We start from the raw sequence: 144,179 nt of genomic DNA on the forward strand, positions 1-144,179 counted from the left end.
AGTGCGATAAAGTACACCCTCGCCTAGGTACCCTTTTCATACATATCGAAACACATAAGCAACTAACACGTAAGAGCGGCCTGAATACTTACACAACGAACAAAAGAGCAAAAGTACGAAATTCGTGCCGCGAGAAGTAGCTAGTAGGCCCCACCGGCTCCACCTAACTCACCAACGTCTGAAATTGAAGATTGTGTCACAATATATCACAAACGGCTACTAACATACTTAAAACAAGCAAAACGGCAAAATGGGCACACGCGCCCGCGCGGAACGGCAAACGGAAATGGCCAAAACTGCCTTCTCAAACCGTTTTGATCAAAAGTTAGGCTAGGAATGTCGGATCAAGGTACATGAGATACCGTTGCGAATCTAAGAGGAAGGGCTACAATTTTCATGAAGACACCTAAGTCCGGATCTGAAAAGAAATAGGTCGAAAGTATGGAAAATCGTTCCAGAAATTCGCACTTTAGAGTGACGAACAGGGTATGTTTGCTGGACCATAACTCCCAGCTCACAAATCCAAATCAGGAAATTCCAAAGGCATTAGAAAGCTGAGACATAAGGATAAAACTTTGATGTTTTGACCGAGACCTGAATCCACTCAGAACAGAACGAAAATTGAGTACCAAAGTACCCGTCAGAACTGTCCAGATCAAAGGCAGTTCTGACGATCAATCTTGTTTTGGTCATAACGGAAGCTACAGAACTCAGATTTCGACGTACTTTATACCGTTTCGAAGCTAAAACCAAGATCTACATTTCTTATGAAGGAGTCAACACCCAGATCGCATGTTATAAAAACGGATAAAACATGGGCAGAAGCAAAAATCAAAACGGAACACAATCCAGGGTACCAAAACAGGTGCTAGTGTTTTGTCTATAACTCGGGCTACACTGATCTGTTTAACCTGAAATTTTGCAGACATATTCAGGAAATAAGAGGCTACAATGTCACAGAAGGTCATTCAACCCAGTTTTGAGTGCAAACAGGTCAAAAATGCAAGATACTTCATCAACAACGTAAAACAGATTCACCAAAATGCATTCTAGCGGAAATATCATAACTCAGGCTCTACAACTCCAAATCAAGTGATTCCAAAGCCATACGAAAGCTAAGAAACAGAGCTACAATTCATCAGAAGTCCTCAACAACAAATTCTGAAGCATTCCCAAGCAAATTCACCAATTCCAGTCGCAGTTCTCAAGTTCGGGTAAAACAGGACAGCAAGGGTAATTCTATCTTTTCTCAAGCTAAACTACTCCGATTGAGCTGAAATTTTGCAGACACCTCTAGAATGTCATTCCCTACAACTTTCATGTTTTAAGTCAAGGCCAATTCGGCCTCTATCTATGAGCTATAAATTCAGACAGAATGAAGAACATTGAAACCTAGTTTTCCACTTTTCCTTCCAAAACAGAAATTGATTGCAATTAATCACTTTTCCCACCTCCTAGAGTCATTATAGACCATTTCCAATCATCATAGATTGCCACACAATCATGCTTATTTTAAAACAGAAAATTCCCCAAAAATAATAAAACTTCATTATTTCAACCACAAATCAAGAATTAATCCATAAACTTGCATCTTATACTACCACTAAGCATGATTTAAGCATCAATTAAAGAAGGAGGGTGGTTCTTCACAACTTACCCTGAAAACAAGAGAGAGAGAGCAATAGGTCCTCTTAGCTTTCCAAACAACTCCACAAAACAACTCACTATCACTCCCTTAAGTGTTTCTATGGAACAAAAACAAGTTTAGATGGTTGAGTTCTTGGATTTGAGCAAGAGAGAATCAAGAAGTTGAAGAGGTTTTCTTTCTTTCTTTCTTGGAGAGAGATTCGGCCAAGCTTGAAGAAAAATGGAAGATTTTTGGTCAATTTTGGTTTTATTTAGTAATTGGTAAAAGGTTGAATAGTAAGTCAAAACAAGATTTAATCATATGGTGACACATGTCACCTATTTAATGCAAGTCTGTCACTTTGTTCCCTCTCACATCAATCCAAATAGCTTCCTCTAATTATCTCTTAACACCCGATAAAATAATTCCAGTATCCAAAACTTAATCTAGTTGGCCGAAATTTTCCGAACTTTTCGCACTAGTGGGTCCCACGTCCGGTATATGCTCTTAATTTCTTAAAATCTATTCGATACTAGAAAAATCATCTAAAAATTATATCTGCTCCTTAAAAATATCTAGAAATTTTTCTAATCACGAAAATGCAGAAAACAAGCAATGAAAAATACGAAAACCGAGAAAATAGGAAATTACGGGTTCTCACATCTAAAATTCACTCGTAATCACTAAATTTAGTACACAGTCCGTACCGATTACTCATACTACGAAAAGACGTGAAAACCCTAACTTACCTTAACGATGAAAGTAAAGGAGAAACCCTTGGTTCTATGATTAATTGTAACTATTGGGGATGTGAATGAGTAGTAAAGCTATTGTAAAGTAATAATTTCCAAATTAAAGGGAATTTTAAGAAAAATATAAGGGATTTTACAAGTCCTCACACTCTCCCCCTTAAGAGAATTTCGACCTAATTTCCAAATTAAAGGGAATTTTAAGAAAAATATAAGGGATTTTACAAGTCCTCACACTCTCCCCCTTAAGAGAATTTCGACCTCGAAATTCATGCCTTTAGTTGTAAACAACTCTGGATACTTTTCTTTCATGTCTTTCTCCAGTTCCCATGTTGCTTCCTCCACCTCATGGTGTTTCCATAGAACCTTAACCAGTGGAATTTGCTTATTTCTTAAGTCCTTCACCTTCCTATCCAGTAGTTGAATGGGTCGTTCCTCATAGGTTAAAGACTCATCTAGTTCAATATCTTCTGGTGGCAAAATGTGAGTTGGATTCGGATGATATTTCTTAAGCAAAGAAACATAAAAAACATCATGGATTCGAGACAAACTAACTAGTAACTCAAGTTGATAAGCCACTTTTCCTATTCGCTGGAGTATACTGAAAGGTCCTATGTACCTCGATTGCAACTTTTTTCCTTTTTCTCCTTTAATCTTTTCTTTCAGTGGAGTAACCCTAAGAAACACTTTGTCTCCTATCTCAAACTCCAAATCATTCCTCCGATGATCGGTATAGCTCTTTTGTCGGCTTTAGGCTGTTTGAAGCCTCTGACGAATCACCTTTATCCTTTCGTAGGCCTTATCAACCCATGGTATTGTAGCCGGATTTATAACCTTCCTTTCTCCTACTTCAACCCAATGGATTGGTGATCGACACCTTTGTCCATACAATGCTTCATATGGAGCCATTTGAATATAAAAGTTATAACTATTGTTATACGCAAACTCAACTAGGGTTAAATATTGGCTTCAACTCCCTCCAAAATCTACAATACAGACTCTTAGCATATCTTTAAGAGTTTGAATGGTTCTCTCAGATTGTCTATCGATTTGAGAATGATACGCTGTACTATAGTTCAACTTAGTTCCTAGAGCCTCTTGCAGCTTTTGCCAGAATCAAGATACAAATCTGAGGTCTCTATCGGATACGATACTCACTGGTACCCCATGTAATCTCACTACTTCATTCATATAGAGTTTGACATGTTTTTCCAAAGAATATTTCATATTAACTGGTAGGAAATGTGCAGTTTTAGTTAATCGGTCGACTATCACCCAAATCACATCATGCCCTTTTTGAGTTCGTGGTAACCCTGATACAAAATTCATCGTTATATGCTCTCATTTCCATTCAGGGATCTCTAAAGGCTGTAACAGACCCGATGATTTTTTATGCTCAACTTTCACTTGTTGACATGTAAGACACTTTTGTACAAATTGGGCAATCTCCGCCTTCATATTATCCCACCAATACAGACTTTTGAGATCCTGGTACATATTACCATTACCTGGATGCACCTTGTACCTAGAATGGTGAGATTCCTCCAAAATCTCCTTCTTCAGTTCTCCATCTTTAGGTACAATGACGCGATTTCGAAATCTTAAAATCCCATCAGGACTTAGGTTAAAATCAGGCAATTCTCCTTTCTTCACTTTTTCCACCCACTTTTGTACCGTTGGTTCTTTCATTTGGCCCTTTTTAATACGATCCAACAGTGTCGACTTCACCTCAGTATTTTCCAAAATAACTTTCCGTGGCTCCAGACGAGGGTTCCATTCACATACATCCTCTAACAAGCTCCACTCTCCTACCATTGAATTTGCTAGTTGAGCCTTTCGACTTAGACAATCTGCTACAACGTTGGCCTTTCCTGGATGGTAATTAATCGTACAATCATAGTCTTCTAAAAACTCCACCCACCGACGTTGTCTCAAATTTAGCTCTTTTTGAGAAAATAAGTATTTAAGACTCTTATGATCCTTGTATACCTCAAATATCACCCCGTATAAATAATGCTGCCATTTCTTCAAAGCAAACACAACCGCTGCAAGTTCTAAGTCATGGGTTGGATAGTTTTACTCATGAGGCTTTAACTTTCAAGATGCGTAGGCAATCAGATTCCTATTTTGTATTAAAACACACCTTAACTCTCCTTTCGAAGCATCGGTATAAACCGTATAGCTATCCTTTCCATTTGACAAAGCTAACACTAGAGCCATGGTCAATTGCTTCTTAAGGTCTTGGAAACTATTCTCACACTTAACATCCCAAATGTACTTTCCTTGTTTCTTTGTCAAGTTAGTTAGGGGTCCCGCAATTCTCAAAATTTTTTTTATAAACTGGCAGTAGTACCCCGCTAGACCCAAAAAGTTTCGTACTTCAGTAGAATTCTTTGGCCGTTTCCATTTAGCTACAACTTTCACTTTGGCCGGGTCCACAATAAGTCCATCCTTTGAAATTATATGGTCTAGAAACGTCACTTTCTCTAACCAAAATTCACACTTGTTGAACTTGGCGAACAGTTTGTGCTCTCTTAGGGTTTGCAATATTATTCTCAAGTGTTGTTCATGCTCCTCCCTTGTTTTCGAATACACCAGGATATCATCAATAAGCACCATCACAAACTTATCCAAATAAGGTTTAAACACTCGATGCATTAGATCCATGAATGCCGCTAGGGCATTGGTTAAGCCAAAAGGCATTATCGCAAACTCGAAATGCCTATATCGAGTGTTAAAGGCCGTTTTTGGCACATCCTCCTTTCTAATTCTCAATTGATAATACCCTTGTTGAAGATCCAACTTAGAGAATACCACAGTCTCTTGTAATTGATCAAACAACTCATCGATGTGAGGCAAAGGATATTTATTCTTAATGGTTACTGCATTCAATTCTCGATAATCAATGCATAATGATACGAATTAAGGAGCCATTGGACAAGGTTCGAGTCCCTAAAGGACCCGAACCACAAGCTCAAGCTGAGAAGCCATGTGAAGCACTTCAAAGAGGACCATGATTGATCCTTCCTAGTTTGAGTTTTGAGTCTGCCATTTAATTAGTAATTTGGAGTCTTGTTTAGTCATTTTTTATTTAAACAATAATTCGGCCAGCTTGCAAGCTAGAATGAGCCGAACCTAGGGTTCCTAAAATGTAGGAACTCGCCATGTTTAGCCTTTCCTATGTCGCTTTAGGTTTAGTCTTTTCCATTGCACTTTAGGTCTTCTACTTGTATGGCTATAAATAGCCTACCTTGGGTCATGTCTTGGGGAGACAATGATGAATAAAAATTGGGAGTTTTCTCCTTCTTGTTCCTTAGGAACGTTCCTTGATACAAAGTGAGTTGTGTCTCCTTTGTTCAACTTTGGCTTATCAATTCAAGATCACGTTGGATTGTGGCACCTTCTACCATTCTAATCAATCTCGAGCTGTCCTTGATTGGATTAGAATCCGCCAATTTTGTCCACAGCCTGATCAAGATAGATCCTTTCGCTGCCTGTGCAATTCGTTTCTTCAAGAGCGGGAGCTTGGAGATTCGGGTTCACATCATCTGGTCATCAGAGCTAATTAGAGGTATCACGTATATCCCTTTTTATTGTCTTCGAGTCTGTTCTTTATCTTCCATATTCGTAGCTACGTATTAGGGTTTGTGTCTTGAGTCGTTGGTTTCCTTCTTGTCAAGTCCGAATCTGTCTTACATGTTTGCAATCTATCTTGTGTTGTTTTGTTGCTGTCCAAACTCTCTAGCCTTCATACTTGGTGGTTTGCATCTACATTGTTGTGTTTGGCGTTGGGTCTTTGTGTTGTCTAGCAAGTAAAACAATAAAAAAAAAACAAGTGTGGCCACTAGGGTTTCTAGTCGCACCTTGCATTAGGTTGGCTGCGTGTAGTAATCTGTCCAGATTTGTTCTTCCTTGTTATTGCCACCAATTTTGTCCACAGCCTGATCAAGATAGATCCTTTCGCTGCCTGTGTAATTCGTTTCTTCAATAGCGGGAGCTTGGAGATTCGGGTTCGCATCAGTTGTTATTGCTGTTAGTTTTGTCGTGATTGTGGTCTATTCTGGTTGGAGTCTTGTGTCATTTGGGGTTACAAAACAACCCAGTAAAATAAAAAAAAAAGAGAAGGGTATTGCTTACCTTGTTGTGTCGTGAACCATTGCTAGAATTTGCCTCTTTGGTTGCTGGCCGAACTTATCTTGTTTGAACCTTGAACCTTTGTGTTGTTCATTGCGAATCTTGGATATCAAAACCTAATTTGGGAAGATCTTGAGCTTCTTGATCCAGATTCTTGAAGTTCTTGAATCCACCAAATCTGATTTGGTAGTTCTTGATCACAAAACCACGGATTTCTTGAAAACTTGAAAGGACCTTCGATCATGACTGCAAATCTTGAACTTGGATTCGATTGGATTGGAATTACATCTTGTGGAATCTGATTGAGCCAAAAAAGAAAGAAAGAAAGAACATTTGGCAGTCAGGAGTATTTCAGTCATTTCATATGCTACAATGCTCATATTGAGCTGAAATTTTACAAGCAGCTATATAACATCATTTTCTACAACTTTCATGTTTTGAACTAAGCCTAATTCGGCCTCTAAAATGGACGAATGAAGCTGGTCAGAAGCAGGGCAGTTCAATGCTTAAAACTGGAATTTAATGCATTCAAGGTATAACTTCTTATTCATGTCTTGAACCACAACTCCAACTACCTATCTAAACTTATTAACATCATATGCTATATAATCAACAAGAAACACAACTGAACAACTCAAACCGTAACTCAAAAATCCACCATAACCATCAAAACTACTTAAACAACTATCATTAGCCAAGAATATAAGTTGCTATACAAACTTAAGCAAGATTAAGGAAAGAAATAGGAAGGATAGCCATAATACCTCACTAAGATACTTGCAAGAGAAATCCACCACCTTTCCTTATAAAACTTTAGCACACAAAACTTTCTAGGTTCCTAAGTAAGTGTTTAATCGGTTTGATTTTTGGATTTTTACTCAAACTAAGCTAAAACTCAAGATTGAAATGAAGTAGTTTCCTCTCTTTTCTCTCCCTTAAGTCTCGGCCACAATGGAGCAAAATGAGGCAGAAATGGAGCTCCAAAATAGGATAAGAAGCTAAGACTTGGCTTGGGTAAAAAATGGTTGGATGACCTCCAAGTGTCACTCCAAGATCATTCCTCAAAATTTTTTCTTTTCCTTGGTTTTTATTAGTCAAAATTTTCGGCCATTAGGAGCTAAGTAGGGCTGATATTTATGCACTAATAACAATGAGATTAAATTAATGAAGTGGTGGTCAAGTGGTGTGTTCAATCGGTAGTAAACGGTATACGTCGGTTCACACCGTTTTTCCTTAACTTGCACGTACTAGGGTTTTTACTTACCATTCACTAACTTATTATTATTACTTCTACTTACACATTTAATATCATCTAATTCACTCGTAATCACTAAATTTAGTACACACTCCGTACCGATTACTCACACTACGAAAAGACGTGAAAACCCTAGTTTACCTTAACGATGAAAATAAAGAGGAAACCCTTGATTTTATGATTAATTGTAACTATTAGGGATGTGAATGAGTAGTAAAGCTATTGTAAAGTAATAATTTCCAAATTAAAGGAAATTTTAAAAAAAATATAAGGAATTTTACAAGTTCTCATATAACGATCGTACCTTGACTATCGAAAAAGTAAGGAGAATCTGGTTGTTTATCGCGTGTATGTTAACTATAACCGATCTATTAATAAATGTTGAAATTATATTTGAATTGATGATCAGTTGCATGAACCATCTTTGAAGTGTACCCTTGGTTAGAGTTCTCCCAATTATTTCTTTCAATTAATTATTTTTTTTGCATTTAATTTATTTAGTTGGCAATTCAGTAACATTGAATCCTAAATCCCCCCGTTTCTCTTGATTCAAAAGAAAATGAACTTTTCCTTAGTCCCTGAGGAGAGGACCCCGCTTGCCACTACTAGTTAGTAAATTTTATTAGTTAATTAATTTTGGTATATTGGATTAAGTAAACTCTTCGGAAACAAGATAAATCAAGTAACCCATTGCACATCTAGAGTCCCTGTTCCAGTATCTAGAATTGATTATTGACTGCTTTTAATGGTAATTAGGTTTTATTACTATTATTGCACAAGTTCGACAACCTGTCAATTTTTGGCGCTGTTATTGGGGACTGATGCTTGAATTATTTGTTTCTTTTGTAGTTCAGTTTATTTTTGATATTTTTGCTAGTTTATGCCCTGTTCTTCTCGCACTGGAGAATTGATATACGACTTTGAGGTTGAGAAGGCAGCGTGTAGGCGAAAACAAGAGACCAAGAGGCGAAAAGAAGAGTAGTCATCTACTGCAAACGAGTCAGTAGAAGACGAAATTAGCATGGCCAACAACCGAACACTAAGGAGCTGGCTGCCTCAGAGTTGACCCACTAGCCTTTGTGCATTACATTCCCAACTCTGGCTGAAAACACTTCCTTCGAGCTAAAATTAAGGTTAATTCACCTCTTATCCTCGTTCCATGGTCTCTTTGGTGAGGAACCCCATAAACACGTCCAGGAGTTCAAAATGGTATGTTCTAACATGAAACCTCCTGGGATTACAGAAAAGCAAATCAAACTTAGAGCCTTCCCTTTTTCTCTCAAGGATGTAGCGAAGGATTGACTATACTACCTACCCGCGGTTAGTATCCCAATATGGGTCCAGTTGAAAAAGAAATTTTTAGAAAAATTCTTCCATGTATCCCGAGCTGTGAGTTTGAGGAAGGAGATATGTTGCATCAAACAATATCCCGGGGAGTCTTTATATAATTATTGGGAAAGGTTCAATAAGTTATACACTAGATCCCCCCAACATCAAATCATTGAGCAACTATTGATCCAATACTTCTATGAGGGGTTGTAATCATCTGACAGGAGTATCATTAAGCTGCAAATGGAGGAGCACTAACAAATGGGACACCGAGAGAAGCATGGAGCTTATTGAAGCAATGGCAAAAACTTCTCAGCAAATTGGCTTTCGTGAGAGTAACCCTACCCGTTGGATCAACGAGATAGAGATGTCATCCATTTAGCAGCAATTATCGGAGTTGATGTCTTTTGTTCGGTAATTAGCTTTAGAGAATGCGCAGCGATCGAAAGTCTGTGGAGTTTGTATAAGTATGGACCATCCCACAGATGCATGTCCCATTTTGCAAGAAGATAGAACCGAACAAGTAAACATGGCAAGAGGCGCGCCCGCGCTCCGTAGGCAGTTTAACCCATACTCCAACACGTACAATCCTGGTTGGAGAGACCATCTCAACTTCAACTACGGGAACAGGCCACAAAATTCATCTGGAAATCATCCTCTAAGATTTCAACAATCATGGCAAGCAAAGTCTCAGCCTTCATTTACAGATTCAGGGACTCTTTGGCAGACATTGTCAAGAGCTGGCCATAAGTATTGCCCAATTCCAAAAGGAAACTAGATCGGGCATGAAAAATATGGAGAGTCAAATAAGTCACATGGCAACTGCAATTAATCGCCTGGAGTTTCATGTTTTTAGGAAATTGCCATCGCAACCCAAGGCAAATTCCAAGAATGTAAGTGCCATGACATTGAAAAGTGGCAAGAAAGTGGAAGGGCCTAAGTTGACAAATCAGAAAAGCAAAAGCGAGGAAGAGATAGAAAAGGAGATTGAAGAAGAAGGGCACATTCGCGAAGACCCTACGGTAACATTTACTCCTTCAGCTCCAATTAAATCTAATTTACCTCCTTTTTCTTGCAAGTTGGAAAAGACAAAAAAGGTAGAGAAGGAAAAAGAAATTCTGGATGTGTTCCGGAAAGTGGAAATCAATATTCCTTTATTGGATGCCATTAAGTAGATACCAAAATACGCAAAATTTTTTAAGGATCTGTGCACCCACAAGAGGAAGGTAAGGGGTAACGAAAGAGTGGCGGTGGGATAAAATGTGTCTGCTATACTTCAAAGGAAACTCCCACCAAAGTGTGGGGACTCAGGTATGTTCACAATTTCATGTAAAATAGGAGATACCCCAATTAGGAAAACAATGTTGGATCTAGGGGCGTCGATTGACGTAATGGCTAAAACTATTTATGCATCTCTAAATCTTGGGCCATTAAAAAGTACAAGCATCATAATCCAACTAGCAGACGGTACCAATACTTATTGTCGCGCCCCATTTTTTATAAGAAAAATAAATGAATTAAAAAAAAGTGAATTTTTGATTTGAAAAATGAATTTTGATTTACAAAGAAAATGAAGAAAAATATGGGTCTAAATGGGACTTGAAAATGCGACGATTCGACCCAAAATAATAGTTTAAAAGGGTTTTGAATAAAAATTGGAGTCGCCACTTGGTATTGAGTTAAGGTGTACCAAATCACCTAAAAAATAAATTTTTTGAGTAAAATTATAGAAAACCCTTTTAAACGACTCCTAAGTCTACAAAAATCAGAGAAAGTGTTCGGGAATCACATTTGATGAGAGGGAAGGCAAGGACGAGGTCCAAGGCACCCTCTCAACCTAGCCAAGGCTAGTTGCGTGATTTAGTCAAAGATTTTCTTATTTTAACCTAAAGATTTATCACATTTGGATGTACTATATGAATGCATACCCTAGATCTAGGAGGGTATCGAGGGGTCAGAATTTCTCTTCAAAACTTGAGTGGTGCCAATCACATTAATTGTGATGCCCAATAATGACTTTTTGGAGAGGTCACGAATAATGCAAAAATATGAGACTCTAAGAAGAGGAAAAGAATAAAATAATTATAGAAATATACATGTCTTAAAGGAATGCATCATGTCGAGTACGGGGGACTAATGTTCGTGACTCAATTTTCCTTTAATAGAGGGAATACGAGCGTGCTAAGGTTAGAAAAGCCAAACTCGTCCATATCCCATATCCAAGGGGCAATCTCTAGTCTAATCAAGCAAAATGCACTAATCTATCCCCTAATTTCCTAAATGAGATGCAAATCTAAATGTTATATATACATAAGGGTAAGGGATATTTAATTAGAGGAAATATTATGTGAAAATGACAAAAATCCTAAAAATGGAAAAATATGCATGAAGTGTGATGTAATCATACAAGCATGATCTAACGAGGGAGGTCCCTAAGGGTCTAGCATTGGACTAGCCCTTGTCTATGGATCCTCACTAGCATTGGACTAGTGGGAAATCGGAACAAAGAACCACAACTAGCGTTGGACTAGTGTGGTGACGGGAAAGGAATCACAGCTAGCATTGGACTAGTGTGATAACATGCATTTATTACAGTCTAAGAAAATCAGATAAAGCATAATAAAGCAAACAAGCACATAAATCACATGAGACACATAACACATAGGCATGATATCTAGATGCACGTCCTAAGAAAACGGTAACACATAGCACATAGCATGCAAACCACACAAAACAAATAAAGCAAATAAAATCCTAACTATTACATTCGGGGGGAAGCCTACTACAATCTAAGGGGAAGGGATTAAATGAAATGATATAATAGCCTAACTATTACAATTGTGGCATGCAAGTGCCTTTCAAATGATCAAAAATTGAACTAAAATAAAATAAAATAAAAATACTAAATTAAAACAAATAAAGCGAATAAATAAATAAATAAAATGAAAGCATTCAACATGGCATGCGATTGAGCACATAAGGTCACATAAGGCACATAAGGTCAAATAAAGTCAAGAATAAAGGATAGAGAATGTACCTCCCTTGAATTGGGGCTCCTAACAAAGTGAAATGACTTATTTGCCCTCCAAAATAAAAGAAAAGGTAAAGGTACCACTTTAATTAATGAATAATCACAAAAGATAAAAAATGAATCATGAAATTGAATCCATTGAATCATATAAACAACCCACATTCAAGAAGTCAGAAGAATAAAAGACTTGTTTGCAAACATTAACAAAGTTTTGGGGTCAAAATTAAAGAAAAATAAAGTTTGGGGACCTATTTGCAATTAAATTAGGGACCCAATTGAAAGCATTGAAAGTTTGTAGGGCCATAGTGAAATTAAAGAAAAGTTCAGGGACTGATCTGCAAATCATTTTCTGGTTTCTTAATGGACCAAGCCATTGAACCATTTCCTTTATTTGTTTGGGCCGAAGCCTCCCAGCCCAACGGAAAATCAGAGCAAAAAGAATGGACCAATCCATCATTTAAGACAGCAAAATTAACCAACAAAAACGATGGGCTTCTACCGTCTAACCCAAACCAAAAGCCTTAAAAAAAATCAGACAAGCCCATTACTCCAGCCCAACCGATCAATGCAAGGGCTTTGGCTATCTAAACCATATCAAAATCCAACCCAAAGGTAAAAAAAAACCATTTGTTAGACCCAAACAAACATAATTCTTAACCCAAAATTATTAAGATCTAATTGTACTCTAAAATCCGTAAATAATCTACCCAAAAAGTCACATAAAACATGTAAAAAAAAGTGGGTTAAACTTAAAAAAAAATGAAATAAATTAGATTATTCCAAATTTGGGCTATAGCAAAATAAGAGAAAGCTTGAGGGGTTCAATCACAACCACATAGGGACTTAATTGGAGGAATCATGAAGACTTTGGGGTCGAAATTAAAGCAAAGTAACGTCCAGGGGTCAATTTATGTTTAAATCATGACTTAATTGAATAAGATCTGGAAGTTATGTGGGCTTTAACGTGATTTCACCAAAGGGCAGGGGCCAAATTGAAAGTTCATAACATTTCTCCAACCCAGTTCGTCTTCCTCGCAATACTCAGGCTATTTTCTTCTGAAACCGCGACCAGATGTTATTCATAAGCAAAATGCAGGCCAGTCATCTTCTCCAAATGAAATTCAACATCTGACCGCCATCGCAGCTTTCTCACAAAGGAAAAGATATCCGGAAAAACTCAACTTCAAACCCAAACGAATTCATGTCATTAAATCGTGTTCATGAAAAAGGAAATTAAGAAAACAAAACTCTTCAAAACTCTACTTTTCCCACGAAATTCAATCACTCAAACAGGCCTGGAACTTACTGACCATTTATTCCCTCACCCGCCAACGTAGAGAAACTACCTTCCAATTAGAAATTTCAAACAAGCATTTCATCGAACAGCAAAGGAGCATTAAAATTTCACTAGATTGTTGCTCAATTGAGACTACAACCGGCCCCAAAATTTGCAGCATCCCAATCAAATTTTTCACACATAACAGAAAATATCGTTCCACATGAATACACAAACGTCACACAAGGATGAAAGTTTTACTAAAAAAACAACAGGAAGAAACAATCAGGTCATTGCCTCTCATTTTTCACCCATCCGCCAGCAAAATTAAAGAGAGGAAAGAAGAAAAGGAACCATACTAAGCTTTTGCGGTGAGGATTTGCAAGTGGTGGGGGGATTCTGGTGACAGCAGCGGCAAACTGTCGAGATTCGTTCTGTGTTCTTCTCAGTCCGAAACAGAGAGAGAGCGGCCCGAAAATTTCCTTTGCTGGTCAGTGGGATATTTGAGTTGTGACTTGGCTATGGAAGTGCTGATGGTAGACGGCTTGGTGAAAGTGGCAGTAGAAGCCCCTGCTGCTTCGACGGCTACGGCGGCAGCGGGGGTCAAAAGATGGCGATGACGAACAGCAACAGCGGCGGATGCGGATTGGTGGTGGCTCGGGCAGATCGCGTGAGGAAGAGTTTGGGCAGGCGGTGGAGGGAGTTGAGATTGTGGCTGTGATGGTTGGAAAATTTTCTCCTCGCCAATCATTGAAACCGAAGCCTCCCCCCTCTGTTTTCCTCCTTTTCACTCTCGGCCCCCCTAGACGAAGTTCACCTCCCTTCTTTTCTTTTGGTTCCTTATTTTTCCAGATTTTTCTCTCTTGTTCTTGCCCAAGACTCTCTCGGTCTCTCTTCTTTTCGCTCCCCGTCCGCCGCCCCTTTTCTTCTTTTCTTTTTACTCCCACGGTCCTCCCCTCTCTCGGCCCTTTTGTTTCTCAGCCGCTATCTTCTTCCTCCGTTTTTTGTTCAGCCCCCTTTCTCCCCATTTTTCTTGTTTTTGTTTGCTCGATTTTTCTTTCCTTCCTGCTCTCAGACGAAGCGCTCCTCTGTTTTTTTTTTCCAGCCGGCTCCCTGATTTTCGTAGCTCTCTCCCCTTTTTCTTGGCTAGCGGCCCCTTTTATTTTAAAGGCACCTCCAAAGACTAAACCTAACTTGAAAGGCCAAGATTTCAAACCCCAAAGTAGGCTTATGTGTCTTATTCTTGTCCCTTTGATTGACTTTTTTCTTTTTCTTTTTTCTTTTCTTTTTTCCTTTTTTTTCTTCAAAACCTAGAATCGAAACAAACCAAAATAAAAATTAAATGATTAAATGATTAAAGTTTAATTAAATGATAAAAATGACTTAAAAATGAAAGACTAAAAGTAAATGAAATTAATCAAAAATAAAAATAATAGTAAACAAAATACCCTAAAAATTTGGTGTCTACACTTATCCAGAGGGATTAGTTGAAGATGTTTTGGTGTAGGTCAATGAGTTAGTTCCCAATGGTTTTTTATATCCTAAACATAGGAGATGAAAGGTCATTAAATCCGTCATCTATTTTATTAGGTAAGCCATTTTTAAGCACTATTAGGACAAAAATAGATGTGAATAAGGGTACTCTGTCAATGGAGTTTGATGAGAAAGTTGTGAATTTCAATATTTTTTATGCGATGAAATACCCGGAGGAATCTAACTCAATTTTTGCTTTGAGTGTTATTAAACCCCTTGTACAGGAAACTTTCAAATTTGATGGGGAGGATGCACGGTGAGTAGCTTTGGATAAACATCTTGAGTTGGGAGCAACTCTTAGTGTGGAAATAAGTGATGAGTTGTACCGTGTGATTGAAACACTGCACTCACTTCCATCAATTTCTTCAAGGTATGAGTTCATTTCTGTCTTTGTACCTGAAACATAGAGAAAGTTCTTGCCTTCTGTTATGCAGGCACCCGAGTTGGAGCTCAAGTCTCTCCCGAAACATCTGAAGTATGCATTTGTCGAGAACAAGGAGACATTACCGATGATAATTTCTGCACACCTGTCACCGAGTCAAGAAGACAACCTAGATTGTTTTTTTATAGATCATAAGGAGGCAATTGGGTGGAGCATCGCAGACATCATAGGAATCAGTCCATCCTTATGCATGCACCGAATATGACTCAAAAATAATGCAAAATTGGTGAGACATGCACAACGAAGATTGAACCCGCTGATGATGGAAGTAGTTAAGAAGGAGATACTCAAACTACTGGAGGTGGGAATCATCTTCGCCATATCAGACAGCCCTTGGGTGAGCCCAGTTCAAGTAGTCCCAAAAAAGGCGGGAATAATTGTAGAAGAGAACCAGGAATGTGAGATGGTTCTAGTAAGGAAACCCACAGGATGACGCCAGTGCATCGACTACCGGAGATTGAATGCTTCGACGAAAAAGGACCATTTCCCTCTCCCTTTTATTGATTAGATGATAGAGAGGTTGGTCGGTCATGTTTATTACTGTTTTCTGAATGGTTTTTCATGATACTTCCAGATCGCGATAGCACCGGAGAATCAGGAGAAAACCATATTCACCTACCCATTTGGTACTTTTACCTACCGGAGGATGCCTTTCAACCTCTGCAATGCTCCAACAACTTTCCAAAGGTGCATGATAAGTATCTTCTTCGAGTATGTAGAAAAAATTATAGAAATATTTGTGGATGACTTTAGCGTATATGGGGATGGTTTTGCTGAATACCTTGACAATCTAGCTTTAATTTTAAAAAGATGCATAGAGACGAACTTAGTCCTTACTTGGAAGAAATGCCATTTTATAGTGGAGCATGGTATCGTCTTAGGACATGTAGTGTCGGCTAGGGGAATAGAGGTAGATAAAGCAGAAGTCGACCTTATTTGTGCTTGACCTTATCCCGTAAGTGTACGGAAAGTACGTTTCTTTTTCGGTCATGCAGAGTTCTATAGGAGATTCATCAAGGACGTTTGGAAAATTGGAGCACATTTGTTCAAATTGTTGCAAAAGGACGTAGCATTTGACTTCATCGATGAATGCAAGATGGCATTTGATAAATTGAAAGAGTCGTTGACATCACCACCCGTCATTCAACCCCCATACTGGAGCCTCCCATTCGAAATAATGTGTGACGCGAGTGATTATGCAATGGGAGCAGTGTTGGGGCAGAGGATTGGCAGGGCGGCGCATGCAATCTACTATGTTTCGAAAGCGTTGAATGGATCTCAACTTAACTATTCTACGACAGAGAAAGAATTATTAGCTGTTGTTTTGCACTAGAAAAATTTAGGTCTTATTTGTTGGGTAAAATAGTTTTCTCTGATCATGTAGCCTTAAGGTACTTATTGATGAAAAAAATGCAAAACTAAGGCTCATTAGATGGATCCTACTCCTACAAGAGTTCGATTTGGAGATTAAAAATAAAAGCGGGGCAGAGAACTTGGTTGCTGATCACTTAAGCCGCTTGCTTACACATAAGGAGGAGTAGCCATTAAGAGAGGCGTTTCTAGATGAGCAATTACTTGCCATCGATTCATCTACCCCTTGGTATGCTGATATTGTAAATTTCTTAGTAACTAATCGATTACCTATAGGTTGGCCAAAGGCCAAAAGAGACAAACTGAGGAGTGATGCCAAATACTACATTTCGGACGACCGTTACCTCTGGAGACAATGTTCGGATCAAGTGCTAAGAAGATGTGAAAATGCAGGTGAATTCCACTCCATTTTAACTTTCTGTCATTCGTTTGCATGTGAAGGGCATTTTGGGCCAAAGCGAATAGATTGTAAGGTATTGAAGAGTGGTTTTTATTGGCCCACCCTTTTTAAAGATGCATATTTATTCTGTAAAACTTGTGACAAGTGTCAAAGGGTAGGGAATATTTTCTGTAGGGACCAAATGCTTAAAACCCCCATGCTGTTTATTGAAAATTTTGATGTATGGGATATAGATTTTATGGGTCCTTTTCCCTCATCTTTTGGTTTCTTATACATCTTACTTGCTATTGATTATATTTCTAAGTGGGTGGAAGCAAAAGCCACTCGAACTAACGATACTATAGTGGTTGCAGAGTTTTTAAAGTCTAACATTTTTGTCCGCTTTGGGATGCCGAGAGTTGTAGTGAGTGATAGGAGGCACATTTTTGTAATAAGACCGTTGCTGCCCTGTTCCAAAAATATGACGTACTCCACAAAGTATTCTTTCCATACCATCCACAGAAAATGGTCAAACCGAAGTGTCGAACAGGGAGATCAAGTCAATCTTGGAGAAGATGGTGCGCTCTGATAGAAAGGATTGGAACGTGAAATTGGAAGATACACTATGGGCTTACCATACCGGATATAAAACACCAATTGGGATGTCCCCGAATAGACTAGTTTTTAGTAAAGCTTGCCATCTTTCAGTGGAGTTCGAGCATAGGGCATTTTGGGCAGTGAAACAGTGCAATATGAACCTTGAGGAAGCAGGAGTCCATAGAAAATTGCAACTACAAGAGATGGAAGAGATTAGAAATGAGACATGCGAGAATGCAATGATTTATAAGGAGAAGGCCGAAGTTTTTCACGATCAACAAGTCTCAAGAAAATCATTTGTAATGGGGCAAAAAGTCCTCTTGTATCATTCAAGGTTTAAACTTTTTCTTGATAAGTTGCATTCTTGTTGGATTGGTCCATTTGTCATTTCTAATGTTTTTCATTATGGTGCAGTGGAGATCCAAAATTTAAAAACGGATGTCGTTACCCATTTTTGAAAAATCGGAAAAATAATTGAAAAATAGTTTTTTGAAATCATAATGTGTAGCGTGCATGAAATATGTGAAGTGTGTGAATGTGAGAAATAAAGGGAAAGGCCATGGGACTTTTAAATGTGACGGTTTGGCCAAAATAATAATATAAAAAGGTTTTTAAATAGAAAAGTATGAGTCGTCACTTGGTATCGAGTTGAGGTGTACCAAGTCACCCAAAAGATGTGGGCTTAAAAATGTAAAAAAAACCTTTCTAGATTGACTCCAAAATCTACGATAAATCAGAGAAAATGGGTCGGGGATTGCGGTTGAAGAGAGGGAAGGCAAAGACAATGTCTAAGGCACCCTCTCAACCTAGCCTAAGCTAGTTGCATGATTTAGTCATGATTTTCCTAATTTCTAACCAAAAGATGTATCGCATTTGGATGTAACTAATATGAATGCAATCCTAAACCTAATGAGGAATCGAAAGGGACAAATATCTCTTAGAGGCTCAAACGGACTAAATCACATGAGTTGTGATAACCAAGGATAAGCCCTCCAAGAGGTTACGAGTAATGCTAATGACGAAAAAATGAATGCAATGAATGTATGCAATGTGAAAACGTGAGCTTGTGTGAAGTCAAAAAAAGTAATAATAAAAATAATAGTGTGTAAGTGGGAGTGTGCAAATGGGGGTGTAAGATGAGGTATGTAAAGCGATAGTGTGAAATGCATGTGTGCTCAATGGTGGTATGCAAAGTGCTAGTGGTAGAGTGAGAATGTGTAAGATAAGAATCATGTAAAGTGAACATGTGGAAAAAGTAATAGTATATGAAGTGAGAGTGCAAAGTGATATTGAGTAAATGAAATGCATGAACCCTAGAGGAATGGAAGCAAGACGGGTACAGGGAGACCCTAAATCGTGACTTTTGCTTTTCCTTTAGGCATGCGAGTATGTACTAGCGAGGGACGGCCCTATTGGGTCTAATATTGGACTAGCCCTTTACTAATACTCTCTCACAAGCATTGGACTTGTGAGCGATCGGGAATAAGTAACCATGACTAGCATTGGACTAGCCACGGTTATATCGTACATTTGCATTCACCATATATACACAAGTAAATGGGTATAGTTAAAGCAAGTAGGCATGTGAGCACGTAATTCACATAACACATAAGCATGCATATCTAGATGCTAAATCTGATGCGCGACAGATCTAGACGAACACCAAGTTGAATCGATATGCGGAACTTTGACCCTTCTAGAATCACAAGTCACGAACTAAGGATAATCCTTAACCCAAGACTAGCGAATTTAGTGAACCAAAGGTATAGTTAGAAGAACGCCACAACCAAGGAGACTACTTGATTGATAAGTTCAATGAACAGCTTGAGATTGATTCTCAAGTATTCAAAGGAAATTCTCTTGAGGCAAGAGAGAGTGAAATAACTCACATATATTTTATAAAATCTGAATTGTCCCCTAATGAATGAAAACCTAGGCTATATATAGCCTTACAGGACTCAAACCCTAGAATGTCCAATGGACGACCTTGCCCTTCATTAAGGGTGAAAATATCTAACAACTAATTGACTAAAATTAAGACTCTGAATTCGGCCAAAGTGAAGTGAAAATTGACCGAAATTATTAATGCTAACAAACAACTAATAATGGTAACCAAAACCCTAATTAGCAAGCTAGTGCTCCGTGAACTAGTCTTCACTTGGTTCTTCCATTTGAAGGAAAGTGTATAGAGTAGTTTCTCCATTATGTAATCCTTCAATGGTCCTCAAGTCATCACCAACTCGTTCTTGAATCGTGCAAACAAGAGCTTGAAGTGATTCTTGAATTCTCCTAGCACGCACTCTTGTAATTGGACCACTGTGTATTTGCATGACCTGAGCACTAGAAGTTTGAACAGCCTTGAGCCCCTCCTCATTAGTCCCCTCCTCTTGAAGGCGATTTGTCCCCAAATCAAACTCATCGTCTGCATGAAAAGGACTCAAGTCAGATACATTAAAAGTAGCATGTACCCCATACTCACCTGGAAGTTCAAGTTTGTAGGCATTGTCATTTATACGCTCCAGGACTTGGAATGGACCATCTCCCTGTGGAAGTAGCTTACTACGCCGTTTGACTGGAAACCTCTCTTTGTGCATGTGTATCCATACCCAATCGCCAGGCTCAAAGACCATCTTGCGGCGCCCCTTGTTGGCACTTTGGATGTATTGAAGTGTACGCTTCTCGATGTTGGCTCGCACCTTAGTGTGTAACTCACGTACATATGCAGCCTTAGTCTTACCATCCAAGTTAACTCTCTCATGAACAGGTAAAGGAGTTAAATCCAAAGGTGTGAGAGGGTTAAAATCATACACAATTTCAAACGGCGAATAACGTGTAGCAGAATGGACAGTGCGATTGTATGCAAATTTCACATGTGGTAAGCAATCTTCCCAAGATTTAATGTTCTTTTTAATAACACAGCGCAATAGGGTAGATAAAGTCCTATTAACCACTTCGATTTGACCATCAGTTTGTGGGTGGCTAGAAGTAGAAAATAGCAATTTAGTACCTAGTTTACACCACAAAGTTTTCCAAAAATAGCTAAGGAATTTGGCGTCCCTATCAGAAACAATAGTGCGTGGCATGCCATGTAATCTAACTATCTCACGAAAGCATAAATCTGCAACATGCTTAGCATCATCTGTTTTAAGACAAGGAATAAAATGGGCCATTTTGGAGAAGCGGTCAACTACCACATAGATTGAATCATGTCCTTTTCTAGTTCTAGGTAGTTCAAGCACAAAATCCATTGACAGATCAACCCATGGTTCCTGTGGAATTCGCAAAGGTGTATAGAGACCATAAGGGTGTACCTTTGATTTTGCTTGGTGACAAGTCACGCACCTTTCGATGTGTCGTTCCACGTCACTCCTCATGCGTGGCCAGAAGAAATGTTCTTGGAGAATCATTAAGGTCTTGGCAATGCCGAAGTGTCCCATTAGCCCTCCTCCATGAGATTTTCTTACTAGGAGTGTGCGCATGGAGCTCTTGGGAATGCAAAGCCTGTCCTTGTAGTATAAGAACCCTTGAGAGATGAAATAATGCTCACGAGAGTGTCGTGGCAAGGATGAAAAAATCTCACCAAAATCTGAGTCAGTTGCATAAAGTTCTTTAAGAAATTCAAAACCAAGCAACTTAGCATCTAATGTAGTGATAAGTGTATGCCTTCGTGAGAGTGCATCAGCCACTACATTCGTCTTACCTGTCTTGTATTTGATCACAAAGGTAAAACTATCAATGAAGGTAATCCATCGTGCATGTCGCTTACTTAACTTGTCTTGAGACTTGATATGCTTGAGCGACTCATGATCTGTGTGCAAGACAAACTCACGAGGGCGAAGGTAATGTTGCCATGTTTGTAGAGCTCGCACTAAGGCCATTAGTTCCTTATCATAGGTTGAGTAATTTAGAGCAGCTCCATTCAACTTCTCGCTAAAGTAGGCAACCGGGCGACCCTCTTGGAGTAAAACAGCTCCAATACCTATACCAGAAGCATCACACTCTACTTCAAAAGCTTTGTCAAAATTAGGTAAACTAAGAACAGGTGCATGTGTGAGCTTGTTTTTAAGTAATTGGAAAGACTTAGCTTGTTCCTCTCCCCAATGAAATTGCACATCTTTCTTGACAATCGACGTAAGTGGGGCAGCAATTGTGCTAAAGTCCTTGACAAAACGCCTATAGACTTGCCAAGCCATGGAAACTTCGCACCTCACTTACATTGGTAGGGGTTGGCCATTCACTAATAGCCTTCACCTTTTCTTGATCAACATGAATTCCCTGCTCACTAACAACATATCCTAGGAAAACCAATTGATTTGTGCAAAAGGTACACTTCTTAAGGTTAGCGTAGAGGCTTGCCTTGCGAAGTGCATCGAGGACCATTTGTAAATGCACAACATGCTCATCTAGAGTCTTACTATAGATCAAAATGTCATCAAAGTAAACGACCACAAATTTACCAATGAAAGAGCGTAAAACATGATTCATGAGTCTCATAAAAGTACTTGGTGCATTGGTTAGCCCAAAAGGCATGACCAACCACTCAAAAAGTCCATGTTTTGTCTTAAATGCAGTTTTCCATTCATCTCCTTCTTTCATGCGAATTTGATGGTAACCACTTTTCAAATCAATCTTAGTAAAAATGATAGCACCATATAATTCATCAAGCATGTCATTCAAACGAGGTATGGGATGGCGGTACTTTACCGTGATGGCATTAATTGCCCTACAATCAGTGCACATTCTCCATCCTCCATCTTTCTTTGGAACAAGTAGAACTGGTACAGCACAAGGGCTTAGACTCTCCTGAATCCAACCCTTACTAAGCAACTCCTCCACTTGTCGTTGTTGCTCCTTGGTTTCCTCAGGATTGGTCCTATATGGTGCCTTGTTTGGAAGGGAAGATCCAGGAATGAAATCAATTTGATGTTCAATTCCCCTTAATGGAGGCAAACCAGTAGGTATATCCTCAGGAAAGACGTCTTGATACTCCTGTAAGAGGTTAGTAATAATACCAGGCAAAGAAGCATCAAGAGCATTAGTGAGTAAGGATTCCTTGCCAAATAAAATAAATAAAATCTGATTAGAATGCAAGGCCTGTCTCACATTTTTCACCTTGGCAAGCATGCTGGGTTTTCTCTCCTGTGTGGGCTCTAAGGCCGAATGAAAGTGATCCAACTTGCTTGAAGAAGGGTCGGCCGTCACTAATTTCTTAGCTTTGGCGTTGTCCTTCTTGGTGGTAGTATGCAAGTCATACTCTTTTTGTAGACTAACTTGATCCTCATGCACTTGTTGAGGTGTAAGAGGTGCAAGTGTAATCTTTTTACAATTATGTATGAAAGAGTATTTGTTCAAGAAGCCATCAAAAGTGACTCTTTTGTCAAATTGCCAAGGACGCCTTAAGAGTATATGTGCAGCTTGCATTGGTACTACATCACACATAACATCATCTTCATACCTACCAATGCCAAAAGTAACCAAAACTTGTTTATGAACACGTACCTCTCCACTGTTGTTTAACCACTGAAGCTTGTAGGGACGGGGGTGCTCACTAGTTGGCAAGTTTAGTTTCTCCATCATCAATGCACTAGCAACATTAGTGCAACTTCCGGGTGTAGACACCAAATTTTTAGTGTATTTTTATTTACTATTATTTTTATTTTTCATGTTAGTTTTTATTTACTTTTAGTCTTTTATTTTTGTTTTAAGTCATTTTAGCATAGAATTTTTTTGAAAAAAAAAGAAAGAAAGAAAAGAAGAAAAATTATTAGCATTTTGTTGTTATCTTTTATTCATAGTTTTGTTCATTTTATCTGAATTTATTTTAAATTGTTATTTTTCTTTATTTATTTAGTTCATTGTTTTAAAAAAAAAGGGGGGGGAAGCCCGATAGCGGGTTTTAGGCTGTTTAAGTGGTTGAAAAAAAAGAAAAAAAAAAGAAAAAAAGAGGAAAAAGTTGCGCATGCAGCATTACAGAAGCATGAAGAAATCGGAGGGCTCATGTTTTTGGGTAAAACTAACTTTTCATCCTCACCTTTGAGGTGAGGGTTTAGGGGCTTAGGGATTCCTATAAAAGGAGCAGCCGCAGCTAGACAAGGGAGGAGTAGTGACGGCTGGAAAATCTGAAAAGAGAGGGACTTGTTGGCGGCTGAGGAAAAGAAAGACTGGGGGGTTTGAGAGGATAGAAGGAGCAGAGAATGGCTAGGGTTTATGAAAAAAAAGAAGCAGCTTTGGAGAGGAAAAATGAAAAGCTCACGGGGAAAAATCTGGGCAAAAGGGAGAGAACCGAGAGATGGGCTTTGAGGGAGAAAGTCTGAAAACAAGAATGTGAGCAAGAGGGAGCTTCGTGAAACCAGGTAGGGAAGAAAAGCCAGAAAAACGAGAGACAAGGGGCTGAGGGTGGCTAAGAAGAACCAGAAGGCAAGGCAAAGAGTGGAGGAAGGACTTCGGCTGAGGAAAAGTAGAGAACCGTGAGGCAACGGCGGAGGAAAAAACCAGAAAAGCTGGTTGGCGGCTGAAGGTAGAGTAAAGGCTTCATCTTTTGATCACATCAAGCCTCAGTTAAGAACTAAAGGTAACGGTTTTCCACTTTGGAGTTGCTTATGAGTTGCTGGGCTATGTTAGAGTGCTGAAAATTTTTGCCTTTTACACTTGTTTTCATCTTCCATGCGGGTTTATTTTGCGAATCTGGTTGGAGCGAAAATTCGTAGGTATAGCTGGGTTTAGGAGAAAGAAGAAGGGCTGTAATCCATGGGTATGGGTTAAGCAAGGTCTCTTTTTGTTTGTTTCCTGATTAAGTGTAGTTGATGTTGTTCCAGTTTCATCAGCTTTCCCGTTGTTTTTCTGCTTTTTCGGTTTACGGCTAATGCGTGGGTTTGACTGGGCTTTGGAGGGGCAGGGATTTGCGTTTAGCTGTGGGGGATATTTTGATGAATCCATGAAGCTTTCGTTTGATGTTTATGACTGATCTTTGTGTAGTTGAACAAGCAAAATCCAGAAAAATACCATAAAACTTTTTGGGCAATTCTGATCGATATCTCCTCTTTGCTGTTTATATGTAGTAAGGTTTTATTGCTGATTTCTTGCTGTTTTCCCTTCCATGTTATTCTTAGTATCTTGCTTGTTGTCTCAGTTGGGTTTTAGAATATTTTCTCGGAGTCCTGAGTCAGGGGTAAGTAGGTGTTTATATCATTTTACATCGTTGCCGTATTTCGGTTAGGATTGGTTGAACCCGTTCCATGGCCTTGCCGCATGTCATGTTTAGGAGCTTTGTTGAATCTTCCTCTCCCTTTTGTTTCAAGTGTTTGTGCTGAAATAAGTTAGGACTTGCATTGAGTCCTTTCTAGGTTATTTCCTCGAAGTTTAGAAGAGCCAGGAGTCATCCTCGACCATATTGCAGCTACACGAACAGATTTATTCCTTCTCTTGGGTTGCTGAAGCTTGTTTCTGTTTGTTCAGCTCTTAATATTCGCTACTATTCCTGGGTCGCATTGGTCCTTTTTCTTATTTTGGGTGTAGCATGATGTAATGGGTGCATAATGGACATGATGTCTTTAGCAACAGAAATTTCTCTTCCGCCAGAAACTAGCAAGGAAATTGTGGTTTTGATCTTCCTCATTTTTGTCTTTCATACTCTGTTATGTTCGAACTAGGTAAAACTGCAATGTTTTGATTTGGGTTTTGGATTCATTTACCTATCTCATTGGGATGGCTTGATTGTATATAAGTTGCTTTGCTCATGACAAAAAATGAAAGGAGTCAATTTTGTCACTTGGATAAGAAACCGAAAAGCGGTAGAAGTTCTTATTTTCTTCAAAATTAGCATGCCTTCCAGGTCATTTTATTGCATTTCCTTGAGTTCAAAAGCCTACTAGATCTTCCCCCTACATTTGTTTTAAGTCTTTGCATTTTTGTGTTTGAATGACTGGGGTGTTTGAGTTATGTGCATGGATGTTATTTTTGGTCGAATGAGTAAGAAGTTGCAGAACAGTCTTTCGGTTGCAAAAGCTCCTTCTTGGCATGAAATTTGCGTGAATTTCTTCTAAGATTTGTCTTGATTGAAAGGTGTTTAGACATGTTTAAATTAGAGTTAGTGCAAGTTTGTTTGCTAAAGGTTTTATGGATGAAGCTTTATGGATAGATTACCTTAGCTGCCGAAGTCTTTTGGGTGTTGCAGAAGCTTGTTGTTTCCTTCGTGATTTGCATGGTTTGCATGAAAAAATGTTTCAATAATTGTATTTGCACCCCTTGGTTTTTGGTTTATACTGCTATGGCCCTAGTAATTGAAAAAACCAATCAAATTGACCCCTCATTGAACTTTCTTTTCCTTTCAATGGGATCGTTTGTTTGATGAATATGAATTGTTTAGTTTGTTTGACTACCTTGAGCGATTCAATTTCATGTTATTTTCGTTTCATGTGATTATTTTTCTCAATTAAAGTGGTACCTTGACCTCTTTATTGTTTTGAAGCCATTTTTCTTTCATTTGGACACCATTTCAAGGGAGGTATAACTTCTTTTATCCTTTTGTCTCTCCCCTATGTGATCCAACGTGCTAAGTGAGAATTGCATGACTACTTTGCTTTCCTTGCCTTTCCTTAATTCCCTTAATTTATTTCATTTACTATTGCTTTTATTAAATTATTCTTTTATGGGGTATGTGTACACCTCTTGGCTTGTAATAGATAGGGCTTGGAGAGCATTTTTATTCACTTTTCCCTTTCCCCATTTGTTTTAGTTAGCAAATGTAATAGGTTCATTAGCTTGATTGCTTGCTTTTGTTGTTACGCGTTAATTTGCTTTGTTAGGCTCTTGCATTTAGTCGAGCATGCTAAGTGTTATGTGCTACGTGTTTATAGGTGATTGGCATGTCTACTTGCTTTCTATAGTCATAGATGAATGTGATGGATGAATGCACGTAACCGTGGCTAGTCCAATGCTAGTCATGGTTGTCCCCTTGAGCTCTTACAAGTCCAATGCTTGAGAGAGCGTAGACGTGGGCTAGTCCAACGCTAGACCCAATAGGGCCCCTTCTCGTTAGTACATACTTGCATGTTTCACTACATTTCATACATTTTTCTTAGTTTTCTAGCATTTGGCATGCTCCTCCAATCCTTTCCCCTTCATTTTAGATTTTTGCATCCTCATGCTAGTTATAGGGTACATTTGCTTGAGAATCCCCTTTCGGTAAGGGAAACGAGCGAGTGTGGCTACAAAATAGCCTTAGCACGCTAGTTCTTCCTTCTAATCAAAGGGAAAATTAAAATCATGAAGTTAGAAGTCATTCCCGTACCCGACTTGATGCATTCCTTTAGGTTCATACACTCTCATTTTTTATTATATCACTTCCTCACTTTCTTCATTCACACTCTCTCACTACTTATATTTTTCTCAATCCACATGCCATGTTCGCACATTTTTCTTATTTCCCTATCACTTATTTATTTTCTACCTCACAAATTGCACCCAATTGTACTTAGATGCATTTACTACTATTATACCATATTTTCATCCACTTGCACACAAACACCTTTATTTTCTCAATTGGCACACATGCACTTTTCTTACATTTGCACACATGCACTTTTCTTTCATTTGCACACTTGCACTTACATTTGTATTTTTATGTTATTTTGCATTCCTCTCACATTTTTCACACTTGCACTCATATTTGGGTCTTCATTTGCATTACCCGTGACCTCTATGAGAGTTTTCCTTAGTGGCCATCACAACTCATGTGATTGGGACCAAAAGCCTCATAAGAGACATTTTAGATTTAGGATTGCATTTCTTTTTTCGCATCCATTAGTCATATCCAACATGCAACACACACTTTGGGTAGAAAAATTGAGAAAAGAAGGGCTAAGTCACGCAACTAGCTTTGACTAGGGTAAGGGAGTGCCTTGGGCTTTGCCTTTGCCTTCTCCCTCATCAAATGTGACCCCCGATCCCTTTCTTTGGTTACGTAGATCTAAAAGTTCTTTAAAAAGGGTTTGTTTGCTTTTCTTTCCAAAAATCATTTTTGGTGACTTGGTACACCCTAACTCTATACCAAGTGGTGACTCCATTTTCCATTCAAAAACCCTTTTTGAACTTTGTTTGGCCAAACCGTCGCATTTCACAATCCCACGGCCTTTTATTTTCATTTTCACACACGTTCACATACATATCCCACACACTACTTTCACATCTCAAAAAGTGGGGCGCGACACCTGGGTCAATCACCAAGCTGCATACCTTGTTGGTCACATGGCACCTAGTGTAAAAGATGTTGTCACGTTGAAGCTCATCTTTACTAGCTTGAGTAGCTAGGGCCCTTCTTGCTACCAATCCAACTTTGTCTTGAGTTGGAACTTCCTCTATCTCATCTTCCTCTTCAACCAAGGGAGGCATGTCTTTGTAATCCTCCTCTTCATCATCAGTGACAATGTCTCCATTTGGTAGGACAAGCATGGTCCTTGGGTTTGGACATTGGCTTGCAATATGCCCAACTCCTTGACACCTCCAACATTTGGTGTCACGATTCCTAGGTTTTGGAGTTTCAATTGTTGGTTTGGAAACAACCTTGGAGTCGGTTTTGGTAAAAGGTGGCCGTGAGCTTGACCCGTGATCTTGCTTCGGCTTTGGAGGGTTCCAAGCATTCGGACCTCTCTCATCCCTTTTGGGCTGGAATGGTCGAGTAAATGGTTACGGATTAGGGTTATAATTTCTGGTGGTACCCCTCCGCTTGAGCCTTTGCTTAATCTTGATAGCCTTTTCCACCATATCTTCTATCTCCACATAGTATTGAAGCTCAAGTTGATCGGCTATTTCAACCCTCAGACCACTGAGAAATCTTGCCACTGTAGCCTCTCGATCTTCTTGAATATCAGCTCTCAACATGGAGATTTCCATGTCCTTGTAGTAGTCCTCAACTGAGCGTTGACCTTGTGTCAAGGTTTGAAGTTTTTGGTACAAGTCTCTATGGTAGTGACTTGGTACAAATCGCTTCTTCATCAGTCTCTTGAGCTCAGTCCAAGTGGTTATAGATGGTTCTCCACACCTTCTCCTGCTTGTAGCCACTTATTCCCACCAAACTATGGCATAGTCGGTGAATTCTACTACGGCAAGTCTCAATTTTTGTGCATCGGTGTAGTCATTACAATCGAATACTAGCTCTACTCGGCTCTCCCATTCAAGGTATGTATCCGGATCAGATTTGCCTTGGAAAGGAGGAATCTTCATCTTAATCCCCTTGATTGCATCACCGATTGCTCTTATGTTTCGCTTCGGTCTTCCTTGCTCGTATGCCTCATGTTCCGAATCGGCATTGGAATCACTAGATTCCTCCAGGGTGGATTTTCCCCTAGATTTCCTAGAAGAAACCCTAGATGAACTTAGTTGATCAATCTGCTAATGGATTGTTTCCAGCCTTTGGTCAAATCTCCTCTGCATTTCCTTCCACATATCATCCATTTTACTTGATAACTGAGCAATGGTAAGTTCATTTTCCTGAGACATGGTGAAACCTGTAAAACTTGACAAATTGTTAGTAGAAAATGCCTCACTTGCTCCCTTAAGTGTTTCACTCCTCTCGTGTTTTCACTCAAGTGCTTATATCACTCTAATGCTCTCACCAATTCACTTCTCAAGCCACTTGATTGTTTTCTTTGAAGAAATCAGAAATTTTCTCAAAGAAGTTCAATCGAACCTTAATCAAATAGTATCCAATTGTACCAAAGCAAGAGTAGAAACAGAAAGCTCAAGTAATGAATTCAATAAGGAATGGAACGAGGAAAAATTGATGTAAAAAAATGTCCAAGTACAATGATGGAGTTTCCCAAGTGTTTACTTAATTTCCTAATTGATTTTGGGAACCAAGTTAGGTGTTGGATTTATTTGGAAAATTCCTTAAAGTCGGCTAACCAAATCAGAATTGTTACCAAAAAATTTCCAGATTTCGTACCCTTAACCTTCCTCAAAATCGGCTATACCAAATCAGGGTTATTTCCAAAAATTTTCCAGATTTCCTTCTCCTTATTCCTTTCCTAAAGTCGGCTGGTCAACCAAGTGTAAAACAGATTTTGGTAGCTTCCTATTCTACCCGAAACTATCCTCCGAAAATTCCAGAATTTTGCTGCTAAAACCCCTCCATAAACTCGGCTATACTCCCCTCTCCTTGCTTCCAAATTTCGTCCCTTACTCCCCCCCAAAGACAAGCAATTCGGCCCCTTCCCTTCACACCACACAAGGACAGATTTGACTCTCGGTCCTAAGCAATGGCGTCACAAGATAATGCAAGTGATGTTACACAAGAATTCCCCAAGCGGCTTGCCCAAGAAACCTCCAAGCAATTTTCTCCTAAAACAAGAAAGCCCTGTATGGATGCAAGAGCGTACAAGAAACTTTTTGTACGAAGGGAGGTACAAGTCTTCAAGAATCAAGATGATCAAGAATCTCAAAGGGTGATACAAATAATCAAGAGGCCAAGTGTTGGAGACCTTCAAGAGGAGGTTGGTCAGAATTTTTAAGCCCCTTTTTTTTTATTTTTTCGGATCAATATTCAAGAAACAAAGTGTAGCAAATCAGATCTTGGCAATAAAGAACACGATTTCCTTCTCTTTCTTGTCACCCGCGCACTTCCTCTTTCTTTGTCCTTTTTTTTTTTTGACTCTAAGATCACACAATTACTCGGCTGTTTTTGGGTAAATATTCCAGAATTTAATGTCAATCCAATGTTCTCCTTCAATCCTCCAATAACTATCAAGACATGTATCAAAGTTTCGAGACTTCAAGATTAGTTTCAAGAAACTCAAGAAACCCTAGATTATTGTAGTCCCTCTTCAAGATTCCAACCCCAAACAAGTTTAACCACAAAAATCAGTTTAGGAAATTAATGAAAACAACTTGGTGGAATAAACTAAAGTTTGGACAGATTTGGCAAGAAACTTGCGCCCAAGAAAACCCTAGTTGCAAGTGAAAACCCTAGCCGTCGCGGAATTTTTTTTTTTTTTTTTAATATTCAAACAGAATATGCAAGGCACACAACTCGGTTACACTTGAAGGCAGGCTTCAAGACAGAATCACACAACAAGTAATGCACGAAGTGGACGCGAAGCAAAAGAAACCAAAGAGCGACGCAACAAGAACAAACAAAGGCGGACAGAATATTTTTTTTTTTTTGTAATAATAATCGGACTTGACATAAAGAGAGACACGACCAGTTTTGCAAGATAAAATTTACTAGAAAGCTTACGAACAAACTCAACGGGATATACTTGATGTCGTCGACTAGCTCTGGATACCAACTGATGCGCGACGGATCTAGACGAACACCAAGTTGAATCGATATACGGAACTTTGACCCTTCTAGAATCACAAGTCACGAACTAAGGATAATCCTTAACCCAAGACTAGTGAATTTAGTGAACCAAAGGTATAGTTAGAAGAACGCCACAACCAAGGAGACTACTTGATTGATAAGTTCAATGAACAGCTTGAGATTGATTCTCAAGTATTCAAAGGAAATTCTCTTGAGGCAAGAGAGAGTGAAATAACTCACATATATTTTATAAAATCTGAATTGTCCCCTAATGAATGAAAACCTAGGCTATATATAGCCTTACAGGACTCAAACCCTAGAATGTCCAATGGACGACCTTGCCCTTCATTAAGGGTGAAAATATCTAACAACTAATTGACTAAAATTAAGACTCTGAATTCGGCCAAAGTGAAGTGAAAATTGATCAAAATTATTAATGCTAACAAACAACTAATAATGGTAACCAAAACCCTAATTAGCAAGCTAGTGCTTCGTGAACTAGTCTTCACTTGGTTCTTCCATTTGAAGGAAAGTGTATAGAGTAGTTTCTACATTATGTAATCCTTCAATGGTCCTCAAGTCATCACCAACTCGTTCTTGAATCGCGCAAACAAGAGCTTGAAGTGATTCTTGAATTCTCCTAGCACGCGCTGTTGTAATTGGACCACTGGGTATTTGCATGACCTGAGCACTAGAAGTTTGAGCAGCCTTGAGCCCCTCCTCATTAAAATCCTAGGAAAGCGGTAACACATAGCAAGTAAGCATGCAAATCACGCAAGGCAAATAAAGTAAAGGAAACCCTGTCTATTACATTAGGAAGGCCCTACTACAATCTAAAGGGGGAAAGAATTAAATAAAATGATATAATAACCTAACTATTACAATTGTGGCATTTGATTGCCTTCCCAAATAATTACAAATTAAAATAAATATACACAAATTAAAACAAATAATGCGAATAAACAAATAAATAAAATGAACACATTCAAAAGACATGCAATTAAGCACATAAAGGCACATAAATACACATAGGGTCAAATAAAGTAAAACTAAGGGATAGAGTGTACCTCCCTTGAGTTGGGGCCCTAATGGAGTGAAATTACTTATTTACCCTCCAAAATAAAAGAAAAAGTCAAGGCATCACAAATAGTAAAATATAAGCAAAAAATAAATTAAATCAACAAATCACTGAATCCCTTCCAATTTGCAACTTAAATGTAATCAAATAGTGCATAGTCACAAAGAAGGTAAATTATCAATCAAAAATTCCAAAATAGAAACTACTAAGGGCCCAATAGCAAACATTAACCAATCATTCAAATCCAATTAAAATATTTTGGGAACTTCAAAGGTCATAAGTAATGAAAAGGTCAAGTAATGATTCAAATTGCGATTTGCTCTAGGACCTAATTGCAAGAAATTGGAGCATAATTGGCCTTTGTAGCATTGCTTCAAAATCACAAGGACCAAAGTGTAATTTTTGAAAGCTATTTTGCATGCAAGTTCCATGCAAAGCTTCTGCAACTCTTCGGCTATGTAGTTTCTACAATTTCCTACTCATTCGGCCGAAAATATCATTCATGCAAATGACCCAAACACATCCTCACTCATTCAAACACAAAACGAAAAGACTTGTAAACAAAGGTAGGGGGAAGATCTTGTAGGCTTTCGAACTCAAGAAATACAACAAAATGGTCTGGAAAAAACATGCTAACATTTGAAGAACAAAAGCTGCTGCAACTTTCTCAATTTCTTATTCAAGCAACCAAGATCAGTGCTATTCATTTTATCATGAGCAAGGTGATTTATACACAATCAAATCATTGTAATGAAGTAGATAAATGCATCCAAACCGAAATGCAAGGCTTCAACCCATGCTCGAACACAATTATCTATTTCTATTAAGTTCACTAAAGCAACTTAACTATGAAGAATGCTGCTAAGATGCCAAGGAAGGGACTTGCAATGAACTTGTTCATGGTATACCAATTGAAAGACATACAAAACACAAACCTCTATCAAACCCAAAAATCTGTAACCAAAGTGAAAGCCTGCTGTCGTTCGTTTCCAATGCAGATTTCAGACCCAAGCACACAACTTTGATCGAACTTTTCAACCAAAAATCATAACTTTATGCTAAGCAACAAAACACATAGCTACCACAATCCAAACAAACAAAAACTTCAAAGGAAATTATGTAAGACTTTCATACAAAATGGTTCGAAGACTTTCCTATTCACAATAATGCTTTCTGCAATTCTGATGCAGCCAAGATACACGAAGATGAAACTTGGTTTGGACATGCATGTGGTGTATCAAATGAACAACAAATCCCAGATTTCAATCAAATTAAAAGTTTCAGCAACAACCAGAACAAGACTCCAACATCCGAATAGGCCAAGACAGATTCAAAAAGGAAATGAAACAGGCCACCTTTCTTCACAACCTATCCAGCATTTCAAACGTACAGGCCATGTAAAGGTCTTTTCTTTTCAAAGCTGGGGTCTTGCTACTAAACTATAGCCTAGGAACGAAATATAGTCCACACCAAACAAATTTCAGACCCTAACATACCCATGTTACACAATGACTGCAAAAAGGCAAAAACTTACAGTGCTATTTTCTGATGGATTTTTAGCAGCAAAAACTTGAGTAGTAGCTCCTTTCCTTCTTTTCTGTTTGGCCAGAAATCTCCAAACTTTCGTCCAATTGCAACTCCCTCTTACTTAGCCATCAGTCCTTTTTTTTCACTCTCCCGCTGTCACTCTAATTGTCCAGCCGTCCACCACCATTTTTCTTTCATCAGCTCTCACCCCAGCTTTTCTCTCTTCTTTTTCTATCTCTTTTGCTGTCTTTCTTTTTCCGCCGTCATGCACACACTCACAGCTATCCTCCCTCTCTTCTCTTAAACCCTCCTTACCTTTTTATATGGCACACCAGAAACTAAACCCTCTCAACGATGGTTTGGATGAAGCCATCGGTATTTGGGGAACCATCCGATGGTTCTTGATGCCCAAACCATTGAGGTTTCTAGATTAAGCCAGATGGCTTGTACTAGGATAATCTAACGGAGCTAAAAACTCAAGGAAAAAACAGCCGAGAAAAGCAGCTGTAATTCATTTCCGTTCTAGCCGAAACCAAAAATTTAAAATAAAATGGCGCGCGTGTCACACACGTGCGCGTGAACCTCTTTTTTTTAATAATTTAGGTAAACAAAAAATAAGCTTTCATAAAATTGAATTTAAAAGAAATAATGAAAATTAAGAGACTAATGAGCGAAAATGAATAATAAATGTATCGAATCAATAAAAATGAAAATAATAACAAATAAAGCTAAATTAAAAAGATTTGGTATCTAAATGCTAAAAAATCTAATATAAAACCATGAGATTGATAAAATAAAAATAGATAAAAATAAAATAAAATAATTTAAAAATTTGGTGTCTACAACGGAGAAGAAGTTCGTGGTGAATGGCCATCGTCTCAAACCTTATTATGAAAGATTCTCTGTTGAGGAAGTCGAATTTATATAACTCGAGGATCCAATTTATCCTGTTTGAGAGTTTCGGCCAAGTCTAGCAAAAAACGTTAAAGAAAGGCCCTGCTTGGGAGGCAACCCAAGGTTATTTGTTTTAGTTTTCTTATGCTTATGGAGTTTCTGTTAAGTGTTAGTTGCATTTAGTGAGTTGTTATTTTTGTGGCAGGAGTTGGCAGTTAGGCGTGCCCACGCTGTGACGACCCCATCTCCTCCTAAGGCGTACCAAAGGATTCGGCGGACCGCCTGCCCAACTCTCGTCAGGACTCACTCACTCGTATCACGTGCATACATCCATGGACCATAAATAACATCGCAATTCAAGTTTATAATTTACATTGATACACAATTAAGATACAAAGCCTCAATATACTCAAACTGGTTCAAAGTGTATACAATCCAAGTACAAATCATCCTAATCGAGTGATAGCGCGAGTACAAGTCAAAAGTCAAAAACAAAAGAGGCTACACTAGTCTTTATACATCTCACGCCTCGCTCGTACCCCTGTAAGGAAAACAAAACTAACGGAGTGAGCCAAAACTCAGTGAAGTTTCAAATATCAAATTGGCCATCAATTAATGTAATAACAGCGTGATAGTAAAATAGCGAGCAAACAAGCCAAATCAGAGAAACAACACTTCAGATAGTCAAGAAATATTTGGTTCACATTCACATGTAAGGATACAGTGGCTCATATCTCGGTTCCATCACAGTTTGATCGATTGGTAGTTGACACTCCGTCAACTTTCAAGTAATGAACTAGTCCAGAAAAACCCCACTTCATGCCAGTTTTCGTTCACCGATCAACCCCCTTACCGGGCCCGCACGCCACACGAAACATGGGTGGTAATACTCGAGTATACCGATTAGCCGAGGAGATAACACTCCACTCGACATTACTAGTTACCCAGGGTTCGTTATCTAATCGACCAGACCCTTGCCGGCTCGACTCGATTAACTAGCCACAGGGTTTCTGGAATTCCAGGCAAGATACAATTCATATACATGTATAGCAAGTCAAGTGAAATCGATGAACAAGAACAAATCTCGTTAGGGCAAGTGCGATAAAGTACACCCTTGTCCTAGCAAATCACTTATATATCATGTAATCACAACGTTCAAAGATAAATCATAGATATCAAGTTCAATCAGATATTTGGAAGCACTCACCAAAAGTAGTGCCTCTAGTGTTCGCGTCTGGGTGGTACTCCGGGTTTGGAGTCCAAATCTACGATAAAACTTGACTTAAGAATTTTGAAAATCGACTAAGGTTTGAAACTTAGGCGTTTCGTTCAATAAGAATCAAGAAATTGAAATTCACATGGAGAGTAGCCGTGAACCACTTGCTCGCTTTTTAAACGATAAAACTTTGTAACATTTATACTTGGAAATAACTTTTGAGTCGAAAGTGCAAGGAAAATGGATTTACAGTGATTATTACTGCTTTTCCTAAGGGTACAAGTTCGGCTAGGTTCTAACGTATAACCCTCGATAAACAAAGTAGCAAATGCCCTAGATGGTTCAAGTGATATTCATTCACCAACTTTACCCAAGTCGCAAGTATATTTCTCTAGTTCTCGAGCGTAAATTTGGGCAGCATGCCCTTTGTATTTACCAAATTTTTCAGCCATTTTTGGTTTTATTATTTCCTCAACCAATCCCAAAGTCATACACAATATAAATTCATCACAATAGCCATTCAATAAGCTCAAGGTAACACAAGTACAAAAATCAAGCTAACGACATGTGCGGAAATGAAGTTTAACAAAAGACAGATTTGATAGGGTTTTACGTAACGGACACAACCAAGGCTACGCTTATTGGATTGAGGCACAACTTATACCATTTTGAAGCTAAGACAAAGGCCTACAATTTTCATGAAGATCAGTTAGTCCAATTTCCAGTGTAACCCAGTCAAATTCCCAGTTCATAGAACCAAATTCCAACTAACCGGCCAGTTAACCATACTATCTCCAAATGGCCATATCTCAAGCTACCAAAATCCGTTTAAGGCGTTCTTGGAGGCTTTGAAAAGCTAAGACAAAGTAATAAAACTTTCATGTTTTGGAAAATGGCTAAATCAGCACGGATCATAGTGAATAGACACGGTCAATTGGATGAACTGTCTAAAATTGATCACTGGATGCATCCTAGGGCAGTGAAGATATCTTGGTCTTTTCATAGGCTACATTGCTCCGATTGGGCTGCAATTTTGTAGGAAACTATAAAACATCATTCTATACAACTTTCATGTTTTATGCTAAGCCTAATTCGGCTACTAACATCATGAACTGGAACCAGACAGAACTGAGCTACAATTTTCCAGAAATCTGAAATTTTACGGTTTCAAAGGAAACTTTCTTCATTTCTTGCTTCAATCACTACCACAACCTCTTATATAAGCTTAGATACAACATATACTATCCATACAGCAAGTATAGACAGAAAATCATTCAAACCCTAACTCATGTAACTCAAGAACATACACTATATCCATCCAAATCATTATAACAGCTATCATCCACCACAAATTTAAGGTGCTATACCAAGTTAAGCAAGATTAAGAATAAGAAATGGTAAATCAGCATTATTACCTTACTAAAGTTACTTCCAAGAGTAGCTCTAGCGTTTCCTTCCAACTTTCACCAACACACCACTAGCTAAACACTCAAAGAAAGTTTTAATCGGATTAGTTTCTTGTTTCCTCACTTAAGTGACTCCAACTCAAGATGGATGGGTGTATATCTCCCTTGGTTTTTCTCTCCCTCTCTCTCGGCCAAAGCAAGCAGAAAATGATGAAGAAAGGAAGCTAAATGGTGATAAGAAGGCAAGACAATTTGGTCTTGGTCAAGGCCCTAGATGGCCAACAAGTGGCATCACCAATTTCCACTCATTTTTTTTTCTTTTCCTTGTAAATTTGGTCAACATTTTCGGCCAAATCTAGCTGAGAATGAGGGGATATTTTGCACAAATATTAATGAGCATATATGGTAAGAAAGTGGTGATCAAGTGGTGTGTTCAATCGGTAGTGCACGGTACACGTCGGTTCGCACCGTTTTTCCTTAAATCACACGTACTAGGGTTTTTACTTCCTATTCACTAACTTTTTATCATTATTTCTAATCACATATTATTTCTCAGCTAAAAGTCACTCTTAAGCACCAAATTTGATTCTTACTCCGTACCGGATAATTACACTACAGATACACGAAAAATCCTATTTCACCTCGAATTGAAATTGAACAGGAAAACCCTAATTTCCTATGATCATTGGCACTTTTCTAGGGTGATTGAGTCATAGGATAGTATAGAATAATAATTGCCAAATAATTTTCAAATAAAAGGGAATTTTCAAGAAATATATAAGGAATTTACAAGTTCTCACACTCTCTCCCCCTTAAGAGAATTTCGACATTGAAATTCATACCTTTCGTCGTGAACAGGTTGAGATATTTCTCTTGCATGTCCTTTTCTAACTCCCAAGTTGCTTCTTCCACTTCATGATGCTTCCATAGAACCTTTACTAATGGAATCTGCTTGTTTCTCAGGTCCTTCACCTTCCGATCCAATATTTGAATGGGTCGTTTTTCATAGGTTAAGGACTCGTTGTGGCGACCCCACTTCCCCCTAAGGCGAACCAAAGGGTTGGCGGGCCGTCTGCCCAGCTCTCGCCAGGACTCACGCAAGCATTCTAACCTAGAACCTTCCGACGATTAACCTAAGCTATTACAAAAATAATTCTTCCGAGATAAATCAATTTCTATCACCACATTAGCTTCAAAGATAACAACATACAACTTAGCCAACCGACGGCTCTTAAACACGTCACACTTTACTCGCAAGGGTTAAAGACATACTATACCAATACCAACATGCAAACCGAATATTAGAATTTGGAATTACACTTTTCCAGCTTCAAGTGGCAATCCAAAATGAAAGATACAATGCTTAGCTTAGAAGTCATTACAAACCGAAAATTAAATTCAAGTTGTTCAAGTACAACCATAGGAAATATAAGCTGCTCAAATACTTTCAGACTTCCCATCCTGTAAGGAAAACAAATAAACATGGGGTGAGCTCAAACTCAGTGGTGCCCCAAATCATGCAGTCACGTAAATCAAACAGTGAGTAATAACTTAAACAAATTAAACAATTAGGAAAGCGTATAACAGCACAAGGTATGATACAGGGGCTCTCAGGAGCCATTTCCCCGCTTGATCACCATTCATCGTAGTTGACCCTCCGTCAACTCTCACTACTTATAGTCCATGTAGATCCACTCCTTTTAATCCTAACCCGTCACCATTCATACCCCGGTCCCGGGCCCGCTCACCGACTAAGGACGCAGTATACTCGAGATATACCCGTAGATGATTGGTCGAGGGATTTACCCAACGACATTATTGTAGTTAGATTCATGCGTCGAGGGATTCACCCAACGACGTAACTACATTTAGATTTAGGGTAGTTGGATACAGAAGTCGAGGGATTCACCCAACGACGCAACTACATATAGATTCAGGAGAAAATGTTTTGCACAAGTCACCACTCGAACGGCTAGTGCGATAAAGTACACACAGCTCATTTCGATGGATCAAAAACCAACTTTTCAACTTATCACACATCAAGTCAAGCAGGTACTTTAAGCAGGTAAGCATAGAACAGGCAGGGACACTCACCAAGAGTGGAGTTCAGATATCAAGTTGGAAATTCGAATTCCGCGTCCTCGCAAAACCCTAAAAAAAAAACCAAATTTAGAAACTATAAGTTTCTACTCAGTTTTTAAGCTTATAGATATTGGGGTATATCTAATATACTACTAGTTCACTTTCCCTTAGAAAAATCAAGAATTTCTATAGGTTGAATCTTGACGAGAGTAGAAGAATTTCTTCCTTTAGTTTTCCTTGGTATACTTTTCTTATAAAAGGTAACTAGTATTATTTTCTTGAAATAAGTCGACAAAACTCTTAATATCCACGTTAGAAGTTACTTTGAACATTTCTTTAAAGTTACGGCCTTTATAAAAATTATCCCTAAAACTATTTTTCCTAAAATAGGGTATCTTGCCGAGCAAGTTTCCCAGGCTTTTCGCTAAAATTAGTAAAACTCGTATTTTGGAACTTTTCCTATAGTTAACTATCCAAGTGCAAAGCTTAAGGAAAGAAAAGGAATTAAAATAAGACTTAGAGTTTTCAAAAGCTATAGAACTTATTTACTATAGCTATCAAGGCTAGATTGAGCTAAAGAAAATTATCGAGTGGGAAAGTTTTAGGCAAAACACTAGATATGGAGTTTTATAATATAATACCAGCTGGAAAAATATTTTTGATTAATTTGATCACGGTTACTCGAGTTCGCAAGGTCGATACAACTTCCACAGCTCCGATTCCGTTTCAAAATCATAATATGGATCAAAATATGGCGAAAGTCACATAGCAAATTACTAGGGTTTCGTCAATCATTAGCCCTAGATTTCAACAAGTGCATTTCTGAATAAAATAAAATGATCAACCAAGGCTTCATCAATCATTAGCACTTGGTTTCAGCAAGCCCATCATAAGCAAATAAAAATAAAAGTAAAGCCTCCAAGACATTCCAGCAATTAATTCCATCATCCAGTAATACTTATAAAATCATTCCAATGGCCAAGGGCTTCATCAATCATTAGCCTTTGACATCATCAATCACTACCAACCACAATTTAATCAAGAATTTAAACCACAAGTAGGTTACAAGTTCAATCCAAATCAAAATTTAGTTTCACGAAGAAAACAGGACATTTATACCAAACAGTCTACTTTGAGGATTCACAGACAGCAGTACCCATGGAGGAAAAATAAGAAATTTCTACAGAACCAAGGCCTATGTTTCTAGTTTCAAATGCCACTGACGGCACCTTAAACGGATTTTTCTACACCAAGATATAAGCATTTTACTGAAACTGGTCAGGGACATCCGAAAATCTGAAATGTCATTTTTTCACTTGTGAAAACTCCTTTTTCTCTTTTAACACCAAAATGTTTTTATTCAAACCATCCATACATTTCTTATAGAACTCCAAGACAACAATTTCCAGACATTTCCATCCATCAATATTCAGGGAAAAATTTAAAAACCATGCTAAGAATCCAACTCACCCTTCGGCTACCACAAAAGGAATTCCGGGATGTATGTACCAACTTTTCTAGTTCCATCTTCCAACTTATCAATTATTTCATTGTTTAACAACTTACACAAATTAAAACTTACAACTCTTATGTATCTTTAACCCATTATATTCCACGGAAAAAAAATAAAATAAATTTCCAGAAACCGATAAAATTTTCAAAAGACAACCTGAAATATCTAGCTCAACCTTGCGGCTTCCAGAATTTTCCAGCAACTAAGATATGTCGCGCCCCACTTTTTGATCGTGTGAATGTGTGATGTGTGTGCGAAGTGTGGTGTGAACGTGTGCAAAATGAAAAGTAAAAAGGCCATGGGACTTTGGAAAGCGACGATTTGGCCAAATGAAATTTTAAAAAGGGTTTTTTAAATATGAAAACGGAGTCGCCACTTGGTATAGATTTGGGGTGTACCAAGTCACCCAAAAAGTGTTTTTTAAAGACAAAGTAGTAAAACCCTTTTTAAAACGACTCCTAGTCCACGTAAGCCAAAGAAAAAGGTTCGGGGGTCACGTTTGACAAAGGGGAAGGCAAGGATAGAATCCAAGGCACCCCTTTGACCTAGCCAAGGCTAGTTGCGCGACTTAACCTTACCTTTCCTAATTTTCTACCCAATATATGTTCGCGCGTTGGATATGACTATATGAATGCAATACGGAAAGAAAAATGCAATCCTAAATTCTACGATGTCTCTCGTGAGGCTTTTGGTCCCAAACCACATGAATTGTGGCGGCCAACAAAGGAAAACCCCATAGAGGTCGATTAATGCAAATGAGACTCAAATGTGCAAGTGTGGAAGTGTATGAAAGAAATTAAAAATCCAAGTGTTTGTGTGCAAGTGTATGAAAAGGTGCACGTGTGCAATTGTATGAAAATTCCAAGTGTTCGTGTGCAAGTGTATGAAATATAGTGATAAGTGCATATAGGTGTAATTAAATGCAATTTTGTGAAGTAGAAATCAAAATGAACAATAAGGAAAGGAAAATGTGAATTGAAAAGAATGAGTGAGTGATAAATGAGAATGAATGAACCTAAGGGAATGCATCAGGTCGGGTATGGGAATGATTCCTAACTTGTCGACTTCGATTTTCCCTTTGATTAGAAGGCAAAACTAGCGTGCTAAGGCTATCGAGTAGCCACACTCGCTCGTTTCCCTTATCAGAAGGGGACACTCAAGCAAAATGAACCCTATAGCTAGTATGGGATGCAAAACCTAAAGTGAGGGGAAAGGGGAATCGAGGAGCATGCCAGATGATAAAACTAAGAAAAATGCATGATATGTGGTGAACAAGCAAATGATATGCTAATGAGGGGAAATCCCTAAGGGTCTAGCGTTGGACTAGCCCATTCTATGAATTCCGACTAGCGTTGGACTAGCGGAAACGTACATTCATCCATTCCATTCATTCATGGCTATGAAAGCAAGTAGACATGCCAAAATACTCGTAAACACATAGCACATAGCATTCAGCATGCTCGACTAGATGCAAGAGCCTAATAAAGCAATTAAACATGTAGCAACAAACACAAGCAACCAAGGGGAAGGGGAAGTGGACCAAATGCTCTCCGAGCACTATCTATTACAAGCCAAGAGGTGTACGCATACCCCATAAAAGCATAAAGGGGAAGGGGAAATGGACAAGATGCTCTCCGAGCCCTATCTATTACAAGCCAAGAGGTGTACACATACCCCATAAAACTTAAATAAAAGTAAAAAGCAAGTAAATGCACGCAAGGAGGTAGGAAAGCAAGGTAGGCATGCATATTCACATAACACGTAGGAGCACGTAAGATCAAATGTAGTGCAAATGAGGGATAGAGTGTACCTCCCTCGATTTGACGCCCCAATGAGGTGAAATTATTCAATTACCCTCCAAAATAATAAAAAGGTCAAGGCACCACTTTATTTAAGAAAAATTAAAGGAAATGGGCAAAACAAAGCTCACTTAGCCATAAAGTCCCTAAAGTTATGATTTAAATTCAATTGAAACAAAGCATATTAATTAATCGAAACAAACAAGCAATGAAGTTGTAAAATTAAAGCCATCAAGGACCAAATTGCAAATATTAACAAAGCACTCAAGCTTAATGAAACACTTTCAAGAACTTCAAAGGGCAAAGACAAAAGCAAGTAATAGCTCAGATTGCAAACACTTTAGAACTTGGATGCAAACGATTGAAAGGCAAACGGGTCTTTGTAGCATTGCTGCAAAATCTCATGGGCTAAATTGATTAATCCTTCCAATTTCTGGGTCATAGTGGGTCAAGGAGGAACTTAAGGGAGTTAAGGGGCAATTTTGAAGAATTAATACATGCATGCATACGAGGAAACAAAATTCTGCAATGAACACTTTCTGCAATTCTCTTTTCCAGCCGTGGCTTTCCCATTTTTTCAGCTCACGCATCTTAGATGTTTAAACACTCAAACCCAACACCCAACCTTCCATTTTCTCCCTTCAAAAAACAATTAAGCATGCAGCTGAAGTAAAAACTCAGATAGCAGCCACGGAAAGATCAGCAAGAGAGGGAAAAAATGCAGCAAAAGTTCTCGGCAGCTGCTAGGGGATTTCTACAACAAACTAGACACTAGTTTTCGATTTCCAAGCACAGATTTTAGCCCCAAAACACAACTTCGAACAAAACAAATTCACCCAAGCATCACGACTTTGATCCAAACAAAAACCCATTGGAGCTTGGTGTCTGAGCATACAATAGGAAGTTCGGCCCTGCGGATTGCTTGGAGAAAGAAACGATGAAGAAAATGCAGCAGCCTTTAGTTTCTTATACAATTCAAACATATCAAAGAAATGATTAAATGCAGTTTCCAACTTGTCCAAGACCAGCAATGAGAAAAAGTGAGGCGAAGGAAAAGTGGAGGCATCTAACAAAAACTCTTGGACACAAAATGCCACAATGTAGCGTGATCTGGCTGCTCAATTATGCAAAAGGCGAAGCCAGAAATTCCCAACCCATTTCCAAACCAAACAAACACCGTGTTATCTGAGCCTTTCACTGCTAAACCCATCATTAACATCGCAAAAACACAAAAAGAAGCAGCAACCAAGGGAGCATTAGGATCCGAACATAATAAGAATCATAAAGCCGAGGGCTTTCTACAGTTTTCTGGTTTTGTTCATCTAACAAGATCATGTAACTCATGGTTTTATTTACATCATCCGACATCAGAAATTCATCAATAAAACAAGAAGCATTCGACCAGGGAATTGTATGAAATTCAGCATGGGACAGGGAAGAAAATAACTCAACAGGACTGGCGACCTAAATCTGATTTGCTCATGTATCGTAGGTACGAATTTTGTGAGAAACACGTTGAATCAGCAGGGGCGTGAGTTATATTTACCTGACCACCTTGTAAGGTTGAAACCTAAGATGACTGTCCGCAAGAAGATGAGCTCCACCAAATATGAAGCCCAGGTTGCAGCTCTCAAGAACGATGAGGACAGCAAGCAGCGGCAGATGCGGACTGTGGTGCTTGGACAGACCTTTTTTGCGTTTTCCTTCGCAGCCTTGCACCGTGGTTCCCTCAAAATCCAACCGCCCTTTGCCTCTTCTTGCTCTTGACTCACGGTGAAGCTCACGGGTAACGATGGCAGAGTGAAAATGGTGAAAGCTTCGCGAGGAGCATCAGCTCCAGTTGCTGCTTTATTGCTGGAAGAACAGCACCCGATGCCCCTCTTCTCACTTTAATTCTCTATCTCACCCTCTCGCTTTCTCTTTTTCTTGCTCAGCCCATCACCTGGTCTCTTTTCGTGGGTTCCTTCCTCCCTTTTTGCTGCTGCCCTCTCTCAGACCAAACCCTCAACTCTCGATCCCTCCCTTTCTTTTTCTCCTTTGCTGTTTTTTGTGTTTTTCCTTTTGCCGTTTAACTCTCTCTCTCTCCCTCCTAAAACTCCCTTGCGGCTGTCCATCCTTTTGCTATTTATATGGGAACTTCCAACCCTAAACCTTCAGCCAGCTCTTCTATATTTACAGCCCAAGGGGCTGCCCGAAGTCCTCCCTTGCAAGCTGCAAAAACGCAGCTTGCAAGTCGCGTTTCTTTTTTTTTTTTTTTTTTTTTTAACTTTCAACTTAATAAATACAGAAATGATAAAATATAAATAATAATAATAACAAATTGCCAAAAACCAAGTAATAATAATAAGAATGAAAACAAATAAAAAAACAAACTAAATAAATAAATAAAAACAACAAAAATGTCCATTTTTCCAAATTTTCTTCATTTTTCCTTTTTTCTCTTCTTTTTTCAAAATAACTTAATAAAAATAACTAAAGTGCAAAAAGGTTGCATTTAAAGAAATAAATATATTTTTGTGAACAAATTTCCTTTTTCCCTTTTTTTTCATTTTCATTTTCATTTTTCTTTCAAGAAAGCATTGAATAAAAACAAAATGACTAAAACATATTTTTTTGAATGCTTTTCTTTTTCTCTTTTTTTTCTTTTTCAACAAATTCTATGATAAAACTTAAAAATAAAAATAAAACTGGAAACTAAAAACTAAAAATGAACACGACAAATAAAAACTAAAAAATGAAATTACACCAAAAATTTGGTGTCTACAGTTTGCCCCTCTTTGTCTGAGTTTTGAAAAAACTTGAGACAAAGAAGTAGACACCAAATACTTACCAGTGTTATTCGGTTGCAAAAATGATCTGAACGGACAGGAATTCTAAAATGGGACTGACCCGAACATGAATTTAAAATTGGGGATAGACCCACGGGATAGACCCGGACAGAAATGTAAAATTGGGATAGACCCACGGGATTAAAAATGGGATAGACCCACGGGATAGACCCGGACAGAAATTTAAAATTGGGATAGACCCACGGGATAGACCCGGACAGAAATGTAAAATTGGGATAGACCCACGGGATAGACCCGGACAGAAATTTAAAATTGGGATAGACCCACGGGATAGACCCGGACAGAAATGTAAAATTGGGATAGACCCGGACAGAAATTTAAAATTGGGATAGACCCACGGGATAGACTCGGACAGAAATGTAAAATTGGGATAGACCCACGGGATAGACCCGGACAGAAATGTAAAATTGGGATAGACCCACGGGATAGACCCGGACAGAAATGTAAAATTGGGATAGACCCACGGGATAGACCCACGGGATAGACCCGGACAGAAATTTAAAATTGGGATAGACCCACGGGATAGACCCGGACAGAAATGTAAAATTGGGATAGACCCACGGGATAGACCCACGGGATAGACCCGGACAGAAATTTAAAATTGGGATAGACCCACGGGATAGACCCGGACAGAAATGTAAAATTGGGATAGACCCACGGGATAGACCCGGACAGAAATTTAAAATTGGGATAGACCCACGGGATAGACCCGGACAGAAATTTAAATTTGGGATAGACCCGGACTAAAATTTAAAATTGGGATAGACCCGGACTGAAATTTAAAATTGGGATAGACCCACGGGATAGACCCGGACTAAAATTTAAAATTGTATTTGATCTGTCAAGATATAAGAAATTAAATTTTGATTTTCCAAGAAACAAAAATTTGAACTTGATTTTCGATTTTTGACTTTTGAATTTTTCTGATTTTTCGAGAGAATCTTTTTTCCAAAAATAATTTGCCCCAGTGTAGGGCCTTTTTCCCTTCTTTCTTCTCTTTCTTCGGTATCGGCCTTCTACATCGCCAGACGCTCTTTCGTCGATTTCAACTATGAATACCTGCACAGGGCTTACGTGCACTCAAATGAGCGTGACTGATTTGAAAAATGCATTATTTTGATTCTTGGACGAAATCCTCAATTGGACTACAAAAAATATTTGCCCCTGTGTGGGCTTATTTTGCAAAATTTTGCAAATAAAAATTTTGCCCCAGTTTGGGCCCATTTGATTGCAAAAATTGGTTTGGATGATTTCCCATTTACTTGAACAAAGAAAAACCGCACTTTCTAAAATTTAGAAAAGAGTGCACATACAACAATGTGAAGAAACTTTAATCGTCAAGTTTGAACTCATGCAGAAATTTCATGATGAATTCCTCGAAATAACACCAAATTTAAGAAGATTTCTTCCTTACTTTTAGCATTGGTGCTTAGGGTAACGGGTCACCACTTCTGGTTGACTCATCTTTTCAGGACCAATCACATGACTTTATTTTTGAACTGGCTAAGGAAATGGGAGATAAGAATCTGTCTCATTTTGTGCCCCAGTTGCATGTAATCCATTTAATGTCACATCTTAGTGAAAGCAAAGAGTTTGTTACCCTTATTTTCAAGAAAACTTAGTCAACATACAAGCTTTCTAGGCTTGTAACGTATGGACAGAAGTGATAGCTAAACATGTGGAAACGGGTTATGCCCTTATGATCACAAATGATTTGATGAATTTCTTATGAGCATGATCCTCATTTTGGATTGTCATGAAAGAATAAGTCAACGATGGACTTTATTAGCTTGTAATTTGGCTTGAAAACGATAGCTAAAGAAAGAAATAATTTTCAAGAACATTGCACCGAAGATCGCGTTTTTCTCAAAATTACCCTCAATTTGGACTCCAAGATCTTGGACTTTGTTTGACTTTTTGTCATCACTCAACAAGGTCTTTCGGCATCAAATCTCTTTTTTTTTTTTTTTTTTTTTTTTTTTTTTTGCACCTTTCTTTTGCATTCATTTCGCTCGTTTTTCTCCTCTTTTTCCCCCTTTTCAAAAATACCCTCGCGGGGTTTCACATGAAGTGCAGTGTCAACCTCACACCTAATCAATTCAGAAATACAGCTAAAATTTTCGACATCAGAGATTTCCTTGACAAAGCCAGTGCAAAGAACAGAAGTCAGGACTTTCGGCTTTGTAATGGGGTCAGGTGGGGTGCTTAGAAAAGTTAAGACTTGAAAACGGATTTCAGAACTGGTTTGAAGAATCTGAGATCGCATTGTTGCGCCAACCCTATTTTAGGGTAAAATCAGAATTTGCCTCAGTTTTTGCTCAATTGAGGCTTTTTCTCTTTCATTTTCTTTCTTTTTGATTTTTTTGGCCTTCGGCCATTTTTGAAATTTGCCCCAGTTTATTTGTGGACTGAGGTTCTCTTTTCTTCTTTTGTTTTTGATTTTGGGGCTTTTCACTTTTCACCTTTTGAAATTTTCTTTTCAACTCAAACTCGCCCCCAGTGTGGGGTTTGCGATTCTCAGGGGTTGCCAAACGAAATATTTTATTCTGAAGGCTCAAAAGGGATAACTAGGGTTGGAATGCTTGATCGGAAAAGAAGAGGGCCTGACTTTAATTCCGTTCTCTACATTAACTCTGAAAAGAAATTTTCATTAATGGGAAATTTTTGGCATGTATCTGAATTAACTGACTGAGGAAGACCCTTGTTCATTCACAAGTGATCCGCCGGACAAAACTTGTCATTTTCCTCTTTTCTTTTCTTTTCAAAATTGAAACCCAAGTGGAATCACATCTCTTCAATTGCAGTTCCCTCTTTTCTTTTAATATTTGCTTTTCTCTTTTTTGAAAAATTCCCCAATCTCCCTCCCCAATGTGGGGTACGATTCACAAGTGCATTTGAAAGGAACCACCTATTTGGCTCAAATGAGGATGCAAGGGATAAATAGTGTTTGGATTGTAGAAGCGATGGCCAAAGTATCATTCCTACACTTTATGACAACCAGAGTAACGAAATGCTCATTGACAACCCATTCTTCTTTTTGATATTTTGAAAATTCTCCAATGAAGGGTAGTGATCATCAAGGCGTTTATTTGGAACGAAATTATTCTTTTAAAGGCTCAAACGGGAGAGCAAATGATAAAATCTGTATAGGTAGAGAAAAGAATGCTCGAAGTATCACTCCAAATTTTCCAAACGAATAAGGATAATGCACATTTTTGCCTTCACTTAGATGTGATTGAATCGATTAAACACAATGGATATTTCCAAGCAAAGATGGCCCCAATTTGCGATTTATCAATCAATGTGACTGATTTTATTTTGGGGTTCAGTGAAGGAGAAAAGATATCTCATTGGGCCTTCTGAATGACCTCTTTTAATTCTGAACACTCTTATTGTGAATTTTCAGGTCGGAGGTTGGAAAAAAAAATCCCAATTTAGTCTTATTTCTTAAAATTCATCATGAAATCTCCAATGAATAAGAATAAAGAATGAAATGTACATAAATATACACAAAACAATGATTGTCCAAAAAATTTATTGCTGAAAAAGTTTGAAACAAAATTTCTCATTCAATTACGATACAAATGAGAAGAGAGAAACTTGTAAAGAGCTCCACATATACACTTTTTGTCTCCTTTTTCAAATATACAAAATTTTTCTTTGGAAAACAATTACAACATCTCTCAGAGGGTTTTCATCGTAGGATCTGCCCAAGAATCAAATAACACTTGTAATCTTCAAACTTCATTGGATTAAAATTATCATCAGATATAGAAGAATATTTCCGTCTTATTGAAATATTTTTATGAATGCGGGGAGGGGAAAACAAAAGAAAATACCCCGAGTTAGTAGGCAAAACTGCAAAATCGGTATGCATGTCCTATGGGGGGAACCCTTTTTATGCCAAGGGTAGGCCTAGCATGAAAATGCAATCCGCTAGAATAGGCACTATACAATACCTGATGGATCCGATCAACTCATGGAGTGAAAATAATTTTGAAAAATTTGGTCAATTAGGGTGACGAGAGATATTTATCAAAATGAGGTCAACGTCCGAATAGATTGATCACCTTTGATTTGCAAAAGGCACGGGTTTGACCTTGACGAACCTCCCATCGAAAAGATTGGAATTCGTTTTAACAAATTTTCTCAGTGAATTACGGGTCAAAACCCTAATTGATCAAATGATTGGATGCAATGGACGATTTTTCAAAATTGACTAGATCTCCCAATTTGAAATTTGACAATGAAATCCTAATAGGGCAAATGGGTTGAATGACACTGACAATTTATTTAAAATCGACCGAATTACCCTAAAAGGGAAACAGGTCAAATGAATTGAATGAAATTTATCCGAAATTAATCAGATCACCCTAAAAGGGGCAAATTGATCAAATAGATTGAACGAAACATGATTTATTCAAAATCGGCTCGGCTGCCCTAAAAATGGGTAAATTGGTCAAATGAATGAAATTGAATGAATTGGCAAAATGGATTGGTTGAATTGTCCGGCCATTGGTCATTTCAAAATTATTGAGGTGCATTAGTCTATGACCTTCTAAAAATCAAATTTTGGCCTCAATTTATTTTCGTCTCAATAGGAGGAATCATTTGTGAATTTCTTCAAATTAATGTCCTTCACGCAAGGGATTTTTACCAATTTTTGATAAAATGGCCAAAAAGCGATTATTAGATGCTCATATTCCAAAGATCACTCTATGAAAATGATCAGATCCTACCTTACCTTGTGCACTACCCCTTTGGATGGTACAAAAATGTAAACGTGCAAGTCTCATTTGGATTATATATCCGAGACATGGGGTGGTTTATTCCTAAACACAGGATCCCCTAAATGGCATTCCCTTTCTAGGGTTTATGCATGATGCCAGTTTATTAAAGATATGTAAATATGTGACAAACATGAAATGTGAGATAAAGGACATAAATAATGCAACGGGGGGAAAAGGTCTAAACATGAAATGTATTCACTGAAAAGTAAATGCAAAGACTGAAATTTAAACATGTGAGCTATCTAGTGGGTGAGTCATTAAAAGAGTGCCCAAAAAGGCCTCTTATCGCTAAGGCATATGAATGCAAGCCAAGAAACAAAGAAATGGTTAGTGCAATTGATAGTACACATAACACATTGGGAGCAATTAAGAAAAGAAATACAATAAAGCGAGTAAAAGGGGTAGAACCCCTTCCCTCGTGCCTAATGTGCCTATAAAGGGTGAGGCCGACTCTACCCTAGGTTATTCTAATATGGATGCATGAGGCTGGGGTTCACTAATGCCTAGACTCGATAAAGCTTCGGCTCCCAAGCCTTCAGACCTAAAGGCGAAGGGTCATCACTCCCAGGGCCTTTGATCGGTGGCTCGAGTGATCCCTTAGGTAGCGCTATGGGCGCAGAGCACACCATCCGCCTACCCAAGGCAATCGATCCTAATCCTACAAGGCGGTGTGGGATGGCGCCCACGAAAATACAAATAAAATGGGATAAAGCAAGTAAATATGCACGTATGAAGTGTTCCCCTAATTTGAGGGAAGGGGTTGAGAACCATGCGAGGCTCTAAAGGTGACACACCCCCTCCCAAATGCAATGCAAGCGCGAGATAAACAAGTAAACATTCATCCAATCAACCAATCACACGTACGTGAGTGAGGGAATAGTCGGATACGCGCGCAAGGCAAAAGGCCCTAAAAATGGAAAATGCAACCCTAATATCCAAATGCAATGCATAAAAAGGGTAGAAAAAGGAAACGAATGGCTAAGTCAAATGCTCGGACCCACTTAGGAAGTCCCCAGTGGAGTCGCCAACTGTCGCGCCCCACTTTTTGATCGTGTGAATGTGTGATGTGTGTGCGAAGTGTGGTGTGAACGTGTGCAAAATGAAAAGTAAAAAGGCCATGGGACTTTGGAAAGCGACGATTTGGCCAAATGAAATTTTAAAAAGGGTTTTTTAAATATGAAAACGGAGTCGCCACTTGGTATAGATTTGGGGTGTACCAAGTCACCCAAAAAGTGTTTTTTAAAGACAAAGTAGTAAAACCCTTTTTAAAACGACTCCTAGTCCACGTAAGCCAAAGAAAAAGGTTCGGGGGTCACGTTTGACAAAGGGGAAGGCAAGGATAGAATCCAAGGCACCCCTTTGACCTAGCCAAGGCTAGTTGCGCGACTTAACCTTACCTTTCCTAATTTTCTACCCAATATATGTTCGCGCGTTGGATATGACTATATGAATGCAATACGGAAAGAAAAATGCAATCCTAAATTCTACGATGTCTCTCGTGAGGCTTTTGGTCCCAAACCACATGAATTGTGGCGGCCAACAAAGGAAAACCCCATAGAGGTCGATTAATGCAAATGAGACTCAAATGTGCAAGTGTGGAAGTGTATGAAAGAAATTAAAAATCCAAGTGTTTGTGTGCAAGTGTATGAAAAGGTGCACGTGTGCAATTGTATGAAAATTCCAAGTGTTCGTGTGCAAGTGTATGAAATATAGTGATAAGTGCATATAGGTGTAATTAAATGCAATTTTGTGAAGTAGAAATCAAAATGAACAATAAGGAAAGGAAAATGTGAATTGAAAAGAATGAGTGAGTGATAAATGAGAATGAATGAACCTAAGGGAATGCATCAGGTCGGGTATGGGAATGATTCCTAACTTGTCGACTTCGATTTTCCCTTTGATTAGAAGGCAAAACTAGCGTGCTAAGGCTATCGAGTAGCCACACTCGCTCGTTTCCCTTATCAGAAGGGGACACTCAAGCAAAATGAACCCTATAGCTAGTATGGGATGCAAAACCTAAAGTGAGGGGAAAGGGGAATCGAGGAGCATGCCAGATGATAAAACTAAGAAAAATGCATGATATGTGGTGAACAAGCAAATGATATGCTAATGAGGGGAAATCCCTAAGGGTCTAGCGTTGGACTAGCCCATTCTATGAATTCCGACTAGCGTTGGACTAGCGGAAACGTACATTCATCCATTCCATTCATTCATGGCTATGAAAGCAAGTAGACATGCCAAAATACTCGTAAACACATAGCACATAGCATTCAGCATGCTCGACTAGATGCAAGAGCCTAATAAAGCAATTAAACATGTAGCAACAAACACAAGCAACCAAGGGGAAGGGGAAGTGGACCAAATGCTCTCCGAGCACTATCTATTACAAGCCAAGAGGTGTACGCATACCCCATAAAAGCATAAAGGGGAAGGGGAAATGGACAAGATGCTCTCCGAGCCCTATCTATTACAAGCCAAGAGGTGTACACATACCCCATAAAACTTAAATAAAAGTAAAAAGCAAGTAAATGCACGCAAGGAGGTAGGAAAGCAAGGTAGGCATGCATATTCACATAACACGTAGGAGCACGTAAGATCAAATGTAGTGCAAATGAGGGATAGAGTGTACCTCCCTCGATTTGACGCCCCAATGAGGTGAAATTATTCAATTACCCTCCAAAATAATAAAAAGGTCAAGGCACCACTTTATTTAAGAAAAATTAAAGGAAATGGGCAAAACAAAGCTCACTTAGCCATAAAGTCCCTAAAGTTATGATTTAAATTCAATTGAAACAAAGCATATTAATTAATCGAAACAAACAAGCAATGAAGTTGTAAAATTAAAGCCATCAAGGACCAAATTGCAAATATTAACAAAGCACTCAAGCTTAATGAAACACTTTCAAGAACTTCAAAGGGCAAAGACAAAAGCAAGTAATAGCTCAGATTGCAAACACTTTAGAACTTGGATGCAAACGATTGAAAGGCAAACGGGTCTTTGTAGCATTGCTGCAAAATCTCATGGGCTAAATTGATTAATCCTTCCAATTTCTGGGTCATAGTGGGTCAAGGAGGAACTTAAGGGAGTTAAGGGGCAATTTTGAAGAATTAATACATGCATGCATACGAGGAAACAAAATTCTGCAATGAACACTTTCTGCAATTCTCTTTTCCAGCCGTGGCTTTCCCATTTTTTCAGCTCACGCATCTTAGATGTTTAAACACTCAAACCCAACACCCAACCTTCCATTTTCTCCCTTCAAAAAACAATTAAGCATGCAGCTGAAGTAAAAACTCAGATAGCAGCCACGGAAAGATCAGCAAGAGAGGGAAAAAATGCAGCAAAAGTTCTCGGCAGCTGCTAGGGGATTTCTACAACAAACTAGACACTAGTTTTCGATTTCCAAGCACAGATTTTAGCCCCAAAACACAACTTCGAACAAAACAAATTCACCCAAGCATCACGACTTTGATCCAAACAAAAACCCATTGGAGCTTGGTGTCTGAGCATACAATAGGAAGTTCGGCCCTGCGGATTGCTTGGAGAAAGAAACGATGAAGAAAATGCAGCAGCCTTTAGTTTCTTATACAATTCAAACATATCAAAGAAATGATTAAATGCAGTTTCCAACTTGTCCAAGACCAGCAATGAGAAAAAGTGAGGCGAAGGAAAAGTGGAGGCATCTAACAAAAACTCTTGGACACAAAATGCCACAATGTAGCGTGATCTGGCTGCTCAATTATGCAAAAGGCGAAGCCAGAAATTCCCAACCCATTTCCAAACCAAACAAACACCGTGTTATCTGAGCCTTTCACTGCTAAACCCATCATTAACATCGCAAAAACACAAAAAGAAGCAGCAACCAAGGGAGCATTAGGATCCGAACATAATAAGAATCATAAAGCCGAGGGCTTTCTACAGTTTTCTGGTTTTGTTCATCTAACAAGATCATGTAACTCATGGTTTTATTTACATCATCCGACATCAGAAATTCATCAATAAAACAAGAAGCATTCGACCAGGGAATTGTATGAAATTCAGCATGGGACAGGGAAGAAAATAACTCAACAGGACTGGCGACCTAAATCTGATTTGCTCATGTATCGTAGGTACGAATTTTGTGAGAAACACGTTGAATCAGCAGGGGCGTGAGTTATATTTACCTGACCACCTTGTAAGGTTGAAACCTAAGATGACTGTCCGCAAGAAGATGAGCTCCACCAAATATGAAGCCCAGGTTGCAGCTCTCAAGAACGATGAGGACAGCAAGCAGCGGCAGATGCGGACTGTGGTGCTTGGACAGACCTTTTTTGCGTTTTCCTTCGCAGCCTTGCACCGTGGTTCCCTCAAAATCCAACCGCCCTTTGCCTCTTCTTGCTCTTGACTCACGGTGAAGCTCACGGGTAACGATGGCAGAGTGAAAATGGTGAAAGCTTCGCGAGGAGCATCAGCTCCAGTTGCTGCTTTATTGCTGGAAGAACAGCACCCGATGCCCCTCTTCTCACTTTAATTCTCTATCTCACCCTCTCGCTTTCTCTTTTTCTTGCTCAGCCCATCACCTGGTCTCTTTTCGTGGGTTCCTTCCTCCCTTTTTGCTGCTGCCCTCTCTCAGACCAAACCCTCAACTCTCGATCCCTCCCTTTCTTTTTCTCCTTTGCTGTTTTTTGTGTTTTTCCTTTTGCCGTTTAACTCTCTCTCTCTCCCTCCTAAAACTCCCTTGCGGCTGTCCATCCTTTTGCTATTTATATGGGAACTTCCAACCCTAAACCTTCAGCCAGCTCTTCTATATTTACAGCCCAAGGGGCTGCCCGAAGTCCTCCCTTGCAAGCTGCAAAAACGCAGCTTGCAAGTCGCGTTTCTTTTTTTTTTTTTTTTTTTTTTAACTTTCAACTTAATAAATACAGAAATGATAAAATATAAATAATAATAATAACAAATTGCCAAAAACCAAGTAATAATAATAAGAATGAAAACAAATAAAAAAACAAACTAAATAAATAAATAAAAACAACAAAAATGTCCATTTTTCCAAATTTTCTTCATTTTTCCTTTTTTCTCTTCTTTTTTCAAAATAACTTAATAAAAATAACTAAAGTGCAAAAAGGTTGCATTTAAAGAAATAAATATATTTTTGTGAACAAATTTCCTTTTTCCCTTTTTTTTCATTTTCATTTTCATTTTTCTTTCAAGAAAGCATTGAATAAAAACAAAATGACTAAAACATATTTTTTTGAATGCTTTTCTTTTTCTCTTTTTTTTCTTTTTCAACAAATTCTATGATAAAACTTAAAAATAAAAATAAAACTGGAAACTAAAAACTAAAAATGAACACGACAAATAAAAACTAAAAAATGAAATTACACCAAAAATTTGGTGTCTACAGTTTGCCCCTCTTTGTCTGAGTTTTGAAAAAACTTGAGACAAAGAAGTAGACACCAAATACTTACCAGTGTTATTCGGTTGCAAAAATGATCTGAACGGACAGGAATTCTAAAATGGGACTGACCCGAACATGAATTTAAAATTGGGGATAGACCCACGGGATAGACCCGGACAGAAATGTAAAATTGGGATAGACCCACGGGATTAAAAATGGGATAGACCCACGGGATAGACCCGGACAGAAATTTAAAATTGGGATAGACCCACGGGATAGACCCGGACAGAAATGTAAAATTGGGATAGACCCGGACAGAAATTTAAAATTGGGATAGACCCACGGGATAGACCCGGACAGAAATGTAAAATTGGGATAGACCCGGACAGAAATTTAAAATTGGGATAGACCCACGGGATAGACTCGGACAGAAATGTAAAATTGGGATAGACCCACGGGATAGACCCGGACAGAAATATAAAATTGGGATAGACCCACGGGATAGACCCGGACAGAAATGTAAAATTGGGATAGACCCACGGGATAGACCCACGGGATAGACCCGGACAGAAATTTAAAATTGGGATAGACCCACGGGATAGACCCGGACAGAAATGTAAAATTGGGATAGACCCACGGGATAGACCCACGGGATAGACCCGGACAGAAATTTAAAATTGGGATAGACCCACGGGATAGACCCGGACAGAAATGTAAAATTGGGATAGACCCACGGGATAGACCCGGACAGAAATTTAAAATTGGGATAGACCCACGGGATAGACCCGGACAGAAATTTAAATTTGGGATAGACCCGGACTAAAATTTAAAATTGGGATAGACCCGGACTGAAATTTAAAATTGGGATAGACCCACGGGATAGACCCGGACTAAAATTTAAAATTGTATTTGATCTGTCAAGATATAAGAAATTAAATTTTGATTTTCCAAGAAACAAAAATTTGAACTTGATTTTCGATTTTTGACTTTTGAATTTTTCTGATTTTTCGAGAGAATCTTTTTTCCAAAAATAATTTGCCCCAGTGTAGGGCCTTTTTCCCTTCTTTCTTCTCTTTCTTCGGTATCGGCCTTCTACATCGCCAGACGCTCTTTCGTCGATTTCAACTATGAATACCTGCACAGGGCTTACGTGCACTCAAATGAGCGTGACTGATTTGAAAAATGCATTATTTTGATTCTTGGACGAAATCCTCAATTGGACTACAAAAAATATTTGCCCCTGTGTGGGCTTATTTTGCAAAATTTTGCAAATAAAAATTTTGCCCCAGTTTGGGCCCATTTGATTGCAAAAATTGGTTTGGATGATTTCCCATTTACTTGAACAAAGAAAAACCGCACTTTCTAAAATTTAGAAAAGAGTGCACATACAACAATGTGAAGAAACTTTAATCGTCAAGTTTGAACTCATGCAGAAATTTCATGATGAATTCCTCGAAATAACACCAAATTTAAGAAGATTTCTTCCTTACTTTTAGCATTGGTGCTTAGGGTAACGGGTCACCACTTCTGGTTGACTCATCTTTTCAGGACCAATCACATGACTTTATTTTTGAACTGGCTAAGGAAATGGGAGATAAGAATCTGTCTCATTTTGTGCCCCAGTTGCATGTAATCCATTTAATGTCACATCTTAGTGAAAGCAAAGAGTTTGTTACCCTTATTTTCAAGAAAACTTAGTCAACATACAAGCTTTCTAGGCTTGTAACGTATGGACAGAAGTGATAGCTAAACATGTGGAAACGGGTTATGCCCTTATGATCACAAATGATTTGATGAATTTCTTATGAGCATGATCCTCATTTTGGATTGTCATGAAAGAATAAGTCAACGATGGACTTTATTAGCTTGTAATTTGGCTTGAAAACGATAGCTAAAGAAAGAAATAATTTTCAAGGACATTGCACCGAAGATCGCGTTTTTCTCAAAATTACCCTCAATTTGGACTCCAAGATCTTGGACTTTGTTTGACTTTTTGTCATCACTCAACAAGGTCTTTCGGCATCAAATCTCTTTTTTTTTTTTTTTTTTTTTTTTTTTTTTTGCACCTTTCTTTTGCATTCATTTCGCTCGTTTTTCTCCTCTTTTTCCCCCTTTTCAAAAATACCCTCGCGGGGTTTCACATGAAGTGCAGTGTCAACCTCACACCTAATCAATTCAGAAATACAGCTAAAATTTTCGACATCAGAGATTTCCTTGACAAAGCCAGTGCAAAGAACAGAAGTCAGGACTTTCGGCTTTGTAATGGGGTCAGGTGGGGTGCTTAGAAAAGTTAAGACTTGAAAACGGATTTCAGAACTGGTTTGAAGAATCTGAGATCGCATTGTTGCGCCAACCCTATTTTAGGGTAAAATCAGAATTTGCCTCAGTTTTTGCTCAATTGAGGCTTTTTCTCTTTCATTTTCTTTCTTTTTGATTTTTTTGGCCTTCGGCCATTTTTGAAATTTGCCCCAGTTTATTTGTGGACTGAGGTTCTCTTTTCTTCTTTTGTTTTTGATTTTGGGGCTTTTCACTTTTCACCTTTTGAAATTTTCTTTTCAACTCAAACTCGCCCCCAGTGTGGGGTTTGCGATTCTCAGGGGTTGCCAAACGAAATATTTTATTCTGAAGGCTCAAAAGGGATAACTAGGGTTGGAATGCTTGATCGGAAAAGAAGAGGGCCTGACTTTAATTCCGTTCTCTACATTAACTCTGAAAAGAAATTTTCATTAATGGGAAATTTTTGGCATGTATCTGAATTAACTGACTGAGGAAGACCCTTGTTCATTCACAAGTGATCCGCCGGACAAAACTTGTCATTTTCCTCTTTTCTTTTCTTTTCAAAATTGAAACCCAAGTGGAATCACATCTCTTCAATTGCAGTTCCCTCTTTTCTTTTAATATTTGCTTTTCTCTTTTTTGAAAAATTCCCCAATCTCCCTCCCCAATGTGGGGTACGATTCACAAGTGCATTTGAAAGGAACCACCTATTTGGCTCAAATGAGGATGCAAGGGATAAATAGTGTTTGGATTGTAGAAGCGATGGCCAAAGTATCATTCCTACACTTTATGACAACCAGAGTAACGAAATGCTCATTGACAACCCATTCTTCTTTTTGATATTTTGAAAATTCTCCAATGAAGGGTAGTGATCATCAAGGCGTTTATTTGGAACGAAATTATTCTTTTAAAGGCTCAAACGGGAGAGCAAATGATAAAATCTGTATAGGTAGAGAAAAGAATGCTCGAAGTATCACTCCAAATTTTCCAAACGAATAAGGATAATGCACATTTTTGCCTTCACTTAGATGTGATTGAATCGATTAAACACAATGGATATTTCCAAGCAAAGATGGCCCCAATTTGCGATTTATCAATCAATGTGACTGATTTTATTTTGGGGTTCAGTGAAGGAGAAAAGATATCTCATTGGGCCTTCTGAATGACCTCTTTTAATTCTGAACACTCTTATTGTGAATTTTCAGGTCGGAGGTTGGAAAAAAAAATCCCAATTTAGTCTTATTTCTTAAAATTCATCATGAAATCTCCAATGAATAAGAATAAAGAATGAAATGTACATAAATATACACAAAACAATGATTGTCCAAAAAATTTATTGCTGAAAAAGTTTGAAACAAAATTTCTCATTCAATTACGATACAAATGAGAAGAGAGAAACTTGTAAAGAGCTCCACATATACACTTTTTGTCTCCTTTTTCAAATATACAAAATTTTTCTTTGGAAAACAATTACAACATCTCTCAGAGGGTTTTCATCGTAGGATCTGCCCAAGAATCAAATAACACTTGTAATCTTCAAACTTCATTGGATTAAAATTATCATCAGATATAGAAGAATATTTCCGTCTTATTGAAATATTTTTATGAATGCGGGGAGGGGAAAACAAAAGAAAATACCCCGAGTTAGTAGGCAAAACTGCAAAATCGGTATGCATGTCCTATGGGGGGAACCCTTTTTATGCCAAGGGTAGGCCTAGCATGAAAATGCAATCCGCTAGAATAGGCACTATACAATACCTGATGGATCCGATCAACTCATGGAGTGAAAATAATTTTGAAAAATTTGGTCAATTAGGGTGACGAGAGATATTTATCAAAATGAGGTCAACGTCCGAATAGATTGATCACCTTTGATTTGCAAAAGGCACGGGTTTGACCTTGACGAACCTCCCATCGAAAAGATTGGAATTCGTTTTAACAAATTTTCTCAGTGAATTACGGGTCAAAACCCTAATTGATCAAATGATTGGATGCAATGGACGATTTTTCAAAATTGACTAGATCTCCCAATTTGAAATTTGACAATGAAATCCTAATAGGGCAAATGGGTTGAATGACACTGACAATTTATTTAAAATCGACCGAATTACCCTAAAAGGGAAACAGGTCAAATGAATTGAATGAAATTTATCCGAAATTAATCAGATCACCCTAAAAGGGGCAAATTGATCAAATAGATTGAACGAAACATGATTTATTCAAAATCGGCTCGGCTGCCCTAAAAATGGGTAAATTGGTCAAATGAATGAAATTGAATGAATTGGCAAAATGGATTGGTTGAATTGTCCGGCCATTGGTCATTTCAAAATTATTGAGGTGCATTAGTCTATGACCTTCTAAAAATCAAATTTTGGCCTCAATTTATTTTCGTCTCAATAGGAGGAATCATTTGTGAATTTCTTCAAATTAATGTCCTTCACGCAAGGGATTTTTACCAATTTTTGATAAAATGGCCAAAAAGCGATTATTAGATGCTCATATTCCAAAGATCACTCTATGAAAATGATCAGATCCTACCTTACCTTGTGCACTACCCCTTTGGATGGTACAAAAATGTAAACGTGCAAGTCTCATTTGGATTATATATCCGAGACATGGGGTGGTTTATTCCTAAACACAGGATCCCCTAAATGGCATTCCCTTTCTAGGGTTTATGCATGATGCCAGTTTATTAAAGCTATGTAAATATGTGACAAACATGAAATGTGAGATAAAGGACATAAATAATGCAACGGGGGGAAAAGGTCTAAACATGAAATGTATTCACTGAAAAGTAAATGCAAAGACTGAAATTTAAACATGTGAGCTATCTAGTGGGTGAGTCATTAAAAGAGTGCCCAAAAAGGCCTCTTATCGCTAAGGCATATGAATGCAAGCCAAGAAACAAAGAAATGGTTAGTGCAATTGATAGTACACATAACACATTGGGAGCAATTAAGAAAAGAAATACAATAAAGCGAGTAAAAGGGGTAGAACCCCTTCCCTCGTGCCTAATGTGCCTATAAAGGGTGAGGCCGACTCTACCCTAGGTTATTCTAATATGGATGCATGAGGCTGGGGTTCACTAATGCCTAGACTCGATAAAGCTTCGGCTCCCAAGCCTTCAGACCTAAAGGCGAAGGGTCATCACTCCCAGGGCCTTTGATCGGTGGCTCGAGTGATCCCTTAGGTAGCGCTATGGGCGCAGAGCACACCATCCGCCTACCCAAGGCAATCGATCCTAATCCTACAAGGCGGTGTGGGATGGCGCCCACGAAAATACAAATAAAATGGGATAAAGCAAGTAAATATGCACGTATGAAGTGTTCCCCTAATTTGAGGGAAGGGGTTGAGAACCATGCGAGGCTCTAAAGGTGACACACCCCCTCCCAAATGCAATGCAAGCGCGAGATAAACAAGTAAACATTCATCCAATCAACCAATCACACGTACGTGAGTGAGGGAATAGTCGGATACGCGCGCAAGGCAAAAGGCCCTAAAAATGGAAAATGCAACCCTAATATCCAAATGCAATGCATAAAAAGGGTAGAAAAAGGAAACGAATGGCTAAGTCAAATGCTCGGACCCACTTAGGAAGTCCCCAGTGGAGTCGCCAACTGTCGCGCCCCACTTTTTGATCGTGTGAATGTGTGATGTGTGTGCGAAGTGTGGTGTGAACGTGTGCAAAATGAAAAGTAAAAAGGCCATGGGACTTTGGAAAGCGACGATTTGGCCAAATGAAATTTTAAAAAGGGTTTTTTAAATATGAAAACGGAGTCGCCACTTGGTATAGATTTGGGGTGTACCAAGTCACCCAAAAAGTGTTTTTTAAAGACAAAGTAGTAAAACCCTTTTTAAAACGACTCCTAGTCCACGTAAGCCAAAGAAAAAGGTTCGGGGGTCACGTTTGACAAAGGGGAAGGCAAGGATAGAATCCAAGGCACCCCTTTGACCTAGCCAAGGCTAGTTGCGCGACTTAACCTTACCTTTCCTAATTTTCTACCCAATATATGTTCGCGCGTTGGATATGACTATATGAATGCAATACGGAAAGAAAAATGCAATCCTAAATTCTACGATGTCTCTCGTGAGGCTTTTGGTCCCAAACCACATGAATTGTGGCGGCCAACAAAGGAAAACCCCATAGAGGTCGATTAATGCAAATGAGACTCAAATGTGCAAGTGTGGAAGTGTATGAAAGAAATTAAAAATCCAAGTGTTTGTGTGCAAGTGTATGAAAAGGTGCACGTGTGCAATTGTATGAAAATTCCAAGTGTTCGTGTGCAAGTGTATGAAATATAGTGATAAGTGCATATAGGTGTAATTAAATGCAATTTTGTGAAGTAGAAATCAAAATGAACAATAAGGAAAGGAAAATGTGAATTGAAAAGAATGAGTGAGTGATAAATGAGAATGAATGAACCTAAGGGAATGCATCAGGTCGGGTATGGGAATGATTCCTAACTTGTCGACTTCGATTTTCCCTTTGATTAGAAGGCAAAACTAGCGTGCTAAGGCTATCGAGTAGCCACACTCGCTCGTTTCCCTTATCAGAAGGGGACACTCAAGCAAAATGAACCCTATAGCTAGTATGGGATGCAAAACCTAAAGTGAGGGGAAAGGGGAATCGAGGAGCATGCCAGATGATAAAACTAAGAAAAATGCATGATATGTGGTGAACAAGCAAATGATATGCTAATGAGGGGAAATCCCTAAGGGTCTAGCGTTGGACTAGCCCATTCTATGAATTCCGACTAGCGTTGGACTAGCGGAAACGTACATTCATCCATTCCATTCATTCATGGCTATGAAAGCAAGTAGACATGCCAAAATACTCGTAAACACATAGCACATAGCATTCAGCATGCTCGACTAGATGCAAGAGCCTAATAAAGCAATTAAACATGTAGCAACAAACACAAGCAACCAAGGGGAAGGGGAAGTGGACCAAATGCTCTCCGAGCACTATCTATTACAAGCCAAGAGGTGTACGCATACCCCATAAAAGCATAAAGGGGAAGGGGAAATGGACAAGATGCTCTCCGAGCCCTATCTATTACAAGCCAAGAGGTGTACACATACCCCATAAAACTTAAATAAAAGTAAAAAGCAAGTAAATGCACGCAAGGAGGTAGGAAAGCAAGGTAGGCATGCATATTCACATAACACGTAGGAGCACGTAAGATCAAATGTAGTGCAAATGAGGGATAGAGTGTACCTCCCTCGATTTGACGCCCCAATGAGGTGAAATTATTCAATTACCCTCCAAAATAATAAAAAGGTCAAGGCACCACTTTATTTAAGAAAAATTAAAGGAAATGGGCAAAACAAAGCTCACTTAGCCATAAAGTCCCTAAAGTTATGATTTAAATTCAATTGAAACAAAGCATATTAATTAATCGAAACAAACAAGCAATGAAGTTGTAAAATTAAAGCCATCAAGGACCAAATTGCAAATATTAACAAAGCACTCAAGCTTAATGAAACACTTTCAAGAACTTCAAAGGGCAAAGACAAAAGCAAGTAATAGCTCAGATTGCAAACACTTTAGAACTTGGATGCAAACGATTGAAAGGCAAACGGGTCTTTGTAGCATTGCTGCAAAATCTCATGGGCTAAATTGATTAATCCTTCCAATTTCTGGGTCATAGTGGGTCAAGGAGGAACTTAAGGGAGTTAAGGGGCAATTTTGAAGAATTAATACATGCATGCATACGAGGAAACAAAATTCTGCAATGAACACTTTCTGCAATTCTCTTTTCCAGCCGTGGCTTTCCCATTTTTTCAGCTCACGCATCTTAGATGTTTAAACACTCAAACCCAACACCCAACCTTCCATTTTCTCCCTTCAAAAAACAATTAAGCATGCAGCTGAAGTAAAAACTCAGATAGCAGCCACGGAAAGATCAGCAAGAGAGGGAAAAAATGCAGCAAAAGTTCTCGGCAGCTGCTAGGGGATTTCTACAACAAACTAGACACTAGTTTTCGATTTCCAAGCACAGATTTTAGCCCCAAAACACAACTTCGAACAAAACAAATTCACCCAAGCATCACGACTTTGATCCAAACAAAAACCCATTGGAGCTTGGTGTCTGAGCATACAATAGGAAGTTCGGCCCTGCGGATTGCTTGGAGAAAGAAACGATGAAGAAAATGCAGCAGCCTTTAGTTTCTTATACAATTCAAACATATCAAAGAAATGATTAAATGCAGTTTCCAACTTGTCCAAGACCAGCAATGAGAAAAAGTGAGGCGAAGGAAAAGTGGAGGCATCTAACAAAAACTCTTGGACACAAAATGCCACAATGTAGCGTGATCTGGCTGCTCAATTATGCAAAAGGCGAAGCCAGAAATTCCCAACCCATTTCCAAACCAAACAAACACCGTGTTATCTGAGCCTTTCACTGCTAAACCCATCATTAACATCGCAAAAACACAAAAAGAAGCAGCAACCAAGGGAGCATTAGGATCCGAACATAATGAGAATCATAAAGCCGAGGGCTTTCTACAGTTTTCTGGTTTTGTTCATCTAACAAGATCATGTAACTCATGGTTTTATTTACATCATCCGACATCAGAAATTCATCAATAAAACAAGAAGCATTCGACCAGGGAATTGTATGAAATTCAGCATGGGACAGGGAAGAAAATAACTCAACAGGACTGGCGACCTAAATCTGATTTGCTCATGTATCGTAGGTACGAATTTTGTGAGAAACACGTTGAATCAGCAGGGGCGTGAGTTATATTTACCTGACCACCTTGTAAGGTTGAAACCTAAGATGACTGTCCGCAAGAAGATGAGCTCCACCAAATATGAAGCCCAGGTTGCAGCTCTCAAGAACGATGAGGACAGCAAGCAGCGGCAGATGCGGACTGTGGTGCTTGGACAGACCTTTTTTGCGTTTTCCTTCGCAGCCTTGCACCGTGGTTCCCTCAAAATCCAACCGCCCTTTGCCTCTTCTTGCTCTTGACTCACGGTGAAGCTCACGGGTAACGATGGCAGAGTGAAAATGGTGAAAGCTTCGCGAGGAGCATCAGCTCCAGTTGCTGCTTTATTGCTGGAAGAACAGCACCCGATGCCCCTCTTCTCACTTTAATTCTCTATCTCACCCTCTCGCTTTCTCTTTTTCTTGCTCAGCCCATCACCTGGTCTCTTTTCGTGGGTTCCTTCCTCCCTTTTTGCTGCTGCCCTCTCTCAGACCAAACCCTCAACTCTCGATCCCTCCCTTTCTTTTTCTCCTTTGCTGTTTTTTGTGTTTTTCCTTTTGCCGTTTAACTCTCTCTCTGTCCCTCCTAAAACTCCCTTGCGGCTATCCATCCTTTTGCTATTTATATGGGAACTTCCAACCCTAAACCTTCAGCCAGCTCTTCTATATTTACAGCCCAAGGGGCTGCCCGAAGTCCTCCCTTGCAAGCTGCAAAAACGCAGCTTGCAAGTCGCGTTTCTTTTTTTTTTTTTTTTTTTTAACTTTCAACTTAATAAATACAGAAATGATAAAATATAAATAATAATAATAACAAATTGCCAAAAACCAAGTAATAATAATAAGAATGAAAACAAATAAAAAAACAAACTAAATAAATAAATAAAAACAACAAAAATGTCCATTTTTCCAAATTTTCTTCATTTTTCCTTTTTTCTCTTCTTTTTTCAAAATAACTTAATAAAAATAACTAAAGTGCAAAAAGGTTGCATTTAAAGAAATAAATATATTTTTGTGAACAAATTTCCTTTTTCCCTTTTTTTTCATTTTCATTTTCATTTTTCTTTCAAGAAAGCATTGAATAAAAACAAAATGACTAAAACATATTTTTTTGAATGCTTTTCTTTTTCTCTTTTTTTTCTTTTTCAACAAATTCTATGATAAAACTTAAAAATAAAAATAAAACTGGAAACTAAAAACTAAAAATGAACACGACAAATAAAAACTAAAAAATGAAATTACACCAAAAATTTGGTGTCTACAAGATACTTTAGATCAAATTTTCTTTTCGTTTAAACAGGGTGTTAGGTACTCAAATCCAGCATGTAAACACTTAGCTAGTTATTAAAAATTTCCACTTCAAAACTAGATTCACTCGGCAACTAAAATCATCCAGAAAATCCAGAAATTATATCCACTAGTCTCGGATGACCATTCATGAAACAATTTTTCTGTTTTCATTTTATTTTCTTGGTTAGCCGAGCTACAAGACCTCATGCAAACTTCAATTAACATGTTGTTAACTAGATAATCGCATATATCAACTCATATCATCACCATAAGACAGATTGAGAATTAAATATCAAATTCAAGATCTCGGAAATTTTCACCAAACTCCAGCTTACTGAAGTTCCATTTCACCGAAACAGAAATTCTTATGCTCCTCAACTCATCATCCGAATGCACAAAATTAACATGCAAGGCCATAGCCAGGTTAATCACCCAATGATTAGTCGGTTAACCTCCATTACATGCTTAGATTATCAAATCTAAACAGGTTACAACTGCATTTTAGATTTTCGGTTCACCAGAATTCCAATTCACAAAACCAGAATTTTTTCCAAGTTCCTAGTTTCATCGTCCAATCGTGCAACTCAACATGCATGCCCTTAAACATTTTATCTTCACTTGGATAGTTAGGATTATAACCACAGCTTGTCAAAATTAGGCAAATTAGGCAAATCATTTCTTAACCAGTCTCAGCAGAAATTTTCCATCGAAACAGAATTTCCTAAGTTCCTTAATTCATCAATCAACTTCATAGAATTAACGTGCAGGGTCCTAAACATCTTAATCATTAAGTTTCACTGAGCTAATTACACTTGAGTGCTCAGATTGTCACAGGAAAATAGAATTACAGTTGCATTTCCAAACCATTTTCTCGGCAGAATCATTTTCATCAAAACAGAATTTTGTGCAACTTCTACTCGGATGAACTTGCATGTGATGGATTCTGATTCATATTTATTTTCCAGCGTAATCCAGGCTAATTAATTTCATGCATGACTTAGTCATCTTGTTTCCAGGGAATTAATACACAAATACAAACTCTGATCATCCCACAAACAACGAATTAAAGCTACAACATCCGAGCTCAAGCTCACGGCAGTACCATTTTTTCTTCCACACCAATTCTGGTAACTTAACATCAAATTATCACATAGCTAGTTACACCATCCGAGCTTAAAGACCTCACATACAAGTCCAAAGCTTGCTTATACTACCTCTGGTTAACCATCAATCAGTCCAGAAATTTACCTCACTGGAAGCTCACTCACACGACAAGGTGCTGAAGTCTGTCTCTCTCTCTCGGCTCTTGTCCTCATGCACAGGTATGTTGGTTCTGGTTGGGTGTAGCGGTTGTAGCTGGTGGTGAAGGTGAGCATTGGCCGAATGGAGAGGTGAATGATCATGGTGTCCGAGGGAGTGTTTGGCTTTGCGTGGAATGGTTGTGGTCGTGGGGTGATTTTGTGAAATTGTGAAGGGTAGTTTAGTCTTTTCACTTCTCCTCCTATTATCCACTTAAATCCTTAGTTCTAACTTAGCTTCAAAAATTATCCCCAAATGTGATTTGAACGCCTAATTATACGCTAATCTTGCAAGGCTTTGATTATCAAAATTTTTACGTCTTAAGTGTTTTTAGAATACTTGTATTGTTTTTATCTAGAATTTATCGGTTGCATAATAATATTAAAGTTTCTATCTACACTTAACCTTATTCGAAATTAAAATTAGCTATTGAAAATTAAGGAATTATTTTTAAGGAGTAAACCTAATATAACTCAAGAATTATTAACTTAGAGAAGCAAAGCTATGTGCTTTAATAGTTAGCACCGTTATATTATTTTGCACATGAAAATTATTTTTATTTACTTATTTAAAACAAATGAAATAAGGTTATAGATTAAAATAAGAACTACGAATGAAATATACACTAGTATATAAAAGCGAGTGAAAGTAATACTAGAAAAGATTAAAGAATACGAATGCTAGATAAAGGTGAAATTGAAGTATGCATTGGTATTTATCTGCAAAATTCAAGATTCTCACACTCGTCGAGTTCAACATCTTCTGGTGGCAAAATGTAAGTCAGATCCGGCTGGTATTTCTTAAGTAAAGAAACATGGAAAACGTCATGGATCCGAGACAAACAAGCTGGTAACTCAAGTCGATAAGCCACTTTTCCTACTCGTTGGAGTATATTGAAAGGTCCTATGTTTCGTGGTTGCAACTTTTTCCCTTTTCCTGCTCTAATCTTTCCTTTCAACGGGGTAATCCGAAGAAACACCTTATCTCCTATCTCGAACTCCAAATCCTTCCTCCGATGATCGGCATAACTCTTCTATTTGCTTTGGGCTGTTTGAAGTCTCTGGCGGATCACCTTTACCCTTTCGTAAGCTTCCTCAACCCATGGTATTGTAGCCGGATCTATAATTTTTCTCTCTCCTACTTCATCCTAATGGATTGGGGATCGACACCGTCGTCCAGATAAGGCTTCATATGGGGCCATTTGAATAGAGGAATGATAACTATTATTATATGCAAATTCAACCAAGGTTAAGTATCGGCTCCAACTTCCTTCAAAGTCCACAATACAGGCTCTCAGCATATCCTCAAGAGTTTGAATGGTTCTCTCAGATTGTCCATCAGTTTGCGAGTGATATTCTGTACTATTATTCAACTTAATTTCTAGAGTCTCTTGCAATTTCTGCCAGAATCGGAATACAAACCTAGAGTCTCTATCGGATACAATGCTTACTGGTACCCTATGTAATCTCACCACTTCATCCATATAAAGTTTGGCAAGTTTCTCCAAAGAATATTTCATGTTTACTGGCAGGAAATGTGCGGTCTTAGTTAATCGGTCCACTATTACCCAAATCGCATCATGCCCCTTTTGTGTTCGTGGCAACCCTGATACAAAATCCATCATTATGTGCTCCCATTTCCATTCAGGGATTTCTAAAGGCTGTAACAGACCTGATGGTTTTTGATACTCAGCTTTCACCTGTTGGCACGTAAGACACTTTTGTATAAATTGGGCAATTTTCGCCTTCATATTCTCCCACCAATAGAGACTTTTGAGATCTTGGTACATCTTATTACTCCCTGGGTGCACCGTATATCTAGAACGGTGAGATTCCTCCAAAACCTCCCTCTTTAACTCCTCATCCCTAGGTACAACGACACGATTTCGGAACTTTAAAATTCCATCAGGACCTAGGTTGAAGTTAGGCAACTCTCATTTCTTCATTTTTTCCACCCACTTTTGCACCATTTGGTCCTTCACTTGGCCCTCTTTAATCCGATCCAACAGTGTCGATTTCACCTCAATATTTTCAAAAATCACCTTTTTCGGTTCCAGACGAGGTTTCCACTCACATACATCTTCTAACAAGCTCCACTCTCCCACCATGGAACTTGCTAGTTGAGCCTTTCTACTTAAAACATCTGCTACAACGTTGGCCTTTCCGGAATGATAGTTAATCGTTCAATCATAATCTTCTAAGAACTTCACCCACCGACGTTGTTTTAGATTTAGCTTCTTCTGAGAAAACAGATACTTAAGACTCTTGTAATCCGTATATACCTCGAAAGTCACACCATATAAATAATGTCACCATTTTTTCAAGGCAAACACAACAGCTGCAAGCTCCAAGTCATGGGTTGGATAGTTTTGCTCATGAGGTTTTAACTTCCGAGATGCATAGGCAATCACATTCTTATTTTGCATCAACACGCACCCTAACCCCTCTTTTGAAGCATCGGTAAAAACCGTGTAGCTATCATTCCCATTGGGCAAAGCTAAAACTGGAGCCATAGTCAATTGCTTCTTAAGCTCTTGGAAACTATTCTCACACTTAACATCCCAGATGTACTTTCCTTGTTTCTTTGTCAAGTTAGTCAAGGGTCCCGCAATTCTCGAGAAGTTCTTTATAAATCGGCAGTAGTACCCTGCTAATCCTAGAAAACTCCTCACCTCTGTGGGATTCTCTGGCCGCTTCCATTTGGCTACAGCTTCCACTTTTGCCGGGTCTACAGCAAGCCCATCTTTTGAGATTATATGACCTAGGAACGCCACTTTTTCCAACCAAAATTCACACTTGCTGAACTTAGCGAACAGTTGGTGCTCTCTTAAGGTTTGCAGCACTATTCGTAAGTGTTGTTCATACTCCTCCCTTGACTTCGAATATACCAGGATATTATCAATAAACACCACTACAAACCTAACCAAGTAAGGTTTAAACACTCGATGCATTAAATCCATAAACGCTGCTGGGGCATTGGTTAAATCAAAAGTCATTACTGCAAACTCAAAATGCCCATATCGAGTGTTAAACGCCGTTTTTGGTACATTCTCCTTTCTGATTCTCAATTGATAATACCCTTGTCGATAATCCAGTTTAGAAAACACCACAGCCCCTTGTAACTGATCAAACAATTCATCAATGTGGGGCAAAGGATATTTATTTTTAACAGTTACTGCATTCAGCCCTCGATAGTCAATGCATAACCTTAAACTCCCGTCTTTCTTTTTAACAAATAGCACTGGAGCTCCCCACGGCGACTCGCTCTCATGTATGAATCCCCGTTCTAGCAAATCCTGCAATTGCACCTTTAATTCCTTAAAATCAACAGGTGCCATTCGATAAGGGGTTTTCGAAATGGGAGTAGTTCCGGGTACTAGATCAATCTTAAATTCAATCTCCCTTTCAGGTGGCAATGACCCCAACTCCTCCGGAAATACGTTCAGATATTCCCTGATTACCGGCATGTCCTCCAACTTAATCTTTTCTCCCGGAGTGTTAATTAGAAAAGCTAAATAACCGTGTGCCCCACGACTAAGCAATTTCCTAGCCCTTATTCCCGAAATAAGCGCAGATGAGACTAACATACCCCTCACGTCTAACTTCAAAGTTGTCTCACCTGGTATGCAAAACTCTACCACATTCATCCTACAATTTACCTGAGCATGGTAATGAGCTAGCCAATCCATACCTAGAATGACATCGTACCCCTTAATGGCTAGACTAATGAGGTCGAATAGAATTAAGTGGCTATGCTATGAAAGAGGGATTAAGTGGAATAGAATTGGCGCACATCTGTCTCCCACAGCGTGCAACCAGCGAGCGTGCGCAGCATTCGCGTGCCCAACAGCAACCAAGCGCGCGACCAGCAGGCCCAGCAATGTGCCTGCTTCCTCCTCTGTCCGCGCACCAGCAACACAGGTGCCAGCGAGCCTGTCCGCCTCGCACCTAGCCCGCGTCTATCCAGCCTTCTGCACGTGCAACCCATGAGCCCCTACACGCGTGCCTTTTTGTCGCTGCCACTGCCACTCTGCCGTCGTCCTTTCTGTCGACTATCATCTCAAGTCCTTTCTTTCTTTAATTTTCTATTACCTTTAGCTAAGGATAGATTTTTAATTTGTAGCTGAGGACAGGTTTTTAATTGTTAGCTGAGGCCAGATTTTTTTTAATTTTTAGTTGATGACAGATGATTGTGGTTGATTGGGGTGCTGTGTTTTTGTTTTCGGCTACTTTTGACTATCTGCTCAATTTTGTGTTAAAACCGTGGTATTTGAAAATTTTTTTGTTGTGTTTACCTCTTTAATTAGTTTTTGGTGTATTTATTATCTATTTCTTTATTTGTCGGTGGTTGGAGCTATGATTGGGGACCCTTTGTTTAATTGACTGCTAGTTGACTTATTTTGAGTATTTGTGTCTTGTCCTTGCCTTGTTTACTGGTGTCGAACAGCTAAACCAAAAGATAAAAGCAGGAATAGACCATCCACCTCTACCCCACAACCAACTGTCCGTTTGAGTGTGCCTTCCCAAGCGACAGCTTTGGGAGGTCCCTGGACCCATCTTGGGTGGAATAGGGAGGTTCACATCTCCTCTCCAGTCCACTTCAGCGGCCATTTGACCTTTACCAGGGCTACCGATAAGGAACGGTATGCCGCTGCTTGCACAAGAAAAATTATTCCTTGCAAGTTCATCCTTGGCCCTACACTTGATCATCTAAATATTAGGGATGAGGTCACTAGGAAGTTAGCCGTCATAGGCTGGACCCGTTATGCTTCTATTATTTTACCTGCCTTCACTGAGTTAACATGGGAGTTCTATGCCGCTTTTGAGTTTAATGTCCCTGATAAATTCTCCGTTACTACTCCTGGGATGGTGCGTTTTAGATTGATGGGTAGGGAGTTCACACAATCTATCACTGAATTTAATTTAACTCTTGATTTTATTGACATTCCCTACTCCCAACTTGATGAATATATAACAAGTGCTTGCGAATTCGTGGAGCCATTTTTCTCCCATAACACTGGCTATTGGAGAGACTTGTCGGTTGACCGACAATCTTATGATGCTAGCCAGTCTAAAGCCTCTTTTCTTAAGAGCCCCGTTTTTCGCTATTTACACCGTTTTATGGCTCATAACTTCTCTGGTTAGAAAGACAATTCGGGTATTTTGACCACCTCGAGTTCTTTTTTATTTGGAGTATGGTTGCTGGGGTTAAGGTCAAATTGGGTTGTTGGTTTGCTTCCTGTGACGACCCCACTTCCCCCTAAGGCGAACCAGAGGGTTGGCGGGCCGTCTACCCAACTCGCCCCAGGACTCACGCACGCTCACTAACCCGAATCCTTCCGAAGAATAACCTAAACTATTACAATATCGCTTCCCTCAAAAAAAAGGTCAATCACTAAACCACATTAACTTCAGAGATAGCAGTGATTTAAAACAGCCAGTCAACGGCTCCTAAACATCCCATGCGTTACAACCAGGGAATAGAGTCGTACAATTCGGATATACAAATAAAATTCATACAACCCAGATATCGAAATTAGGTTTTACACTTTTCCAGCTTCAAGTGGCAATCTAAAACAAAAGTACATAATTCAAGTTGAAGCATAATACAACCCACACAATAGCCGTAATATCCATTACATCCAAAAGAAAAGAAACATAAGTAAGTTCAAGGCTTTCAGTTTCCAGAACCTGTCAAGGAAAACAAATAAACGTGGGGTGAGCTAAAACTCAGTGGTGCCCCAAAACATGCACCCACATAAATCAAACAACAGATAACAATTTAAACAAATTTAATCAATTAAGAAAGCGTATAACAGCACAAGGTAGGATACAGGGGCTCTCGGGAGCCATTCTCCTCGCTTGATCAGATACCCTCGTAGTTGACCCTCCATCAACTTTCACTACTTATAGTCCATGTAGATCCACTTATTTTAATCCTAACCCGTCACCGTTCATACCTCTGCTTCGGGCCCGAACTTCGCCTACCGACGCAGTATACTCGAGATATACCCGTATAAAATTAGTCGAGGGATTCACCCAACGACGTTATGGTAGTTGGATTCACGAGTCGAGGGATTCACTCAACGACGCAACTACATTTAGATTTATGGTAGTTAGATTCACGCGTCGAGGGATTCACCCAACGACGTAACTACATTTAGATTTATGGTAGTTAGATTCACGCGTCGAGGGATTAACCCAACGACGTAACTACATTTAGATTTATGGATTCACGAGAAAATGATTCGCGCAAGTCACCACTCGAACGGCTAGTGCGATAAAGTACACACTGCTCACTTCGATGGATCAAAAACTAGTTTTGTAAAATTATCACATATCAAGTCAAGAAAGCACTTTAACCAAGTAAGCATAGAACAGGCAGGGACACTCACCAAGAGTGGAGTTCAGATATCAAGTTGGGAATTGAATTCCGTGTCCTCGCAATACCCTAAAAACCAAATTTTGAAACTATAAGTTTCTACTTAGTTTTTAAGCTTATAGACATTGAAGTATATCTAATATACTATTAGTTCACTTTTCCTTAGAAAAATCAAGAGTCCCTTAGGTTAAAACTTGACAAAAGTAGAAGAAATGTTTCCTATAGTTTTCCTTGAGTTACCTTTCTTATAAAAAGGGTAACTAGTATTATTTTATTGAAATAAGTCGACAAACCTCTTAATATCAGAGTTAGAAAGTTACTTTGAACATTTCTCTAAAGTTACGGCTTTTGCAAAAATTATCCCTAAAAACTATTTTTCCTAAAATAGGGTTTCTTGCCAAGCAAGTTTCCCAGGCTTTTCACAAAATTCATTAAAACTCGTATTTTGAAACTTTTCCTATAGTTAACTAGCCAAGAGCAATACTTAATGAAAGAAAAGGAATTAAAATAAGACTTAGGGTTTTCAAAAGCTATAGAATTTATTTACTATAGCTATCAAGGCTAGTTTGAGCTAAAGAAAATTATCGGGTTGGAAAGTTCTAGGCAAAACACTAGATATTGAGTTTTATAATCTAATACTAGCCGAAAAATATTTTTGATTAGTTTGATCACAGTTACCCGAGTTCGCAAGGTCGAAACGACTTCCACAGCTCCGATTCCGTTTCGAAATCATATTATGGATCAAATATGGCAAAATCACATAGCAAATCACTAGGGCTTCGTCAATCATTAGCCCTAGATTTCAACAAATGCATTTCTGATAAAAATAAAATGAATGACCAAGGCTTCATCAATCATTAGCACTTGGTTTCAGCAAGCTCAGCTTAAACAAATAAAAATAAAAGCAGGGCCTCCAAGAAATTCTAGCAATTAAATTTCATCACCCAGTAATACTTATAAAATCATTCACATGGCCAAGGGCTTCATCAATCATTAGCCCTTGACGACCATCAATTCGTTTTTATAGCAATAAAGCTAACATTTCAAGTGTTTAAATTTACTAACAGGTATCTAAACCAAGGACCAAATTTGCAACAACCTCATACCCAAGTATTTGAACCAAAGCCAAGAAATTTCATCCATAGTATCAAATTGTCACCCCAAAATTCAAATGCATGACCATCTCAAGGTATTATAAAGCGATATCAACAATAATATAATCTTTCACAGCCCCAAACTCTATAAAGGAATCAATAAGTAATTCCTTATCAAACTCGGCTAAGGCTGGAAAATTTTCCAGGTTTACACTTCATCATTTCGATTCAAACTTCCAAAATATCCACTGTTTCATAGTTAAACAACTTATATATCTTAAAATACACCTTTTCCTGCGTTTCGAAACCATTATATGCCAAGGGAAAATATTCAACATCAACTGGTGAAATCTGGAAACAATTTAATATTTTCCGCTCAAACATTTGGTTAGCTAAATTTTCCAGCAGCCATTGAGCTTGGATAAAAATTTTCCTTGGCTTATTCAGTGATTTAAATACTCAAATTCAGCATACAAATACTTAACTAACTGATTAACATTTCCAGTTCAAAAATTAAGTTGGATTAACAACACAAGTCATCAAATTTCCAAGAAAGAAACTCCAGCTAGCCTCGAAATAACATGCATGAAACAGATTTCTGTTTTCGTTTTATTTTCTTGGTTAGCCGAGTTAATCATCCTCATGCCAGCCTCAATCATCATGTTGTTCGCTTAGATAAACATAGATATCAACTCATATCATCACCATAAGACAGATTGAGAATTAAATATCAAATTCAAGATCTCGGAAATTTTCACCAAACTCCAGCTTACTGGAGTTCCATTTCACCGAAACAGAAATTCTTATGCTCCTCAACTCCTCATCCGAATGCACAAAATTAACATGCAAGGCCATAGCCAGGTTAATCACCCAATGATTAGTCGGTTAACCTCCATTACATGCTCAGATTATCAAATCTAAACAGGTTACAACTGCATTTTAGATTTTCGGTTCACCAGAATTCCAATTCACAAAACCATAATTTTTTCCAAGTTCCTAGTTTCATCGTCCAATCGTGCAACTCAACATGCATGCCCTTAAACATTTTATCTTCACTTGGATAGTTAGGATTAAAACCACAGCTTGTCAAAATTAAGCAAATTAAGCAAATCATTTCTTAATCAGTCTCGGCAGAAATTTTCCATCGAAACAGAATTTCCTAAGTTCCTTAATTCATCAATCAACTACATAGAATTAACATGCAGGGTCCTAAACATCTTAATCATTAAGTTTCACTCGGCTAATTACACTTGAGTGCTCAGGTTGTCACATGAAAACAGAATTACAGCTGCATTTCCAAACCATTTTCTCGGCAGAATCATTTTCATCAAAACAGAATTTTTTTTTCTTCTAGTGTCCTGAATTCATCAACCGACTGTTCAAGCAGCACATGCAGGCTCTGAGATGACTTTATCTACTAGTAATTAACTTAATTTAGCCCCACAATTACCTCAGTTACAAGCTTAGTCTATGCACCAGAAGTCTGGAATTTCCTCCTTCCTCTCGGCTCTCACGTACGGGGTTGCGGCTGATGATGGTTGAAGCTGGATTGCAGCTAGTGGAGATGGAAGTGCAGAAGGTTGAATCTTGCTCACGGTTTCTCCCTGGCTTCACTCTAGCTTACGGACAGAGCAGGCGAAATTTTCACAGGTCGCGGGTTCTCCTCTCTCGGCTGGTCGATGATAACGAGGTGAGTCTCTCTCACTTTTATTCTCAGTCCGTAAACTGGATAGAGTTGTGAGGTATGGTGGGGTTGCGGTATTGAGGAAGTTGGAGTGTAGGAGGATGTTGAGTGTATAAGTGGTGAAAGTTTGCATTGGCCGAGCAAGGAGGTGAATGATCATGGTGTCCGAGGGAGTGTTTGGCTTTGCGTGGAATGGTTGTGGTCGTGGGGTGATTTTGTGAAATTGTGAAGGGTATTTTGGAACTTTCACTCGACCTTCTAATAATACTTGCGTCCTTGATTCTAATTTAATCCCAAAAATTTATTCCGAATGTAATTTAACCTCCTAATGATGCGCTAATCTCACGAGGTTTCAATTATCGTAATATTTACGTCCCACGCGTAATTAGTATACTTGTATTATTCTTATCTAAAATTTGCCGGCTTTATAGTTTTGACGTTATTCACTAATTAGAATTAATTATGGGACTTTAAATAATTTATTTTAAGGTAGTAAGATTAATCGGCTCAAGTAACGTTGATTTAGCGTAATAGAGACTAAGTGTTCTAACGTTTTATGTTAAGGCGATAGAATCATTCTAATTCCAAATGTATTAATATATTTAAGCAAAACCAAGAATTTTCATAACTTAGAAAAATTATATTAGTTCACACATGAAAAGTGTTTTTAAGTACTTATCTGCGAACAAGTGAAAGTAATTCTAAAATTACTAATGAATTAAATATGCAAATCAAATACGAAATGATATTTGTATATATATATTTTCAGGGTTCTCACATCCTCCCCTCCTTACAATGAATTTTGTCCTCAAAATTCTTACTTTCTTAAGAGATAGGTCGGGGTATATATATATATTCATGTATAGAAATTCAATTAGGCACTTAATTTAACCATTTATTTGTTATAATATTTCTAATAGCAAAGTAATTAAAATAAAGGATATTCGTAGCATACACACAATTCGTAGCGTACATATAATTCATAGCGAAAGATTACAACTTCCAAAAGTGCTATTCTAGTTTAGGGTAACTATAGCCTCTATTCCTCGAGTGAGGTCAAACCCTCTTGATTTGTAAAACGTTCACTACTAGGCGTTCAAGGTCATAACTTAGAAAAATTATATTAGTTCACACATGAAAAGTGTTTTTAAGTACTTATCTGCGAACAAGTGAAAGTAATTCTAAAATTACTAATGAATTAAATATGCAAATGAAATACGAAATGATATTTGTATATATATATTTTCAGGGTTCTCACATCCTCCCCTCCTTACAATGAATTTTGTCCTCAAAATTCTTACTTTCTTAAGAGATAGGTCGGGGTATATATATATATATTCATGTATAGAAATTCAATTAGGCACTTAATTTAACCATTTATTTGTTATAATATTTCTAATAGCAAAGTAATTAAAATAAAGGATATTCGTAGCATACACACAATTCGTAGCGTACATATAATTCATAGCGAAAGATTACAACTTCCAAAAGTGCTATTCTAGTTTAGGGTAACTATAGCCTCTATTCCTCGAGTGAGGTCAAACCCTCTTGATTTGTAAAACGTTCACTACTAGGACCCCGTTCAAGGTCATTAACACGAATTACTTCCATCTGGCACTTGATCGCTCTGTAGCGGACTTAGTTGTCTGCTGAGTACTTCCCCTTTTTAAATGCTCTAGGGCATTCCGAAATCTTGTGCTTGGTACTACCGCACCTCAAGCACTTTCCTCCCTTTTTCCAGCATTCCTTCTCGGTATGACCAGCTTTCCTACAATACCCACATTTTGCATGAGTGGTGGCGGTCTGGACATTTCGAGGATTTTTCTTATGTTTCTTCTCCGGTTCTACGTTCTGGCGTAGTAGCTCAATTTTCTCTGTATATTCTTGTTTCCATCGTCCTTCCCAGTAGTCAGCCAATTTCCTTTAAAATTCTACCTCATTTCGGAGGATGTCTATTTCCTTACGCATTTCTTCCAGAGTTGTCATCTTACTAGTTGGCTTAGGTCAAATAGCTAGCCTGCCAGGCAGATCATAGAATCAAAATAAGCAACTATTCATACTGGAAGCTTAAGCCGTAATACTCCATCATCCTTTTACTGATGGTTACTCCAAGATATAAACCTTACTACTTTCTACTTAATCCAACGAGTTCTTAAATGTCACCGAGATTACCATCGTTACTCACTATCACGACAGAATAAGGAAGCCTTATCCCAAAGAAAAATTTCATGTCTTAGTGCACTATTCAATACTTACCTTCAACATTGTTTAAAACAACAGTCATACTGCTGATTCTCACTAGGCCTTATTGTATTCCTTCGATTCATTCTTATTATTTTGAGGTCAGATTCCCCATGAAACCTAGATAGACGAATTTCAAGAGCCATTCCATTTTCGTAACTCTTTTGGTTCCTAGGTTAGTTGATTGGCCTAAAGCTTTGGTACTCTACCAACCGTTCTAAGGTATCAGTCATATGGTTAGTAGGGGTAACTACGTGGGTGGGTTCCTTCTAAATTCCCATTGATGGCACCTTTGTCGAAGTCTGTCTACCATTAGCTCTTGCAACAATTATAACATCATTAAAGGCTCAGCTTTCAAAATTTTACGTACCTTTCGTGACTAATAACAGGATATTAAATACACATTTGGAAAAATTGTGGTCTATATACTTATATAAATAAAATGGTTATTCGAATAGAGGACGAGAAGAAAAGAAATTGGTTCTGATCTTGATAGTCAAAATTTCACACTTTTAATCGTAGAGATTTTCCGGGTATCCTTTCCGTATTTTATCTTCCATTTCCACTTCACTTCGTCTAATCATTCATGTTTGCCACGAAACCTTAACTAAAGGAATTTGGTCTTAGTGTTTTTCCGTAATTTAAATGTCGAATCGACTGCTTCCCAAAATATATAAAAGTTCAACTGCTTGAATTTACAATTTATCTGCGCGTCATACTCAATTAAAAATTTTCACCCAAGATAGCATTATCACTCTGACATTATCGCTCCCTGGGCTCTATATTTCTCACAACGAGTTGATTTAAAATAAGTAATAACCAATTATGCATATATACGATTGCGGTTAATTTCACTCCATATATGTCATTAATACCAAGCAAATTCATGATCAATTTAATTACATCACAGAGCAAAGTCAATTACAACATATATCAAGCTCAAGTACACTCTAATCAGAAATCAAACAAATCTCTTTTTAAGTGCATTCAATATCCAAACATGGCAAAGTTCTGACTCCAACATCCCATCCTATTGATTTCTATCCGTAATAGAGTTGGTTAATCCTTGAAATTCCTACCTTTATTCACAAAAGTTCAGTTTATTTCATTATTATTATTATTATTTTTTCCATTCACGGGATCTATCAAGTCATTGCTTCAACGTTGGTCTAACCTTTCTTCTAAAGGTATGAGCTGATAAATAGATCGAGTTTACTAACTTTTAAATTCTATTCATGTTCTTACCCTTTCCTATTTCTGGTTATTAATAATGGTTACATCAACAACTTGTATACATGATACGATAACTATTTCTTTAACTCATAAACTGCAACGATTTACCAAGACATGATTGCCCTAATGATCACCACCTACTCCATATATTATTTATTTTTATTTCTATTTTTATTATTATTTTTTTTTGTCTCATAGTTCTATACACCACTTTGGTTACCAACATTCACTCAGGTTAGTAATTATTTAATTCCCGGGACTAATAAATATTACAACGTTACAAAGATTAAACACGTAATCATCAAATTATATACTCACAAAATAAGTCACATTTCATACCAAATTCATACAACTTCAAAAGCTAGATAATTCACGAATACATTCAATATTTTCATACATAACTCAAACTTCAATCTTTATAAGCATGAAAGGAAACAATACAACAATACACAAATTATTATAACCACATAGCTAATAGTCTAACCCTTAGTTTAGATTCAACTTAACCTTCATTAGTTTAGTCCTGGACAATCCCACTAGACCCCCTTAGTAATACTAATCAAATTTCCTTAGTAAATTGAATATCTACTACGTCTAGTGCCAAGTCAAATAATATGATCATTACTTAAGTACATCAGTGGCTCTTAAGTATTCTAAATGATCTCAAACATTTCCTACATTGGCTTTTCTAATAACCTAACAACTAGTTATCTTTATCCTTTTGAACATTAGCCCCCAATAATCCTCCAATAAAACTTAAGGAGCCACAATGTCGTCGAGAACTCACCTCACATGGCAAATTCACCTCAAAAGCAGAATTGGTACTAATCTTCAAGGTCTCACTATTGGCTCTTCACCTTTTAACTTTCAAAAGCTAAACTTGTTACTTTCGGTTCTACTTTTCTGGATTTAATCTCTAGTAACATCGTAATGCAATATACTAAATTCCTTTCAATTGCCAATGCTCCATTAAATGTAATATTTGGTACTCGGGTACAAGAATCCGAAAATAAGATGATTCACAACTCAAGCTGGCCAGTCCCAAGCATGAATCACCTATATTTGAGATTCCTACCCAACGTACATATCTAATTTCCTTAGCAATAGTAATTAGTTCAACACTTAATAGGCCTTTCCCCATGGTCTGAGAACCTTTTCCCGGTTTGAGCTCGATAGGAGCTCTGATACCACCTGTGACGACCCCACTTCCCCCTAAGGCGAACCAGAGGGTTGGCGGGCCGTCTGCCCAACTCTCGCCAGGACTCACGCACGCTCACTAACCCGAATCCTTCCGAAGAATAACCTAAACTATTACAATATCGCTTCCCTCAAAAAAAAGGTCAATCACTAAACCACATTAACTTCAGAGATAGCAGTGATTTAAAACAGCCAGTCAACGGCTCCTAAACATCCCATGCGTTACAACCAGGGAATAGGGTCGTACAATTCGGATATACAAATAAAATTCATACAACCCAGATATCGAAATTAGGTTTTACACTTTTCCAGCTTCAAGTGGCAATCTAAAACAAAAGTACATAATTCAAGTTGAAGCATAATACAACCCACACAATAGCCGTAATATCCATTACATCCAAAAGAAAAGAAACATAAGTAAGTTCAAGGCTTTCAGTTTCCAGAACCTGTCAAGGAAAACAAATAAACGTAGGGTGAGCTAAAACTCAGTGGTGCCCCAAAACATGCACCCACATAAATCAAACAACAGATAACAATTTAAACAAATTTAATCAATTAAGAAAGCGTATAACAGCACAAGGTAGGATACAGGGGCTCTCGGGAGCCATTCTCCTCGCTTGATCAGATACCCTCGTAGTTGACCCTCCGTCAACTTTCACTACTTATAGTCCATGTAGATCCACTTATTTTAATCCTAACCCGTCACCGTTCATACCTCTGCTTCGGGCCCAAACTTCGCCTACCGACGTAGTATACTCGAGATATACCCATATAAAATTAGTCGAGGGATTCACCCAACGACGTTATGGTAATTGGATTCACGAGTCGAGGGATTCACCCAACGACGCAACTACATTTAGATTTATGGTAGTTAGATTCACGCGTCGAGGGATTCACCCAACGACGTAACTACATTTAGATTTATGGTAGTTAGATTCACGCGTCGAGGGATTAACCCAACGACGTAACTACATTTAGATTTATGGATTCACGAGAAAATGATTCGCGCAAGTCACCACTCGAACGGCTAGTGCGATAAAGTACACACTGCTCACTTCGATGGATCAAAAACTAGTTTTGTAAAATTATCACATATCAAGTCAAGAAAGCACTTTAACCAAGTAAGCATAGAACAGGCAGGGACACTCACCAAGAGTGGAGTTCAGATATCAAGTTGGGAATTGAATTCCGTGTCCTCGCAATACCCTAAAAACCAAATTTTGAAACTATAAGTTTCTACTTAGTTTTTAAGCTTATAGACATTGAAGTATATCTAATATACTATTAGTTCACTTTTCCTTAGAAAAATCAAGAGTCCCTTAGGTTAAAACTTGACAAAAGTAGAAGAAATGTTTCCTATAGTTTTCCTTGAGTTACCTTTCTTATAAAAAGGGTAACTAGTATTATTTTATTGAAATAAGTCGACAAACCTCTTAATATCAGAGTTAGAAAGTTACTTTGAACATTTCTCTAAAGTTACGGCTTTTGCAAAAATTATCCCTAAAAACTATTTTTCCTAAAATAGGGTTTCTTGCCGAGCAAGTTTCCCAGGCTTTTCACAAAATTCATTAAAACTCGTATTTTGAAACTTTTCCTATAGTTAACTAGCCAAGAGCAATACTTAATGAAAGAAAAGGAATTAAAATAAGACTTAGGGTTTTCAAAAGCTATAGAATTTATTTACTATAGCTATCAAGGCTAGTTTGAGCTAAAGGAAATTATCGGGTTGGAAAGTTCTAGGCAAAACACTAGATATTGAGTTTTATAATCTAATACTAGCCGAAAAATATTTTTGATTAGTTTGATCACAGTTACCCGAGTTCGCAAGGTCGAAACGACTTCCACAGCTCCGATTCCGTTTCGAAATCATATTATGGATCAAATATGGCAAAATCACATAGCAAATCACTAGGGCTTCGTCAATCATTAGCCCTAGATTTCAACAAATGCATTTCTGATAAAAATAAAATGAATGACCAAGGCTTCATCAATCATTAGCACTTGGTTTCAGCAAGCTCAGCTTAAACAAATAAAAATAAAAGCAGGGCCTCCAAGAAATTCTAGCAATTAAATTTCATCACCCAGTAATACTTATAAAATCATTCACATGGCCAAGGGCTTCATCAATCATTAGCCCTTGACGACCATCAATTCGTTTTTATAGCAATAAAGCTAACATTTCAAGTGTTTAAATTTACTAACAGGTATCTAAACCAAGGACCAAATTTGCAACAACCTCATACCCAAGTATTTGAACCAAAGCCAAGAAATTTCATCCATAGTATCAAATTGTCACCCCAAAATTCAAATGCATGACCATCTCAAGGTATTATAAAGCAATATCAACAATAATATAATCTTTCACAGCCCCAAACTCTATAAAGGAATCAATAAGTAATTCCTTATCAAACTCGGCTAAGGCTGGAAAATTTTCCAGGTTTACACTTCATCATTTCGATTCAAACTTCCAAAATATCCACTGTTTCATAGTTAAACAACTTATATATCTTAAAATACACCTTTTCCTGCGTTTCGAAACCATTATATGCCAAGGGAAAATATTCAACATCAACTGGTGAAATCTGGAAACAATTTAATATTTTCCGCTCAAACATTTGGTTAGCTAAATTTTCCAGCAGCCATTGAGCTTGGATAAAAATTTTCCTTGGCTTATTCAGTGATTTAAATACTCAAATTCAGCATACAAATACTTAACTAACTGATTAACATTTCCAGTTCAAAAATTAAGTTGGATTAACAACACAAGTCATCAAATTTCCAAGAAAGAAACTCCAGCTAGCCTCGAAATAACATGCATGAAACAGATTTCTGTTTTCGTTTTATTTTCTTGGTTAGCCGAGTTAATCATCCTCATGCCAGCCTCAATCATCATGTTGTTCGCTTAGATAAACATAGATATCAACTCATATCATCACCATAAGACAGATTGAGAATTAAATATCAAATTCAAGATCTCGGAAATTTTCACCAAACTCCAGCTTACTGGAGTTCCATTTCACCGAAACAGAAATTCTTATGCTCCTCAACTCCTCATCCGAATGCACAAAATTAACATGCAAGGCCATAGCCAGGTTAATCACCCAATGATTAGTCGGTTAACCTCCATTACATGCTCAGATTATCAAATCTAAACAGGTTACAACTGCATTTTAGATTTTCGGTTCACCAGAATTCCAATTCACAAAACCATAATTTTTTTCCAAGTTCCTAGTTTCATCGTCCAATCGTGCAACTCAACATGCATGCCCTTAAACATTTTATCTTCACTTGGATAGTTAGGATTAAAACCACAGCTTGTCAAAATTAAGCAAATTAAGCAAATCATTTCTTAATCAGTCTCGGCAGAAATTTTCCATCGAAACAGAATTTCCTAAGTTCCTTAATTCATCAATCAACTACATAGAATTAACATGCAGGGTCCTAAACATCTTAATCATTAAGTTTCACTCGGCTAATTACACTTGAGTGCTCAGGTTGTCACATGAAAACAGAATTACAGCTGCATTTCCAAACCATTTTCTCGGCAGAATCATTTTCATCAAAACAGAATTTTTTTTTCTTCTAGTGTCCTGAATTCATCAACCGACTGTTCAAGCAGCACATGCAGGCTCTGAGATGACTTTATCTACTAGTAATTAACTTAATTTAGCCCCACAATTACCTCAGTTACAAGCTTAGTCTATGCACCAGAAGTCTGGAATTTCCTCCTTCCTCTCGGCTCTCACGTACGGGGTTGCGGCTGATGATGGTTGAAGCTGGATTGCAGCTAGTGGAGATGGAAGTGCAGAAGGTTGAATCTTGCTCACGGTTTCTCCCTGGCTTCACTCTAGCTTACGGACAGAGCAGGCGAAATTTTCACAGGTCGCGGGTTCTCCTCTCTCGGCTGGTCGATGATAACGAGGTGAGTCTCTCTCACTTTTATTCTCAGTCCGTAAACTGGATAGAGTTGTGAGGTATGGTGGGGTTGCGGTATTGAGGAAGTTGGAGTGTAGGAGGATGTTGAGTGTATAAGTGGTGAAAGTTTGCATTGGCCGAGCAAGGAGGTGAATGATCATGGTGTCCGAGGGAGTGTTTGGCTTTGCGTGGAATGGTTGTGGTCGTGGGGTGATTTTGTGAAATTGTGAAGGGTATTTTGGAACTTTCACTCGACCTTCTAATAATACTTGCGTCCTTGATTCTAATTTAATCCCAAAAATTTATTCCGAATGTAATTTAACCTCCTAATGATGCGCTAATCTCACGAGGTTTCAATTATCGTAATATTTACGTCCCACGCGTAATTAGTATACTTGTATTATTCTTATCTAAAATTTGCCGGCTTTATAGTTTTGACGTTATTCACTAATTAGAATTAATTATGGGACTTTAAATAATTTATTTTAAGGTAGTAAGATTAATCGGCTCAAGTAACGTTGATTTAGCGTAATAGAGACTAAGTGTTCTAACGTTTTATGTTAAGGCGATAGAATCATTCTAATTCCAAATGTATTAATATATTTAAGCAAAACCAAGAATTTTCATAACTTAGAAAAATTATATTAGTTCACACATGAAAAGTGTTTTTAAGTACTTATCTGCGAACAAGTGAAAGTAATTCTAAAATTACTAATGAATTAAATATGCAAATCAAATACGAAATGATATTTGTATATATATATTTTCAGGGTTCTCACACTTCCCACCTCTGAACTGTCTTAAGCAAAAAAAAATAAGCCGTTAATTCTGGGTTGTTTTATCACTCAATTGGTTATAAATCTTGGGGTTCTGGACTTGACTAATCATAATCTGCATTTGCGTGTACTATGGAACCTCTTGATTTAGTTTGTTTGAAAAAGATGGGTTTAATGCAACCGGTAAATGGTGTTTTCCTGTTCGCTCCTCCCCGGCCGATCCAGGTTCCTCCTAGGCACAAAGCTTCCAAATCTGACACTTCGGAGACTAGCGGTCTTTCCATTGATGCCCTTGGGCCTTCCTCCTCTACTGATAGGCAGTCTTCTGACCTCCGCTTCCAGCTGCATCACATGGATTCCAGATTGGTGTGAATCGAGCGTCAGGTGTCTGGAATGGCACAGAACTTGGCTCAGTACTTCACCCACATGGGCTTTCGTCCACACTTTCCTCCCGAGGCTTAGTCCTTTTCTACCCTTCTCCATGTTCAAGGAAGTGTTGTTGTCCCATTACTTCTATTTTTGGTCTTTATTTGCTTACATTGGGGGTAATACAAGGTTTAGATGTGGGAGAGGGTTAACTATACTTTTAGTTGTTTGATTTACATTTTCCTTGCGTTAAACAATGATAAATGCAATTGAGATACAAGTATGAGTAGTAAGTTCATGCTATGGGGTTTTCTACTTTTCTCGATGATGAATTGATTAATGAATATGCTAAACTTGACATAATTTTGACCACTTGTGCGATTTTTGGGCTTAATTTTTTGTTTGTTGAGTGGCTATTGCACATGGTTTGTCATTCTAGAACTTGCTCGGTTATGCATGTCAAGACCATATTTAATTGAATTTGATGCATTAAGATGATAAGGGCACCTAGGATTAAACCATTTTTGACTTGCTCAAAAATCAACCTTTATCTCATCTACCCTTAGTGAGCTAAATTGAGCCTTTACCCCTTTTTTCTTTGTTTGATACCTTGATTGTTAGCCGAAAAACCCTCTTTTTAGACTTTCTCTTCGTACTTTGAGTTAAAGAAATGTTTTGATTTCGTTGCATGGGAGTTTGGGATATTATTTGAAAGGCAGTGAATCAGAAATGCAAATATGATAAGTGAAGTTGATTTCTATGGTGTCGGTATTCAAAAAAAAAAATAAGAAAAAAATAAGAAAGAAGAAACAAAAAGAAAAAAAAAGAGAAGAAAAATATATGAAAAAAGAAAAAAAGAGAGAAGAAAAATATATGAAAAAAATGAAAAGAAGTTGAAATCAAAGTATTTGTGACAAGTGCCGACTATTATTTCACTTGTTGGGTTGTTGAGATGCCGTGGAGGTATAAATGTGCAAGAACCTGTGCAATGAATTTTTGGGCATTTTTTTTTGACATTTTTACATGCTTAAAATTCTTTTTATTCTACCCCTTCACCTGAGCATCATTACAACCTTGTGAAGTCCTTTTGATTGGTGCATTTAATTCATAGTTAAGTGGTGGAGATATGATATATGAGCAAGATTATGGCAATGTCATTTCATTGTGTTGATTTGAGAGTGTGAGAACCCGTATTGCCCTAATAATTTTCCTAGGGTTTTTCCCCCTTAATTGCATGTTTTCTGCATTTTCTGGCTTAGGAATATTTTCTTGGTGGATTTTATGCGTAATTATAGTTTTTAGATGTTTTTTCTAGCATTGGGTAGTTTTTGAAAAATTACGGATAGAGTAAGGGCGTGGGACCCACTAGTGCGATAAATTCGGAAAAATTCGGCCAATAAGGTTAAGTTTCGGATACTGTGTAAAATTTATCGGGTGTTAAGAGATAAGTAGAGGAGGTGAAGTGATTGATGTGAGAGGTGACCAAAGGATAGAAATGCATTTAAAGAGGTGCCAAGTGTCACAAGATCATTGGGTGGACTTTATGGAACACTATTCATGTTTTTGACTTTTGACCCATTAGTTAAATATCTCAAAAAATTGACTAAAAATCACCATTTTTCACTCCATGTTGGCCGACTCTTGAGAGCTCAAGAAGGAAGAAGATTTCTCAAAATTTCAAGCTCCCAACTAGCTCAATCTTCCAAACCACTTGCATAAATTAGTTTCTACTCCATAAACTTCTTCCATTAGGTGCTAGTGAGTTGTTTGGTGAAGTTTTTTGGAGAAGCTAAGGTGGTCTACAACTTCCTCTCTCTTGTTTAGTAGGTAAGTGATGTTTACACTTTCTCTTACACCTAATGATGTTTAATTTGTGCCTAATGGTGGCTATAGAGTTGGAAATTGTGGTTTATTTCTTGGTTTGGAATGAATTGGTGAAGTTTTTATTTTTGTGAGGAATTTTCTGGTTTAATGTGATCATGGTCTTGTGGATGTTTATGATGGTTGGTAATAAGGGGTTATGACTCTAGTGGATGTGTATGATAGGAAATTACAACCAATTTTGGGTTTGGATTGAATTGTGAAAAGTTAGGGTTTCATAACCCCCTTTTCTGTCCGGTTTTGGATCATGTGGTTAGAGGCCGAATTGGCCTTTGCTTAAAACATGAAAGTTGTAGGTATTGATGTGTTTGAGATTCCTGTAAAATTTCAGGTCATTTGGAGTAGTGTAGAGTGAGATATGTCGATTTTACTGTTGCTGTTCTGGGTGATCAGAATGTGCGAACTGCGATTGTAATCGTCTATTTTGCCTGGAATTGGTTTGGATTTTGTTGTTGGTGTCTTCTGATGAAATGTAGCTTGATGTCCTAGCTTCCGTATGCCTTTGGAATCAATGCATTTGGACCTGTGTAGACTGAGTTGGACGAATTACAGCACTGTGTGATTTGGGAACCTGCAATTACGGTTCTGGGTTGGTTTTCTGCATTTTTGACCTAGTTGTGCTAGGATTCGGACTGAGTGGCCTTCAACATTGTTGTAGCCCTGTCTTTTAGCTTTGAGATGGTGGGTCTTACACCCTCATCCGATAAGCGTAGCACATTTTGTGTCATTACCGCAAAAGGAGGACGAAAACTGTTTTTTTGTTAAGGTCACATTAGTGCATTTGCTGAATTTTCTGGTTTGCTATAATGCCTCTATATGCATATGAAACCCATTGGGGTTGTGATTGGCATTGCTTTATGACTCGTTATCGAGTCTCATTGCACTTGTTTGCATGTTCTAGGAAGTGACGGTGGTGCACGACGTTCGTTTAACGACGGTGCTTGAAACATCACCTACTTGAGAGTGAGTATACTACTCACTTGAATGTTACAATGTGGCTTTGCTATATGTGATTTTGATGCCTTGAAGGTTTATTTGGCTATTGGAATTGATTGAGGTGAGGGTGTACTTGACCGCCCTCACCCCTTGTGATACCGTTAATGACTGATTACCGTTTTACTGAAATACTGCACTTGCTATATGAGATATTGAATTCCATTCATGGAAAACTGATTTGGTGTCGTTTGGACGAATATCCAACGGCCTTACTGTATTACTGAGCTCAACCCCGTAGGTAGTCAATTGAATCGAGCCGGCGAGGGCTTGGTCGTGAAAATTGACATGCCACGGGGACTGTACTGGGGAATCTTGTAGTAATGAGACTCTTGGTTCCGGTATACTCGAGTATTACCAAAAGCTACTGATTGGAGTGCGGGCCCGGTTGGGGTATGTTTGGTGGAAGGGATGGGAGTGAAGTGGGTTCTACGGTTGATACTCATAAACGTTGACGGAGAGTCAATGAGATTAGATCAAGAATATAAGCGTGGAAATGGGCTCTTGAGAGCCGTCCGTATCCTTTTCCGACTTGTCTTAATTCTTAATTGCGTACTTGAGATGAAAGTTTAAGGTTAAGTGATCTTTGTTGATTATGTGATAGTTGCTCACTGAGCTTTAGCTCACTCCGTTCCATTTGTTTTCCTTACAGGAAAAATGACTATTTTGAGAAAGAAAGAATCATACTTGTTGGTTGCCAAATTGAGCCATGTATATGTCTATTTTGGATAGCTCTTTGCAAATTGAGCCATGTATATGTCTATTTTGGATAGCTCTTTGCATGAAACCCTAATGTGTATTGGGTTCATCTTTTGATTGGCAAACCGAATATGTGTATCCATTATGAATAGCTTTTGACACGCCAATGTGGTTGTAAATGTTGAATTTTAGTGTTTTAATGTTTGGTGGGATCTCGGATTCTACTATTCCAGGCACTATTCATTGTTTTCGTTTTTTTTTATTATTTTGTTGTTTTGATACTTGTGGCTTGTTCGAGCGCGCTTTTACCTTTCCGAAACGTTCTAGAACGCATGTAACTGCTCGTTAGTCCTGGCGAGAGCTGGGCAGGCAGTCCGCTAACCCCTTTGGTTCGCCTTAGGGGAAGGTGGGGCTGTTACAGAGAGCCATTTTATATCCTATACACTTTGGAGTGAATGAGCGCATATTAAATGTGAGAATTGTCAGTTTGGCATATCCTGATTTTGATGAGGTTGTTGGGGAATTTGGAATACCGTTATTGGTATGAACTGCTTTGAATTGCTTGGTATTTTAATTGCACTTCTGAGTTAATTATACTTGAGAGCAAGCATAGTTTAGGTGTGGGGGAGATTGATAGGGTGTATTTTAGTGAGATATTTTGATAATATTGCATAATGTTTTGACTAAATGTTGCACTATTTGGGGGATTCTACTCAGATTTTGTGTTTGGTGTTAATTGCAGGAAGTGGAGAAGAAAAGGTGCTGAAAATCAAATTCCAGAAGATTTTGTGACAGTTAGGTGTACCCACACCTAACTCCAACCTTCAAAGCCGGATTTGTTGGATTATTCTCATGTGGGAAGTTTCAAAAATTGAGTGAAGTAGCTGGCTACAAAATGGGAAAGCAGTGGGGTCGCTCCAAAGGAAAGCAGAAGCTGAAGAAGTTTTATTGTAATAGGATTGTTATTTAGAAAGTAGTTGGTATTTGGGTACCAACTAATTAGGAGAAAAAGTAGGAAACGTGACAGATTCTAGGAATTAATTTACCTTTTTGGTGGCTGAAAAAACACAGAGAATATTGTACTCCTTTTTGTCTTTAACTTTTCTTATTTTTTGGAGGAAAACAAATGAAAAGGGGCCACCATTGTTGACTTGTTCAATTTCTTTTCCCTTGTTTGACCAAATTGGTACATCAGACTCTTTTTATACTTTTGTTGGAGACAATAGAAAGCAACGATTTTCCTTGCTCTTTCTTTCTCTGTTGACCGAATTTGGAGAGACAAGAGTTGACGGTTTTTGTCAATTGCTTTACATGGCACATTCTCCATTATTGAAGAACTAACTTCCTAATTCTAGTCAAGGGGACAACTGAAGATTTGGTTCGACAATTACTGTGAGATCTAAATTATTTTAACTGTTTCCTTCATTTATTGGTATTTATATGTTTTCTACTTTTAATTTTATAGCTATTGTGTATGATTGAATAGTGTGCAATATTTAATTATTCACGTAGGCTATTTCGCTAATTGGGGATAGTTGAATCCGTAATTGTGACGACCCCACCTCCCCCTAGGGCGTACCCCAAGGTTTAGCGGACCGCCCGCCCAACTCTCGTCAGGACTCACTCATGCTCAACTCAAGAAAGATATCACGACCATAGAAAAGAAATGAAAGAAAAATTTCAAACTTAACATATACATTGATGCTCAAATCCAGTTACAAGTCTTATACACGCCCAAATACGTTAAAGTGTTTACAACCCAAATACAATCTACCCTAATCGGGTGCTAGAGCGAGTACAATTACAAAATTCAAAAACTAGACTATGCTAACCTGTACAAGTCTCACGCCTCGCTCATATCCCCTGTAAGGAAAACAAATGGTGTGGAATGAGCTAAAAACCCAGTGAGATTCCAAATAGCAAATTGATCATTAATCAAAAGTACAAGTATCAACGTGGCAAAACAGAGAGCATAACAAGTTCATAAAAGTGAGCAATAACACTTCAAGTAACAAATCTCAAAATGAGCGAGTGTAAAATTCTTTTTCTAAAAGAAACAATAACACTACAAATAACAATCAAAGTATAAGGATACAGATGGCTCTCAGGAGCCAAATTCCCGTTGCTTCACCAGAGTTTGATCAAGTATTAGTTGACACTCCGTCAACTTTCAAGTAAAGTAACCAATCCAGTAGTACATCGCTTAACACCAATCTGTTCACCATTCAACCCCCTTACAGGGTCCGAACACCAACTAAACACTGGTGGTAATATTCGAACATATCGATTAGTTGAGTAGATAACACTCCACTCGACAACATTAGATACCCATGGTTCGTTATCTAATCGACCAAACCCTTGCCAGCTCGACTCGATTAACTAGTCAGTGAGGTTTGGGTTCCCAAGTAGTCACTATAGTCGATGACCAATCGACTTAGTCAAGAGAAAAGTATGGAGACGGGAATGAGAGGTACCTCCCACTCGAATTGAGTGTAGTACATACTGCCGCTCAGCACTTACAAGTTAAGCACAAGTACAAATACAAGTATAAGTCAATGCAAATCAAGTCACTTGTACAAGCATGAATGAGAAATAAAGTATTTAGTTGAGTTAGGTCAAGTGCGATAAAGTACACACTTACCCGACCAAATCAAGCAAATCTTATTCGATCACATTGGTAAAGAATTTAATCAAGTATCAAGTTCAATCATGTATTTAGAAGCACTCACCAAAGATTTAGTGCTTGTCAAAAATTACGTTCAGGTGTAACTCCTTGGTTGGAGTCCAAATCGGCGACACAATATCATTTAAAAGCTTGAAATCAACTAGGGTTCGAAACATAGGAGTTTCACTTCAGGAAGATCAAGTAAATAAAACTCATTTAGATAGGATTCATGTTACGTATCAAACTCTAGAAAATTTAGACTCGCCCTTTTGGTGTCGCTAAAGAAGCAATTAAAACTTTGGAATTCGCATTTGAGTCGCAAAGACGAGAAAAACGTATTTCTATTGATTTTTCCAAGGGTACGAGTTTTGGCCGAATTTTAGCTTATATACCTCTACGAAAGAGGACTCAAATAACCTAGATAATTCAAATTCAATTCAACCTCAATTCTTTACTCGAATCACAAGTACACACACCTAGTTCTCGAGTGAAAATTTGGTTGGCATACCCTTTGTATTTAGCTATTTTTCAGCCATTTATGGCTTCCTTGTTTTTCTCGATTTAGCTCCACAATCACACACAAGTAATGTTACTAACATAAACCTTCAATTTGGCTCCAAAATCATCCAATTACAACACAAGTGTAATAATACAATCGAAAATCAGTTTTGAAGACAAAAAGCTAAACAATAGATTTGACATCTTATAGCATTTTGCTCACAACTAGAACTACGTTTATCAGATTGGGGTGCACCTAATACCATTTTGGAACTAAGACAAAGGGTTACAACTTTCATGAAGACAACTTAACCCAGTTCACAGTTGATCTATGTCAAATTTGCAAATTATAGAACCAAAAGTTCATGGTCAGTTTGGTTGTTAGTACTGAATTCAAACGGCAATAAATCAAGCTACACAATTCCGTTTGAGGCATTTTTAGATGCGTTGGAAAGTTGAAACATAGGGCTAAAAGTTTTGTGGTTTGGTTAAAGACTGATTTGATACAGATCAAGGTGAAAAATGAAGCCAAACTTGTGAAATCTCAAAACTGTCCACGAAATGAGGCTTTTGGCAGTCAGGGGTATTTCGGTCATTTCACATGCTACAGTGCTACAATAGAGCTGAAATTTTATAGGAAGGTATATAACATCATTTCCTACAACGTTTATGTTTTAACCTAAGCCTAATTCAGCCTCTAACATAGATGAATGATGCTAGTCAAAACAGAGCAGTTTCAATCCTTTAAACTGGAATTTGATGAAACCAAAGTAGAAAATGCTCATTCATGTCTTACACCACTATCCCAACTCCCTATCCAAGATTATAGACATCACATGCTCTCTAAAAAATAAGGAATACAACTGAACAACTCAAACTCAAACTCAAAATCCACCATATCCATCAAAACTACCAAAAGAACCATCATTTGCCACAAGTATAAGTTGTTATACAAACGTAAGCAAGAGCAAGGAAGAGATAAAGGAAGATAGCCATAATACCTCTCTAAGATGCTTGCAAGAGAAATCCTTCACCTTTCCTTTCAAAACTTTAGCACACCAAGCTTCCTAAGCTCCCAATTTAGAGGTTAATCTGTTTAGATTTTCGATTTTCACTCACCTAAGCTAGAAATCAAAATGGAATGAAATGGTTTTCACTCTTTTCTTTTTCCTCTCATAAGTCATGACCAAGACGAAGGAAAATGAAGAAAAATAAGCCAAGAAAAAAGATAAGAAGAAAGGAAAATGTCTTGGTCAAGACCTTGGTTGGATTCTTGACAAATGGCTTAATCACAAATATTTCCACCAAAATATCTCTCTTTTCCTTAGTCAATAATGGTGGCTGAATTAAGGGTTAATTAAGAGCTAATTAGCTCAACTAAACAAGGAGATTAAGGTAATAAAGTGGTAGTCAAGTGGTGTATTCCATCGGTAGTGAACGGTACCCATCGGTTTAAACCGATTTCCCTTATATCGCTTGTACTAGGGTTTTATCTTATGATTCACTAACTTATTATTCTCACTTCTAATCACACACTTTCTCTTATCTAAAACTCACTCTTAATTGCCAAATTTAGTACACACTCCGTACCGAGTAATCACACTACCAAAAGACTAAAAAAAACCCTAGTTTACCTTAACGATGAAAGAAAAGAGAAAACCCTTGGTTCTATGATTAATTGTAACTATTGAGAAAGTGAATGAGTAGTAAAGCTATTGTAAAATAATGGATTCCAAATAAAAGGAAATTTTTAAGAAAATATGAGGGATTTTACAAGTTCTCATAATCACACTTCCAAAATGCACACAAAAACACACGCCAAAAACCCTAGTATGCACAAAAACCCTAACTTATACCCTTCCTTTAGAAAAATCATAACTTGAGTTATAAATATAAAAAATTCACACAACTTGACTTGTTAAAAACTAGATTTCAAATACTAATAATCTTTAGAAGATAACTCAAAGAGATTTAGTTCATAAGTTGGTCCAAATTGAGCCATAAGCTAATACAACATTCCTATGTTTACTTGCGCAGGGTAGAATTTTCAGTCAAATTTACCGATTTCCTAGAATTTATAGACATTGAATCAAACTCTAAATTTTACACCGTAGGAAACCCTTTGAGTCTAGTTTCAAACGCAATGAACAGAACTCAATTTTGACTTTCCTATACGAAGTTATAGCCAATTTCCCAAAGCTGCGCAGAGTCTCCTGCGAAAATTTCTAGATTTTCTAACAACTTGAGATTTTGAAACTTTTCTTAACAAAATTCACTCCCTTGGCTCAAATTCAACCATTAAAACAACCAAGAATCTAAGGCAAGTAAATTCAAATAAGAGCTATAAAGACAAGTAAAATTTTGGGGTCTCACAATAATTGTTCGATTACCTCCGTCCCAGTAGCAATTGGCATAATTGGATTTATGTCAGGAAAACATACGATCTAACTTAAACAAACCCTCGTAGAGTGTTTGTTAGTTAGGATTGGGGTTTTCTAATTCTTAATGCAATCTAGAAATGAAATACTATGGTTGTACCTGGAGTTATTTCTTGGTTAGAGAAGTAGTTAACGGTCTTACCTTGACTATCGAAAAAGTAAGGAAAAACTAGTTGTTTATCGCGTTTATGACAACTATAACCAATCTATTAATAAATGTTGGAATTATATTTGAATCAATGATCAGTTGCATGAACTATCTCTGAAGTGTACCCTTGGCTAGAGTTCTCCCAATTATTTCTTTCAATTAATTATTTTTTGGGCATTTAATTTATTTAGTTGGCAATTCAGTAGCATTGAATCCTAAATCTCCCCATTTGTCTTGACTCGAAAGGAAACGAACTTTTCCCCAGTCCTTGAGGAGATAACCCTGCTTGCCTGTCTACTAGTTAGTAAATTTTGTCAGTTAATTAATTTTGGTATATCGGATTAAACAAACTCTTCGGAAATAAGGTGAATCAAGTAACCCATTGCACATTTAGAGTCTTTGCTCCAATACCTAAAATTTATTATTGATTGCTTTTTGTGGTAATTAGATTTTATTACTATTATTGTACAGGGTCGACAACCTGTCAATATGCGACTTCAAGTTGTGTATTGATAGCTCGCGTTTTCACTTCTGTGTATTTGACACCACTTCAACTGTTATTTTCTTAATGATGGAGGCTGAACTAACTCTTGAAAGTTGTAACTCTTTGAGTTAGCTTTCCAATGTCTGAAGAATCATCCCATTTGGAGCTCTTTAGACCAATAAATGACCAAAATATCCTCGACTGGTCCGAGCTCTGTATCAGCTTTCGACAACAGAGTTGCACTTCTGTATTTCGACTTTTTGACAAGAAACACGACTGGACTAGATTTTGATGTCTTCATACCAAATGTAAATCTATCTCTTAGCTTATGATTCAAGAATCATCTCAATCCAATGCTTTTACCTCAAGATATAGTCGAAATACCACAATGTATCAAAGATGTGAAACTTGCTTCCTTTCATTCTTGATTGCATTTCCTCTTTTGCACTTCATGTTCTCTTTTTATCACTTCAAACCATCAATAATCATCTAATTATCTTCTCAAATCATGTCATTTGATGATCGAATCATTAAACCTACAAAACATGAAGTTTTCACCATTAAAATCCATAGAAATGAAATTTTTACACTTTAAACCACAAAATGCATATTTTCACTAAATTCCTAGTTAATTAGCTATAAAAGTGACTAAAACACACCAAAACTAACTAATAAAATATACTTAAAACACATAAAATATATACTTATCACAAAGCATTGGACTCAGAATTTCTCTTGTTGATACACAATATGTCCTCTTTAAATGCATGTTTCATATTATATGGGCCAGAGGCTGTATTATCAGTAAGCTTACATATAATTTCTTATCACATAACAATGATGCAATTAAAATAAACATAGTTTAGTAGCATAGTAGTCATTTATATAACTGTCAAGCAAACCTAGCAGTAACTACATGCCATTCAGTAGAATTGTATCCTAAATAAAGATAGACTAACATGTTGATTGCGTAATTTATGTTTCATGATAGCTAAATAATATCATATATTAGGATCGATTAAGTTCTAATGATAGATTGAATCCTAATAGATCCTACTATGATGCCAAAAATATAGTCGTCTTACAATTCAGCAGTATATTAGTCTAACAAAAGATGGTATCAAGTTATGGAAGAAACTTCATATCATAGTATCACTATTTTTCTTCAGAGGGTTTATCTCAATAGATTTAGGAGGTGCTGGACTATTGTCTTCAATGGAATTCTTCTTAGCAGTCAGTGGAGAAAGTTCATCACTTGTTTTCACAACAAATAGTGTAGTAATTTTAGAGTTTATGATTTCGAAAGCCAATATCCTCTTTGATGCAACTTCTGATGAGGTTTTTCTATAAGGTTGGAAGATTGACCAATTGATTCAAGGACATTTTTTGTCATTGGATTGAAGAAGTGATCCTTGCTGGAAGATGGTTGGGTTGATTTAGCAGCTGAATTCAATTTTCTAGCAAAGCTATTAGGTAGAGGTTGGGTTCTTGATCACACGAAGGCCCTCATTCTTGTGGCACAGAAAAAATTTATTAATTACATTATGTATCTCTTATTCGATTAACAATGTTCTTTTCTAAACTTTATAATTTTTTCCTTTTGAACGGAACAAAACAAAACTAAGTCATAGTGGTAAAATCAAATAGAAAATGCAAACAGATGCGGATTCATATTGATAATGTTTAGAACGTTCAACAGAGAACAAAAACACTACAATTCGAGACTTAAAACAAACAAAAAAAGAAAAGGTTAAGCCACCAGAACAAGAGCTAAAATTATTATGTAGATTTGTACACAAACCTGACAACAACAAATCTTATTTTATTAACCATGTTCTTTTCTAGCTTTTACTATTGTTTTCTTTTAAATAGAACAAAACTAAACTATGTCATAATAGTAAAATCAAATAACAAAATTAAATACATGCCAATAGATGCTAATAATATTTAAAACCTTTCAACAGAGAACATATATAATGACTATAATTCAATTGGCAAAACAACGAATTCAAGCCTCTAATAAACTAAAAAAAAAAAAAGAAAAGCTTAAGCCAATAGAACAAAAGCTAAAATATTTATGGAGTTTTTTAAACAAGCCTCACAGCAGCAAATGCTAATTTTCAGAAGTAACATAGGCGCAACCAATAGTGCAGGCAACTTGAATTCAAAGAGAAGATGGACATTTTGCAACCAGAAGCTACAAATCGAGCAATTAATTACAAATATTCACCCAATAAAAATGTTTCAAATAAAACTCACAAAAATATAACAAATGATCCAATTAATTCAATGAAACTCAATAAAAATTGCACAATTAAGTAGTAAAAAGATGCAAACCAACAAACTTCCTTATTTTGCCAAACTTGAGGTTGAATCAACCAAGTAATTTCTTCAATTAATTGTGATACTAACCAACTTGTACAAGTGAAGGCTCACTTCTTCTTCACCTTAAAAGGCTTTAGTTGAGTTAAAGAGTTTTACAACTCTTTTAGTTAACTCTTAACTAGCTACCATTGAAAGTTTACTCAATCAACTAAGAACTACTTTACAAGTGAGGATCACCTTCACAAAGTTTTACTTATACTCTTTGAGAAATCTCACAAACCCAACTTTTTCCACATCTATATAATAATCGAAGTATATTTCTACCAAATGTCAATCTTGAAAGGCTGTATTTTGTGTAGATAAAAGTCTCTCTTTTTCTCATATTTGCAGGTATTCATAAATAGTATGCGGTAATATCAATGAGTTTTATGATACCTCAATTGACGACAAATTCAACATCTTTGATCGTAGCACCAAACTCAAATGTAATTTTTTCTCCTTACATAGATTGTAAAAAAAACTGTATTACAATTAGATCTAAAATCATACATAAACTCTTGAATTTGTAAATATAGATATCTAAAATTTTACAAGTATTGAAAATTTTCCTAACTCATACTATTTCCTTAATAATTTAATTTGTAGGCTTGTAATAGAATATTCTTTATGTGATTCCTCTACTAGAGTCATGTTAAGACAATCGCTAAAGTTCGAAATTTATCTTGGAAAGCAATTATTCTCTATAACATAAAGGTAACATGAATGATTCATCTTACCCTTCAATTCCATTATTTGAATTAAATAACTTATTTTATTTTTCTCAAAAATTAAGTATTTCTAATAAAAAAATTCTTGAAATATGTGATATTAGAATTTATAAAAATAGTCATTTTCCTGCATTTAGCTTTCTTAGATGCTAATAATATATCCCCACGTAAGCTAAAATATCTATATTTTCTTATTTTAGCTTCCTTAAGTGTTGATAATATATCCCCACATAAGTTGAAATATTTTTCCAATCCATGACATAAACATAATTGCAGACAATAATAGATGGACACACTGAAAATACGTGCAATGATGCATATTTTGAAGATTTCACTGCACAAGTGATCAATAATTTCCAGCAAGCACACATGGTCGATTGTACTAATAAAATCACTTAATCAGTTATTATAGTAATAAAAGCACACAAGGTCGATAAAATACTCCAATATTAGAGTAAACTAATAAAATTCAAAATTAAAAAGGGTTTTAATATCTAATTAAGAAATAAAATAAATAAACATGACAAATAAAGTAAAATTGAGAAAACAATTGGCACTTGGGTTTCAGATTTTGATCCAAAATTTGAATTAATTATCCCGCTATTTTCTTAACCTGCTAAGAACGTGTCGCACAAAAATACTTTAGATTATGACTTAATACATCTAAATTGTACTCAATTCAATTTCACATCTCTCTCGAGATCACAAGTATTCAATTAAATCTTTTAACATCCTAAGTGATTTAATTACTTTATACAAATCCCAAACTAGTAACGTGTTTAGACTAAGTATGTTTATCTCTCTCGCCCACAATTGTATTTCCCTTCTTAATTCAATACAAACCTTAAGAGCATGTTTATGACAGCCAAACACAAACATGCAACTAAATCAAGATAGATAAATCAAAGAGAAAATCAAGAATTTAACTGAAATGATTAATCAACACTCTTTAACAAAATCCTAACCCTAGATATAAATTAGTTCATTATAATTGTAAGAGTAAACAAGAATCGAATATTGAAAAATACAAGACTTAGAATAAAGAGCATAAGAACTTCCTAGTTGACGAAACTCTAAATTCCCCACTTTGATCTCCAATTTTGATTCTTGAATCTTCAAAGAAAAATCCTAGGACTAATATTTTGACAAGTGTTTTCTCTCCTAAAAAAGTCCAAAAGCACTCATATTTATAGTTTTCTAGAGTCTCGGTTGAATCCTAAAAGGAATAGGCTTCTTAATCCTGAAGAACTTGAGTACACATAGCTTTCTAATGAAGACCGGGCTCCAACTTCGGTGATAACTCTAGGGCCATACATCCTTAAACTTCAATTTCCTCAATTTCTAGAAGAACTCTGGTGCAAACTCTAGAGCTAACTTCGATGGCGGACGTCACTTGACTATTTCCTCTACTCTTCCTTACATTTTTTGTCCATTTTCTCATTGAATACAAATTACACCCACAAGAAACATCAACACTCAAGTTAGGTAACATCTAGACATGATAAGTTCAAATATCATGACAAACAATTGGTTTCACTAGTATAAAATTACTATAGAATTCCACCTATCAAATTCCTTCAGACTTAAATTGTACTTGTCCCCAAGCACGACAATCAAAATAATTAAGCACAAACACTGCCAGGTCTCAAGGCTACTATTGCTCAAGCACAATTCTCAACAAATGTCAAGTATCAATAGTGGAAACCAAAGAGTCACTACTTCGGTTAGATTTTAACACCATCAACTCATTCAACTTAGGCTAACTCAATTAAGTATATAAAACACTTGACAAGCATTTCTCGTAAATGGACCAACTATTAATCAAAATCTCAAATGTACCTACATTACCACAAGGATCCATAGGTCAACAATATACACTTCATATATTTCTTTCTTTTTTTTTCAAGCTTCCTCACACTTAAGTTTTTTCCAATTTTTAACAAGGGGATATGCTTAATTCTTAGCTGTTTAAGCCTTTTTATATGAACTCGGACATCTCCCAAATAAAGGAGTCTAGTAAATCAGCTATCACCACTCAAGAATCACATACTTATAACTATTATCACCGTTTGATGCAAAAGTTGACATTTATTCAATGAAAATTTGCGCTTATCAGGCAACGGCAACTAGCAAAGCATAGTTAAATTAATAGACTTATAAACACAAACAAAAATACAAAAGCCTACTTCATATTCCAATAATATTGAGAACCAAGATTAATAATCAGCCCAAGTTCATAAGAAAATACTAGGAAAAATATTTTCAATACCTAAAAGAGTTAGCCAAAATTTGAAAAAATATCAAAATGCCAAATATTCACCAAAGCACGCTACAAAAACTCATTTAACACTTCACACATTCATACATATAAGTCTTAAACAATGCTAATACTTGAAATATAAACCATTGCCTATTAGAGAATAGACAATAAGAACAAAAATTTTTAAAATTTAAACAAAAATTTCACTTCACCTATTTATCACCCCCATACTTAAAACAACGTTGTCCTCAATGCCAAAGAGAAGAATAAAGAACTAATAGTAACCAAAAGAGATGAAAGTGAAACTCCCTTGATAACAAAAGAATGCTAATAACCAAGTGAGGTAAGAGAAAATCGCCAATTACCATCTCAAAAGTTAAGTTTGAGAAGCCATCCTACTAAAATAGAAAAATAAAAGAACACTACATATAGGAGTTTAAAATACTACCAAATAACCTAAACACGAAAACATTAAAATTTTAAGTAATTTAACACTACCACCAATTCCAAAAACAATGGAGAAATATTAAATGAAATTAAAAAGAAAGTCAAGTTACCTCTCAAGAAGCGTTAAGTTTAATATCCTCAACTAGACAAGCTGGATGCAGTTATGGCAAATAAAATAGTTCAGATGATCTCATTTCATCCATCACATGTGCCTGAACTCTTTCACAATTATGCACAACAATATTGGACTTCTATACTGCCTAATAGAAATACTAGCAATGATTTGGCCCATGTCTCAATCTCAAATCATACTCTGCAATATATATCTCACTAGGCAAATCATCAATAGGATCAAGATATGAACAAGACTCATAAGAAGGATATTTTACGGGTTCAAAAACACTAAATTCTTCCTTTTATTTACCAACCTGTAAAGTTAATTTTCCTTCTATTAAATCTATATTAGCCTCTTCCATAGGTAAGAAGCCTCTATCAAGGATAATAGGTATAGAAATATCTTCTTCCATATCAAGAATTAGAAAGTTAGCCGGAAAGTAAATTTTACCAAATTTTACTAGCATATCTTCTACAATGTTATTTGAATAACACACTAAGCAGTCAACAAGTTGTATAATCACATTTATAGGTGCAAGGTTGGCAAACTTCAATTTCCTGAAAAATGATACAAGCATTAAATTAATACTAGATCCAAGGTCACATAAACATTTAGCAACAAAAATGTCCTTAGAATAACAAGGCATAGTAAAACTCCCTAGATCTTTCACCTTGATTGAAAGATGATTTTGAATTACTGCACTGCACTCCTTAGTAAGCGACACCATTGCAAAGTCCTCAAAAATTTTCTTATTAGACACTATTTCCTTCAAGAACCTTACCTAGGCGGGTATATTTGCAAGAATTTCAGAAAAAGACATATTCACTTGAAACATCTTAAGCATTTTCAAATTTTTTGATAATGTCTCTCATATGCCTTTTCCTTGAGCCTTTGAGGAAAGGGGATGGATGGCATATACACTTTCACCTTGAGCTCCTTGACAAGATGAATCATCTTCATGAACCTTTGCATTCGAATCATTCAATATCTTCACTTTCACCACTACTCATTATCACCTCTTTCTCACTTGATTTAGTTTTACATTTAATAACGGGATTATCCAATACTGTACCTGAATGAAGGGTCACTATCATTATAGCCTCCTTAGGATTCACTTTTGTATTGCTATGTAATCTTCCTTGTCCTCTCTCAATTATTGCATTATCTAATTGACCAATATATCTCTCAAGATTTTGAATAGATGTTTGTTGGGATTGGGCAAGTCGGTCAAATTGATCCATCCTTTGATCCTCTTTTGGTACATATTGTAGTATCATTTCTTCAAAATTAGACTTCTTCTCTTGAATTGGCTAAGGAGGATATTGAGAGGTCGACTACAAATTTTGGAACCTAGGTGGTCCCATGGAGCTAATACCTTGATTTCTCCAAGAAAGATTAGAATGGCTTCTCAACGCCTCATTATATAAGTAATAGAGAAAGGGTTGTTTCTTGGCTAAAAATTTTTGTCCACCATATGCTCCAACAAAGTTGACATCCTTTACCAGGGTAGGAGTTTCTCTATTATAACAACCTGTGGCCATGTGCCCATACATATGACAAAAAGAGCATAGTTGCTAAGGTTGAGTTTCCTGATTAAGAAGCAATTGCACTTGCTGACTCAACTCTGCAACTTGTAAACCGAAATCCCTTGAATCACTTATCCTATTCACATCCACTCTCTTGCCATTGATTGGCTTTTGCTGAGAATTCCTAACTGGAAACTTATAAGGACCAACTAATTTCTCTGGAATCGTGTCCCCTTATATATCCTTTAGTTATAATATCCACCATATTCTGGGTTTTCAAACTCAATCTATCACAGAAAAATTGTACTTACAATGCTAGAGAGTATTGATAGTGAGGACACTAAAACAGTAGTAAGATAAACCATTCTTATGCTTCATGAGTTGACTCTCCATCCACTAACTGTATATCTTGTTCCTTAAATTGATGGTCTTCTAAGGTGAGTAGTACTTAGTCATAAACATCTTCTCATGTCCCCAAGAACTCCTCTAGTAGATTAAGCTACCATGATTTCATATGATCTTTGAAAAAATATGGGAAATATCTCATCCTTAGATCATCCTCTAAAACTCCACTCAAACGGAACATTTGCACTACAGAATAAAATTTATGAATGAAGGAGAAATGATCTTCCATAGAAAGACTACTGAAGGATGGAAGCATATTAAAATGTAGGGTCTTCAACTTATAGCTCCAAGCCCTATCACTCAATCGAATGCAGTGAAGAGATGCTGTGATAACTAGATGTTGGATGTCCCTTAGACAAATTCTAGCAAGTGAAGTAGGTGGTGGATTTTGATTGTTATTATTAGCTCCATTTTTAGAATTTTCCAAAGCCATTTCAGATTTATTTGAACTATTCGATTCATTGAACTCCAAAACTATGTACATTCCTAGTGATGATTGTTGTAAAGTTTGTTTCTGTAGATGAGTTAGCTTTGTCAAACACCAATAGCTATTATTGGTGTTTGAGATCAAAGTAAAATCTGAGATGGCACCCAAATGAGATTCACTATTCAATTCATTGAATTCTAAATCTTATAAACACCAATAACTTCAAGATCAAACGCCAAGTCTCCTTGTTGGGATCGGGTCAGAAACTAAGCAGCTAAATGAGGAAACCAAAACTAAAAGTGAAGAATTGAAAATAAAATAATAAAAAATAAATAAAATAAAATAAAAATAACTAAAGTAGAAAAATTAAGGATCTTCTCTAGTGATGGTGTCAAAAACTTGATCGACAATTTCCTACAAGCGCATAAAGTAGATTGTAGTAATAAAATCACCTAAAGTATTCTAGAGATTGAATCCATAGGAATGAGCTAATTTCGCTACTTTAATTATTATAGTAAACTAATAAAATTTAAAGTTGAGAAAGGGGTTTTAATATCTAATTAAGAAATAAAATAAACAAACAAGACAAATAAAGTAAAATTGAGAAAATAGTTGGCACAAGACTTGGGTTTCATATTTTGATCCAGACGTTGAATTAATTATCTGGCTATTTTCTTAACATATCAAGAATGTGCCATGCAAAAATATTTTAAATTATCTCTCGATACATCTAAATTTTGCTAAATTAAATCTCATGTCTCTTTCGGGGTCAAAAGTATTTAACCAAACCCTTTAGGATTTTAGGTGATTTAATTACATCATACAAACCCTAAATTACTCTCGTGCTTAAACTAAGTTTGTTTATCTAGTATATGATTGTATATCTCTTCTCAATTCAATACAAACCTTAAGCGCAAGTGTATGGTAGCTAAACATAAATATGTAATCAAATCGAGATAGATAAATCAAGAAAAAGTTAAGAATTTAACTGAAAGAATTAATCAGTACTCTTTCGCAAAACCCTAACCCTAGATATAAACTAGTTCATCACAATTGTAAAAGTAAACAAGAATCCAATATTGAAAAAGACAAGACTTGAAGAGCATGAGAGCTTCCTAATTGATGAAACTCTAAATCTTGCGCCTTGATCTCTAACTTTGATTCTTGAATTTTCAAAAAAAAAAAAATCCTAGAATTAATGTTTTGACAATTGTTCTCTCTTCTAAAAATGTCCTAAAGTACTCATATTTATAGTTTCCTAAAGTCTTAGTTAAATCTCAAAAGGAATAGGTTTCTTCAAGCTGAAGAAAACAAGTGTGCATTGCTTTTGATGAAGTCCAACGGTAACTCTAATGACAACTTTGATGCTGGACATCCTTAAACTTCAATTTCCTCGATTTCCAGAAGAACTCTAGCACAAACTCTCTAGAGCTATCTCTGATGCCAGACATCACTTGATTATTTCCTCTACTTTTCCTTGTTTTTTTTTTGTCCATTTCCTCATTGAATACAAATTGCACCTGTAAGAACCATCAACACACAAGTTGGGTAGCATCTAGTCACGATAAGTTTAAATATCACAACAAACATTTGGTTTCACTTGTATAAAGTTACTATAGATCCTCACTTATTAACAAAAGTAAAGGAAAATTCAAATTGCTATTTATTATGTCCAAAAGTGTTGTTTCTTAATAAAAATACGTAGCTCAAATTATGTTAATCAAGCATTGTATAGTCTTTATCAATGCAATTTATAAGAAATTATACACACAGGATATTCAAATTATCCCAACCTTTGTAGCTTTATTTTCTACCTCTATACATTCTTTTCCTCTTATATGAATATTTTAAGTACAATAATAGAAACATTAATTTTGAATGGTTGTAAAAAATAAGATAAATAAATAACTTTAACCATTTCAATTTAGAAGAATATAATTCACCAAATCTAATATTATAACTACTAATGGAAAAAACTCTTCTGTCATCCACAACTGTCTGACTAGTCTATTTTCTATAATATAGTCTAGACATATGCCATGGTTTGTATAATTCAAAACATTTGATTTTTTTATTTTACCAAAATATCAATACACTTATGGAGATATATTTCAATCTCCTATGGCAAACTAAATGAATTTTGTTAATAACACACTTATTGCCATTGTTATCATATAAGGCAAGTGGAACTTCGTTTGCTTTCAAATCTCATTTGAGAACCTAGAAATATAAATTTGTTAGTTTAAAAGTATAATTGAAGCATCTCGTTGGTAGGAATTCCGGCCGATCAGTCTGTGTAACGTTAGCTCCAAGATCATATCTGTGACGCCCCCACTTCTCCCTAAGGTGAACCAAAGGGTATCGATGGGACGCCTGCCCAACTCTTGCTAGGACTCACTACAATTCCAATTCAAACTTAAAGGTACAATACTAACAATAAAATCGGAATAAAAGTACAAGGTCATTTCTATACATAAGCATTCAACCTTACATCACAAGTTCAAGGTACATCCCCTTGTCAAAATATACAACTTCCAAATTGTCTAGTCAAATACACTCAAATCCCTAATCAAAAGTTTAACCAAAAGGCTTCTCCGAGTGTCACTCCATATCGGTTTCTGTTAAGGAAAACAAATCTACGTGGTAAGCGATTGCTCGTGAGGCCAAGAAACACACATGCAAGCACGTAATCCAAGTAGCAATCACAATTTAGCAAGTAAAATAGTAGTATTCAAGTAATTAACAATTCAAGTGAGAAAAGTAACCAGAAACAATTCAAGGATATGGAAGCTCTCAGGAGCTAAGTTCCATTTGCTTTGCCATTGCTCGATCAATTACCTCCCCGCGATGACACTCCGTCAACCGGGTCAGTATTTAGTCCGTAGAACTTCACTTACTCGTTCTCCGTTCACCATTATATACCCCAGTGCTGGGCCCGCTCTTCTTTTATATAAGGCGATACTACTCGAGTAGGCCAAGCGAAATCTCTCTAATAGATCACGTTTATACACTTTTTCCATGGCTCACCAAGCTTCTCGACCAAACCCATGCCAGCTCGAGTCATAAGGTCGGCCGATGAGATTTGGACGTCCCCGTTATTATCACTGAGAGTCGAGGAGATTCACTCCAATCGACTTATGCAACCATAGCATAAATAATCACTGAAACACTTCACTTAAATTTTCCCTTCACGTAATTCACTTCAAATAATTCACTTCAAGTAATTCAAATACACTTCACTTAAATGAGAATGAGTGCGATAAAGTACACACTCGACTCAACATTTTCAAAATACCCAATCACCAATAACAATTTAGCACATAACACTTTTTCACACACTTGACACTCATCAATCAAAAACAAGGAAGTAGTGCCCAATCAAGTGTTTAGGCGTCCGCTGTGAGGTCCTCTTGAAGGTCCCCTTGAGTGTCTGAGCAAATAATAATTAACTATCACTCACTATCACTTATAAATTCCTTATTAACAAGGGAGATTGTACACTTGTACAATTTAAGAAAATATCATGAAATAGAGCTTTAATTGCTCAAAATTCAAGGTTCAAAAGTGGAGTTTAACAACGCAAGGAAGAACTATTTTTCCTCAAGAAATCAAGTCTAAAACGGTCATTTAATATTGAAGGGTAGTGAAGAGTTTCTAAAAACTCAATTCCCTTCAAGTTCAAAAATTTCAGTTTAAGGAGCAATCTTTGAATAATCGTATCTTACACTCTGTAGGTTCAAAATTAGAAAATTTGGTACCGTTGGAAACTAGTTTCAGAGTACTAAAAGTTCCTAGAAGACACTTTTCCAAGATTCTAAATGGAAAACACTCAAATTTCAGCTTAAAGTGGCTGATTCGCACCACAAGACAGTTTCGATCTTGGTTTTCGGCAAATTTTGGAAATTCGACAAAATTCACAGAAAGTGAACTAACCTCTGTAATTTGTACCACAATTAGAATTCCAATCAAGGTTTAAAACACAACAAGTGGAACTAGAATCAGAGTTTTATGTCAAAATATAGCAGCTCAAAGTTGGTTAAAATTGAGGACTGTTCGGTCCATTTTCCAGATTTGGAAGGACAAATTTAGTATTTTTTTTGTATATCAAAACAGTCTTAGAATGACACCAAAATTGGTGCAATTCAACTTCTATAGGAGGACTACTCCTCCATCAAAGTTTATTAGAAAATAAGCAAGGGAAGGTAGTTAACAAAACTACCAAAGTTTAAGAAATTTCCAAGGCAAATCTGCCTTCTCGCTTTTTTTTTCTTTTCAAACACTTGGTCCAATGAAATAAACTCAAATCTGACTCATTTGTGAAACAAAGGTCTAAGAAATAATTATTATACATTTGGTAGGTGATTTGTGGCGACCCCGCTTCCCCCTAAGGCGAACCAGAGGGTTGGCGGGCCGTCTGCCTAGCTCTCGCCAGGGCTCACGCAAGCACACTAACCCAAAACCTTCCGAAGATTAACCTAAGCTATTACAATAGCAAATCTTCCAAAATAAATCAATTGTTAACATCACATTAACTTCAAAGATAACAACATCCGAAGTTAGCCAATCGGCGGCTCCTAAACACCTCACGCGTTACATTCAAGAAGTAAAGTCTTACAGTTTCCAAAACATAAAATTTCATACAGCCCGAATATATATACACATACAAGCCAAATATTATAATCAGGGTTTACACTTTTCCAGCTTCAAGTGGCAATCCCAAACAAAACTATATCGTTTAATTCAAATACATTACAAGCCATAAAACGAAGTAGATACATTCTTAAGAAGATATAAGTAGCTCAGATTTCTCAAACCTCAAGACCTGTCAAGGAAAACAAATAAACGTGGGGTGAGCTAAAGCTCAGTGGTGCCCCAAAACATGCAATTAAATAAAACAACTAACACGTATTGATTTCAACTGAAGTAAACAACTAGGAAAGCGTATAACAGCACAAGGTAGGATACAGGGGCTCTCAGGAGCCATTTGCCTCGCTTGATCAAAAGTTATCGTAGTTGACCCTCCGTCAACTCTCACTACTTACAGTCCATGTAGATTCTCTTATTTTTCTTACTCCGGCCACCAGACATACCCCAGCTCCGGGCCCGCACGACAAAATAAAGGAAGCAGTATACTCGAGATATACCCTTAGGAAATTGGTCGAGGGATTCACCCAGCGACGTTATGTCCAATACGTGGTTACCAGGTCAGGATAAGAGGCCCTCCCACCCTTAAGGTGTGGTACATTCCCCTGCCTGGTGATTTAGTACTTGAGATAGGATAAGAGGCCCTCCCACCCTCAGGTGTGGTACATTCCCCTACTTAGTACGTAGCAAGTATTCCAAGGTTTTAGCACTTGAGATAGGATAAGAGGCCCTCCCACCCTCAGGTGTGGTACATTCCCCTACTCAGTACTTAGCAAGTATTCCAAGGTTTTAGCACTTGAGATAGGATAAGAGTCCCTCCCACCCTCAGGTGTGGTACATTCCCCTACTCAGTACTTAGCAAGTATTCCAAGGTTTTAGCACTTGAGATAGGATAAGAGGCCCTCCCACCCTCAGGTGTGGTACATTCCCCTACTCAGTACTTAGCAAGTATTCCAAGGTTTTAGCACTTGAGATAGGATAAGAGGCCCTCCCACCCTCAGGTGTGGTACATTCCCCTACTCAGTACGTAGCAAGTATTCCAAGGTTTTAGCACTTGATATAGGATAAGAGGCCCTCCCACCCTCAGGTGTGGTACATTCCCCTACTCAGTACTTAGCAAGCGCAAGCAAGATATTTATGAAAAACACTTCACACAAGTCACCACTCGAACGGCTAGTGTGATAAAGTACACACTGCTCACTTCGATGGATCAGAAATCATTTTTCCAAATTATCACATATCGAGTCAACAAAGCACTTTAACCAAATAAGCATAGAACAAGCAGGGACACTCACCACGAGTGAAGTTCAAAAGTCAAGCTGGGAATCGTAGTCCACGTCTTCGTTAAACCCTAGAACATTCAAGTTTTAAAAACAATAAATTTCACTAAACGAACCCTTGGTTTATAAATAAAAGATTATCTTGTATGAAACTAGCTTAATTCCTCGAAACAAATCAATAACCTTCTCTTAAAATTAAAACTGGGAAAGGAATAAAATGGTCCGTGTGGTTTCTTTTTAAAGGTATTTCCCTCTTAGAAGCAAACTAGAGCCACATTAGTTTTAAACAAGGTTTCTTGCCGAACAAATTTTCTATGTCTTTTGTTTTGAAATTATTCGAATCTAGTGTTTTTAACAAATTTTCTCTAAACAACTAGTTAAGGTAATTTTACGAAAACTTAAAGTTTAGTAGTTATGGCAATTACTCCCTAAAAGTAATAAAACTGGTTTAAGCAAAGAAAAGCATAACTAGTCGGCAAGGTTTTAAAAGTCCCAATATCTAAGTTTTAATATTAACGTACTAAACTTAATATATATAACTTAATATTAGGGCAAAATATTCCCACAAGATTTTATTTAAAGATACTTGAATTCAAAAGACTAGAACGGACTTCACGATTCCAATTCATTTGCACATTATATTCCAAGTCGCCAATATAGAAAAAACACAATTCGAACATCAATTTCACTAGGGCTTCATCAATCATTAGCCCTAGGTCTCAACAGATTCAATTCTAATCAAAATCAACCAAAGGAAGTCCAAAGTATTAAAACAATTCCAAATCACAAATCGTGGACCTTCCAAATGCATTTCAACCAATCACTTGAACAAATTCACCAAAAATTAAATTATTGCAAAACTACTCAAATGGTCAAGAGCTTCATCAATCATTAGCTCTTGACAACCAATACTCACTTTCAAACACCAATCCATTCAAAACAAGAAGAAAACTACAGCCAACTAATTGATCATCAATCCAACTTTTCCTTGACTAAATCAGTCTTTTAAATACTCAAGTTTAACATGCAAACACTTAGCTAGCTAATTAACATCTCTCGTTCAAGATCAGATTCAATTGACAACTACAAACATCCCAAAAATCCAGAAATTCATTCGGCTCTTCTTGGATAATCTTGCATGCAGCAGATTTTCTTGTTTATTTTTGTTTCTAGCTTAGCCGGACCAAAACACTTCATGCAAGGCTTAATCATTTAATTTTAATTAGTCAAACACCTAACCAAGTGGAAATCAAACACGTTCCAGCAAATTTCATGCTAAAATACCCAAGCAATTTCCAAAACAACTTCAACGGCTAATCTGGAAAAATTAGTTCAGCAGCCCATAAATTTTCTAATAAGTTTTCTAGCCATGCGACCGAAACTCCTAGCCATAAAGTTCACATGCAACACTAAGTAAGGAACTTATCTATCAGATTGATCCAAGATTAAGCTCAAATCATCACAACCCAGCAAATTAAAACCAAAATTTCCAGCTCAAGCTCTCGGCAGCTTCATTTTCTTCTCAAACAGATTTTTCTATAACTTAAGTTATCATCTAGCCACACAATCTCACATACACGCTTATAGTCAGCTTCATCAACCCATAAACATCTCCTCTAAGTTCAGAAATTACCTTAGCTTGAAGCCTAAAACACACGACTAGCTGCTGCAAACTCTTCCCTCTCGGTCAGCCCAGAAATGCAGCCCGTCACTCCTCCTCTCTCTTGTCCAAGCTTGCGACTGAAATGGAGAATGTTTAGCTCTCAGTCCTCTTCACTAACTCACGGCTAGATTAAAGAGTGAACAGCAGGTCTCCCTCCCTCTTCTTTTTAATTTACGGCCGGAAGGAAACAACGAGACACTCAGCTCTCCCTCTCGGTCGATACTTCCAAGGTAGTTTGTGAGAACCCGTATTGCCCTAATAATTTCCTAGGGTTTTTCCCCTTAATTGCATGTTTTCTGGCTTAGGAAAAATTTTCTTGGTGGATTTTATGAGTAATTATAGTTTTTAGATGATTTTTCTAGCATTGGGTAGTTTTTGAAAAATTAAGGATATAGAAAGGACGTGGGACCCACTAGTGCGAAAAGTTCGGAAAAATTCGGCCAATAAGATTAAGTTCCGGATACTGAGTGAAATTTATCGGGTGTTAAGAGATAAGTAGAGGAGGTGAAGTGATTGATGTGAGAGGTGACCAAAGGATAGAATTGCATTTAAAGTGATGCCAAGTGTCATTATATGGTTGGTGGTAATTTATGTTTTACTATTCATGTTTTTGACTTTTGACCCATTGGTTAAATATCTTAAAATTACCTCAAAATTCACCATTTTTCACTCCTTGGTGGCCGACTCTCTCAAGCTCAAGAAGGAAGAAACTTCTTCAATTTTTCAAGCTCCCAACCAGCTCAAATCAACCAAACCACTTGCCTAAACTAGTTTCTATTCCATAAAAAGCCTTCCATTAAGTGCTAGTGAGTGTTTTGGTAAAGTTTTTTGGAGAAGCTAAGGTGGTCTACCACTTCCTCTCTCTTGTTTACTTGGTAAGTAGTGATTGACTATCCTCTTACACCTAATGATGTTTAATTTAGGCCTAATGGTGGCTATAGTGTTGGAAATTGTGGTTTATTTATTGGTTTGGAATGAATTGGTGAAGTTTTTATTTTTTTGAGGAATTTTCTGGTTTAATGTGATCTTGATGTTGTGGTTGGTTATGATGGTTGGTAATAAGGGGTTATGACTCTAGTGGATGTGTATGATAGGAAATTTCAACCAATTTTGGGTTTGGATTGAATTGTGAAAAGTTAGGGTTTCATAACCCCCTTTTCTGTCCGGTTTTGGATCATATGGTTAGAGGCCGAACTGGCCTTTGATTAAAACATGAAAGTTGTAGGTATTGATGTGTTTGAGATTCCTGTAAAATTTCAGGTCATTTGGAGTAGTGTAGAGTGAGATATGTCGTTTTTACTGTTGCTGTTCTGGGTGATCAGAATGTGCGAACTGCGATTGTAATCGTCTGTTTTGACTGGAATTGGTTTGTATTTTGTTGTTGGTGTCTTCTGATGAAATGTAGCTTTATGTCCTAGCTACCGCATGCCTTTGGAATAAATGCATTTGGACCTGTATAGACTGAGATAGACGAATTACAGCATAGTGTGATTTGGGAACCTGCAATTACGGTTCTGGCTTGGTTTTCTGCATTTTTGACCTAGTTTTGCTAGGATTTGGACTGAGTGGCCTTCTACATTGTTGTAGCCCTGTCTTTTAGCTTCGAGATGGTGGGTCTTACACCCTCATCCGATAAGCGTGGCGCATTTTGTACTATTACCGCAAAAGGAGGACGAAAACTGTTTTTTTGTTAAGGTCACATTAGTGCATTGCTGAATTTTCTGGTTTGCTATAATGCCTCTATATGCATATGAAACCCATTGGGGTTGTGATTGGCTTGACTTTAGGACTCGTTATCAAGTCTCATTGCATTTGTTTACGTGTTTTAGGACGTGACGAGGGTTCACGGCGACCTTTTTGACGTTGGTGCATGAAATATCACCTACGTGATTGGTGAGTATACTACTCACTTGAATGTTATAATGTGGCTTTGTTATATGTGATTGTGATGCCTTGAAGGCTTGTTTGGCTATTGGAAATGATTAGGGTGAGGGTGTACTTGACCGCCCTCATTCCTTTTATTCTCGTGACTGACTGTTTACCGTTTCACTGTCTTACTGTACTGCTTTATGAATTACTGTACTGATATTGTTTTGGTGTCGGTTGAACGAGTATCCAACGGCCCTACTGTCTACTGAGCTCGACTCTGTTGGGAGTCAATTGAATCGAGCCAGCGAGGGCTTGGTCGTGAAAATTGACTAGCCACGGGGACTGAAATGGGAATCTTGTGGTAATGAGACCCTTGGTTCCGGTGTACTCGAGTATCACCTAAAGCTACTGCTTGGAGTGCGGGCCCGGTTGGGGTATGTTGGGTGGAAGGAATGGAAGTGAAGTGAGGTCTACGGTTTGGTACTTTTAACATTGACGGAGGGTCAATGAGTTTGAATCAAGATTGTAAGCGTGGAAATGGGCTCTTGAGAGCCGTCCGTATCCTTTTATTGATTTGTTTTGCTTCTTATTGGTACTCTTGAAATGAACGGTTATGCTTAAGTGATCTTGGTTGATTTGTGATAGTTGCTCACTGAGCTTTAGCTCACTCCGTTCCATTTGTTTTCCTTACAGGAAAATGATCATTTTTGGAAGATCATACTTGTTGGTTGCCAAATTGAGCCATGTATATGTCTATTTTGATTAGCTCTTTGCATGAAACCCTAATGTGTATTGGGTTCATCTTTTGATTGGCTAACCGAATATGTGTATTCATGACAAATAGCTTTTGACATGCCAATGTGGTTGTAAATGTTAAATTTTAGTGTATTGATGTTTGGTTGATGTTTGGTTGACTTTCGGATCGATTCGGCTTTCAATCGGCAAAAGGAAAAATTTTGACGGAAAGGCACTGGACTGAATCCGGCCAGGAATGCGGCCAGAAACTGGCCGGATTGTCGGCCGGATTGCCTTGGATTTTTTTGAATCCGTGAACTTGCTCACTGGACAGTATCCGGCCAAGAATCCGGCCGCTAATCCGGCCAGATTCCGGCCGGATTCTGCTGTCCAGGCCACTATTTACTGTTTTCATTTTTTTTATTTTGTTATTTTGGTACTTGTGGCTTGTCCGAGCGCGCTTTTACTTTCCCGAAACGTTCTAGATCGCGTGTAACTGGCCGTAGTCCTGGCGAGAGTTGGGCAGGCAGTCCGCTAACCCCTTTGGTTCGCCTTAGGGGAAGGTGGGGCTGTCACATAGTTGTTTCCTCACAGCTCACGGCAGAAAGCAAATGGAAGTGTACTATTATAGTGGATTGGAAATGGTATAGTGTGGAGTGTATGGTTAATGGGGTGTATATATTGAGGTTATCGTGAGTGGGGTTGGTCGGCAAAAGAAATGGAAGATGCTGGAATGAATCGACAGAAATTGGAATTGTTTGGAAATGAGTTGCTTCTAGCATTTTTTTTTCTTCACGGCTGCATGGTGATTTTAACTTGGAAAAGGCTAATTTGGTCTTTTTACATTTCATCCAAATTTCCACTTAAGCCCTTCAATTCTAAACTAACTCCAAGATTTCCTAAATATAAATCAAATGCCTACTAATATACCAACCTTGAAAAATTCAATTATCGAGATACAACGTCCCTAAAATAATTATAAAGAGCTTTAACCTAGACGTTTCGTCTTAATTCTAGTTTTCCTTAGCACCTATCGTCGTTAATACTTAAAATTAGTTATTGGAACCAAAGAATTAAAATAAAAACAATGGCACACTCAACATCAAGAAAAATTACCTTTACTTGGCAAAAATTCAAATAATCTAATATCTTGCACAATTGAATTATTTGTAATCTAAAACAAATTATTTTTGCACACTTATTTAAGACCAGATAATAACAACGTTTATTAAAGATCTAAAATGTACATGCAACACGTACATATATGTATATTTATAATTTCAAGGTTTTTACGTTCTAGGCGAACTTAGTATACTTGTATCGATTTTATCTAGAATTTACCAAATTCATCTTATTGCTAAGGTTCCTATTAACACTTAACATTATTAACGATTAAAACTAGCTATCGAAATTCAAAGAAATTAATTGTTAAATCAATGAAATAATTTACCTTCGAAATATGAATTTAATGTAACTAAACTAGGAAATTTAATAGTTTAGCACAATTCTTTTATTTTGCACGTAAAATTTATTTCTACGCACTTATTTAAAAACAATTAGATTTAATGCTAAAATCTATTAAAGAATGATAAATGCAAATGAAATATGCACTAATAGTTATATATATTTTTTCAGAGTTCTCACATCCTCCCCTCCTTAAAATGAATTTTGTCCTCAAAATTCTCGCCTTCTTGCATTTTTGGGCAACCTGCAATTTGGTGCTCGCTAGTTCCGCACCTCAAGCACTTTCCTTGTTTCCTCCAGTATCCGTCCTCAGTATGGCCAGTTTTCCTACAATACCCACAAGTTGTCTGAGAAGTGGTCACACGACCTTCTTGCGAGGCGTTCCTAGGTTGACCTCTTCCATTTGGTCCTCCGTTAGCTCCATTGTCTCTTTCTCTGGCACCTCTGACACCAGCTCCTCTCACTAGAGCGCCTCGTGGTGCTCCATGACTATTTACTCCACCCGTTCCTCGACCCACTTTGGCCGGTGGAGCATTTGCATAAGTCGGCTCCCGACTGCTGCTAGGTGCAAATCTTTTCTTGGCCTAGAAAGTTTTTACTTGAGCTCTGGCAACTTCAACCCTTTGAGCTCTCTCTCCAGCATCAGCAAATATGTCTATCTGAACAGCAGCTAATCCCTCCTGAATTTCCACGTTCAGTCCCTGCACAAACCTCCTTACATGCCTTTGCTCCGTATCTACCAATTCCGGAGCATAACGGGACAATTTCGTGAATTGAATCTCGTATTCGGCGACACTCATCGCCCCCTGCCTACACTTGATGAAATCATCCTCTCTTTTCTCTTGGATGTTTGGTTGATGTTTGGTTGACTTTCGGATCGATTCGGCTTTCAATCGGCAAAAGGAAAAATTTTGACGGAAAGGCACTGGACTGAATCCGGCCAGGAATCCGGCCAGAAACTGGCCGGATTGTCGGCCGGATTGCCTTGGATTTTTTTGAATCCGTGAACTTGCTCACTGGACAGTATCCGGCCAAGAATCCGGCCGCTAATCCGGCCAGATTCCGGCCGGATTCTGCTGTCCAGGCCACTATTTACTGTTTTCATTTTTTTTTATTTTGTTATTTTGGTACTTGTGGCTTGTCCGAGCGCGCTTTTACTTTCCCGAAACGTTCTAGATCGCGTGTAACTGCCCGTAGTCCTGGCGAGAGTTGGGCAGGCAGTCCGCTAACCCCTTTGGTTCGCCTTAGGGGAAGGTGGGGCTGTCACAGGTGGTATCAGAGCCTAAGTTTAAATTAGCCTGGGTGTTATAGGACTGCTTGATGTGAGGGTTATTGTTTATGGCCTTTAAGCTTTTATTTATGGTTGATTGTTCTTGTGGTGTAGGATGGCCGGACAGGGAGACGCTAGTGCTAGTTCTTCGGGAGTGAGACCTCGCCGAGCACTTCCCGTGATCCCATATCAGGTACGGCCGGGAGGGGCCGTTATTCGTTGGAGCCCGTCTAACCGTCTCCGACGGTGCGCGTGTAAAGAGAAGTATGCCTACCCGAACGCCCTCATGTTTGCTCTGGATAAGGAGTGAAAGGTGTTGGCTAGAGAGAATGCTCGACTTGAGGTCGATGCGATCCAGGATAGAGCGACGAGCGAGAAGCAAGCTGCACGTATAAAAGAGCTAGAATACGACGTGCTTGAGGCCGAAGATAGAGTTGACGACCTCTGCGCTCAACTGAGGGAGGCACGAGAGCGCGAGTTTAAGCGAGCTCGTAAGGTCAGGGGTCGCGCTGAGGCGATCCTTAATCTGTGTGACGATGGCCTTGAGGGGTGTAGCGATGAGGCTTCGTGTACGGGGGCCGAGCCTGGGGAGGAGTCTACCCCGTCGCCTGGGTCCCAGACCCCGGCAACTGACTAGGCCTTGACTTCAAGGCTTCTTTTGGGATAGTTTGGTGGTTTTGTATGTACGTACATAGGGTTAGGGATAGAGCCTTAGCTAATCGTTTTGGTTGTTTGGATTAGCTACGTGTAAATTTCTTTTGAGAAGGCCAATCCTCGGGGGATCGTTTATGTTTGTTTCTGACTTGCCTGTACATGACTCGACTGATTGTATATATGTGTGTGGCTTGATCTTGTTTGGTTTGTGTATATATGTTAGTGATCATGTTTGCAATGTATCAATATGTGTTTTTGTGAAAGTTTTGCGTATTACTTACTTGCCTTATTACGACTTTGGTTTAGTACTCTTGCCTAGACCAAGTAAACCGTATGGAAGGTACTCGGAGTGGTCGGGGACGTGGGTGCGGTACTAGACAACCCACACCGGTTAGGGGTGCGGGGGAAACCTCGACTGGACCTGATCCTGAACCCCAAGCCGACCCTAATGTGCAGATAGCTGCTGCTATGCGGCAAATGACAAACCTGCTAGCACAAGTAGTGCAGCAACAAGCCCAGAACCCAAACCCTAACCCTGGAAACCCCGAAAACCCTGGCCACCATGTCGAGAGCGAGGATAGAGCTCTCGAACGTTTCCAAAAGTTCGCTCCGCCAAAGTTTGTTGGGGGACCCGACCCGGACGTTGCTGAGAGGTGGCTCGAAAAGATGGTTGATATATTTGCAGCCCTACACTACCCTGATGAACGGCAGGTGACGTTTGCCGTGTTCCAGCTTGAAGGGGCGGCCCGTTCCTGGTGGAACGTGATCCGACAGAAATGGGAACGGGAGCAGACGCCCAGGACTTGGGTGAACTTTATTCGAGAATTTAATGCGAAGTTCTTCCCTCCTCTAGTCCAGGAGAGGAAGGAGGACGAGTTTATTAGGCTCCGCCAAGGGGCTCAGACGGTGGCAGAATATGAAAGTCAATTCACCCGACTGTCCAAGTTTGCGCCTGAGTTAATCATGACGGAACAACGACGGATTAGGCGCTTTATTCAGGGTTTGAATGTAGAGATCCAGAAAGACCTCGCGGTGGCTCAAATCACTGCGTTTAGCGATGTTGTAGAAAAGGCCCAACGAGTTGAAAGTGCACGGTTACAGGTCCGGAACTTCCAGGCGAAGAAGCGTGGCTTTCCTGGGAGTAGTTCTGGACAGGGTGAGAAGAGCACTCCCTCTAAATTTGGACGAGGCACGGGAGGTGGTCGAGAATCTGGTGCTGGTAGAGAGACTCCATTCAGGGGTGGCCAAGCTGGGCGAGGACCAAGGGGAAACACTCAGAGTGGATCGGCTTCAGCACCTCGCGGGCCCTGCGGGCATTGCGGGAAGCCAAACCACACCGAAGATAACTGCTAGAGGAAACAGGGTAAATGTCTGCTATGTGGAAGCGCGGACCACCAACTGGCTACTTGCCCGGTTCTGAAACAAGATGGAAAGGGAAGCCAACCCCCGCCGAGGACCAATACTGGACCAGCAAAGGGAGATGGGTCCAAACCGAAGGTGCCAGCTAGGGTTTACTCCTTAGAGCCCCATCAGGTCCCGGAGTCTTCGGAGGTCGTAGAAGGTACGATCCCTATTTTTCACCGCTTTGCCAAAGTTTTAATTGATCCTGGTGCCACTCATTCGTTTGTTAACCCTGATTTCATGTGTGGCATCGATATAAAACCTGCTAGTTTACCTTATGACCTAGAAGTTAGTACACCTACGGGAAATCAACGTTTGGTGACTAGTATGGTTTATAGGGATTGTGATGTCTGGGTAGGGGAAAGGAGATTTTTAGGAGACCTGATAAGCTTGTCCATTAAGGGGTATGACGTGATTCTGGGTATGGACTGGCTAGCCAAATATAACGCCCAACTGGATTGTAAAACGAAGGTGGTAGAATTTCGCATTCCTGGCGAGGCAACCTTAAGGTTGGATATAAAGGGTAGGTTAGCCTCATCTGCTTTGATTTCGGGCATTCGAGCTAGGAAACTGATAAGTAGAGGGGCGCAAGGATTTTTGGCCTTTTTGATTAACACCCCTACTGATAAGTTAAAAGTGGAAGACGTGGCCGTAGTGAGGGAATTTCCGGATGTATTCCCTGATGAGTTAGTAGCGTTACCTCCAGAACGGGAAATAGAATTCCAAATAGATCTGTTACCTGGAACCTCACCTATCTCGAAAACCCCTTACCGAATGGCGCCTGCAGAACTTAAGGAGCTTAAGTTGCAATTACAAGATCTTTTGGAGCGGGGATTCATTCATGAGAGTGGGTCTCCTTGGAGAGCTCCTGTCCTATTTGTGAAGAAAAAGGACGGAACCTTGAGGATGTGTATTGACTATCGGGGTCTGAACAATGTTACGATCAAGAATAAGTATCCACTGCCTCACATTGACGAGTTGTTTGACCAACTGCAAGGAGCAGTGGTCTTCTCAAAGTTGGACCTCCGACAAGGATATTATCAGTTGTTGATTAGGAAGGAGGATATATCGAAAACTGCATTCAACTCGAGATATGGGCATTACGAGTTCGCCGTTATGCCCTTTGGACTGACCAATGCTCCCTCCGCCTTTATGGACTTAATGCATAGGGTTTTCAAACCCTATCTAGACCGATTTATCGTTGTGTTCATTGATGACATTTTGGTCTACTCTAAGACACGTGAGGAGCATGAGGAGCATTTGAGAGTGGTGTTGCAGACGTTAAGGGAACATCAGTTGTACGCCAAGTTTAGTAAATGCGAGTTCTGGTTGGAAAGGGTAGCATTCCTAGGGCACGTAATCTCCCACGAAGGTATTTCGATGGACCCGGCAAAGGTAGAGGCCGTGACAAATTGGAAGAGACCAGAAAATCCCACGGAAATTCACAGCTTTCTAGGGCTAGCTGGGTACTACCGACGTTTCATTAAAGATTTCTCCAAACTAGCAAGACCTTTAACTGACTTGACGAAGAAGCATGGTCGGTTTGTTTGAACGGCCGATGCGAGACAAGTTTTCAGGAATTAAAGAGAAGATTGACCACGGCTCCGGTACTGGTCTTGCCAAATGGAGTGGATGGGTTCGCGGTGTATGCAAATGCGTCGCGAGAAGGCCTAGGGTGCGTTTTGATGCAGAACCGTAATGTAATTTCTTTTGCCTCTAGAAAGTTGAAGCTTCACGAGCAGAATTACCCGACCCACGATCTGGAACTAGCCGCAGTTGTGTTTGCCCTGAAAAAGTGGTGGCATTACTTATATGGGGTGACTTTTGAAGTGTACTCGGATCATAAGAGTCTTAGGTACCTTTTCTCCCAGAAGGAACTGAACATGAGGCAACGACGATGGATGGAATTTTTGGAAGATTACGACTGCACAATCAACTACCATCCAGGAAAGGAAAATGTGGTAGCCGATGCCTTGAGTCATAAGGTGCAAGTAGCAGGGCTGATGATTAAAGAGTGGGATTTATTAGAATCCGTATGTGAGTGGAGACCCTGTCTTGGGAGCCATAAGGTGCTATTTAGCAATGTTAGGGTTACCTCCACTCTACTGGAACGCATTAAAGAGGGGCAAGACGAAGATTTGATGGTAAAGAAGTGGAGAGAGAAAGTGGAGAAAGGAGAAACAACGGACTTCAATGTTAGTCCTGAGGGCATTTTGAAATATCGAAACCGAATAGTGGTACCGAAGGATGAATCGTTGAAAACGGAAATTTTGGAGGAAGCTCATCGGTCCAAGTATACAATCCATCCGGGCAGCAGCAAGATGTATCAGGACTTGAAAGGAACCTATTGGTGGGACAATATGAAAAGGGAAATCGCCCAGTACGTGCAAAAGTGTCTAATTTGCCAGCAGGTGAAAGCAGAGCATCAAAAACCATCGGGTCTGTTACAACCCTTGGAGATACCCGAGTGGAAGTGGGAAAATATCACCATGGACTTCGTTTCCGGTTTACCGAGGATGCAAAGAGGACACGATGCCGTTTGGGTGATCGTTGATCGCTTAACCAAGTCGGCCCATTTCTTGACGGTGAACATGAAGTATTCCATGGACCAGTTGGCCCGACTATACATGGACGAGATAGTGAGGCTACAGGGTGTTCCTGTGAGCATCGTCTCTGATCGGGATCCACGGTTCGTATCTCAGTTTTGGCAGAAGTTTCAAGAAACCCTGGGGACTAAACTCAATTTGAGCACGACCTATCACCCTCAGACGGATGGACAGTCAGAGCGGACGATTCAAACTCTCGAGGACATGTTACGAACTTGCATTTTGGATTTTGGTGGCAACTGGGGTCAACACATGACCTTGGTAGAGTTTGCGTACAACAATAGCTTCCATTCGTCGATCCAAATGGCTCCGTATGAAGCCCTATACGGACGCAAATGCCGCTCGCCGATTTACTGGGACGAAGTTGGCGAAAAGAAAGCACTGGACCCGGCAACTATTCCATGGATGGAAGAGGCCCAAGAGAAGGTCAAGTTGATACGGCAACGACTTCAAACAGCTCAAAGTCGACAAAAGAGTTACGCGGATAATCGAAGAAAAGACTTGGAATTTGAAGTTGGAGACCACGTATTTCTCAAGATCACACCTTTACGAAGTCTTACAGCGGGCAAAGGAAAGAAACTTCAACCGCGGTACGTTGGACCCTACAAGATCCTGCAGAGGGTAGGAACGGTCGCGTATCGATTGGAACTGCCATCCAGTCTCTCTCGAATTCACGATGTGTTTCACGTCTCGATGCTAAAGAAGTATCATCCCGACCCATCCCATGTATTACAACCGGAAGAGATTGAGGTAGACGAATCGCTTGCTTACGAAGAGAAACCTGTCCAAGTGCTTGACCGGAAAGTCAAGGAGCTCAGAACCAAGCGGATTCCGTTAGTAAAAGTGCTATGGAGAAACCATGGGATAGAGGAAGCTACTTGGGAAGTGGAGGAAGAGATGCGGAAGAAGTATCCAAACCTGTTTGGGGATTAAGGTGAGAAATTTCGAGGAGGAAATTCTTTTAAGGGGGAGAGAGTGTGAGAACCCGTATTGCCCTAATAATTTCCTAGGGTTTTTCCCCTTAATTGCATGTTTTCTGCATTTTCTGGCTTAGGAAAAATTTTCTTGGTGGATTTTATGAGTAATTATAGTTTTTAGATGATTTTTCTAGCATTGGGTAGTTTTTGAAAAATTAAGGATATAGAAAGGACGTGGGACCCACTAGTGCGAAAAGTTCGAAAAAATTCGGCCAATAAGATTAAGTTCCGGATACTGAGTGAAATTTATCGGGTGTTAAGAGATAAGAAGAGGAGGTGAAGTGATTGATGTGAGAGGTGACCAAAGGATAGAATTGCATTTAAAGTGATGCCAAGTGTCATTATATGGTTGGTGGTAATTTATGTTTTACTATTCATGTTTTTGACTTTTGACCCATTGGTTAAATATCTTAAAATTACCTCAAAATTCACCATTTTTCACTCCTTGGTGGCCGACTCTCTCAAGCTCAAGAAGGAAGAAACTTCTTCAATTTTTCAAGCTCCCAACTAGCTCAAATCAACCAAACCACTTGCCCAAACTAGTTTCTATTCCATAAAAGCCTTCCATTAGGTGCTAGTGAGTGTTTTGGTGAAGTTTTTTGGAGAAGCTAAGGTGGTCTACCACTTCCTCTCTCTTGTTTACTTGGTAAGTAGTGATTGACTATATTCTTACACCTAATGATGTTTAATTTAGGCCTAATGGTGGCTATAGTGTTGGAAATTGTGGTTTATTTCTTGGTTTGGAATGAATTGGTGAAGTTTTTATTTTTTTGAGGAATTTTCTGGTTTAATGTGATCTTGATGTTGTGGTTGGTTATGATGGTTGGTAATAAGGGGTTATGACTCTAGTGGATGTGTATGATAGGAAATTTCAACCAATTTTGGGTTTGGATTGAATTGTGAAAAGTTAGGGTTTCATAACCCCCTTTTCTGTCCGGTTTTGGATCATATGGTTAGAGGCCGAATTGGCCTTTGCTTAAAACATGAAAGTTTTAGGTATTTATGTTTTTGAGATGCCTGTAAAATTTCAGGTCATTTGGAGTAGTGTAGAGTGAGATATGTCATTTTTACTGTTGCTATTCTGGGTGATCAGAATGTGCGAACTGCGATTGTAATCGTCCGTTTTGACTGGAATTGGTTTGGATTTTGTTGTTGGTGTCTTCTGATGAAATGTAGCTTTATGTCCTAGCTACCGCATGCCTTTGTAATCAATGCATTTGGACCTGTATAGACTGAGATAGACGAATTACAGCATAGTGTGATTTGGGAACCTGCAATTACGGTTCTGGCTTGGTTTTCTGCATTTTTGACCTAGTTTTGCTAGGATTTGGACTGAGTGGCCTTCTACATTGTTGTAGCCCTGTCTTTTAGCTTCGAGATGGTGGGTCTTACACCCTCATCCGATAAGCGTGGCGCATTTTGTGCCATTACCGCAAAAGGAGGACGAAAACTGTTTTTTTGTTAAGGTCACATTAGTGCATTGCTGAATTTTCTGGTTTGCTATAATGCCTCTATATGCATATGAAACCCATTGGGGTTGTGATTGGCTTGACTTTAGGACTCGTTATCGAGTCTCATTGCATTTGTTTACGTGTTTTAGGACGTGACGAGGGTTCACGGCGACCTTTTTGACGTTGGTGCATGAAATATCACCTACGTGATTGGTGAGTATACTACTCACTTGAATGTTATAATGTGGCTTTGTTATATGTGATTGTGATGCCTTGAAGGCTTGTTTGGCTATTGAAAATGATTAGGGTGAGGGTGTACTTGACCGCCCTCATTCCTTTTATTCTCGTGACTGACTGTTTACCGTTTCACTGTCTTACTGTACTGCTTTATGAATTACTGTACTGATATTGTTTTGGTGTCGGTTGGACGAGTATCCAACGGCCCTACTGTCTACTGAGCTCGACTCTGTTGGGAGTCAATTGAATCGAGCCAGCGAGGGCTTGGTCGTGAAAATTGACTAGCCACGGGGACTGAAATGAGAATCTTGTGGTAATGAGACCCTTGGTTCCGGTGTACTCGAGTATCACCTAAAGCTACTGCTTGGAGTGCGGGCCCGGTTGGGGTATGTTGGGTGGAAGGAATGGAAGTGAAGTGAGGTCTACGGTTTGGTACTTTTAACATTGACGGAGGGTCAATGAGTTTGGATCAAGATTGTAAGCGTGGAAATGGGCTCTTGAGAGCCGTCCGTATCCTTTTATTGATTTGTTTTGCTTCTTATTGGTACTCTTGAAATGAACGGTTATGCTTAAGTGATCTTGGTTGATTTGTGATAGTTGCTCACTGAGTTTTAGCTCACTCCGTTCCATTTGTTTTCCTTACAGGAAAATGATCATTTTTGGAAGATCATACTTGTTGGTTGCCAAATTGAGCCATGTATATGTCTATTTTGATTAGCTCTTTGCATGAAACCCTAATGTGTATTGGGTTCATCTTTTGATTGGCTAACCGAATATGTGTATTCATGACAAATAGCTTTTGACATGCCAATGTAGTTGTAAATGTTAAATTTTAGTGTATTGATGTTTGGTTGACTTTCGGATCGATTCGGCTTTCAATCGGCAAAAGGAAAAATTTTGACGGAAAGGCACTGGACTGAATCCGGCCAGGAATGCGGCCAGAAACTGGCCGGATTGTCGGCCGGATTGCCTTGGATTTTTTTGAATCCGTGAACTTGCTCACTGGACAGTATCCGGCCAAGAATGCGGCCGCTAATCCGGCCAGATTCCGGCCGGATTCTGCTGTCCAGGCCACTATTTACTGTTTTCATTTTTTTTTATTTTGTTATTTTGATACTTGTGGCTTGTCCGAGCGCGCTTTTACTTTTCCGAAACGTTCTAGATCGCGTGTAACTGGCCGTAGTCCTGGCGAGAGCTGGGCAGGCAGTCCGCTAACCCCTTTGGTTCGCCTTAGGGCAAGGTGGGGCTGTCACATAGTTGTTTCCTCACAGCTCACGGCAGAAAGCAAATGGAAGTGTACTATTATAGTGGATTGGAAATGGTATAGTGTGGAGTGTATGGTTAATGGGGTGTATATATTGAGGTTATCGTGAGTGGGGTTGGTCGGCAAAAGAAATGGAAGATGCTGGAATGAATCGACAGAAATTGGAATTGTTTGGAAATGAGTTGCTTCTAGCATTTTTTTTTCTTCACGGCTGCATGGTGATTTTAACTTGGAAAAGGCTAATTTGGTCTTTTTACATTTCATCCAAATTTCCACTTAAGCCCTTCAATTCTAAACTAACTCCAAGATTTCCTAAATATAAATCAAATGCCTACTAATATACCAACCTTGAAAAATTCAATTATCGAGATACAACGTCCCTAAAATAATTATAAAGAGCTTTAACCTAAACGTTTCGTCTTAATTCTAGTTTTCCTTAGCACTTATCGTCGTTAATACTTAAAATTAGTTATTGGAACCAAAGAATTAAAATAAAAACAATGGCACACTCAACATCAAGAAAAATTACCTTTACTTGGCAAAAATTCAAATAATCTAATATCTTGCACAATTGAATTATTTGTAATCTAAAACAAATTATTTTTGCACACTTATTTAAGACCAGATAATAACAACGTTTATTAAAGATCTAAAATGTACATGCAACACGTACATATATGTATATTTATAATTTCAAGGTTTTTACGTTCTAGGCGAACTTAGTCTACTTGTATCGATTTTATCTAGAATTTACCAAATTCATCTTATTGCTAAGGTTCCTATTAACACTTAACATTATTAACGATTAAAACTAGCTATCGGAATTCAAAGAAATTAATTGTTAAATCAATGAAATAATTTACCTTCGAAATATGAATTTAATGTAACTAAACTAGGAAATTTAATAGTTTAGCACAATTCTTTTATTTTGCACGTAAAATTTATTTCTACGCACTTATTTAAAAACAATTAGATTTAATGCTAAAATCTATTAAAGAATGATAAATGCAAATGAAATATGCACTAATAGTTATATATATATTTTCAGAGTTCTCACATCCTCCCCTCCTTAAAATGAATTTTGTCCTCAAAATTCTCGCCTTCTTGCATTTTTGGGCAACCTGCAATTTGGTGCTCGCTAGTTCCGCACCTCAAGCACTTTCCTTGTTTCCTCCAGTATCCGTCCTCAGTATGGCCAGTTTTCCTACAATACCCACAAGTTGTCTGAGAAGTGGTCACACGACCTTCTTGCGAGGCGTTCCTAGGTTGACCTCTTCCATTTGGTCCTCCGTTAGCTCCATTGTCTCTTTCTCCGGCACCTCTGACACCAGCTCCTCTCACTAGAGCGCCTCGTGGTGCTCCATGACCCACTTTGGCCGGTGGAGCATTTGCATAAGTCGGCTCCCGACTGCTGCTAGGTGCAAATCTTTTCTTGGCCTAGAAAGTTTTTACTTGAGCTCTGGCAACTTCAACCCTTTGAGCTCTCTCTCCAGCATCAGCAAATATGTCTATCTGAACAGCAGCTAATCCCTCCTGAATTTCCACGTTCAGTCCCTGCACAAACCTCCTTACACGCCTTTGCTCCGTATCTACCAATTCCGGAGCATAACGGGACAATTTCGTGAATTGAATCTCGTATTCGGCGACACTCATCGCCCCCTGCCTACACTTGATGAAATCATCCTCTCTTTTCTCTTGGATGAGAGGAGGAAGAAATTTGGCGTTGAATTCCCTTGTGAAGCTCGCCCAAGTCCTAGGAATATGATTCCTGTCCCAATTTACCCTAATTAGGTTCCACCAGGAATGAGCAACTCTCACAAACTGGAATGCTGCGAAAGTCACTTGCCTCTTTTCCGAATAATTTAGGGCGGCAAAAATATCAGAGATCCTCTCCCACCAACCTTCTGCTACCTCAGGTTCTGGTCCTCCATAAAACTTAGGAGGTCCAAACTTTAAGAATCTCTCTAATGCCCTATCCTCAGTATCGATTGGGCCTCCTTGGTGATGCACCGGTCCAGGGGCTTGGTACTCAGTCATGCGCTCTAACACATCAATTATTCTGTTGATTGCGGTGGTCACTGGATCTCCGGCCGCATTTCCCTGACCATGGTCTGGGTTGACTTCAGGTTCCCTATCACCACTACCCTCGGGGTGTTGCCTAGTTGGTCTCCCACGTCCTCTACCTCTAACTTGGAGATCCATAGCCTAGTTATGCATATTGATAAAAATAAAGTGATCAAGCGAAGATGTTGCTATTTATTTACTTGTTATTATTAAGTGAAGTCAACATGAATACCAAGAGAAAGAAAATAAAACACTTAAAGCATATATTCACATACCAAAGTTCATACAACTTTAAAAGCCAAACAATTCACGGTACATTCAATATTTTCATACATAACTCAAACTTCAATCTTTATAAACATGAAAGAAAACAATTCAATAATACGCAAATTATTATAACCACATAGCTAATAGCTCAACCCTTAGTTTAGATTCAACTTAACCTTCATTAGTTTAGTCCTCGACAATCCCACTAGACCCCACTCATTCTTCCGATTTCGCTTTCATAGGTTCCTTTATTATATTTGTTTCGGACTCTAGAATTCCTGTCACGTCGCATCCTTATGGATTTCCTTATTTCTTACATTCTAATATGAACTCTCTCATTTGCTATTACTAGCCTCTGTCTTTTACCCATTTAAACTCGTATCACTCGCTCCAGATAGAAGTAAGTTCTTGAATAGTCACAGTGACTAGTCATTCGGTGCCCTAGAACACACTGCCGGAAGGACGCTCCTGGTCTTTGCTTAAACTACTATTTCACCCAAAGTTCAGGTTTAAACCCACATTTTTTGGTAAGAGATGGCATATAATCCTTTGTAAAATTATGCATCTTGACAAGCAGAATTTGCACCAATCTTTAGGATCTCACTACTGGCTTTTCACTTTTATCTTTCAAAAGCTAGCCTTGGTCTCTTTAACTCTATTTCTTCAAATTAAATATTGATTTTTGATCACGTCATAATGCAATATACTAAATTCTTCTCAATTTGCAAATACACCTTTGAATGAAATATCTGGTATTCGGGTACAAGAATCTAACAATAGGATAATTCACACCTCAGGCTGGCCAGTCCCAAGAGTAACTTACCTATATTTGAGATTCCTACCCAACGTACATCTCTAATATCCCCAATTATAGACTTTTGTTCTACACTTAATGAGCCAATCCCCACAGTCCGAGAATCCTCTCCCGGCACGAGCTCGATAGGAGCTCTGATACCACCTGTGGCGACCCCGCTTCCCCCTAAGGCGAACCAGAGGGTTGGCGGGCCGTCTGCCTAACTCTCGCCAGAACTCACGCAAGCACACTAACCCAAAACCTTCCGAAGATTAACCTAAGCTATTACAATAGCAAATCTTCCAAAATAAATCAATTGTTAACATCACATTAACTTCAAAGATAACAGCATCCGAAGTTAGCCAATCGGCGGCTCCTAAACACCTCACGCGTTACATTCAAGAAGTAAAGTCTTACAGTTTCCAAAACATAAAATTTCATACAGCCCGAATATATATACACATACAAGCCAAATATTATAATCAGGGTTTACACTATTCCAGCTTCAAGTGGCAATCCCAAACAAAACTATATCGTTTAATTCAAATACATTACAAGCCATAAAACGAAGTAGATACATTCTTAAGAAGATATAAGTAGCTCAGATTTCTCAAACCTCAAGACCTGTCAAGGAAAACAAATAAACGTGGGGTGAGCTAAAACTCAGTGGTGCCCCAAAACATGCAATTAAATAAAACAACTAACACGTATTGATTTCAACTGAAGTAAACAACTAGGAAAGCGTATAACAGCACAAGGTAGGATACAGGGGCTCTCAGGAGCCATTTGCCTCGCTTGATCAAAAGTTATCGTAGTTGACCCTCCGTCAACTCTCACTACTTATAGTCCATGTAGATTCTCTTATTTTTCTTACTCCGGCCACCAGACATACCCCAGCTCCGGGCACTCACGACAAAATAAAGGAAGCAGTATACTCGAGATATACCCTTAGGAAATTGGTCGAGGGATTCACCCAGCGACGTTATGTCCAACACGTGGTTACCAGGTCAGGATAAGAGGCCCTCCCACCCTTAAGGTGTGGTACATTCCCCTGCCTGGTGATTTAGTACTTGAGATAGGATAAGAGGCCCTCCCACCCTTAGGTGTGGTACATTCCCCTACTCAGTACGTAGCAAGTATTCCAAGGTTTTAGCACTTGAGATAGGATAAGAGGCCCTCCCACCCTCAGGTGTGGTACATTCCCCTACTCAGTACGTAGCAAGTATTCCAAGGTGGATAAGAGGCCCTTCCACCCTCAGGTGTGGTACATTCCCCTACTCAGTACTTAGCAAGTATTCCAAGGTTTTAGCACTTCAGGTGTGGTACATTCCCCTACTCAGTACTTAGCAAGTATTCCAAGGTTTTAGCACTTGAGATAGGATAAGAGGCCCTCTCACCCTCAGGTGTGGTACATTCCCCTCTTAGTACTTAGCAAGTATTCCAAGGTTTTAGCACTTGAGATAGGATAAGAGGCCCTCACACCCTCAGGTGTGGTACATTCCCCTACTCAGTACGTAGCAAGTATTCCAAGGTTTTAGCACTTGAGATAGGATAAGAGGCCCTCCCACCCTGTAACAGCCCCACTTTCCCCTAAGGCCAACCAAAGGGGTTAGCGGACTGCCTGCCCAGCTCTCGCCAGGACTACGGTCAGTTCACTCGATCTAAAACGTTTCGGGAAAGTATAAGCGCGCTCGAACAGGCCACAAGTATCATAATAACAAAATAAAAAAAAATGAAAAACTGTATAGTGGCCTGGACAGTAGAATCCGGCCGGAATCTGGCCGGATTAGCGGCCGGATTCTTGGCCGGATACTGTCCAGAGAGCAACTTCACGGATTCATAAATTTCTCAAGCAATCCGGCCGACAATCCGGCCAGTTTCTGGCCGGATTCCTGGCCGGATTCAGTCCAGTGCCTTTTCCGTCAAAAATTTTCTTTTGCCGTTTGATAGCCAAATCGATTCAAAGTTCATCCAATCATCAATTTAACATATACACATTGAAATCCAACATTTCCAAGCCAAATCGGCATACCAAAATATCCACCTAGTCCATACATGTACAATAACCATTTACAAACCAAACATTGGTGGAAACAAAACACTTAGGATTCACCCTCAAGGAGCTATTCAAAAATACATGTACAAGAGCTCAACTTGTCATCCAACTATCACAATCTTTTCCAAAAGTTTCATTTTCCTGTAAGGAAAACAAATGACACGGAATGAGCTAAAGCCCAGTAAGCAACTATCACAATAGCAGTTAAGATCACATAAGCATAACCATTCAATTCAAGTATGCAATTTCGAAGTAAAGCAAATCAGTGAAAGGATACGGTCGGCTCTCAAGAGCCCATTTCCTCGCTTATATTCTTGATCCAACCTCATTGACCCTCCGTCAATGTTAAAAGAATAACCAACCGTAGACAACTCTTTACTTACATTCCTTCCACCCAACATACCCCAACCGGGCCCGCACTCCATTCAGTCATTTTGGTAATACTCGAGTTTACCGGAACCGAGAGTCTCATTACTACAAGGTTCCTCAGTACAGTCCCCGTGGCATGACAATTTTCACGACCAAGCCCTCGCCGGCTCGATCCAATTGACTACCAAACGGGGTTGAGCTCAGTAATACAGTAAGGCCGTTGGACATTCGTCCAAACGACACCAAAGCAGTTTCCATGAAATGGAATTCACCATCCAATATATCAAGTTCAGTAATGCAGTAAAACAGTAGCCAATCAGTGATACTATCAAAAGGGGTGAGGGCGGTCAAGTACACCCTCACCTTAATCACTTTCAATATCCAAGTAAGCCTTCAAGGCAGCACATATACATTTAGCAAAGCCACATAGTAACAATTAAGTGAGTAGTATACTCACTAAGCTAGAAAATGATGTTTCATGCACTGCGGTCCAAAGTGCGTCGTGAACCACCGTTTCCTCCTAGAACACATAAATAAGTGCCATAAGACTCGTGAACGAGTCGTAAAACAATGCTAAATATAACCCCAATAGGGTTTCATATGCATAAATAAGCATCATTGGTAACCAGAAATTACAAAATGGCCTTAGCTTAAGCCTTGATAGGAAAACCGTGTTTGACCTTAAAATGCGGTAATGGCATCAAATTCACTATGGTTATCGGATGGGGGGTGTAAGACCCACCGTTTCGAAGCTAAGAAACAGGGCTACAACATTGTAGAAGGCCACTCAGTCCAAATCCTAGCACAACTAGGACAAAAATGCAGAATACCAAATCCAGAACCGTAATTGCAGGTTCCCAAATCGCACTATGCTGTAATGAACACAACTCAGTCTATACAGGTCCAAATTCCGAAATTCCAAAGGCATATGAAAGCTAAGACATCAAGCTACATTTCATCAGAAGACACCAACAACAAAATCCAAACCAATTCCAGTCAAAACAGGCAATTACTATCGCAGTTCGGACATTCTGCTCACCAAAAACAGCAACAGTAAAAACGGCATAACTCACTCTATACCACTCCAAATGCCCTGAAATTTTGTAGGCACTTCGTACTCATCAATACCTACAACTTTCATGTTTTGAGCAAAGTCCAATTCGGCCTCTATCAATGACCTAAAATTTCGGACAGATTAGGGGTTCATGAACCCTAACTTTTCACATTTCATTCCAAACCCAAAATTGATTGCATTTATCAACAATTCACACCCACTAGAGTCAAAGCCCCTTATTACCAACCATCAAAAACAACCACACCATCAAGATCATATGAAACCAGAAAATTCATCATAAAATGGAAAACTTCACCAAAACTCTTCAAATCAAGAAATAAATCACATCTTCCATCACTCAAGCTACTTCTAAGCATAACATAAACATCACTAGGTGTAGAAGAGTGTTCTAGCATCACTTACCAAGTAACAAGAGAGATAGGGATTGTAGACACCTTGGCTCTTCAAAACAACTTCACTAGACCACTCACTATCACTAAAAGGAAAGATTTTATGGAGTAAAATGGATGTAAGCTAATGTTTTTGGGTGATTTGCACCAAGTAGAGCTTGAAAGTTGATGGAGTTCTCTTCCTTTTGGAGCTTGAGAGGGCCGGCTATGGTGAAGAAAGAATGAGGAAATTTTAATGAATTTTGAAGATATTTAACCTTTGGTCAAAAAAGTCAAAAATGTGAATAGTAAACCATAAAGTCCAACCAACCACCAAGTGACACGTGGCACTCCATTAATGCATGTCAATCCTTTTCTTTTCCTCTCACATCAATCATATCACACACTCTACTTATCTCGTAACACCCGATAAAGTTTACACAGTATCCGAAACTTAACCTTACTGGCCGAATTTTTCCGAACTTTTTGCACTAGTGGGTCCCACGTCCAATATATATTCTTAATTTTCTAAAAATTCTCCAATACTAGGAAAATCATCTAAAAACTATAACTGCTCATAATACCCACCAAGAAAATTTTCCTAAGCCAGAAAATGCATAAAACATGCCATTAAAGGGGAAAAACCCTAGGAAAAACATTAAGGGAAAATACGGGTTCTCACACACCCTCGGGTCATCTGGTACATTCCCCTACTCAGTACTTAGCAAGCGCAAGCAAGATATTTACGAAAAAGACTTCACACAAGTCACCGCTCGAACGGCTAGTGTGATAAAGTACACACTGCTCACTTCGATGGATCAGAAATCATTTTTCCAAATTATCACATATCGAGTCAAGAAAGCACTTTAACCAAATAAGCATAGAACAAGCAGGGACACTCACCACGAGTGAAGTTCAAAAGTCAAGCTTGGAATCGTAGTCCACGTCTTCGTTAAACCCTAGAAAATTCAAGTTTTAAAAACTATAAGTTTCACTAAACGAACCCTTGGTTTATAAATAAAAGATTATCTTGTATGAAACTAGCTTAATTCCTCGAAACAAATAAATAACCTTCTCTTAAAATTAAAACTGGGAAAGGAATAAAATGGTCCGTGTGGTTTCTTTTTAAAGGTATTTCCCTCTTAGAAGCAAACTAGAGCCAAATTAGTTTTAAACAAGTTTTCTTGCCGAACAAATTTTCTATGTCTTTTGTTTTGAAATTATTCGAATCTAGTGTTTTTAACAAATTTTCTCTAAACAACTAGTTAAGGTAATTTTACGAAAACTTAAAGTTTAGTAGTTATGGCAATTACTCCCTAAAAGTAATAAAACTGGTTTAAGCAAAGAAAAGCATAACTAGTCGGCAAGGTTTTAAAAGTCCCAATATCCAAGTTTTAATATTAACGTACTAAACTTAATATATATAACTTAATATTAGGGCAAAATATTCCCACAAGATTTGATTTAAAGATACTTGAATTCAAAAGACTAGAACGGACTTCACGATTCCAATTCATTTGCACATTATATTCCAAGTCGCCAATATAGAAAAAACACAATTCGAACATCAATTTCACTAGGGCTTCATCAATCATTAGCCCTAGGTCTCAACAGATTCAATTCTAATCAAAATCAACCAAAGGAAGTCCAAAGTATTAAAACAATTCCAAATCACAAATCGTGGACCTTCCAAATGCATTTCAACCAATCACTTGAACAAATTCACCAAAAATTAAATTATTGCAAAACTACTCAAATGGTCAAGAGCTTCATCAATCATTAGCTCTTGACAACCAATACTCACTTTCAAACACCAATCCATTCAAAACAAGAAGAAAAACTACAGCCAACTAATTGATCATCAATCCAACTTTTCCTTGACTAAATCAGTCTTTTAAATACTCAAGTTCAACATGCAAACACTTAGCTAGCTAATTAACATCTCTCGTTCAAAATCAGATTCAATTGACAACTACAAACATCCCAAAAATCCAGAAATTCATTCGGCTCTTCTTGGATAATCTTGCATGCAGCAGATTTTCTTGTTTATTTTTGTTTCTAGCTTAGCCGGACCAAAACACTTCATGCAAGGCTTAATCATTTAATTTTAATTAGTCAAACACCTAACCAAGTGGAAATCAAACACGTTCCAGTAAATTTCATGCTAAAATACCCAAGCAATTTCCAAAACAACTTCAACGGCTAATCTGGAAAAATTAGTTCATCAGCCCAGAAATTTTCTAATAAGTTTTCCAGCCATGCGACCGAAACTCCTAGCCATAAAGTTCACATGCAACACTAAGTAAGGAACTTATCTATCAGATTGATCCAAGATTAAGCTCAAATCATCACAACCCAACAAATTAAAACCAAAATTTCCAGCTCAAGCTCTCGGCAGCTTCATTTTCTTCTCAAACAGATTTTTCTATAACATAAGTTATCATCTAGCCACACAATCTCACATACACGCTTATAGTCAGCTTCATCAACCCATAAACATCTCCTCTAAGTTCAGAAATTACCTTAGCTTGAAGCCTAAAACACACGACTAGCTGCTGCAAACTCTTCCCTCTCAGTCAGCCCAGAAATGCAGCCCGTCACTCCTCCTCTCTCTTGTCCAAGCTTGCGACTGAAATGGAGAATGTTTAGCTCTCAGTCCTCTTCACTAACTCACGGCTAGATTAAAGAGTGAACAGCAGGTCTCCCTCCCTCTTCTTTTTAATTTACGGCCGGAAGGAAACAACGAGACACTCAGCTCTCCCTCTCGGTCGATACTTCCAAGGTAGTTGTTTCCTCACAGCTCACGGCAGAAAGCAAATGGAAGTGTACTATTATAGTGGATTGGAAATGGTATAGTGTGGAGTGTATGGTTAATGGGGTGTATATATTGAGGTTATCGTGAGTGGGGTTGGTCGGCAAAAGAAATGGAAGATGCTGGAATGAACCGACAGAAATTGGAATTGTTTGGAAATGAGTTGCTTCTAGCATTTTTTTTTTCTTCACGGCTGCATGGTGATTTTAACTTGGAAAAGGCTAATTTGGTCTTTTTACATTTCATCCAAATTTCCACTTAAGCCCTTCAATCCTAAACTAACTCCAAGATTTCCTAAATATAAATCAAATGCCTACTAATATACCAACCTTGAAAAATTCAATTATCGAGATACAACGTCCCTAAAATAATTATAAAGAGCCTTAACCTAAACGTTTCGTCTTAATTCTAGTTTTCCTTAGCACCTATTGTCGTTAATACTTAAAATTAGTTATTGGAACCAAAGAATTAAAATAAAAACAATGGCACACTCAACATCAAGAAAAATTACCTTTACTTGGCAAAAATTCAAATAATCTAATATCTTGCACAATTGAATTACTTGTAATCTAAAACAAATTATTTTTGCACACTTATTTAAGACCCGATAATAACAACGTTTATTAAAGATCTAAAATGTACATGCAACACGTACATATATGTATATTTATAATTTCAAGGTTTTTACGTTCTAGGCGAACTTAGTATACTTGTATCGATTTTATCTAGAATTTACCAAATTCATCTTATTGCTAAGGTTCCTATTAACACTTAACATTATTAACGATTAAAACTAGCTATCGGAATTCAAAGAAATTAATTTTTAAATCAATGAAATAATTTACCTTCGAAATATGAATTTAATGTAACTAAACTAGGAAATTTAATAGTTTAGCACAATTCTTTTATTTTGCACATAAAATTTATTTCTACGCACTTATTTAAAAACAATTAGATTTAATGCTAAAATCTATTAAAGAATGATAAATGCAAATGAAATATGCACTAATATTTATATATATATTTTCAGGGTTCTCACATGATTGACCTCAGAATTTTCAAAACAACAAGTCCCAAGTCAAGCTAGGCCATTCGGCTAGCCAAAATTAGGGTTTTTCAGATTCGATACAGTTCGGGAATTGGACTATATCTTACTCAATACAACTTAAAATCAAACATGGTTGGTGGTGTTGGAAACTAAATTTAACAGGCTACATTTCATCAAAAGAAGTTGTTTTGAAATTCAGTTGGCAAGTAAGAGAAAATGGAGCCAATAGTTGCAACTGCTACAATTTTCTCAGTTGCATGGACAGAACAAGGCAGTCAATTTTGATTAGTCACTACAGATGACTCACGTCAAATTAAAAGGTGCATAATACGCCGTTACAAAACTATGGATGTCTAGTTTCAAATGCCACAAACGGCACTTGATTTCAATGTCCAAGCAAAGAGTTATGATCGTTCAAAGATGCTCTGCTCATAACACCCGAACACAGTTTTCCAGATTTGTACCATTTTGAAATTTCAACTTTTACCCAACAAATTCACATGATTTTTGGTGGAAACTTTCCATATATCATATACAACATATATACATCAGATTCAAGGTCATTTGAGCATCAAAATTTTGGATTAAAGCTTTGAGAAAAATAGGGCAGAATTCGGCCTCTTCCTATACAATCTTCCTTTGGTTTTCCTTTCAATTTTCTAAGTTATATCCACTTGATTAACACATAATTAACACCAACAACACTCATAATCACCATATCAATCCAATATATTTGTTGTGGGATTTCATAGAGCCCACTTCAACATTTAAACTCAATCCACAACAATAACCATGAAGCTACAAGCTTCCTAGCAAAATTTAACCAACTAGAACTAAGATTAAGTGACCGGATGATTACCTTCTACTCCTTGGTGTAAGATCGGAAATTTTACACCTCCAAGATCCAAGAAAATTCATGAGAAAGATGCTTCCTTCCTAGTCCAAGTGAATCTCCAAATGAAGTGGAAGTTGTGTGGTGAAATGGTTGGAGGATTGGAAGTGAAATGAAGTGGAAGTTTTGTTCTCCTTCCTTAGCTAAGTTTCGGCCAAGCTTGAGAGGGAAGAGAGAGTATGGCTGGTGATAAAGCTTCTTGGAGAAGCTTGATGGTTGGTGGTTCAAATTTAATGCAAAAGTCAACTTTGAATAGTATTTCCCACGCTCGCGTTTCGTGTTCGTTTTCTTTCGGGTTTGTTTAACTTGTGCACTAAACCTTTAATGTACTTCCTTTAATGTTATTATTATTCACTCTTAGTAGTTTAAAATAAATTTCTAAAATCCTTCAATTAGTCGCTCGCGTGAAAATGCAAATTTCGGACTCGCGTGCGATAAAGTGCAATTTCTAAGAAATTCTTGTAACAATAATATAACTAACTAATACTAGGGTAATTAAGCATAAAAATACCTATTTTAAGACTAACGCACGAGTCCTCAAATCTCCAAGGTCACTGTACTCTCAAATCGACTATTACCTCCAAATGGGTATTCTTTAAATCTCGCTAAATGAGCTTCTAAAAATTAAATTTATTAACGGGACATTTTAAAAATATATGCAAGTCATAGTTCCTTGTAAATGATTCTAAAAGGGTTGAAATAAATTATTCGGAGAAAATGGATGGATAAAATAAGTCAATAATATGAGTTTAAAATAAGTAAATTTTTGGGTCCTCACATCCTCTCTCCCTTAAGAAAATTTCGTTCTTGATATTTTTGGGTCTGGATATTTTTCTTGAATTTCTTTTTCAATTTCTCAGGTTGCTTCTTCCAGTTCATGGTTCCTCTAGAGAACTTTTACCAATGGAATCCGTTTGTTTCTCAATTCTTTCACCTTACGATTTAGAAGCTTGATCGGTTTCTCCTCATTGGTCAGCGTCTCATCAATTTCAATATCTTCCGGTTGCAGGATATGAGAAGGGTCTGGGGTGATATTTCTTGAGCATGGACACGTGAAAAATATTGTGAATCCGAGGCAGACTCGGTGGCGGTTCCAACTTATACGCTACATTTCTCACGCGTTGGATAACCTTATAAGGTCCTACAAATCTTGATTGTAACTTCTTTTCTCTTCCTGCCATCAAACTTGCTTTCAGAGGAGTAATCTTAAGAAAAAATTGATCTCCAACCACAAATTTTAAGTCCTTCCTTCGGTTATCTGCATAACTCTTCTGACGACTTTGTGCGGTTTGAATCCTCTGACGTACCAACTTCACATTTTCGTTCGCCTCCTCAATCCAAGGCACTGTAGTCGGGTCTAAGATTTTTTGTTCACATATTTCATCCTAACAAATCAGAATCTACACTTTCGACCATAAAGTGCTTCGTATGGGCCCATTTGAATTGAAGAATGGAAACTATTGTTATAAGCAAATTCCACCAATGTCAAATACTTACTCCAACTCTCCTTAAAATCCAAAACACAGGTTCTCAACATGTTCTCAAGAGTTTGAATCGTCCTCTCAGACTATCCATCAGTCTGAGGATAGTAAGTAGTATTAAAATTCAATTTAGTCCCCAACATTTCTTGCATCTTTTGCCAGAATCTCGAAACAAACCTAAGATCTCTATCGGACACAATACTTACAGGTATTCCATGTAACCTGATAATCTCATCCAAGTATAATTTAGCTAACTTCTCCAATGGGTACTTCATACTAATCGGTAGAAAATGAGCCGATTTGGTCAATCTATCCACTATCACTCAGATAGAATTATGACCTCTTTGTGTCCTAGGTAACCCTGATATAAAATCCATGGTGATATTTTCTCATTTCCACTCTGGTATCTCTAAAGATTGCAAAAGTCCTGATGATTTCTAATGTTCAGCTTTAACCTGTTGACAAATCAAACAGGTCTGGACAAACTGAGCAATTTTCTTTTTCATGCTCTCCCACCAATACAAACATTTCAAGTCTTGGTATATTTTATTCCCTCCAGGGTGTACCATAAATTTTGATCGGTGTGTCTCTTTCAAAATTTCCTTCTTAAGGCTTTCGTCCTTTGGCACTACTATCCGATTCTGAAACCTCAATATACCATTCATTCCCAAGTTAAAATCCAACTTTTCTCCCTTTTTGACTTTTTCCAACCACTTTTGCACTTCAGGATCTTTTTCCTGAGTCTCTTTGATACATTCCAACAAAGTGGAATTCACGACAATATTCATAAGAGTTACTTTCCTTGGTTCAAGTCGAGAATTCCAATAACTAATCTCTTCCAACAAGTGCAACTCTTTAATCATCAATCCCGCCACTTGCATTTGATGACTCAAAGCATCGGCCACTACATTGGCTTTCCTTAGATGGTACTTTATCGTGCAATCATAGTCTTCCAAGAATTCCATCCACCTACGTTGTCTCAAATTTAGCTCCTTTTGAAAAAATAAATACTTAAAACTTTTGTGGTCAATGAAAACCTCAAACGTAACTCCATAAAGGTAATGCCTCCATTTCTCTAATGCAAACACTACAGCCGCTAATTCCAAATCATGAGTTGGCTAATTTCCCTCGTGCGGTTTTAATTTTCTAGAGGCATACGTTATCACTTTATCATTTTGCATTAATACACATTCCAAGCCTTCCTTGGAAGCATCTGTATAAATCACAAAGCTATCCTTCCCATTCGGTAGAGCTAATACGGGTGCTCTTGTCAAACATTTCTTTAACTCTTGAAAACTCTCTTCACACTTAGGATTCCATATAAACTTTTCACTTTTCTTAGTTAATTCAGTCATGGGTCCAGTAATTCTAGAAAAATTCTTAATGAATCTTCGGTAATACCCTGCTAACCCTATAAAAATTTGAACTTGAGTAGGGTTTTCAAGTCGCTTCCATTTAGAAACCGCTTCAACTTTGGCTGGATCCACTTTAATCCCATCCTTAGAAATTATATGACCCAAGAATGTCACTTCTTTCAACCAAAATTCATACTTACTAAACTTAGCATACAACTGATGTTCCCTCAAAGTTTGTAAAACAATTCTCAAATATTTCTCGTGATCCTCCATAGTCTTAGAGTACACTAATATGTCATCAATGAATACTACCACAAATTGGTCCAGATAAGGCTTAAAAACCCTGTGCATCAAATCCATAAAAGCAGCGGGTACATTCGTTAACCCGAACGGTATTACGGCAAACTCAAAGTGTCCATATCTCGAGTTAAAAACAGTTTTGGGTATATCTTTTTCCAAAATCCTCAAATAGTAGTAACCCTGTCTAAGATCCAACTTGAAAAATACTACCGCCCCTTGCAATTGGTCAAACAATTCATCAATGTGGGGCAATTGGTACTTATTCTTAATAGTGACATCATTCAAACCTCGATAATCTATGCGCAGTTTTAAACTCCAATCTTTCTTCTTGATAAATAAGACCGGGACTCCCCACGGTGAATCACTTTCCTTTATAAAACCCCGCTTCAACAAATCCTGTAATTGTAATTTCAACTCTTTCAATTCAGTTGGATCCATTCTATATGGTGTCTTAGAGATAGGTGCTACTCCCGAAGTCACATCAATCTTAAAAGTTATATCTCTTTTCAGGGGTAAAGGCTCTAACTCTTTGGGAAAGATATCTGGATACTCTTTCACTACAGGCATGTCCTCTAATTTCACTTTATCACTAGGGATATTGATAAGGAAAGCCAGATATCCCTGAGCTTCCTTACTTAACATTTTCCTAGCTCGAATCCTTAAGATAAGTGCAGATGAGACTAATCTACCCCTCACATCCAATTTCAGGGTTGTCTCTCCCGGAATGCATAATTCTACCCTTTTCGTTTTACAGTTCAACCAGGTATTGTAACGGGTTAACCAGTCCATTCCTAGGATCACATCATATCCCTTAATCGCTAAATTCATCAAATCGGCCAGTAATTTCTGTTCTTCAACCCATATCTCACAATCCTTATACACCAAATTAGCTAGTAAACTTTTATCTCCAATAGGTGTTCTAACCTTTAAATTATAAGATAACTTAATTGGCTTCAAGTCTATTCTACTTATGAAATTAGGGTTTACAAAAGAATGCGTCGCACCCGGATCAATTAAAACCTTAGCTAAACGGTGGAAAATAGAGATCGTACCTTCAACCACTTCAGTTGTATCGGGAATCTGTTGGTGATCCAATGCATAAACCCTAGCCGGTACTCTAGGTCGACTCCCTCCAGCACTAGTCTACTTAGAGGTTGACTTTTCTGGCCTTTGAGTGCTACCTCCTATATTTGGCGCCTTCGGGCAACTCGCGAATTGATGTTCAGCACTATCACAGAACAAACACTTTTCCGACTTCCTCCAATAATCATTTTCTGAGTGATTTGGTTTACCACAGTAACCGCAAGTAACTTGAGGGGTTATGGCAAAGCCACTAGAGGGCACTCCTCTCGCTTGAATCGGTCTACTACGGCCTCTTCTGGATAGATCTCCTCTAGAATCTCCAGCGGTCCTCACTCCTCCTACTCCTCTTCCCATCTTGGAAAGTGGGGTACTTTTACTAGGTTGTCCAGAAGTATGACTAGAAAAGTTCCTTTTCTTATTGTGGAAATCCCTAACTTGCATTCTTGCGCTCTCAACTCTTTGCACTTTCTCTAAACCTCAGTAAACGTAGAGATTTGGGCTGCAGTCAAGCCCTCCTGGATTTCTACATTAAGCTCTTGTACAAAACGTCTTATCCTCTTCCGTTTGTTGGTCACCAATTCGGGAGCGTACTTAGAAAGTTTAGTAAATTTTCCTTCATACTCGGCTACACTAAGAGTTCCTTGTTTCAACTTTATAAACTCGTCCTCCCGTTTCTCTTGGATCAAAGGCGGAAGGAACTTCTCGTTGAACTCCCTCGTGAAATTCTCCCAAGTCCAGGGGGTTTGGACCCTCTCCCACTTTCCCTTTATCATGTCCCACCAGGCACGTGCTACTCCCTTAAATTGGAAAGCAGCAAAATTCACTCGTCTATCTTCGGTATAGTCTAAGGCTGCGAATATATTGGTCATCCTCTCCAACCAATTCTCCGCTACCTCAGGGTTAGGTTCTCCAGTGAACTTAGGTGGGCTAAATTTCAAGAACCTCTCCAAGGCTCTATCTTCCCTTCTATCCTGGCCCCCGGGCTGGTTAAGCGGCCCTGGACCCTATCTCTCGGCTAACCGCTCAAGAATATCAGTTATCCTATTAATGGCAGTAGCCACTTGATTACCCTCTAAATTTTCTTGTCCCTAGGTCAGCCCAATTGCCGATCCCTGATCATCCCCGTAAGGTTGGGTCTGTCTAATCCCTCGCTTACGATCTCGACCACTCCTCCGTCCATCTCTAATACTAGTTGTGCCTAGTGCAGGAAATAAAATAATTATGCGAGAAAGTGTTGAAAGCAAGAACCAATTACAAAAACATTGAAAATAACAATAATTTACATGCATTAACACTTTAAGATCCATACAATTAGCAAGTCATGGGGTAGTACAAACAAATATAGCATACAGGTGCCACAAAAGTACTTTTAGTCATGCACTACTAAAGTCAAGTCAAGTGCCTCAAAAGTAGGCCACACAGTCAAGCAAAATACAATGGCCTTTCCACTAGCATCACCCCAGCTATTTCTAATTACAAAAGTCAAAAGATTGGTCACTTTAAGCCTAGTCCTCAGGGGCTATCAGGTAAAACCTCCTCCTCAGGGTCCTCCTCTGGATCCTCCTTTGGATCCTACTCAATGCCTTCCTGAACTAGATTCTATACAATCTTTATCACCTCATCAATTAGTATAGTGGCATCGGCCATGATTCCGGAAGCCCGATCACGGACCTCCTCGCCTATTCTAGTAAGTCGAGCTCTAACTCTCTGAAACTCATCACGGGCGCCCTCAGCCCTAGCCACCTCACTCACTAATGTCCCCTCTAACTCAGCAATCCTAACACTCTGAGCATTCACCATAATGCTTAACTCCTCCACCTCCTGAAACAGATCTCGGTTGGCATCCACCAACTGACGTCGCTCATCGTCAAGGGCAAATATTAGGTTATTCGGGTAAGAGTATGTCATCTTACAGTGACATCAAGGATATCTAATAAAAGGTGACTAACGCACACGAGTTCCTCCACCCCGTGCGCTATAGTACATGAACCTAAGGGCTCCACATGGCCATTAGCATGGCCATTTCCATTAGCAGCAGGTCTTTCATTCCCATTCTGCATCCCTGCAAAACAACCACAATTTCCAGATTAGAAACTTAAAGTCGCTATCTCGCTCAAATATCACTTAGGTTGTCGCTAAATCATCTCATCTCAAATCTTAAGGATAAAGTCCCTAATACATCTCCCAATTAGGTTTCTAACCTAACGCTCTGATATCAACTATGACGCCCCCACTTCTTCCTAAGACGGACCAAAGGGTATCGGCTGGATACCTACCCAGCTCTCGCCAGGACTCACTACAATTCCAGTTCAAACTTAAAGATACAATACTAACAATGAAATCGGAATAAAAGTATGAAGTCATTTCCATACATAAGCATTCAACCTTACATCACAAGTTCAAGGTACATCCCCTTGTTAAAATATATAACTTCCAAATTGTCTAGTGAAATACATTCAAATCCCTAATCAAAAGTTCAACCAAAAGGCTTCTCCGAGTGTCACTCCATATCGGTTCCTGTTAAGAAAAACAAATCTATGGGGTGAGCGATTAATCCAAGTAGCAATCACAATTTAGTAAGTAAAATAATAGTATTCAAGTAATTAACAAT

General features: G+C 38.1%; 1 long non-coding RNA gene, 1 other non-coding gene and 1 pseudogene across 2 annotated transcripts; all 3 read right to left on the minus strand.

The window, feature by feature from the left end:
* Window positions 1-9,157: 9,157 nt before the first annotated feature.
* Window positions 9,158-9,264, minus strand: LOC113702511 (small nucleolar RNA R71). The gene has a single exon (XR_003451156.1). It is a non-coding gene; the product is annotated as a small nucleolar RNA R71 (small nucleolar RNA).
* Window positions 9,265-17,830: 8,566 nt separating this feature from the next.
* Window positions 17,831-70,813, minus strand: LOC140011355 (uncharacterized; annotated as a pseudogene).
* A 38,067-nt stretch (window positions 70,814-108,880) lies between these two features.
* LOC140010971 (uncharacterized) lies at window positions 108,881-111,905 on the minus strand. Its single transcript, XR_011818170.1, has 3 exons — window positions 111,648-111,905; window positions 110,030-110,085; window positions 108,881-108,912 (listed from the first exon to the last, which is right to left on the minus strand). It is a non-coding gene; the product is annotated as an uncharacterized lncRNA (long non-coding RNA).
* Window positions 111,906-144,179: the final 32,274 nt, after the last annotated feature.

The sequence above is a fragment of the Coffea arabica genome, chromosome 7e, assembly GCF_036785885.1.
Source record: "Coffea arabica cultivar ET-39 chromosome 7e, Coffea Arabica ET-39 HiFi, whole genome shotgun sequence".
NCBI classification, from domain to species: Eukaryota; Viridiplantae; Streptophyta; class Magnoliopsida; order Gentianales; family Rubiaceae; genus Coffea; species Coffea arabica.